Source organism: Pagrus major, chromosome 22 (assembly GCF_040436345.1).
Source record: "Pagrus major chromosome 22, Pma_NU_1.0".
Classification (NCBI taxonomy): domain Eukaryota; kingdom Metazoa; phylum Chordata; class Actinopteri; order Spariformes; family Sparidae; genus Pagrus; species Pagrus major.
Genome location: NC_133236.1, coordinates 21550416 through 21673659, shown reverse-complemented (window position 1 = coordinate 21673659; position 123244 = coordinate 21550416). Strand labels below are relative to the sequence as shown.

Sequence of the window (123244 nt, the reverse complement as noted above, 5' to 3'; positions counted from 1 at the left end):
GCAGCATGTGCACCTACTGCACCCGCTCCCAAAGTTAAGGGCGTGTCCTCCAACCTTGATGAGCTCACAGCTTCCTCCACACAGACACTAATGCAGAAGCATTACTGCTGTGGAGAGGGCTGAAGACTCACTAATGACTTTATAGCTAATGAGCTTTCTCTCTCAGAGGAGTTTCTGTGGTTTATTGACTTGTGGTGGATCCATTATAGGCACAGTGTTGTTCTTGTTCTGTGTTGTCCCTGCAGAATCCCCCTTTTCATGCCTCCCATCGTTGCCTCTTTATTCCAGGCTGTGCAAAAGAAAATTAACTTAGGCTACATTTACTCCAGTACTTTTACTTAACTAGAGTATTTCCATTTTATATTTCTTCTCCATTACATTCCAGGGGTAATAATGTCATTTTTTACTTTACTACTTTCCTCTGATAACTTCAGTTACCAGAAACTTAAAGGGTAACTCCCCCAATTCCACACGTTAAAGGTGCACTACACTTTAACCAGAAGAGACTAACAATCTAAATAATCATACCCTGACCTTTAAGGACAACACAATTTCATGCTGTTTTACTTTGTTTATACGTGGCGGACCCTGCCACCATTCTAGGTTCAAACAGTGTTCTGGGGACCTTATTTTCCTCTAAGAACAGCTTGTTCGTTCAGTTATGGAAGGAATACATGTTTCTGAGCTTGTATTATTACCTCATTAATATTGTAAATATTTGAATTTCTTCTCAAAAACTACATATTGCCCCTTTAAAGTGTGTTTACAGGTCTTGGGGAGTACAACTTCATATGTGGAAAAAGTGGAATAAGGCTTTTTGTGGCTCAAGAGGAAGCTGCATGTAATCTGAAAAACTCCCAACGTTAAACAGTGGCTAAGTTGCATTGTGGGTAATGCAGGCGCTGGCTAGTTTTAGAGGAATCTTTGAGTGTTATGTGTTATTGTCTTTCCTGTTTCCTGACATTAAGGACCATGTTCAAAACAAGCGTTCTCACTTTTACATGTATCCATTGGATTCATTCCCCTCTATATAGATAAATAACATCAATCAATCAATTAAAGGTTTTGAAAGGCAGTCCACTGGTCTAGCATTACACTTTATAACACTGTCGGACTCATTGTGGACAGTTTTAGTGGAGGCAATGTATCAAGTTAAATACTCAGCTTCCTCTGGAGCCACAGAAGTCTTTATACTACTTTTTCTGATATATAGTAGTACTCCCCAAAACCTGTAAACACACTTAAATGTGTAAAATTGGTGGAGTTACCCTTTAAGAGATTCTAATTAATATTACAAATCAATTTTCATGTATCATTAGTGGTTAAGATAAGTTGATCAAAGCTACCCAGCGGTATAAAATAACCGCCACCACAACATTAAAGTATCTAATAATTATAATCCAATAGAGATTATTCTACATGAGGACTAGCAGAGTATTTCAACAAACTAGTAATTCTGCTTTTAAATGATCAACTAACAACTGCAAATGTGTATTGTAAGTATTCTTTTTCTGTATGTTGGCGCCCTCTATTGATCCAAACATTTATTACAGCGTTGTTGTCGCTCACCTTTACTCACTGCACACACACTGTATAAGCACGGTGATATTGTGGAATATCAGTAGTACTACGATTAGTTTTTTATTTTTGTGTGTTTTACAAAATGATCTACTGTATGGATTATTTTTAAATTTCCAATTGGAGACCTTGTAGTCTAAAACAGTGGATCTGGAGAGCCACACAGGGTTGTAAGATGTATCTGAAAGCTCACAAGATGACTAACAGTAGAGGAAAGTGAAGAAAAAACATAAATGCTTGTTTCTCTTTTAAGGCTTCCCACTACTCTTTTTTTTCTAGATCAGTTTACTCGAGAAAAATGTTAAAATAACAAAAAGTGCTGAGCTAGACTTGTTAGAAGAAGATATTTAAAGGTCACAAGCCAAAAAGGGTTAGTTTCCTGTCTTTACTTCTCCTGTAAAGCTATACAATATGGCAAAAATCCCCCAAAAAAATGTTTTGTGTACATGTGGCATACTAGGAAACAGGTTTCCACTTGAACTTTCACCCAAGAAAAATCAATTTGCGACAGATACAAAACATACATTGTGTCCTTCATGGTGAAATCTTTATTTCATTTCTCTCCACAACCCAGCACAGGTTATCACGTCAGGTCCGAGTTCATCTCTCACAAGTATTTCACACTCAGGAAGATAAGCAGAGCATGTATAGTCATGTATTTCTCATAAGTCATCTAGAAGGGGTTATTAGATTTCAGCCTGAGGTGGCATGCTGCTGTTGTAATTTTGGTGCTCTGTGATCATTTGAGAGGGTCTTTAGTTTATATTGAATGCTCTCAGCAGCACACACTACTGCGACTACACTTCACTGCGGTGCGTGTGGCGTGGGCATATGTGTGTGTGTGTGTGTGTGTGTGAAACTGCTTGTGTGTGTGTTCATGTGTTATCCTGCGTACACAGCAAGTAGTAGAATCATGCAGCTACTTTTAAATTTAAGACTCTTCAGAAAAAGAGTAGCTGCATTAGCATGAGCATTTTTACAAACTAAAGCAGTTTCTTTAAGCCTCTTGAAGGCTGTAATCTGCACTAAAACAATGCAAAAGTGACACTGCCCCCTTTGCTGCTTCCATGGAAGACTGTGGATTTGAGAATAATATAATTAATGGTATTTATAAGCCCTCCGGTCAGTTTCGAACACTGCCACAATGTCACAGAGCACTTGTTACTCCAACAGAGAACAACGGTTACAGGCTTCACCAGTTTTTCAGATGTCATTTGCAACTGGACTTCTTGCACAAAATGTAATTGAACAGTGAAGCATGCATCGTCTGTTTTAAGGTTGCCAAATTCAAGGTGTGACCGCTGCATCGTAAATTACTGGAGATATTCTTTAAAGGTAGAAAAATTCCCCCCCTTCTGTCTTGCAACTTGGCTTGAGAAGCATTTGATAATTACTTGGTGAAACAACAGTTGCCAGATCCTTTAATCCTTCCTGAAACAAATCATGCTTGTGGGGGTCTGTTTATTTGTAAAGGGAGTGGAAGGAGGGAGGTGAGGTCACTAAAAGAAGTATAAGAGTACAGCCGGACGAAGAGAGGGCTTCATTGAATAGATTTATCATAGAGGGGGGAGTAAGGTAGTGTCTTTCAGAAAGGACAACATAGAAAAGAACAGACTGAACTAGTCAGCTAACATGCTCTCAGTCACTTCTGTTTTCACTGATGAATGCTATCCTGTCTGCCTTTCAGTACATCATCCCCCTCCGATTTTTAAATGCAATAGTCTCATGCTATTTGTCTCTCACACACACTGTCACACACTCTCATGTTTATCATTTGCTCTGTCTAAACCCGCGTCTTTCCTTAGAGGCTGGAGCTAGAAGGCAACTGGTGGGAGGGCCTGTCTTTTAAAGCAGGAGGTGGCCTTGGACAATGATTTTCAGGTCAATCCAGCGACGCGTCAGCTCATAAAAACCTGACTAATCTTCAACCAAGTACAAAGCCCGCACCGGAGGACCTCATACACCGTCTATTTCAAAGACTGGGTAAACTGTCTCTTCGTGTCCTCTGGCTTCCCCTCCTGGTTTCTCTCTTCCCTCCTGCTCCTCTCCGTCTCCTCCTCCACCCTCTCGTCGCTCTTCCCGTTCTGAGGCACGCAGGTAGTCTTGGGGCAGGGACTGCGAGTGTCCCAGGGACTCCACTGACAGGCTTCGGCTAGACAGGATGCTACTTAGGCTGGAATGACGGGCGCCTCTGGGATGGGTCTCAATTTCCACACGGACTTCAATATTGGTTCCTTCCCTGTGGTGACAGTAGAAACACAAGATCAATACAAAGCTGCCAGGCAATCGAAGTCTATCTGACTTCAGGATTATATGCTTAAACAAAGGTATTACACTGGATAAAAGTTTCCAAAAAATAATTAAAGAACAAGACTAAGAGTCTACAGCCATGCTAGCAGCTCTGTAAGGCTGTACTCGTCTATGCCTCGTTTCCACATAGCTCTGTGTGCGTTCTTCTTTATTTGTGTTTCGGCTGATAAATGTAATACAGTTCTATTTAGACATTTCTTTCATGCATGGTGGTTCACACGTCTTTTAACAAAATTAAAAAAAAAAACTGGCCTCACTTATTTGTCCGTGTGCATTACTGGTTCTGTTTTTGTCTCATTAATGCACCGTATGCATATAAAGACAGAAAAAATGAGCTTCTGATCTTTTTCTGTGTGTGGTGGTATTTCTAGCCACCCTTGAAGAAATGTATTTCCTTGCTTTGAACACTAGGGGGGGTAAGTTCGTAATTGCGAACACAAAACAAAACTGTGAGGAAACGAGGCATCAGTTTAGGGCAAGAGCTTGATGGGAGGATTATTAGTTTTGTTAATGTGTCAGGTTTTTGGTCATAAGCCAAATCATTTTAGGAGCTCTCAGATCAACAAAGTTATTCAAAAAAACACAGGAATCCGTGCAAAACCTCATGGCAATCCATCCAATAGCAGTCAAGAAATTTCAGCCTGGACCAAAGTGGTGGACCAACAGACTAAAGTTTACATCCCAAGACCCAACCTGGAATCAACCTGGCTAAAAATCCTGCCTAAACCATAAAAAAGAGGGGTAGAAACATTTACCTCAAAGAAAGCGCCTGTGTGTCATCGAGATTGCTGTCAGGCACAATAACCACCTCGCAGTCTGATTGGCTGTCCTGCTTGGTGTATCCGTGGTGTTTAGTGGCTTCATCCAATTCCTCATAGCTATCTAGTTCTGGGGGCGTGGTGCTCGTACTTGGGAGGACGCCCACTTCCTGTACACTGACTCTGACTTCCTGGACGCTGGTGTCACTGAGCGTTTGGTTGTTCTGACCCGTCCAGTGGTCACTGACTACATGAGAGAATAGAAGATCTATAAGAGAAGTTGAAACTTCATCAGATCAGGCCGCAGAGCAAAAATTACATTGCACTTAGTACTTATGTCAAGAGTTGTTAACTACACAATAAAAGAATAGCTCAATAATTTGGGATATACGTTTACTTTCCTGCAGTTACTTTCTTGCGTCTTGTTGTCACTGCCGTAAATTGCTATAGAAGTTTGCCTGGAGCTGGATTTTTGAGCTTTGAACGAGGCCAGACTAGCTGGTTCCCTCTGCTTCCAGTCTTTATGCTAAGCTAAGCTAATTGCCTCTTGACTCCAGCTCCATTGTCAGCCTAAATTTTCCCATCTGACACTTGGCAAGAAAGCGAACAAGCATATTTCCCAAAATTTCAAACTTCTATTCCTTTAAATTCTGTACTCACAGCTGGCTAAGTCCTCCAGTTGGATTTTGTGTGTTTCAGGGGGCTCACTCTGCGGTCGACACCAACCGTTCCTACAGAGCGACATGGGGACGACCCCATAGACGTAAGTCAGCATTAGTGGCACACCCACACCTGCAGGGAAACAGAGAAGTATGAATAAACCAATTCAGATATATTTCTAATTATTATATCCATGATATTAAAAAATGAAATATTGATATTGTCTTAATAATACACTTATGATGACATTGGCTATCATGAATTTGTTTTGCCATGATACTCCTGATAATCAAGATATTGTGACAGCCCTAATCGTTTTTCTAGAGATTGTGCCAAAATATCTTTTAATAACATAGACATGGTTACTAAAAGGGTAGTATTCTGATGTAGCAGAGCACTTCAATAAAGTGTGGGGGCTGGTTTTGAGGCATATTAAATAGATGTATTACCATATTATTACTACAATACTCAATACAAACACAAGGGGGAGCCCCCCATGCATCACTGTGGACATCCCACAGAATATAGTTGCTGAAACACACTGATCTATAATTTTATTCTTGGCAATTTTGTTATTCTAAATAATGCTGGGAACCACTGTTTATGCTCCAGTAATACCCTCTTTCAGGGAACCTATTTCCTTGCAAGCTTTAAATCTATTCTCTCTTAATTGGAGGCAAGCGAATCTAGCTTTATTAATCAATTTTATGTTTTATCTGTTTTTCTATTACTTGTTTTGGTATATTTATGGCTGTTATTTCGTCCCTATGATCCCTATGCTTTGTAAATCCTGATCAATCTCATATCAATTTCAAATTAATTGAGTGATTCACTGAATATTTTCAAACCTCTATGTTTTAATGTATATTCTATGTGATGATGTTATGTTATCCAGGACAGTAAAATACATTATAAATATACCAATATTGTTCATCTCAGTGAGTCAATTTCCTGGTTAATTACATGACATGCATATATATATATATATATATATATATATATATATATATATAAATGCACGCATTTGCATTAATTATAATAGGAGGTGGAAAGACATCCCTGCAGTGGACACCTAAAAAATGAGAGACAGAAGCAAAACAGTGACCTGTTTGACTGTTTTAAGTCAAAATAAGAACAGAGCAGAGGTCACTACTGTAGCAAAGCCAATTTTATTTCAGAAGTTCGATATCTCCCCACTCTCCTCCATAACCTTCACATAAAGTACTGTCAACAAGCACCCAAACTCGACGTGAGGCTGCCTCCCTGTGCTGTGTGATTACGCAACCTGCGATTGAAATAGGAATTTGGGAAAACAAAGCAGAGTGCCGACCAAACAAAGGGACATCATTAACACAGCGGGAACACTGGGACTCTATTGACTCAGCAGCAGGGTGAAACCAGGGCAAGAGGATGAGCCTGCCAGCCAAACAGTTGACAGAGAGAGGAGTGAACCCGGGAGGCTGTTTGAGTCAGAGAGAGAGAAAAACGACAAGACGGGGAGCTGTGAGTGAAATATGAGAAACTAAATGACAATTGTGGTGCGATGAGAGCACAGAACGGAGGGGATTTGATAAAACATATGGCAGAGAGAAGCTGAAGTGAAAAGAGAGTGAAACATGGAGACAGGGATATGCAGGGACAGGAGGTCAGGGTGAAGAGTGCACTGCGGCTAAATGGGTTTGAGTGTGTGTGTGTGTGTGTGTGTGTGTGTGTGTGTGTGTGTGTGTACAGTGGCGGTTGCAACACTGCAGAGGGAAGCCACAAGGCTGCTAAAGCCTTAAGGATTTCTGTAAGGAATTAAGCAAATGTTACCTCCAGCAGGAAGTGGCATGAGTCATCAAAATGCTACTTAGCACTGCGTGTGTGTGTGTTAATGTTTCCAGCTAATTTCTTTCTAACCAAGAAGATTATCACCACTTTGATGTCTGTATGGTAAATAAAACCTTTAAAAGCCAGCCGCTGTTTAGGTAAGCTTAGCTTAGCTTGGAACAAATCCAACAACTAGCGCTACTACAGCTCACTGATAAGCATTTTTTACTGTAAAACAATGTGTAAAAAATCCCCATTGGCGTGTCTGTTATCTGTTAGCTTTAGAGGTACTTGTTCAGGCTAGCCTGTCACTACCCAATCTGAGTAGCTGCCTGATTTGAGTGTGTCCATCATGGATAGCTAGGTACGGCAACACCACTTGGACAAATCACACGCAGAACTACAGTAAACGCGATCGCAATCATAAACTAACATCACAAATTTTGTCCAGGTGGTGTTGCCGTACATAACTGTCCAAGATGGCAGACACGCTCACGCATGGGCTGCTCAGATCAGACAGTTACTCTCGTGACACAGCTCTTTTGCTCTTTGTGTGCTAGTATCATATGAGAGCGGTATCATCAATTTTCCCATCTAACTCTCTGCAAGAAAGCAAATATGCATATTTCCCAAAATACCAAGCTGTTTTTTTAATTTTAGGTCTTTAATTGGATGTGTAGCGTGTGAAAAGATGTGGGGTTTCGCTCTCCCATTGATCTTCGAGTCCTAACTCATTACGGAGGGGATTATCTGGGACTCCACTGCTAGCAGCCAGAGTGCTGGTCAAAGCAGCGTGGATTATCTTTATCTTTAATGACTTTCTGATTCACATAAATATTGCATTTCAGATAAAAATAAAAAAGATTAAATTAGCATATTCAGCATATGAGGTCTGACGCAAACTGCTGTGATTCAGGATATTATGGCGATTTTATCTTTATCTACTTTCTTCTCCTTCAAAAATAAAGAGAATATTTATATACCTAATTCACAGCATTTTACTCTTTAATTACCCTCCTCGGCGGACAGAAGAACAGAAGGTGGCCATGCCATTGTTTGTTCCTTACCCACAGTGACAGCTGCTATGACCGGCGACACAAACACTGACATCATCACCCCACTTGCCACAGTCAAGTAGTGCTTACTTCCTGAGATATTGTTTTTCTTACAGCGACCATGGACCTGGAAGGTAATAAATAAAACATAAATTAGATAATGGAAATTCAATTTCTTCCTTGTTGTTCTCATTCTCCCCAACCACTTATACCTGCCACTTATTCATGTCCACTAATACATGCATCCCAGCATGCATGAGGGGAAAGGATAACAGCCTGGGAGACCTGGTTTCCAAATCACCTGACCTGCATGATTTCCTTGATGACATGTTTAAAAGCTGGTTTTACATCTGTTGATTACAATCAAAATGAACTATTTTTGATAGAAAGTCATATAGGGGCTGTCTGCTGTCTTTACTGACACGTGCACAAACTAAGTGTATCAATTCACACAAGTTACTTGAAATGACACAGGATTCACTGTACCTTTCGGCCCATGTAGATGGGTATGCCCACAATAATGACTGGGATGGCGATGCCCGCTATAAGGGAGATGACCACTGGTGCTCCGAGCAACATGCCCACCTGCCACAGAACCTTACGGGTTTGAGACCATGGCTTCTTCCCCCAGAATGTACATCCTGAGGGACTGAAACACAAGAGACACAACAGGGGAGGTCAGACAGGAGTCTGGAAAATAAATCATATTAAAACATGTAGCATTTTTAGTCACGTGGGTCTCATAGCTCTATGGATAGGGCATGTCCTTCAGTCTGTCTGGATGGATTAACATGAAGTTTTCCAGAGATATTCATAAGCCCACGAGGATGAATCCTACTGACTATGTTGAACTCCAGACTTTTGCTGGCCACCACAAGGCTTACATTTTTTGTTTTTAGTGAAATATCTCTACAGCTATTGGGTCTGCCATGACTTTGTTTTATGACCAAGTGTAAACCCACCGTGACATCACCCACTGGTTCGTAAATTACCATATTGGAACAAGAGGGTAGAGGATATCGTGATTGGATCTGACTGAGAACCTGATGACAACGATGATGATAACATGCCATGGTAGCAATTTGTCAATCACAAGGTAGCCATTTATTTTACATTTAGCTTTATTGTCTATTTTATTCCAAATGAGACCATTATTTATGGAATTAACATCATGCTCTATTGAAGAAGACCTGAATCTAGCAATCAAGCCGAAAAACTCATTAAAAATGTTTGCTGAGGTAATAAATCAAGTGCGAAGTAGAGTCATTTTCTCATAAGCTTACATACAATATGACTTCTTTTTGAAACCAGTGGAATTGCCCCCAGCTGGCAGGTTTAAGGCACTCAATTGTAGCATATTTTTAGTGCTAAATAAGAAATGGTAGCCTCCAACAGGCTAAACTAAACTAACTAATTTTCCTGCTAAAAGGGGCACTATGTAGTTGTGGAGAAGAAATTCAAACTGTAATATTTATAAACAATAATGTGGCAATAAAACAAACTCAGAAATATTTATTTTTTCCATAACTGAATAAACAAGCTGTTCTCAGAGGAAAATAAAGTCCCCAGAACACTATTTGAAGCTAGAAAGGTGGCAGGGTCCGCCAAATATAAGAGTTTGTTTATTTAGTTTAGGCAAAAAAAAAAAAAATCAGTCAATGAAGATCTTTATCTTCTGATTAAAATTGCTACAAAGTGCTCCTTTAATGTAGCATTTAGTACAAAGCTCAGTCTCACAGAACCACGAGCATGACTGTGGACTTTTTATGACCTCAGTAGTTTTTGGGTTTTATCCAAACTTCAATCCTACTATATAAACAAACAGTAGATGTACGCTCATGTAGACACACAGACACTCATCCCCTCCACTGCTGTGATCCCACAAGCATCATCATTGTACTCGAACAGAAACATAAAACAATTTGAGTGATTATTTTTTGGGCTGTGAGTGACATCAGTAAGCACTGACGTGAGAAGATGACAACATTAACTGTCTGTCTCATTGCTGTCATGACATCATTACTCAAACTGAATGACTTCATCTGCATTTGTCATGTTTACTTCGCCCTCTATTACAGTCATTTGCAGCAACCATTTCGCATACTCATTTATCTCACTGCTGTGAGATAAATGGAAAATCGGGGTTATTTAAGTCTGTTTGCGAGGAGTCAATTCTCCTTCCCTTGATATGACATTAGGTAAAACAAGCACTGCCTTAAATTGCCTCTTTAATCTAGCACGAGTCTTTGGTGTTGCGGTGTAATTCCAACTGCCAGGGAGAGCAGCACAACACTGACTAATGCTGTTTGCTCATAATGAAGCGGCAATTAACTTGTAGGAGCAGCGGCGACAACATAAGCAATACAAATAGCACCTCGGGGTGATGCTGTTTCTCGACGTTTCTATCGCGGCAGCAAATGTCACTTTGAGCTCCCAAAAGCCTGAGTGGGGGGGGAATTACGGTGTGATATTAAGACTGTGCTCTGTTGCTCTGAACGGGCAGATTTGCAGTGGGATGCTAAAAGCGTTGCCCTTCTGTAGGACGCTCACTGTAATTCGCAGTGTGACAGACAGACAGGGGGGATTAAGGGAGAGGGAGGTGTGAAAAGACAATGCGGCACATGCAGATAGACAGAAACCCTCTTTCTCAGGCAACAGAACAGAAGACATGTACACCTTTCGCACTGTAGTTATAACCAGTCCTTTGCCGTCGGAAAGATAAAACTGTCACTCCAGATCCAGCTAGTCCTGTAGCTTGAGTTACATATTCTGCCGCATGGAAATATGGAGGCAGATAGAGCTGATTAATTGATGACAAGTCAGCAGTGACTCTCTTCCAGGACTGGGAAAATCAATGGAAGCCAGTTTAAAGAAGTGCAGCCTCTCGACGATGGCATGCCGTCCATGTCTTGCTGACTGGCTCGGTTTTTATCTCCAACTGGGTGTTCCTTTAAAACATACCGATGGGATAGAGGTGTGAAGGCAGGTATACTCATTGTAGTGAAGGTAGTTATTACGTTCTTTCCCTTTGGGAGAAACTGAAACTGTTCAGTATCTTTCATTTGGGAAGTTGGACCTGTGCCAGCGAGCATTTTCTCACCTCATGCTGCTGTGAGACTGGGATCAAATTCTGCTGCTCTGTCTCTTGTGTTTTTTTTTGTGTTTTTGTGCCATACTTTTACTGGATATCTCCCAGATATCCACACCGAGATTGTTCACTGTAGGATTATTTTTATTATCAATTATTCTGTTGGTTATTTTAAAACTGCTGTAAGTGTTATTGTCTTACTAAAATAGGTATTAAATGGCTCTGTATTCCAACAGTAATCACTACTGTAGAGTGTTGGGTCAGTAACCCATGTCTCTTCTCCTCCTGCTCATGTAGTAAAAGAGAAAATACATTTTCTGGTATCCCTGCCCACTTTTATTCAATCAGGACAGAGACCTCCATAAAGAGGCGGACCTGTCCGCTCGGTGTGAACGCACAGATACTCAGGTACCTACACTGGCGATGGCAGAATAGGGAAAGCTACCAATCCAGCGCTCATACTACCAAACAGGCCAAGCAATGAACAGCATTTGAGAAAAAGAAAGAAGCAAAGAGAGCAGCCTTGAAAAAGGAGTGTGGCGACGTGGAGAGGAGGGAGGGGATTGCTAACTGCAACACAGGGAGGACAGGAAGTAAGCTACAGCGACGACAACGCTTGCAGCAACTTTAACGGTTTTAGTTTGGTCTGGAAAATGTTGAAAATAGTAAAAAATGCTCATCACAATTTCCTTGAGCCTAAAGTGACATCTTCAAACATCTTGTTTTGACCCACCAACAGCCCAACACCAAAGTCATCTAAAAGAAAACGTGTGCTTTTCAGTTAGATGTGGGTATTTGGTGGGTTAATGTGTTCATGAGTACCTGAGGTAGTGCACGTCGGTGATCTCCTGCATACACAGCCAGCAGAACTGACAGGCACACACAGTGCAGTTCATACGGTTACAGCTGCCGTCATTGGTCTTCATGATGTAGGCACCACAGCGAGGGCACGCTTTGATCTCCTCTGCATCTTCAGCAACAGAGTCAATGTGTTAGGGGTGACCACACCTTCTGCAATATTTGTTCAGCACAGAGGAATAAAATAACCTGAAAAGATTATTTGAAGCACAGAGAATAAGACAAAAGAAGGTGTCACCTCCTCCGGGTTCTTCATTGAAGACGTACAGCGTGGAGGCATCGGTGCCGCCTGACGTGTGGCGGGCTCGCTGCCGCCGGGCCTGGTCACACGTCTGGTTGGGGTGCCACAGCTGCCGACAGTGGTAGCAGAACTCCGTGTCACATCCCTCCCGGCCACAGCTCAGCTTGGGACACTCCGCACAGCCGTAAGCTATCACTGCGTAGCTGAGGAGAGAGAGAAATTGCAGATAAGAAATGACAGAATGGATCACTGGTGCCGCATGTTAAATGATCCCTAGAGAGGACTCTTTGTTGTTAGGACACCTCAGGTGTTCTCTCTACTTAATATTTCACCATAAAATGTTCAGCTGAGAGTCACAGTTTCGTTGAATATCTATGAAAAGCTGCAGAAAGTCTCTCATCAGTTGCTTGTTTTGTTCATCTGTTCAGCCTGGTGAAGCGCACTGAATCGTTCATTGTTGTCTTTGCTCGCAAACAGCACATTTGTAGACTGCGTGCCTAAGTGAATCACTATTCAAAGAGAGATACAACTATCTGTGGGACTGGTTTCCAGAGTTCGACACCTGAACCAGAAATAACTCCACCCTCAGATCTCGAGCAGTCATTATGTCGATAACAAGGAGCTTGACGCCTGTGGACCTAATCTCACTCCTCAGAGGGCACATTAACATAAATTTTAATATTCAAAAGATCATGTGATTAAGGATCAAACATGAAAGTAACCGTGAGTGATTCACGGAGGCCTTTAGGATCCAGGCAGTGATGCTCTGCTGTGAAGTATTTGAAAAGCTCCTTCAATCTTTTTTCCTTTGGTACCTCCAGCCTTACGTGGCTTTCAGCTTTGTCAGACAGGCTGAAGGCAGAAGGCCACACACACACACACACACACAAGGATAATTAGACTGCTGCCTGGGTTTGGTGTCAGACTAGATTTAAACTGATTCTGACGTCAAACACTTTTGGCTCAAGGATAGAAACATTCACAGGTATCAGAGTATATGTTTATGAAAGAAACCAGCAGTAACTTGATTATTTACATCTTACACATCCTCCCCCGTCATGCAAAGATGTTTAAAGAGGATCTGACAGAACATGAAGCAACAGCAGCGATGCCATAGGCTGCTGATATCACTCAAATCAGCTGAATTTTACTTGACAGGCAGCGCTGCACTTTTATTTCTCGCTCCTGTAACAGATCATAGATACTGTGGATCAAAGTTGTAGTGAAGTCCTTTGGTAAAACACATCCTTTAATAATTCTTAACGATCCCTCCCAGATGTGCTTTCAAACATCTAAAAATGCTCTGTTTTGAATAGCAATTTATGTCTGATAGGGTTTTCCCACAAAAAAAGATCAATTAAGCACAATCTACTCGTTCTCCCTCATTGAAAAAAAGACAAATATATGAATATGCAATTATTTCTCATTTTCAAAAGTTTAACTGCAGGACACAAGATGTGTCCTGTGTCACTGAAAAGTTCATTCCCAGTGTGTGTGCACCGGCGGTTTCATGTTTTCACATCACATTTGTTTAAGTTATACATAGGATCATGACCTTACAGACTAGTTCTGACGTCAGAATCCTGCTTGTACATACACATCTTAAACTCTGATTTAAAGTGAGCACAGACCAACGTTCCCCCTTCAACAGATGAATGTGGAAACAGCCTGCTAATGTCGAACTCTGCACATACATCAGTGAAGCGCAAACATCCAGATGAGGTATTATAAGCAAAACACACTTTTGACTTAGTGGAGCTTTCCACAATTAGTAGAGCTTTGGCGGAATGTTTTCATGGGCGGGTCTCGTTTCTGTTTGAACAACCTTAGTAAGACAATGTTCTTGCTTTAGATCTGGTAGCACCAAAACACATTAAAGTATGTTTACAGGTCTTGATGAAAAAAGAAGTACAAATACTTTTGTGGCTCCAGAGGAAGTTGCATTTAATCTGATAAATTGCCTCCAGTGATGTCATTCAGTGGCTTAGTTGCATTGTGGGTAATGTAGGCGGCAAGTTTTGAAAAAGAAGAAGAATGCGTCGAATAAAGAGGGCGATATCTCTGGTTCCAATGTCCATTTTACTATTTTACTATCTTTTAATGCTGTCTATAATGAGTTCAACAGTGTCATAAGAGTTGAATAACAGACCAGTGGACTGCTTTTCAAAACCAGATGCCTACGGTGAATTAACTATCAACTAAAGGTTAATTATCTATAAATGAGCCATTTGTTACTGATGCTTATTTTAAAGTGTTACGAGCCTTACAATGACATAAAAGGTAAGTCAGGTAAACTCAATAAATGTGTTTTTAATGCTATTATAAACAATTATAAGAAACTCATAATGCTTTTATTGAGGTTCTGTGTTTAGTGTCTAAAAACTGCCAACAAGTTGTACAAGTGCTTAGAAATTTCTTAGAATCTAATAATAAAGGTGTTTTATAGGGACTAATAAGTTCCCTATTACCTACTAATTAACGCTTATTACAAGGATTTAAATATAACGCATTACTGAAACAACCTAGAGTAGAATTACATTTGCAGCTAAAACATGACCGAATGTGCACACATACATAGATACATGTGTGGACAGAGCAAACTGTCTCATAGCCAACATAATCTCCAGCTAAGCTTCTGTCACTAAGACCTCTAAGAATGTGTGTATGTTGGAAACATGAGAATATACAAACCATAACTGTGAATGACCGCTTTACATAACAGGTCAACACTTCAAAGCCTCTCTTATGAGGAAGCTGTCAGTCATTTAAAACTTACAACACCACTGACCTCCACTTGCAAACTTGAAATCTGAAATTCTGCAGATGTTGCAGATGAATTCAGTCTCTTGTTTCTCTGTGTTATACTTAATCCACCACAGCAACGGCCAGATTGGCAGAAATGATTTTTGCTCCACTCATTCATCACGAGCAGACTGTGAGAACTGACAGTCAGGGAGACAGATGGTCTACCACTGACTCCTGAACCCTGGATCATACGTGCTTCTAACCACAAGTATTCACCAAACAGCCACACACACATTATGATTTCCCATCATCAGCACGATCCTGTTACCCATCCATGAACATGGAGGCGATACAGCAACGGATCGGTGTCATGTTGTGGAGAATAGATGAGGGTTCACTCAGAACATGTCTTGTGGTTGCATTGCATTGTGGTCCATTGTTTGTCCCAGAAATACCAACCAGGCACATCACCGGTAACTTTTTGACTCCCAATACAACATGTATTTGGTGTTACTTTATGTAGTCCCACATTTACATAGATTCATATTAGACTCTCAAAGAGCTGCAGTTACCAAAGCGAAGAGGCTTGCTTCATCACTCACACACAGTCTGTTCTGTTTCAGGATCTGCACAATATTTTGGTTGCATCAAATTTTTAACAGCCTCAGGACGCATGAAAAGCTCAAACTGACTCTTTCACATGCTGTCAGTTCATCTTTTCAATGCCCAGTCAATCATTCTGACACTGAAAATACTCCTCCAGTCATGTGTCTTACAACATGAAGATAGTGGAGGGATGACAGGGGGTTTGACAAGAGCTGCCATGTTGAAAATGTTGAATTAGGGCCCTTGTGTGTTTTTCTAAGGTAATTACAGTGCATTTGCCACTGTAGGACTCAAGATGACAGTAAGAAACGACATTTTTCTTAAAGTGTATGCAATTTAGAGGGCCTTAATTTTCATTACGTGTGCCTTTTCCTCTCCCTTGTTCAATAATCTTCTCTCAATGTTAGAAGTTAACCACAGAGGTAGAAGAAGTATTTAGATCTTTTACTTGAGTAGAAGCAGCAATACAAAGATTTATTTAATTTAAAAAGGAATGATAGATGGCAATTAAGAACTGAGATTATTTATTTTGCCTTCTTTCTCTCCAGATGTTTATTTGTTGCACTGTGTACTTCCACTTCACTGCATTTTAGATGCAATTATTGTACTTTCACTCCACTACATTTATCTGATAACTTCACGAGTTACTTTTCAGATTGCATGCTGCAGCAACCTTTAAAAAAAAACTGATTCCAAGAATCACAAAAATGCTGAATATTAGATCAAATAATCTACCAAGTTGATAACTGGTCGACCTATAGTATACAGAGTATACATATATGTAACTATATGTATAATTTACTTCTACTTGCACTTTTGATAATTAAGTACAGTTAAACCAGATACTTTAAGACTTTTAATCAAGTACTGTTTATATGGGTGCCTTTCCCTTTTGCCAAAGTAATTTATTTAACACAACATCTTTACTTTTACTTAAGTATTTGGGGATTTTTCTGTAACACTCAATATATTTGCCCCCAAAGTATACAGCATACAGTAGTATAAAATGGACATCCTCAAGTTAAATACAACAACCCCAAAAACTGTACTTAAGTAAAGTACTTGAGGAAATGTACTTAACATTTCCACCACTGTTTAACCATCTATATAACAATTTTTTTTATTTTTATTTGCCTACTCATGATTTATTTGCCTACTCATGAGAAAGCATTTTTAAGTGTAAATATGCATTAAAAAAAACTTTTATACGATTTGTGTTGGTCTGATTCTCACCTGCAGTCAGGCGCAGGGCACCAGCGTGTATCTGGATCAGCAGCCAGGAAACGTCTCAACTGGTACTCCTCGAACCTCTCCAGCAGCGCCCGGTCATCCAGGATGGCACGGACGTCCAGCGGCGCCAGTGTCTCAGGGCACTGAGGGCATGCGATGCACACCCGACTCTCTGATATCTCAATGCGCAGGTACTGGCGGAGGCAGTCGGAGCACGTCCGGTGGGAACAGGAGGTGAGTCGTGGGAAGTGGCAACGAGGCTGACTGAGCAGGCACAGTGGGCACTCCTCCAGGTGTTCATCCAATAGCTGCTCCTGGCTGGAAGAAGAGAGGGACAGGACGCCGGTGGAGCCGCTGCTTGCCCCGCCCACGCACTCGGCTGTGGCGGCACCTTCCTCACCTGCCTCAGCCGCTGCTGGAGGGCCTCCTCCTTCTCCTCTTTCTCCTCCAGAAACTCTTGATTCTCCCGCCTCTTCTGCTGTGAGGTCCTGTGACCAATTACAGAGCTGCTGATCCACCACATCCAATCACATATAATCAAAATGTTCTCATAAACAGAGTGAAAAAGAGAGACTGGTGAGGCGTTTTCTTTGATTCTGAGAAGTAAATGAAAGCAAATGGAACATCCTTACTATTCCAGTGAACATCAGAATAGGTGGGTGTGCATGCAGGGGGATTTCTATTGTATTTGGTGTACTTGGTTTCTTGGCAACATCATCTCTTGAAATTGCCAATTAATTAAATAAACACTCTAATGGATTTGGGCTATAACAGAATGGGAGAGGGAGGAAGCAAGCAGAAGCTAATACATCCAAAGTTAATGATCTACAGCCTCTCTTCAGCTTCTCTCTTACACAACAGTTTGTGAGACGTGTTAATTTTGGCAACAAAACTAGACGTGCAAAATGTTTCAATCTCACCTCAAAGATGAATGAAAATTTTATATAAGCACAGAAATATTTCTTGTTTTCACTTTCTGACTTTATATATGGAAGAATAATCATACATCTTTTAAATAGGAGGAGTAATTGTTTATTATAAAAGCTCTTAAAATCATTAGTATACTATCATTTGAACTGTGTTTTAACAAAGTTGACGATGTCTAAACAGGTTTCGGGTTTCCAGCAACATTTCTTTTTTCTGAAACCCATAAAAAGAACCTGACACATCAGTAAATTTTCAATCTCAAGGTCAAACTGGAACGTATAAAAACAACGATCAAACATTTTACGAAAAGCACTTACCTTTGTCCACCTGGAGCTGAAACAAAACTAGTAGACATCATCAACAGCACTTAACACCTCATTCTCACCTGCTCTGGATGCTCGCTCGGGGTCAGCGTGATGGCCACCTCCTCTTTGGGCCAGGCTTCCACGGGCCTCTCGGGTCTCGGCTCCGATTTGGGCTTCCTGCTGAAGAAGTTGAGGAAGCTGAGCGGCCCCGTCTGCTGCTTGGGCCTCTTCATGGTTTGTGAGTAGAGCGGGAGCAGCAGCTGAGGAGGGCAGGCCAACGACCATGAGCAGGATGCAATGCGTGTGTGTGTGTTTGTGAATGTGAGAGAGTGTGTGTGCGTGTGTGTGTGTAAGAGTTCGTGTGTGTGTGGGTGGGTGAGCACAGCGAGCTCTCACGGCTTGGAGTCTTGGAGCTGGGCGGCTGATCTGCTGACTGTGGGAGGAAGAGCTGGAGAGATGGAGAGGTAGACGGCGGGGAGGAGGTAATCCCTGCCCGAGGGGAGCATCACTAATTTGGAGCCTTTCCGAGGACTGGTCATGTGATTCGCTTTGTCTCTCCTCTGTCTTCTTTCTCTCCTCCTCTTCCTCCTCCACCTCCACTGCAGTTCCCTCAGTCTGAGCTAGTCCTGCACTGGCCGACTGTCCATCATCGTTTTTTAGACCTCCTCTTCACCGCTAGCAGCCTGTTAGCCTGGAAACAAACATCACAATCATGACTAAATGACAGTGAATCAGAAATGATGGCATGTGCACTCTGCCACTTTTGTCAGAAAATGTTCTGATGCAAAAAAAAAAGTCCTGAAATGAAAAATGGAGCCACTTAACGCATCAGAGGCCGATAATTCAGTATAACTATTCATTAACTTTCAGTGGGATGAGATCATCATGATTTGATTACAATGTGTTGTAGCTACACACATTGCTTTTGTCCAAATTATGAAGGAAAAATGTGAAAGTGAAGTATAAAAGTTAGTTATTACATTTTTTGTTTTACACATGTCAAAAGTTTGTTTAATGTAATAAAATGTATTGCGGTCAGGATCAATTGGTATGAAATTAAACACTTATTTTCCATATCATAATATAATGTATATCAATATCCATATGTTTTATTTAAATAATATATCTTGATCTAAACCAGTAGTTCACAATCTGGAGATCAGGACACCAAAAAGGTCACAGATCACTGTTATTAAGAGATGCAGGTCTGTGTGTCTGTTTGACTGAGGGCTGGGTGAGCAACACAAACACAGAGCAGACAGAGAGTTTTCTCACAAAATCCAGAGGGTTGTGCAGAGGTGTGAATGTGTATTTGGGCTTTAGAAAGTAACCGTTGTGAAACGACTTTTCATTTCTCTTATTCACTGCTTTGCTCTCGCTAACGCGGCTCCCTCTCTTCATTTACTCCCTAGCTCGCTCAACCACTGCTGCTCTTTCTCGCTCTGTCGCTCGTTGAGCCGAAGAGGAGGGGCCATCTTTGAATGCCGTGTTTACCAACAGCAACCAAGCAATCCTACAAATTACACCTTTAAGGGGTCAAAAAAAGGTAGGGAACTGATGACGACAATAGCTTTTCATAAAATATTTAAAATGATTGGTTTGTACCATGTAGGCTAATCAGCTTGCATCACTTCATAACTTGCAGTCTTGTTCCCTTTTGAACTTTCATTCTCTTTTGAACATTATTGATGTAGAGGAACCTCTCCACGAACTCTGTGGACATGAATATAAATGTTATCTATGAACTTTTTCCCTCTGGTTGCTAATTCAAAGTCCTGATGTACAGAGCAACAAGAGCTAAAAGAACATTTACACAAAGAACCAGATGGTTCAGTCTGAGTTGTGACTAATGAGGTTTCATTTGTTTTATCTTCATCGTCGATAGCAACCTTTCAATACTTAATGCTAAACTACTACACATAAAAACAATCTGTATTATGTCTCATGTGTGCCTAGTCAAAACCTGAGCAGATACAATATCAGGAACAGATTTAAAATTTGACCTTTCAATAATGTCACAAAAATAGCAATTTAAAACCAAGCTGTGCCATTTCACTCCTGAATATCTGTTAAAAAATGTTAACATAAAAGGTACTTCTATATGAAATAAAATCCAAACTGGACACAAACCAAGGGGTTTGGACCTCTGTGACCCGGCCTGCCCGTCACACAGCCTCCAACATGAGCAATAAGGTCACAGCCATGACACACAAAGAGCAGATGGATGAGGGAGTTGTGACTGGTTTGACAGAAAGGACCGGGGGAGAATGGAGAGTGAGGCGGAGGAGAGGCAGTGATAGACGGCACAGACAACTCATTCTGTCTCCATTAGGCAGCAGCGAGCTTTCATAATCAGGCCCAGAGTGCAAAGAGAGCAAGAGGTGATTCATGCAACCCCAGACCAATTAAAAGATGTCTCCATACTGGCACGACGTCAAATCAGACCATAGAATACAGCATGAAATATGATACGATTATAGATTATCATCTATTTAAAGAACCGTTTCACGTTCTGAAAGATGAAAAAAGTTGAATATATGATCTTCACTTTTATATCAAACCAGCCGTGATGGCCAGAGGCAGGGTAAGGCTACAGGAGCTATATGCTTCATCATTCTTTTAACAGGGATGCACAAAGAGTCTGGATTTATGTAACACTGCAGTGCCTGGCCCGCCTCCCTGCATACAGAGAGTTAGAGTTGTATTTGTATGCTATTCTTGCGGAAATGTTAAAATCGTCATGAATAGCAGGCTCGTCTTGCAGCAGCACATCGTTATACATGATAATTTTAGAGTAAAGAAAAGGCTTTCTTGCCCTTTGGCACTATAAACTGATGATTAGTGTTGATATTTTAGATCCAATGCATTTTTTTTCAACTGTAGCTCTGCTGAAGCGCTGTATCTGTGTTCAGCTGTGATACATTTCGGCCAATACACCATAACGCAAAAAAAACAGGGCATACTGCAAAGGGCTGTTTTTGTTGAGAATTTGTGCATTTTATGCTGGAATTACCTGTTAAAACAGCCTTTGTGCAAGCTTAGAAAGATTTAAAGATCCTCTTAGAAGGCATCTTCTGGCAAATCTCTTTAGAAACGTACAAAACAAATATTTAATAAGTTAACAGACAAAACATCTAAATAATAAACAAGGCGAAAGAGCAGATTCAATAAGTTGTTGCCAAGGAAAAACATGCCAGGAAGAAGATCGAGTCTTAAAGGGCAAGATAAAATATCAACATCTTTAGAAGTGAAACAAAGATTCCAACATATAAGGTAGGCCTGTTGCCATGATAACTACTTTAGTTGGACGATATATTGTCCCAGATTGTTACTAACATAATAACAATAATACTGATACAAGTACTGTGGGGAGTTTGCATGTTCTCCCCGTGCCTGCGTGGGTTCTCTCCGGGTACTCCGGCTTCCTCCCACAATCCAAAGACGTGCAGATGGTAGCTTAATCGGTGATCTAATTTGTCTGTAGGTGACTTATCCAGGGTGTACCCCGCCGTCGCCCAATGTCAGCTGGGATCAGCTCCCAGGGGATCAGCTTTACAGGTACACACCTGTAACGCTTCTGCTGCTTCTGTGGTAGTTCCTGCTACAAAAGGTGTTTTCAGGACCACATTTTGCCCTGATGACACACACACAGACTCACATGGTGAAAACATTATCAGCCTAGCAACCAAGATAATAAACAAAATAGACTCTTGTTAACAAAGATTTAACTTATTACTATATATATAACATTTGGCACGGGGGTATAGAGAGCCATTCATTCCTGTTCAGGCAATGAACTGCCATTTCTTTCTTGCTACTTTTCATTGGGTCATATCTGAGGTTATGTCCATATATTGATAAGTTGATAAGATATGCAGGATAAGTCAGTAACATAAATTTCAATGCTGACAATGCCTCACAAAAGATGTTGTGATAAAATTGGCCCTCGCCTTCTTCCAGAAAACTAGAGGAATATGACCTGGCTAGATGAGAGGTGTTTGTGGAGCTTTCTGTATCACAGGCAACACAGAGGATACGATGACAGAGTCACAGCTACAGTATCCATACAACTCTTACAAACTGTTGCCAGCCCTGAGAAATTCACCTCAAGACCGGACAGTGATGGTGAAAGTGGTAGCAGCAGCACATCGAGCTGTTCTTCAATAGACTTTTCTAATCTCTTAACAAAATCTCTTAATTTCCTTCATTCCTCTTTAACCTGACCATCAAACACATGGCCCACTGGTAACTGGCAACATTTAGTGAATGAAAACTGGCTCCAGTAGTGACTCTAATTTCAAGCTCAAATCTCTCATGGAAACATTTGTTTGCAGACTTAAAAATAAAGAAGCAAAGCAGCCTTATGTGTTGAGTAAACACATGACAATTTGAAAGGGCTCAGTCCTCCCTCTGCACAGTTTTTGTTTAATTTCCAACAAACATAGCTTTTCTGCATCCAAATCGCTCGAATTTCCTTCCTCTCCATATTCCACAGGCCGACTTTCTCAACCAAAGCGCCAACCTCTGCGATGAACACACACGCTGTGCTGCTGTTTATATATAGAACTAATTCCCACATATGAAGACATCAAACGAACACACATAACACATTCAGGAGAGCTTGCAGTGAACATATCGCCTTTACACAGTCACATATACACGCTCAAACACACACAGGCGCACTGATTCATGTACAAGTGTTTTTTAAAATTATAGCTCAGTGGGCTCCAGTCTGGGTTTATCGCTCCACACTGACAAGACGCACGGCAAAGTTATTAAACAGCACAATTAGCTGCCTAATAGCTTAGATATGTTGTTACTGTGAGGGGAGGTTTTCCATCAGTGTGATCAGAATTGTAACTTGTTCCTCTGCAAAGATACAGATATAAAGAGGGAGGCTGGTCATTTGAAATCAGATTATATAAAACATTACATCAACAGGAAATAATATATGCAAACAAAATGGAATCTATACACACACAAATATAAACAATGAAGGACTTTGCAAAGTTTAAGGTTTTCCGAGAACCACAATTCATTTTCAGTGAAGCCAATTTTAAACATATGTACAATTAATCCGTTTTAAGACTAAACCAATTTTACATTACATTATACAAACATTGTTTTATCTGCCGAGCATTTCCTGTGTTTTGGCACCAGAGGACCAAATGTGAGCTAGTTCTGGTCCATACATGGCTGCCAGATTTGACTGAGATTTAAAAGGCTCAGACTTGGGTCTATTTGGACCCAATTAGAAATACCACTCAGACTAGTTTTGGACCAGTTATGGCCCTCATCGGCCCAAGTATTCTGGCAAGGCAACCCGAGATTACGTTTGAGATAAGTGCGCCCAAGTAAAGCCATCAATGGGCCGAGCACGTTTGGCTCCCTTTCTTTCTTTTCTTTTCCTCTTCAGCATCTGACTAAATCTTCCATTTATCACAGATAATGTTCTCTCACTCCAATCATCCTGTTCACAATCTGTGCAGAGCATCCTTGCATTGTTACAGAGCCTCATCATCATCATCCTGAATCAGATCAGCTATCCATCAAAAACTGCAGAAATGAGGACCACTGACATTTGAATTATGTTGAATTGTGTGGATGCAGAGATGGAAATGGCAGATGAAGGTTCTCAATGATGAGATGCTGTTTGTCTTCTATGATACAAAGTCAGAGTCAGCCTAAACACAATAAACGTTCCTGTTTAGGCTGACTCAAGGTCAGTGAAAGCTACCGAACAAAGTCATGAGCCAAACTTGCAACAACAAAACTTGTGGGACATCATTTCAACCTCACTGACCCGCAGAAAGGCCAGTCATCACAAGCTTGTTTATGGACAAAGAGTTTCCTGTTTACTCTATCATTGTGGCTCCCACACATTGGGATCATGTGAGGTAATTAGAGATTAGCTATATATCCAATGGAAGTCACAATGTAGTAGCCAGAAGTTTTTATGCTATACAGATTTAGAATAATTTAGTTTCAAAGTGTCTAAAAGTCTTGACCCAGGTCTTTCCTTGATTTAAATTTTGCCTCTCGGGGTCTCTCAATCAAAACAATGAAAACAAAAGAGTACTTTGATGATGTCCTGAAGTAGTGTGGGATCATGGGAGTTTTTTCTTTCTGTGTTAAACAGCCACCATTGCTGATGAAAATCTATCTGACGTGACTCAAGCAGAAATCCGGTTCACAGACAAGGTAAAGTATTAAAGTTGTATTTTTATGTGTAGTCACGTATGCCAGCTTCCTCACTCTCTTCCTCACGCCAAATGAAACACATTACCTTGAATACAATTACAGATTTCTCAGGGTTTAAATATCGTTGGAAACATTTGGGATTATATAAGTATATGACTTAACAAAATACCAGTAGCCAGTTAGCTCAGTTAGTGTTGGTGTTTACATCTCTAGCACAGGAGCTTTGCACCAGGACGGGCCGGTGTTTGCTGGTTAGCATTCTAACTTCAGTAGATATTTCTGTACACAACACATACTGGAGACGTCATAACATCAAAAACTGTTATTTCTTCACATTCTGTTGATAATTTTTGAATGTTACCCACAAAAAATCGTACATATTGCGCGTCTAAAGCATTTGTAGAGAAAGACAAGAAAAAATGGCAGTTCAGACACTGAACAAAGTGCGACTATTCTGAGATACAATGTTCAAAAATGTCCAAACATGTGTGTCCATCTCTGGTTTCTGATTTCAAACTCAAGAATGTTCTGCTAAAAAAAGCATTCAGGTCAGAAACTAAACTAAATAATGAAACATACTCTTTCATTCATTCATTCATTCATTCATTCCCTCATTCATTCATATTTGGTTTAATTTGCTCATTTCAGCGTATGGTTTCCAAAACAATCACACAAGAAACATAATACACTTTTACCCGCTATACTTATACACAACCCATGGACAAAGCAGGAGCCGTAATAGAAAAAAACTAATATTACCTGCCCCTGACTACATCTTATGTAGTGGAGACTGATAAATCGTATTTTCAATACAACTGCGATATGAATATGCACAATGAACACGTCTCAAAAGACTGTTGAAATGTAACAAATGAGAAAAATCATTTTATTTACATGCACCAAGCACTCAGCATGCAAATGTTTGAGCCTCAGCTAGCCGTCAGCTAACCCTCAAACTAATTGGTGTCAATTTGATGACAAGAGCTCATACAGGCGCTTCAACATTTGTTTATTTATCACAAGTTTTATCTTCAATGGACGATGTTATCACACATCCCAGATTTTCCTGTTATTTCTTTGGAAGCATTATGTTAAACTTTATGACCTCTCTTTAAATACATTTAACGATGAGACCGTCTGCCAAAGGATAAAGAAGAGTCCTGCTTTCTTTAATGTGATCCTTCAGAAGGCTCAAGGGAGAACACAGTTGACAACATGGACACAGATGCTGCTCGGAGAGAGCGAGATTACATGTTCAGTTTACAGCTTCATGGTTTTCTTCCCTCGTGAATGAGTGTGTGTGTGTGTGTGTGTGTGTGTAGAGTATACACTGTAAAATGCTCCTGAGGCCAAAGACTCACTTAAAGATTTGACCTCCCCTCTTTACTCTATAGGACGCTGGCGCTCCTTTGATGTTTCACTCACACAGCAGAGAACTGCCGGCCTCAGAGAATGAACAATCCGGCGACACAGACTGTACAAGAATTCAAATTCTTAAGGCGTCTCGGGGGGATTACAGAGAATTAAAGGACAAACACAAAATCTGTCCTAGAAGTTTATTTTTCTGTGCCAAAGCACAATGAGCTTAATCACTAATTCTAACTAATTCACTTTTTTTAAAATTACCATGATAAAACTGTAAGTATTCATCAAGTGATGTGTCATACTTGTAAAATCATAACCTGCTGCTGCATGGTGGTACTTTTAAAAGTTAAAAAGCCACACCACTGACAGAAATCCTCCCTATGTCTGCAGTCAGGGGGGTATCATAATAACCATGTATGTCTCAGCAGCATGAGGGCTGTGAGGACAAGTGTTAACTGTCTAGCTCAAGAGGACTTCAACAAGATGGCTGTTTGACCTTGTGACCCGCTCGAGCATCTCAGGACTGAATGACACCTCATTCATGTAGCTACACCGGCAGCGCACGAAAGAAAAGAGCTTCAAGCACACGTCTCAGTCTTAATTCACCGCAGCAAACCCCTCATTTTTAATTTATTTCCAACAGGCAAAAGAAAACCGATCCCTTGGCAAACGACAACGCCGGACACCATTACATAATGTACAAAGGTTTTGGCTGCAGCCTTGTTTTCTTACCTACTGACATGATTCAGCAGGCTGACTCACTCCAAGGTCCATCTGACAACAAAAGCAGCACGCACTCCGTTTCTACAGAACATATACACGTTAGAAGTCTGCATAAAAGTTTTAAAGGGGCATTCCCCCAATTTTACACATAAATAACCCTAATGATGTCACCATTTTTAGTTTTTAAGGGCCCTGACACACCAAACCGAGATCAGCGATGAAGGCAGACTGTCGTGTCGCTTCCCGTCGCCTGTGTGGGGAAATACCACTCCATGCCACCAGGTGGCAGTAGTCTGAATTCGTCATTCAAAAAGGAAAGTCAGAAGACTCATATACAAACTGTTGTTAGGATAAAACAGTGTTTGGTTATCAATTTTTTTTACACCACTCCCGCTGATATAACCACCTCTAAAAAAAGTTGCTAATGGCAATGGCAAAGAGGTGGAGGCTAGAAACAAGAAGAAACTGCACTACATGGGTGAAATCATAGATACTAAAGCGACAGCATGGCTCACGTTTAACTTTTTACATTGTCGGCACTGGTGCGCTTAACTTTTCCAGTTAGGTGCACCAGCACATAATTGTACAAAGGTTAACCTTATTTCTTAACACATTTTGTAAATGATTGCAACCAGGAATAAAGTTGCACGCAACAAGAAATCACGCGCACACCAGTGCGACCAATGAAAATGTTTAGTCGCACTTGACTGACTTAGGAGTTGCACCCCAGAGCCCTGGACAGGCTCAAGAGGCTTTCCCTGTCTTTTTCCGTTTTCTCTTCTCATGTACTGATTTGCTTAGCTGAACAGCAACTCAGTAATCTCACGCTCAAGGGCCGCCTAGTGCCAACAGTGAGGGACACACCTTAAAAACTAAGGCCCCAGCGGCTCAATGACAGCCCAGACATTGGTCGACAAAGTATCCAAGTGGTTAGATCATTCTCAGTGTGTGTTTCAAAGTACAGAGGCACGGAGTTCCAGAGAGCGGGCAGGAAAGGTCAAATGAAACTACTGCAGCTCAAACAAATTTAGAATATCTCATCCTCTGTTGCTCCCATTTTGACCACTCTTTTTTAGTTAATCTGTCTCTTCTCGGTCCCCAAAATGTATGGAAGTGCAACACTAAATTACTTTAGGATACGTACCTAGGATACTGGTTGATAATGAAGCAGCTTGTGCTGATTTTATCATTAATTTATCTACAGGTGAATTAAGTGAGATGAATGTAAACAACTACTGCAGTAAAACACTTTAAAGGGGTGATGACCTATTACTGTGTCAGTAAACCTGGATAGATGATGACTATTTTGACAAGAATTTATCATATTAAATCATAATGTAGCTTTTTTTACACTGAAACAAATGGGAGCTCGTGACTTAAATGTCCTCTAATCAAGTCTTTACTGCACCCCTCCAATCTGGACAAAATGTACGACAAGGAATCCAACACTTGTGCAAGTTTGTATTGATTTTTACAAAAGACTACCTATAGGTTAGTGCCTATAGTGAGGCTTTCTGCCTGTAGATTACAGCTAAAAAATGACAATGACAGATGGGATTATTACACAACCAGCATCTGCCCCGAGGCATTCCCATCTCCTTTGAAATGCCAAACAGGGAAGAAACGGGACACCTAGTTTCTTTTGTTGTTTTTTTTTCTTCTTCTGGATTTTGTCCTCTGAGTGAACCATGTTATCACAACCCTATGATCTCCTCAGTTTTGCGGCGTTTGTCGTGGACACTTGTTAACAAGCTGTTGCTCTGCAATCGCTGAACAGAGGTCAGTTTTCCAGTCTGATGTGGAGCTCTGCCTTTGCCGAGGGAAACCTGATGATACACCCTATTAAATATCTCTTCACTGGACACAAGCCCACATCAGCAATGCGGGTTTCAGAGGCATGAGAGTGACCTCAGCCTGCCCACACACACACACACACTGAAGCCTACTCCAAGGCATCCCTGACCAGAATCCTCTGTTTCTGCACCATGTGGTGCTCAATACTGAGTCTTAGTGACCTCTGGCAGCCTGTAGCCTGCTTTATAATATTGAATAACCACAATACAGCCTAAAGGATTGGAGTTTTACGTGATATTATATGATAGTTGCCTGTATTAGTGTGGAATGTCATAACAGTGCTGCATGTCCTCTTGCTGTATTTTAACTCTCTACAGATCAGGCTAAATATGGGAAGTGCTATTGAACAAAATATCCAAATAAAGCATTAAAGCCGGCCTATGTGCTAAAAAAAAATAGGGGTGCATTTGTATATTTAAGGTGTTATAAAAGCGTATTAATCAAAGCAGCCATGCGTAATCTCCATATTTATTTCCACAAAAAAAAATAAAAATCATACTTCCATTTTAATCATTCAGCAGAGGTCTGCTCAGGGCATCAGTATGCTCTTGCAGGGAGTGGCATGTTTAACAGGCTACGTGTTCGCATTCACCTCCACCTCCACGGATCCCTCACAGACACGCGAGTGATGGCGACAATAACGCCGCGTGATAAACGCGCGTTCGGAAAGTCCGCAGATAAAACACACAATAATATCTATTACGTAAACGGCCTCTTACCTCTCTGCACGGCGCCTTCTCTTTGCAGCGTAGGATCAACAACTGGCTCCTCCCCTCGAGGACCAAACAGTAGCACAGAGATCACCCCCACCCACCCCACACCACCACCACCGACACCACCACCCCCACCCCCAGTCTCCTCCTCCTCCTCCTCTTCCTCTTCCTCACTGCCGCACAGACAACATATCTGACCGTCAAAGCGCGCAGACAGGGCGGGTAGTGATGGCCGGTGCAGGAGAGGAGGAGAGGAGAGGAGAGGAGATCCGCGGTGAGGTGAGGTGAGGAGGAGATGCCTTCCCCCGGTGGTGCAGCAGCAGCAGCGGCAGCAGCAGCAGCAGGACCGATGATGGCTGTGTTGTGCTGTGCGGCGGCCTGAGGGGAGGCACACTGCAGTGACATGAACCAATGGGATGATGACGCACAGTCCCAGGATCTCCTATTCATAAATGCTCAGAAAAAACACAGAGGTTCTCACATGTTTTCAGTGCCAGGTGTACACACACACACACACACACACACACACACACACACACACACACACACATATGCCATCTCCTTTTATGTTATCTCCAAGGCAACTAAATGTGGCAGGATTTTTTGCTGATCATTTGATATTAAAGGTGCAATATGTAAGTTGAAAACATTTAAAGGTAAAAAAAAGTATAAAAAGTTTATTTTTGAGTCTCACTCCCAACTCGTCAAATACCGACGCATTGGGATTGTAGGTCGTTAGATCCCAATGCGTATTTGTGTATTTGAGGAGTTGGGAATGAGACTCAAAAATAAACTTTTTTATAAATTGGTCCTTTAGAAAAGTAGCATAAAGCCTTTTGTGGCTCCAGAGGAAGGTACGTGTAATCTGATGAATTGCCTCCATTGATGTCAGTTAGTGACTAAATTGCATTGTGGGTAATAAAAACCTCAACATCTCCGTTTTTGCTGTATTGATTTTGATAATTTGTTTTTAAACTCTCCATGATGAATCCAACAGTGTTATAGTAATATAACTATATATATAGTAATATAGTGCAACTTAGCTACACTGGAGTCCACACTGGAGGCAATTTATCACATTACATTCAGCCACAAAAGGCTTTATACTACTTTTTCCACATATGCAGTAGTATTTCCCAAGACCTGTAAACACACTGTAATGTGTAAAATTGGTGGAGTTACCCTTTAAGTTAATGTTGATGCAGCCTCCCAGAGTGGGACTGCGTTACTGACCCAGTAAGATTAAAGGAAGCATAATGCTTTCTGTTGTCCCTACCGAATGCAAGTCTCAAGGAGCTTTTTCCACATGTTCTGTACAACCGTATAGTATCAAGTATATAATTATCATTTACAAGCAAATTATTGTTATTTTGTGGGACTGCCATATGCCATCGACTTTATGGCTTCACAATTAAGAGAATACAATTTATTTTTAATTCATTATATCTAATGACCTAAAACATCAATAGACAAAGATAAAACTATTTAAAATGTAGTATTTTTCATGTAGATTGACAATTTGTCACACATTTGAGACATCTGTGCACTTCCTACAATGTTAAATTGCATTACATCTTCAGAATATGTTGTGTATTTGTATTCCTGACACGCTTATTGAGGTATTTCAGCTCCTACATACATAAGAACTACAACTACAATGATTCAGTGAGGTACCGAAACCGGAAATTATTTTCGGAAACGGAAACACCTCACTAAACGGAAGCATGATGTATACAATAGAATCAAGATGTACCCCGCCACCAAGAATAACACATCCGGTATGCGCCACAGGCCTTCAGAATAACAGTCAAGAATTGTAATTAACGTAAAAAAAAAATCTTATTCCTTGTCTACCATAATGTATATTCACAAAAAGCACAAAGTGGCATTAAAGAGCAACTAAAGAGCAGAAATCGCAGCAACTGCTCAACTTTGCGGCTGCTTTGCACATATACCTTCTATATTTATAGTCAATCATGCACATATTTGAAAATTATACTACACAAATAATTCTTTTAACCATTTGAAACACGAAATAATCACTAATGGCAATACAAGAACTACAATTGTGCAAGCACAGTCCCAGTATTTTGTACAAATCCTAAAATCACATCATAATACAGTACAGAGTGAGGCTGAATGCACATGTTTTTTGCTACACATCAACAAGTGAAATAACGCTGTGAGAATAAAGTAAAGTCCAGTTAGTATTTCTTGTATAATGTACGCAGTTTGCGCTAAATTAAAGTTTTTGGTTTACTATCAGTGGAGATGTCGCTTTTATTCTGAATGACTCCGGCCGGAAGTCGTATTGTTGTTGCTGCTGCTGGATCACAGGCGAATCCGAAAATCAATTAAGTTATGAAAAATACCATTAATTGCCTTTCTTTGTCACCGCAGCTCATGAAGAAATGGCGGATCTCCAGACGTCTTACATCTGAGGAAGAGCACTTGACGTCTAATGGGGTGTATACCGACGATAAAACCCACCTCAATCGACAGGAGTATTTACGTTTTCTAGGTATGTTAGCTTGTTAGCTACCCAGCTAATTTAGCTGTAGGTTAACATGTTTAGCCGCGGCTAATGGAGATGACACTTGTCAATCAGTACTACGTGCTGATGTAGACGCATTTTGTTTAGCCGCTCAGTAAGCTGCGTACCGTCAGTTTTCACAAATATCGCTGACATTTCTTCTTGTACAGTGACAACAACATTAGCTAGCTGTATGCTAATTGAGGGCATGTTTTAGTTTAAGCTGCTAGCTGACTCGCTTGACTGCTCCCTGTCGGATGGCAGTAACAGAGCTAATGTGTTAGCCATTTTGCTAAAGTAGCTTATTGGCTAGCTGCTTAATGGTGGTGTATTGCGACTGTTTACAGTGTAAATAACGTTAGTTCACGTCCAGATGAAACACTCAAATGGCATCCGCGTCTTCCTGTTGTGTGTGTTAACGTTATGTTAAGAGAAAGAGAGAGACTTAGTGCCAGTAACTACGAATTAACTGCTAGTTTATTCACAACATTGTGTAGTATCCTCCACCTGCCTTCTTTAGGACATAGTAGATTTAATGAAGGATTTGTTTTGATGACTACAAACGTGTCTTTGTCTCCAGTCACAAGAAAGCTATTGTTAATGGTAGCTGAAATATGTGATATCCCATTTGTAGGTAGATTTTGGAGCCTAGTTGATCAATAGACAATAAACAAGTATTTTTTATTATAATCAATTCATCATGCAAGTCTTTCTTTTAAGCAAACATGCCTCAATTTCACTGGCCAAGCTTCTCAAATGTGAACATTTTCTGGTTTTCTTACACGTCTATGATAACAAAATGTACCTGGATGGGTTTTAGACTGTCGGTAACACATAATACACAATTTGAAGTTGCAACCTTGGGCTTTAAGAAATCGATGACTTGTGAAATATAATTGTATGCTAATGGTTTCTGCTTTGCGTCTGTAGGAATATTGACGAATATCTTCCAAACGGACGAGAATGAGCTGATGGTTGTGGAAGTCTGCAAGAAGACGCTGCAAAACAGAGAGAGGCTGACTGGAAGATGCCAAGAAAAAAACAGCAGAATCCACAGCCAGTCAAGTGTAGGTATTCAGAGATCTTTTTAATGTTCAAAACATGATACACAGATGAGCTTCATGCCGGAAATTATTTATCATGTCTTTTTTTTTAACAACATACAATAACTGCGGATTGACAGTGGGGGTTAAAATGAAATCCCTGTGGGTCTTTGGCCTGATTGTGCACAACATGTGTCCTCACATCTGGACAACAGGCGTTGCTGTTTGAGTGCTTGAAATGTTTCACCATCAATCGTACTAACCCACAGTACTGTAATTATTATGCAGTTAAATCTAATATCACACTCTACATTCATTTGAATGAATTTGTAATGCATTGGCACATTCTACTTTTCTTCAAAGCCTTGTGTTCTGTGTAGTGCCTGATTAAGAATGAGATGACTGATATCATGCCAGCAATTAGCTCCCTCATACAGAGTTTAAGCGTTTACATGCACAGTACTTATTCTGCTGATACCATGCATGCTAACAAAACGCAGCCTTGATTAATTTCCCCCATCATGCACCTCTCAGTATGGTTAAATGCCATCTGTAAAGGAGAGGAATTTGTGATTTTGTAGTGTGATTTACTAAAAGTATTTCACTGATGATCAATAGGAAATGTCAACACTGTAAACCCACAACCTGAAACTGTTCAGTTAGTTACTCATTACTCTTAATCAGAACACCAAAATAATGGTATGATCATGGAGTAATAATGCATCCAAGGGTGTGCCTCGCTGTTTTTTTAATGCAACATTATTCTCGTCACTTGAGCAGCATATCACAGCGAGATTGTTTGTGTTTGCACTATTTAATAACCATCTATGAATCTAGTTTGAGATGGGGCTCTGTGGAAAAGAGAAATTCTATGTCAAACCCTAAAACAACCAGCAGATGGTAGCATGCTGCTGTTTCTGAAGGATTTGCCAAAAAGAGCTGCTGAGCATGATGTCCTTGAAGTGGCCTGGAAGTTGTTTTCCGAATAGTGACAGCTGTGTGATAGTTGTTTGGACGCCATTAAGCTTGAGAGACCAAGTTAGAATTTCAGGCATCATTAGCTGTAACTGCAGTAAAAGAGCTCCATCTGTCAACTGTTAGCTGTTAATTTTTTGTTCATGAAATGCTCTTTGTCCACTGTAGGGTAGTAAATTCAATTTCCTTTTTTTTTTACTCTAGATTATGCCCATCTTTTAACTTTCATTGCCACAGTTAAACAAATGGCATTGTAGTGGAACCAAAAGGATTTTCGCCAGCAGAGAAACTGTCCAATGACTGATGATCTGGCTAATTACATATTTGAATGCTTGACTATCCTAAATTAATTCATGTATAATTATGCCCAGTTTTTCATTAGTGGGGTGGACCAAACAATTTTCACACAATGTAGGATATGGCTTGACAAAGGATGCCATAAGTCTTTGTTGCAGAATTTGAAGAACTAATAGGATTTTGTCTTTGACATATCTGGAAAATTATGATGTGATTAGTTTTTTTTTTGCATAATTTATAATTGCTTTCTTAAATCCTCAAAACCAACATGTACACTGGAAAAGTTATATTCAATTGAAGGTGACCGTAAGGTAGCATTTTTCAATACAGTCAGTCTTGTTCAGCCAAGCTTAATGGTCATAAGGAGTCCTTCGTCTGTAATAATTTATCTGATTTTAAACTAAGACATCAAGATTTTATTTTTAAGTGGAACATAAAAATGAAGGCATGTCAAGAAAAGTATGCTGCTAACTTGACCATTATAGTAACTGTTAATATTATAGTCAATAAAACAATTTATGTGCAGACATGATTTCTCAGTCAGGCTGCTGCTGATTCGAGTTGATACTGTGAAACTTGAGCAGCTTCAGGAGTTTCTCTTAAATCCTGCTTTCTGCTTTATGTGCAACTGCTTTGAGCATTTGCCATTAAACAGTGAAACATCCATGCTAATTGATTAAAATCAAACCCTTCAGCGAAATGATATTAGTCATCCAATGTGGTTGATTTTCTCCTTTCTGTGACTGCAGTGGATTCTGAAGATGGTGTAGCCATTGAAGCTCCAGGAAACCTCACCTTAGACACAGACTTCTTTCTAGGACAAGACCTCGAGTTTGGTGATCCTGATCATGACGGCAAGATTCTAGGCCTGGAAAAGTTCTCAGGTTTGTAACTCAATTTTTTGCAACCCTTTTTTAATTATGTGTTCAAAGTTTAAACCCCTTAAGATATCAGTCCTGGTTGATTTGGCAGCAAGTGGTTGAGCAGCTACTTTCATTAGGAATACAACAGAAGAGCAACTGGTGTATCTGTTTACAGCACAGCCAAACAAACTCATGTTGGTTTAACAAAGAAGTCAGTCAAAAATGTTTGCAACTGTTGTCTGTTTTTCGCAGTACACATGTGTAGCCAGTCGCTAGCAGGTCTCTATCTACATTTGCTTATCCAAGGTATTGGATTATACTGTATTAGTATAATTGTAATATATAGTACAAGTTTATATCAAGTTTCCCGTCTGTCACACAAAAATTGTGACATTATAATAAAGGGTTCGTTCAACCAAAAAATGTTTGTTCAGACAATTTCCTCCAAAATAATATTTGTTTAACAATGTACACGATGACACCATTAAACCGTGATATTTTTTTCGATGGTTATCATACCCTGATATTCTTATACCATTGCAATCCTAGTCTGTACCAAGTAAGCACGTTCCCTTACATCTGGAATATAGTTTACGGCCACGGCATCTCTGTAGCGCCACAAAGCGTTTACCATTAATAACGGTATGTTGTGTTACAGTTTACCTTTATCAGTAAATTGCAGCACCTGTGTTTTGTATATTCCACTTGGCCATTTTGCAATTTCAATTAATCGCTAAGCCCTTGTAGTTACCTAATGATACAGCTCTGATACAGCATTAGGGGAGTGAGCAGGAAACAGTGAGGCCACAATCAATTAGATTAAATTAAAAACTGTAATGCTGGATTATATGCTTTTATTGTTTCCTGTGAATGTCATGTAAGCAAATTTGAATCCAGCAAGGGAATGGTGGACTCCACCAATAACAATGAAAACCTCCATATAGAGAGATAATTACAGATTTTTAATACAGTGAATGAATATTGCAGATGGATGCTGATCATAAATGGTATCAAAAATATGATTTAAATTAATCAAAATCTCAATAATTCTAGTTTTAAGGGTGGCATGTGTTGTTGATGTCTGCCTGTCAGCTTCTCTGTCTGTCTGTATACTGTATCTGTCTCTTCTAAGTGGGGTAAGTCTGTCTATCAACCAAGAGTGTCTTCTAGGGTCTGTTTTTTTAAATGTTGCAGGTTCACTTTTCTGCATGTGTTTGTTCTTTGTTGGTAAATCTCATAGACAACTCTACGTGGCAAATGTTTCTATTGATTATACAATAAAGGGAATGGCTGGTCATTTTAGTTCATTTCAATTTACTCCACAGTTTGAACTACATTTGCTTGGTGAAAGTGCGGTGGTATCATAATGTTTTGTATAAGCACTCATTTTCACTTCCTGTCATTGCCATGAAAGCATGGAATGAATCTGCAATGTAAATGATTTTAATGGTTTTACCGCTAAAGGAAATGTAGGCGAAGCCGCAATACAAAGGGGACTCGTCGGTTCTTACAGTTTGTTTTTTGAGCGATGAAGTGTTGCCCCTCTGTGCAACAGTAAGAGAAATGGAAGTACCAGCTCATATTTCCCAGCATGGCTCTTTGTCAGAGGGAGTGATCTGAAAAATGGAAAAGTAGAGAAAGGAGCTGAGACACACCATTATTATATAATGGTCATAAAAATAGGACCATTACCATCAAGGACACCATTATAAGAGGGCATTTATTCATCATCATCATCATCATCATCATCATCATCATCAGCCTCTGCTCCCACTACCCCGCTACCATTATCGTTTCCCCCACATCATCATCATCATCATCATCATCATCATCATCATCATGTACCCTCATCATCATCATCATCATCTACCCTCATCATCATTATCATCAGCAGCAGCAGCTTCACCATTATAGTCATCATCATTATCATTAGGCTCGGTAATCATCCACGAGGGGGTTCCATGGGGCAGGATAAAAGGGCAGTCTCCACTCTCGCCTTCCTCACATCCTGCCTCGACATCTGCGGAGGAAGGTGGTTTTCTTCTGGCTCTCTGAAGCACACGCTGAAGTAGAAGAGTGCTTCGAAGTCTTGAAGCTTTTCTTCCTACCTCCTGGGAAACGTGTCTGTCTTTTTTTTTTCTCTCTCTCTTTTTGTTGTCTTTAAACCTCAGATGGAATAACAACAGCTAAAACGCAGTTGACCTTGGTGGTAGCACTGTGAGTATTTCATGTTTCTCTGAAATTCTCACTTTTTCTACTAAAAAGAGAGATTCTCTGTGTACTGAAGTTATCCTACTCGGTGTGATAGGAAAAAATGGAGGGACATTATCTGTAACAGCTCTGTATCGTTGGTTGCTTTCTTTATGAGTCAGACAGTTCAGTGAGATCACTTTTAAACCATGTGTCATTATGACACAGTCAGAAGTTGGTTCATTAGTAATGATTTCTGAGCATTGGCAAGTTGTGTCACTGTGGAGTTATTATAGCTTTTATTTCAGCTATTATCTTGTCAAGATGTCCTTTCTGTAACCTTAGTGTATATGTCATTGTGGCATGTTGTCACCAGCCCCTGCCCACGTGCCCTATTTCACATAGGGCTGGGCGATATGTATGATATATATTGTTATCATGATATGACATGATGAGAGTGTTGTCTTTTTTTTTAAGGCTGAGTCACAGTAAAGTGATGGAATTTTCTGAACTTAACAGATTCTTCTACTTGTTCTAATACTTGTCTGTACCCACTTAGTCATCACATCCACGTTACTTAGAAATCTTGTTGTGTTAATATTTTGTACCAAGTACCAATAGTTACTCCTATGATATTGTTGCATTTTGTCAAAAATATTGTTATGTTTGATTTTGTTGCCCCGCCCTAGAATTCATGAAGTGCTTTTGAGGAGATTTCAAAATGTTGAGATATATATTGTGTATCGTGATATGGCCTAAAAATATTGTGACCTCCATATGTGTGTTTAACATCTGTTTATATTGTGGCTCTTATTCTGTTTGATTTGACTGAATAATACAAATAATAACAGGGTTCAACGTTAATATACTTGTTTTCACTTGCAAAGTCAATTTTGATTTGCCTCTGTACAAATAGTTTAATTTATAAGCAGTTATCAAATAACAACAAATACTCCATGTTAATTGTCACGTTTAATCTTTATTTAATTAGCAAAATCAATCACAATGACACAGTGAGTCCTAGAGGCAAAGCGACAAATATTCTTGCATATTGAAAACAAACATTTCAATTATCCTTTTTTCCAGGATAATTGAAATGTTTGGTATGATATGTGATGAAATATGTGTAGTATTGAAAAACTTTTCTTTCTGTTTGTCTTCCCTGTTCAGAAGTAGCTGCTGAGATCGGTTTCTCTGTGTATCCTCTGGGTGATGAGGAGAGCCCTGCCTACAGCCAGCTCAGCATGGAAAGTGAAACAGAAAACTCACACGGCACAGCTGACAACAGTAGGGAAGACGAGGGCAGAGCAGCCCAGTCCGAGCCCAGTTTCCCTCCCTACCTGTCTTGCAGGGGCTGCGGACAGCTCCGTGATGAACCTCTGGGACCTGGCATCGACCTAATTGGCCCGTACTGCCTTAGGTGCTGCAAAGCCTCCAGGGAAGCCAAAAGCACGGACTTCTGTTCACCTTTTGGAAGCATCAGCGGGATTCGCTCTGGCTCCCATATGCAGCTTGACGGTGAAGGGATGGGAAATGGGATGGGTGACAAAGCACTGACAGCTGAGGACAAACTGCCCAAACTGCACTCGTGTCACCTCTGCGGCTTCTCCTCGCGTTACGCCAACCACGTGAAGCGCCACATGAAGACGCACAACGGGGAGAAGCCCTATAACTGCCCCTTGTGCACTTACGCCTCAGCTCAGCTGGTGAACCTGCAGAGACACCTGCGCATTCACACTGGGGAAAAACCCTACAAATGTGAAAGCTGCTCTTTTGCCTGCAGTTCTCTTGGCAACCTTAAGAGGCACCAGCGCATGCATGTGCCCTCTGCAGGGGCGGGACAGGATATACCGGCGCGACCTGCCATTGGCCAAAACAGCCTGAAGAGGTGTGTGACTGGGCAAAGAGCCAGTGAGGAAGTGTCTGGTGCTTCAGCCAAGGGTATGTATCATTTCCCTTAATAATTATTACATCATTTCCATAAAGGGCACTTTTTAAAGGACCTGTCTTTTTTCATTATTAGGCATGTCTAGGTGTCATATAAAAAGTAGGAATGTATCAAAACGCTCCATAGACGAATGAATGCATACAGTCCGTATCCAGAAACTGTGCCTTTAAACAAGCCGTCAGGACTTCCATAAGGTTGTGATGTCACGACTAAACGATCATCACCATATTTACAAAAGCACAGGCAGAGCTGATGTGGAAACATGGTGGGCCGTGCCTGCTCAGGCCTGTGAGAGCTGACCAATTAGAGCAGACTGGGCTTTTCAGGTAGGGGGCCTTAAAGAGACAGGCACTCAAACAGAGCTTCAGAAAGAGGGCAAATAGAGGTGCTGCAGCAATTTTGAGCATTAAAGCATGTAAACATTTTCTCGTAGACACCCAAAATCAAAGAATGAACCTTAAAATGAGGATAACATGGGACCTTAAATATTATGACTTATGACACACATTATAGGTTTTATTAGTATTGACTCACTCTCATCTTTTTGTGAAGTTTCAGAAGTTGCACGACCGACTTCAAACCTGAGTTTGGGAGCCCAGAACAGTGACTACCTATCAGCCTTCGATGGCTTAAAGGGGGCATCACCACCACCCATTCCAGCCTCTAACCCAGCTCCTGGCCACCAGCCTCCACCCCTGCTGGAGACCACAGATGGCGGCGGTGGCAGCAGGGTGAACAGAGGGGGCGTATCAGATGGTCCCGGCCTTCCCCCTTCACTTTTCCCTTTCACTTGCCGATTGTGTGGCATTGTCCTGGAGGACGAGGACGGCTCCTCGGCCCAGATTTGTGCCAAGTGTACCCTGGAGATGCTGACTAAAGACTCCTCATCATCTCCCAACAGCCCTGGCGAGCGCAGTGACAAGGTGTACACCTGTGCCGCCTGCCCTTTCCTCACACACTACCCAAACCACTTGGCACGCCACATGAAAACTCACAGCGGCGAGAAACCGTACAAGTGCCCTCAGTGCGACTACGCTTCAGCACACTTCGACAACCTCAAGCGCCACCACAGAGTGCACACAGGCGAGAAACCTTACAAGTGCCATTTGTGCGATTACGCCTGCGGGAACCTGGCCAACCTGAAGCGCCACCAGCGGGTGCACTCGGGCGCCAAACCCTTCCAGTGCGCCGTGTGCAGTTACAGCTGCAACCAGAGCATGAACCTGAAGCGGCACATGCTCCGGCACACAGGAGAGAAGCCGTACAAATGTCAGGAGTGCGGCTACACCACCGGCCACTGGGACAATTACAAGAGACATCAGAAGAAACACGGCCTGGCCACAGACGGCTGGGTCAAAGTTCCAATGACTGGAAATGATGCGGAGGAGGAAGTGAGAAAAGGGATTGGAGTCGGCAGTCAGACTCAGAGAAAAGAAACGGGGGTCGATATGCAGTATATGTCCAGGGAGGGAGGTCAGACAATACACCCATGCTACAAACTTGAGATTGTATAAAAAATAACTCAGCAAAACTAAGCTACCAGCAGTTTTTTTTTTTTTGTTTTCACAGAGCCTTTATATTGTTTTAGCGTGTACTTGTCTTTTAGTGTTTTGTCAGATGTCTTCAGAGGCTGCTAATTGTTTCTTTGTAGAATCTCGCACAATTATGAAAAACAGTTGTTTCAAATGTGTTGATCCCTTTTTGGATTAAGTCAAGTGGATGAGTCTGTTCAGTTTGTCTTCTACTCTGTGTTTGTGTCACGACGTTGGACTTTGTCTACTGTTGAAGTCCTTTGACTGTCTCATTCTGTATGTTAAACCACGCTAGATTAATCCTAACATTTCCCTCATATATCACTACACATATCTGGTTCTTCATTGTAGGTCAGAGAACACTACCAAATATTCCTCAATAGGGGTGTCACGATTCAACTCGACTTTTGTTTTTAAGGTCACCATTTTATCCAATTTTCAATTTAAACATTTTCCTTTTAGCACTGACAGCCGTGCTATTGTTCGACGTACGATGCTTGATTTGTAAAGATCAACAGATCGTTGGTTTTATGCCCTGACAATGGTCCTTTACATCTCCGAATTCTCCTTTAAAAAGAGGCTACATGGTATCAAGTATGATGCTTGTAACTACCTTCTTTTTGTAAAGCTATATGCACAAATTTAAAGAATTGATTTAAAATTTAACTAGAATGTAACTCAGTCGAGCACATACCTCCTCCACCAAGGCCAAACAGTCCCCTTTAATCCAATCAAGCCTAATCTAAAAGCAATTGTAACATGTTGAAATCGCATCAGGATTTTTATTTGGATCCGCTGCAAGTTGTACTCAGTCACAGATACCAGCCACCTAAATACGGATGATTTTTTTTCATTAAGATCCATGTTTTATTTCCTGAGAAATTAAAGATGCAAGAAGGTAAGAAAAAAATCCTGGATCTGTCCCTTTATCCAGATCCGCACCAAAAGTTTTTGGGGTCTGTTCTGGGCCGAGACCCGTCCTCCATCCTGGTTTCATGGAAATCTGTTTTTGTGTAATCCTGCTGACAAACCAACAAACGGACACTGGCAAACACACAAGTTCCTTGGTGGAGGTAGTTACATCATTTCATCTGTGAATTGGGAACAAACTGTCAAACGCTAAGACAAAAAGAAGAGTCACTAGATGGCAAGCGTCATTTACAACGGCTTGAATTTCGTCACCTGCAAAACCAAGTAGGCGAGGATGGAGAGAAAATAAAATACAGAGAATCGCCAATCCTGCTTTTGACTTGGAGAATTAAGATCAAATGCTCATTGCAAATAAATTTTGATTTAGAATTGAAATGGTGACACCCCTTGACCTCAATATATAGAACTCGTGCACATTTTTGCCTGAACTGTTGAGCTGCACTGTGTAGTTGTCTTTAAATAAGGGATAATTGCTGTATTTATGAAAGTTGTCAAGTTTAAATCAAACCTTTTACTTCTGTACCAAAAGTCTCATGACATAATTTGAATGTTATTTTTTCCTACCCTCCCATCACATTTACCTGACTCGCCTTCATGAGGTTATTTTAACTTTGAGTTTATACTCAGACTACACAGTGCAGCTTTGAGTAACTATGGGTCCTTTTAAGGGCCAATATTGTGCTTCGTTTGCATTTAGGCGCAAGCTCTAATAACGGCATGCCTTCAGATTCATTTACTAATGTATGTACTACTAGCAAAGTGCTATTTAATAGTACTGGAATTGTTTTACCCTTGATAGACCGATTGAGTAGGTTGTGTTAAAACCTAACTGAATAATCTCCAGTGTCTTGAACTGTGTTGTCATTTTTGCCAAACCCCTCAGGATTATAAACACGTTATTTGGGAGGCCTAAATGTTGGCAACAATTTTATTTCTGGTTATTTTGCATGCACAAGCTTTTTGAAAGGCCCTCTGTGGCCTTGACTTAGTCTTATTGTTGAAGAAAAAAGCACAATTCTACACACACACTCTTATTTGTGATCAGGAGTAACAGAAATCGTAAACGAGCATGTTCAAAAGATTTTTCTCCACAAACTTCTACTCGCTACATATCATTAATCTTTAAATTTCTAGAACTTAAATTTTCTCATTTTTTAAGGGACTGTTTGATCACCTTCCTTTTGATTACTGTTTACTATTGACTGTGAAAATAGCCCATTTGTGTTTTTTACTTGAAAAAAAAGACTATTAGAAAGCATGTGTGTAATAGTTGTTTTATTTTTCTAACGTGGCTGTAACACACTGCTAGAAGTGCATACTTTAATATATAGAATTGTTTTCATCATTTTATTCTGAATGTGTGATGTGTCATTTAGTTACCATGGGAAAACTAATAGGGACTGTGATTTAAGTTTACTCTCTTTTTGAATTACTGTTATATGCAAGTGAGATATTTTTCAGGTTGCCAACTTGCCATGACACAATGGAGCATTGAACCCATTGATTAGTACTGATATCCCCCCCAAGTGTCCATTTTTGTCTTTATGCAGTGTCTCATAAATGCCTTAAGTGAGGATTTTGAAATAAACATGGAATTCATTTCATTGAATGTCAGACAACAGACTGGATCTCTTTTCTTTTTCCTCACATCGACTACAAGTACAGCACTTGAGACACATTAGCCAAAAAGAAATAAATCTCTTTGAGCTCAGTTCTTAACCTTCACAAGGTGAGAGTTCTCTTCTTCTACAGAAACTTCAAGTTGCATTGATGTACTGATTCATATCACTTAGTTCCTCTACAATGAGTAGCACTTTTGTCATATGTCATGTCTAAGAACCAAAGTTCTTTATGATAAAGAAAGCAGAGTAATGATAAAAACATGACTGAAGTTGAGCCATCAAAAGACCACAGAGAACCACAGGGTGACCTAATTTCAGAGTTTATTGTAGCATCATGACAGTTGTCTCCGACCTTACGACTGAAATCAAAATGAAAAGTAGTGGAATGAATCAAGTCAATACAATCTTCATGAAATCTTGACATTTTCTGGAAAAGTGATGCTGATGATAAATGCACTTGAAAGTGTAATTTTGGCACCTACATATTACTAACATCCAGGACCTTGCAGCTTCCATGTAACTTGGTATCTACAGGAATCGAGAAAATAGAAAGGAATGGTGGCGTCCACATCCCCAAACTGTAAATGCAACTGAAGACAGAAAAGAAGCAAAGCAGTGACAGAACGAGACATTTACACTGAGAACATTTCATTTACAGTTCTGGCTACCTGTGAGAGAGTAAAGCTGTTGATAGGTTGGCATTGATTTACATTTAGAGGCTTCGAAACACGCTGGTAAAAGTGGAATGAAATGTCTTATAAAACAGCGGGATATGTTCGTTTTTGTTGCCTGCTCTTCACGAGCTTTGTTCACTCCAGAAATTGTGATCACATTAGCCACTTCACCGAAGCACCTTTTCTACTAAATCCTCTGAGATGATTGGCACAATGTACGTACAAATTACAATGAACTGAAGCCCCGAAGAATGCTCCCCACAACACCCTCACTCGCAAAAAAAGACAAAGAAAATCAGATGTAAAATTTGTAAACACTTTACATTTTACCTAATAAAGTCCGCTAAACATTATGTAAACAATGATAAATGTTAGTCCATTTAAAATTTTTGTTCTATACAGCGTAGATTACATTTGATCTATTTGATTACAATAAGCTATTGATGATAAAGATATTAGTAAATGTTCAGAATACTTAATTGCATGTACATAATATAAAAAGTGACATTGTCATAATTTTTATGTTTGTTTTGTGCAAAATGCTTTAGTAAACTATAATTTGGCATTTATGAGAAACCTTTAAAAAATTGGTTTAAAAAATAAAAATCATAGATGGATTTACAGAGCCCCTGGGAAGAAAAAAAAATCTCCACACAATGTTAAAAAGTCATGCTTCCACTCAAACATTCATCTCCACCTGTTAATACTGTGCAAAATGATGGGTTCAGCAAGTGCAAGCAGCTCGGCCAAATCAACCATCTATCAAGCTCTGCAAGATTCTAGGAAACAGCGGCTGACGCTGACGGTTAAGTTTCAACCAATGTCCGGTTAAATGACAGCCTGCGAGGCTGGGAAAGGAAAAGTTAAGGCATCAGACTATTTCTGAAGGCAGTATGAGTAAATGTGCCTCAAACAGAAGCTGGAAACACCACTGGTATCTTTGCTAAGACTTGGCACACGAGTAGCGCGACACACAGAGGACCACTGACAGTATAAAAACATGACGTTTTGGTATATAGCCAAGCCAAATCTTCCATGTGAGTAAGCTCTACAGTTGTGAGATCGATTTCAACACATTCACTGGACTCATTTCGAGAACTATCCACATCCAGTTCTGCTGTATTATCACTAGTGCCAGGTCTAACTAAACATTTGGCTCTCAAGGAACATGCAGCCACCGAGGGAAGAATCCAGGATCTAGCAGGATTTCTTCATGTACTTTACAATATATTAATCTACTTTGTACCTCCAGAATTTAACTGCATTAAAGAACTTCACATATACTGTGGATGAAACAGTAATCCATGTGAATGAAGCTGAAGTAGAAAATCAAAACGGTAACATACAGAAAGCCTCCCTATTTGAGTACCTGTAGCTTCACATGCTATTTACTGTATGTTGCCACAAGTTTAAAAACACGACGGACAAAGTTTCAACTGAATATGATGATTGTAACTAAAATACAAATCAAGATGAGCTGTAAGAGTCTAAAAGAAAGGACACCGTCAAAGATTAAACGAGAGCTTAAGGCAGCGATTTTCTCCAGGAAGAAGCTACAATCTTGCAGAATCGTACGCCGTGTTTGGTCCGCTCGGCTCGGCTCGGCTCAGCTCAGCTCGTCATCTTCGTCGTCCCAGTCGTTGACAGTGGAATGAAGAGGTGGGGGAGGGCGTGTCGGCGGTTACAGGTCGTCGTCCCCGATTCCCTCGAAAGCGTAGTTCCCGTGGAAATCGTTGCCGCTGATGTCGTTTGCCGAGTTGGAGGCGCTGATCCCTCGGAGGGACACGGAGCTCAGCTTGGTCTAAAAAGAATAATCAATAATAAACTTACACTGGATTGACATGGATTTATGAGAACATGTTGACCCCATCATTTAGCGGCATATGTTGCATCGCTATTTTTTAGAAACTAATACCTCATAGCAGAATCAGAATGTCTGCAGGTATCAGACACTTAAATATAATGCTTTCTAAGACCTTTTCAGGTATTTAGTCCCATGCAATAACCATCTTTAAGAAGATTTATAGTTAACTAAACTCTGGTTGATAGTTATTTTGCTGTTAACCAACAATGAAATGCTTTATAAACCATTTATTACGCAGTTGTTTATTGTAAAGTTCCAGCTAATATTTCTAATAGCTTGTAAATGGTTAATAAATACTGTGTAGTTCATCTATTAACATTATTTGGATGGCCATTATAAGGTTGCAACTGATGTTTATAAACCTTTACAACTGCTTAATAAACTATTAATTAAGCATTTAATAGTTTATTAACAATAAACAACTATGAACCAAAGTTTAATTAACTATAAATGTATAACTTATTTATGATGGATATTATAAAGTGTTACCAGAGGGTCCTATGTGGGAATATGGAATATTAGAGTAAGTTAGGTAAATCTACATTTTGACAACAAGTATAAAGTAAAAAGATTAGGTTCAGTGGTAGGTTTAAAGATTTGTAACACCAGACTTTAAGCAGCTGCAGACAAAGAGACTTTTAAAAAGTCAAAAATATACTCACTGAGAGTTTGACGATTTGTTCACGGTTCGGATCGGGGGAGTCCTGCAGCCAAAAACAACACGAATGGGTCAGATTACTCATGAAATCTAGAGAAAATCCAAATCAACTTGAAGCACACTGTCCCATTTCTCACCAGTAGAGGGGGAGATTTCACAGCTTGCTGACTGTCTGGCCGGTGGATGGAGCCGTTGTGTCGTTTCCTCAGCATCTAGAAGGAGACAGAAGACACCAGAACAAATGAGGAATTTCATAAACATTATTATGGAGGAATCCTGTGAATTAGAGGGTATGCTTTGCATTTACACGTGCTGTCCAATAACCTTTTGTGTCCACAATCACCAAAATAAAAACCTGAATAGTGATAGAAGACTTACTAATGCCCAAAAAGATGCTGATGAACATTTTTAATGTGGGAAAGCTGAGTTAACATCCTCAGCGTTAAATTAAAACACATCAAAAGGACTTGGTTATTTTGTTGACTCTGAAGAAGATTTTTACTTATCCTGACACAAACCTTTTTTATGCTGCCGCCTGACTTCTTCACCATTAGTTCATCCACCATAGACTGAAGGCAGATACTCATCATGATAGCCTGAAATCACAGACTGACAGTCAATAAATCAAATCTGGAATACTGAACATCTCTCTCAGATGATTTGTTAACACAAACCAGAGTCTTTGAGAGGAATTGTTCCAACAGTAATATTCACAGTGATGTATTCGACCCCACGCTGACCCTGTCTTCTTACCTGTTGACTGGTGATTGTGACCCACTGGAGGCGGTCCTTGCTCATCAGATACTCGAAGGCCAGCTCCAGTTTGACCTCGCATTTGGACGAGCTGCAGGGATTGGTGGTGCCGTTTGCTATCGGGACTTGCTGCAGAGTCAGACAGAAAAGTGGAGGTTCATGATTTGGACTGTTGGATTATGATTTAAGTTTATTTACTGAGGACTTTTTCCTCCTTCAGCATTCAAGTTCAATTAGTCTTCAGGTCTTCAAAGAGCACGAAAAAGAAACCGATTTCCATATTTCTTAACCAACATCCGACTCGTCTCTTAAGTCGAGGATAAGCCTGCAATTCTGCTTCACGACTGGAGGGTCATGTAAGCAGCGAAATCACATTTTCTATTCATTCTTGAGCTGCTGCATCACCGATGACAGGCAGCCGGATCTTAAGAAGACGACACTTGCTAAAAGATTAACACGGGTGCAAAGAAAGGAAGAAATATGTACAGATAGAGAATTTCAAATGCCTTCCAGAATCTGTGAAGCTCAGAGACAGCTCCCTGGAGACGAGCCCTCATTCCTCTTTAATGGAGCCTGTGCTCTTCACTGATACTATTTCCTCTGGGCCAGAAACTAGCTGTACCTCCCATGCTATCGACACAGACACAGACACACACAGACACACACACACTGACACAAAGATAACATGAAGACGAAATACAGATAAAAACAAAAGCTCTGACACATACACATATGCGTGCTGACTGTTTATACGCTGTCTTCCGGACGCAATTTGAGATTCGACTACGAGGGGGGCTGCAGCGCTGCACCAAATGAGATGTTTTGAATAGTTTGCTGGAAAGGAAAGGGCTCATTAAAATGACTTTGACCTCTGAGAATTAACCACCCTGCTGGACAGTGTGGGGGCTCACTCTGTAATCAGACAAGCCAACATGCATTTTAATTTTAGATGTGTTGCGGTGTGTACACATCTCTGTGCAAATTAACTTTAGGGAGAATCATAAAAGCTTCTGTGATACACATAATGACTGTGCTGCTCCAACACTAATGCAGTGCAAGAGTGAACTGTTTCCCCCCCATCTCCATTTAAATGAGATCCTGCGTCTGTAAATGTTCATCTTTCAAAGGCTAGCTGAAAAGAAATATGTGGGTAGAGCTGCATGTCGTGCTTTTCTCAGCTATTCACAGCAGTGAAAATAGATTGTTCAGCTGTCTCTTTTCAAGACGACTGATTGGGTAGAGGCTGAAGAAAATGCAAATTCAAGGCGAATCGACTGTGTGGTGCATGATGGTTTGAATTAGTGCTGATTCTAGGTGACAATCATGGAGATTTTATTATTCTGTACACAAGGAATTGGTTCTGGAGTTCTTGACAGCTACAGCTTCAAATGAACAGAAACTATTAAATTAAATCTGTCAATTTGAATTACCATTTTAAAAGAGGGTACTCCAGTGATTAGGTTTTACAACTACTTAATCTTGCCGGGCTTGTTAGAGACATTAAGGAAAGCGGTCAAATTCTGTGCAGCAGAGTACTACAATTCCCATAATGCAACTCAATCTGAACCCACTTGCCTGCTAAATGCACACGTCTTTCATGAGGTCGTAAAGCTTGCTTTCTGTTAAAAAACTGTTTAAAAAAAACAAAGAAGAAGAAAATGCAAGCCAAAGCTGAGATAATCCTAATGACATCATCGGGGGTTATTTTGTCAAACTTTAGAGAAAGCTCCAGAACCAGAACCAGACATTATGACCCCATTCATACCTGGTATTATAATAGGATCTGTTTTCAGACACGTGATCCAGATAAGGAAAAACACATGTTGATGCAAGGTGTAAATGACTGACATTCCTGACTGGAATGTGATCAGGTCTGTCTGACCACATGTGGAGCTGGTGGAGCTCATATTATGTTAAGATCTTAGAAAGGTGCTGACGTCTGTGCACAACATAACATTGTTTTCAGCTAACATGTAGGCAGTTGTTTAAATTCAGAGAGAAAAATGAGGAGATACACCTCTAATTACTGATTCTAAACTTACTCTGTGCCACGAAAACGTGTTATTCAACAGAACTGCATGAAAATAAAACCAATACAAGTGGGAGAAATAACTGCTCTGAACTCATTAACTACAAAACTATAAAGACAAAAAAAAAAAAGAACTATGCAACCAATGAGTGCATTTGCTCTTTCTGAGCTGTGTCTCTTGTGTATTTTAAACAAGCTCTTTTTGGACTTGCTCCATTGTATAATTCCTGCAACTTATAATGGTCTGCTATCTTGGCCTGGTCTCCCTCGAAAAAGAGATTTTATTCTCAAGGGAATTCCTGGTTAAATAAAGTTAAATTAATGACATAGATAAATAAATAATTCTGTGCAGCTGATGTGCTGTTAACAGAAGACAGATTTTATATCGTCATTGATTAGCCTACGCACTGCTACTGCAACAAACAAACATTTTGTTTTGGACAAACCATTAAAAATGTGTTGTAGACTGACAGAATTTTCCCCTAACAGATATTATAAGGGAGCATATTCTGATTTGTCACCATCTCAATTGCAGGATTCGCTCTGCAGGAGAGGGATTCGACCTCACTGAGGATAATGACAACGCATTACAAAAACCAGGTGTAAACTCAAAGGCAACATCAGATCAGTTATTGTCAGGACAACGTATCCGGATACAGGTCTCATATTAATACCAGGTGTAATGGGGTGTATGAAGCAAATTTAACAGGCTGAGGAGTACAGTACTCTCTATAATTGGTGGAATGTCCCTTTAAAGTCTTTTATTAGATGTTTTTGTTATTCCACAGTCCATTGTTTTTTTTCCATTCATTTTACATCTCATCAGCTTGGCAGTGGCTGTTTTTGCCCTCCTGGGTGTTTTTTTTTTGGGGGTTGCAAAGATCCAGCTGACTGTGACTGATTAAGTCTCATTGCCGCCAACATTTCCTGGAAAATACACAAACAAATATATTTTCTGTTCTCGTTTCCCCCGGTGACAGTACAACACAGCGCGCATTGATTAATCAGTGTGAATCGAGCCTTACCTTGGCCCGATCAATCAATCACTGTCGTCTGCTGAGCTGAGTCTGACAGATCCTGACAGCATCTCATGTTTACTGATCAATTTGGTTACTAGGCGACAGTCTGGCCAGTAGCCTCATGCGTTAAACATATGGTCTGTGTGAAACAGCACATTTTCTCACTCTTCTTTCCCTCAAAGTCTCTGATGTTTTATTTCTTTAAAGTCTATTAATTTCAAATGATATCACTGGAACCGTTAGCTCTGTGTGGTTGCTGGTGCTTCCTCATACTGCGTGCCATCAGATTCTAAAAGACAATTATCAGTTCACAGACAGAGTGCTGCTCTATGTGTGAGGCCACTGGATCAATACAGCCACATCCTTGTGTGGGCTGTGTGTTTGGGTAATTGGACTTATGAAGATGGATGGTGTGGAGGTCAGCACATTTAGCGAGCAGGAAGAGTAAAAAGTAATGCCTGGCAAGACTAAAGATATTTCTTAGTGGTGCAGTGGTGAGAGGACGATTGTAAACAGGCAACTATTTTGGAAGCACAGGAAGCATCTCTAACTCTGCCAGCTCACAGCCTCCTAAATTTATGTAGCTATTTCAATGTGATTATTTCAAATCTCAGAGATGCCTGAAGGTGAAATCACTCATCCTAACTCTCGCACACACCACTCCACTTACAGAAGACGTGACTCGCCAACACCTCATGCGTGTGACCTTGAAGCTCCCCTCCTTCATCTGCTCGTTGGGCAGCTTGACGTGGAAGTTGAGCTCGTTGTTGCCGGCGCTGACGATGACTTGGCAGCCCTTCTCGGGGAAGTCGGTGATACAAGGGTCGAACTTGATATAGCCGTAATATTTGAGAGTCTGACCTAGATGGATGAACTGGGGGGAAAAAAAGGAAAACAAAGCATTTTTTTTTTAGAAGGCTAACTTTGTCTGATCCCTGGAGAAAATATGTTTGAATTCTCTACTGGATTAGTGTGATTAAAAATTCCTATCATGGGAAAAACTAGGCTAATTGCATCACAGAATACACCAGAGGCCGTATTCTCTATGGTCTACAGATTTATCCTTCGACGCAGACATTTTGGAGTTATCAGCTGGTTTCATATGATGCAGAATAATCAAGGAGAGATGCCCTTGCTTACTTCTTTCTTGGAGCCTTTCTCCTGCAGTGATTTGAGCTGCCTGTGCTGGTCTTTGTTGACGAGTATCCAGCCTCGCTCAATGTCAGACACTGTCTGGTGAAGCAAAAACAAGAAGTGACGTTAATTTCTCTGCACAGACGAACAACACAAAGCAGGTTTTTCCTTTGGTACATGTGGGAGAAATCACACCCTGAGCCTCTCATGTAAACAGCGCAGGTCAGCATTTAATTACACAGAAACATGCACAAATGCACATGCTTGCAAACACTGTTTATTTGTCTTTGATTTTTTTTAAAGCCTCGTCTCTGTAGAGCAACCCTCAGCAGTTCCAGGTTTTAATCAAACTCGCAGCCCCAAAAATGCTTCATACAACAGATCACAGTTGTCGCGGCAAAGGGAATCCGCTACTAATAGGATCACAGAGGAACAAAGAGGTACAGGAGTCAAGGTGTTGCAAAGTCAGAACAAGCTGACACTGCTTTCAGATAATGGAGGGGCCCCGGGGGACGGACAAAAACATATGAAAGCCAAAAGATGACGCAGTGCCCGATTTAGCTTTTTTGATGTGATGCAGGCAGCAGGCGAGCTCAATAAAACACAACAGATGTAAGGTGTAAACAAACAAGATCTCGCGTAAGTTGGATTTTCTGCTTGGTTCCACGTCTCGAGAGGAATTTAACTGAAAATAAACAACAGTGTTTGGTTTACCCAAGTAGTGAAACCTCTTACCTGGGCGTATAGCAAATTCAGGCCAACTCTGTTGTCCATGACATCACCATCATACGCCATGTCCCAGTAGCTGCAGAAAGAAAGAGCACAATCCGTCTTAACAAATCTATGTCCAGACATAAATTAAAGATAAAGTGGCACAGTTACAATTTAGCAGTTTACAATTTATTGGAATGACTCCATAAAAATACAATCATTACTGGCTATTTGCCACTAAGTATATCATCTCCTCCGACACTGTCTGCATACCAAGCAACACTACATCACTCTCCTGAGACAACAAGGGATCTCAAAAACCATCAAGTGTGACAAGCAAGTTTAAGAAGTATTAGAACTGTCTGAACTTGTAAAAAAACTGTTAATCCTTCAGTTTATAGGCAAAAGTCTCAATCGCCACATTAAGACATAACATGGTTTTCATTGGACAGTGATAGGGTCCTAAAGCTTGATAAACTGCCTGACCATGATAAAATCAAATTTGAATATACGCACGAGTTGAGACTTCGTTTAATCTGTGATATTAGAGTGAGTTACAGACTACATTCCTCAACTCAATGTCGATGAGATAGCAGGTATATGTATTCATCTACTTCCTGTAGAGGTTGAAGGACAGCTGTGTGAATAAGACAGTTCATTTCTAAGGCAGCACTGAAGTTGTTTATTGAGGTTACTGCTGGTACTTGTGTGCACAGAGATGTGTGGGTGCCGGAGGACAGCCAGAGTAGTGGAGCGTGACGTTAACAAAATGCAGTTCACAGTGAGGGATCAGATTTGGATTTCAGATGAAAATCTGATTACAGAAAAAAAGGAGAAGAAACTAGACAAGATCACGGTTTGAAAATTAAAGAGTCTTACTTGGTAACACACTCAGTGTGTGATTCACAACACTTCAGTTCCAAGTGTTTTTATATCTTAGCCCCAGGATTTGAAACGTCTTTATTTAACCGAGACTAGTTTCATATTTCAGTTTAGGATTTTATTCACTGTCGGAGTAAAAAAAGAAAAAACAACCGCTGAATTCTTTATCCAACTTTGGTCATTGGCAAGAATCTCATTTATGTCTTGCAACACCTAACTTCAGGCATGAAATTTATCATGTTGTAATTGCGTGACACAAAGGGTGTTAGAGGATGGAGAGAGTTTGTTCAGGCAGCAACATCAGCAATTCAAAGCAACAAGAGAGAAGAAGATTAAAGGACGGTGGAAAGAGGAGGGAAGAAGTGGGAATGAGAGGAAAGGAGAAGTGGAATCATCAGGATGTGTTGCAAGATGGGTGCTTTTATTGTGCTGCTTCAGTTTAAACTAAGAGTGCGCTGAAAGCCCCAGCTGAGACATGTGGTCTTTGTTTTGAATTCTCTTAATGCACATACATATCGCAAATGGCAACATTATGTGCACTCAATGTTTTTACTGGACAGAGAATAAATTCTTTCCATTTTCAGCATGACCTTTTGGCCAAAAAGAGCTTTTCAGTTCATTTTGACCCGATCCTTCCTCTGGATCTCATACACAGGGGGTCTGTTTTTCCTCCACTTGTTAGTTCTACATTCATTCTTCTTCCCTCGCTGCTCCACACTCCACAGAGAAACTAGGTCAGGAGGACTAAGACTTTCCTTGAGGCAAGAAGAAAGTAAACATCCTGTGTACCTCAGTCAGCGGGAGGCAGGGTGACGAAAGAACAGGCACACGAGGAAGTAGAAAAATGTTATGTTGAAGAGAGGAGCAGTCACTAATTTCAGGCTTGATGGGGAAGTAAACATTAGCATAGAATATGTTTGGGTGGCCCACCCACAAAGATTTTTTTCATACTTTTTGTGACATGCAGCCCTTGATGATAAATGCTAATTTCCCTGCACAAGCAGCCCTAACCCGAGGCTGACCCCGGGTCAGGGCTGCCTGTCAGTGACCCTGTTCCCTCTCATAACAGGTAACGCTACAGTTGAGATTTTAAAAGTAATTTCAAACTGCTTTCAACCAGTGTAAATATTGCTCAGTTGGGCAGTAAGATTAAAGGATATACTACAGGTCACTTTTGTACGGAGTTTCGATCAGAGAGTTTTGTCTCATTTACTAGCTGAGGACGTCCTTCCTGTGTGGCAGCAAGGGTATGAACAGCAAGATAATTGGCTGTTTTGCATTTAAACAACAAAAAAGGATCGCTACTGAAAGCTTTTCTTGAGGGAAAAGATGTTTTCACACCTCTCTCGACTGGTTTGAGCAAGAGTTTGACTGGTAGCACTCTTCTATCTACTGATTGGTTGAAGTTAGCCCGTCATAAGATAGACAGACAGAGACAGCTCGGCCAATCACATGCTAAATATTTTTTGTGACTCTTTTCTAAACAGTTTCTAGCGGCGCCTTTCCAGATGGTTCTGTGAAACATACAAAGTTGCAATATAAAGCCTCGTTTCCATCGAACAGTCCGGTTTGAACAGTTATTTTTGCATTTCCATTGTCAAAAGTTGTGGATAGTAGCAAAAGAACTGTTCAGTATCATCCTATTTCTCATCACCCTTCTGTTGAGGTACCTAGCACACTGACCTGATACTAAAAGGTGGAGGTGGTGTTAAAACACTGCAAACCACCGACTGGTTAGTCGGAACAACCAGAGTCATCTCATCCTCTGTGCTCTCACTTCCTTTTATTTTCAGTAGACTTCTGTCTCGCTGCCTGTAGCCTTTTCTCATGTCAAGCTAGTTTCCTTGCTGTAATAAACAACCACACGTGTATGCTGTGTGTAGAGATTGTGTGGTTGGGCAAAATAGAGAGTGGCAGAGTATGAGGAGCAAATGTGAGCAGAGTAAAGGAATAAAAGGTTTTCAGTTTGTGATGTTAACTCTACATTACTGTCCAACTGACAACATATACAGTGTGTTAATTACTAAATGCAGCAGTTTATTAAGAGTTAAGACCAGTCTCTCTTGGTGTTTTTCAACTGCTGAAAAAATGAAAGTGTTTATCCTGAAGCTGGTCAGTTACAACCTGGCCTACATTTAAGAGTACTGTCCACAGTGGAAACGCACAGCAGATCTGGCATTTAGGTTCAGTTAGCAGAGGTTATGTAGGGTTAAAAGGGTACTGTACCAAAAGTACTTCAGTGGAAATGCAGCCTAAATGGTTTCGGGTCGCGAGGAGATTAATTATGGTATTTGATCATTTCTGTTTATTCTCAGGCAGTTTGCTGCACAAACATCAGATTCTTGTCTGTATCTAATCCCTGACTTTTCTGGCGTGACATTTAAACAAACCATCTGTCTGGTTGTGACTAGAACTATTGTTCTTGGCCAAATCATTGTAAAACAAATGACTCAGGTCTCTTTTCCAAATTAAATGCCACTTTGTAGAAGATGGTGAAGTCAGATAAGCAGCCTGTGGTTAGGCTAACCGTTGCTCTGAAACATTAAGAGCAAGTGCTTCACTGTTGATAAGGAATAAAATGAACAACACCCAGAATGAAGAAAAAAGAAAACAGAAGGCTTTACAGCACTACAGCAGAAGGAGTTTATGTATTGCTAACCAAAAACACAAATATCTGACCTGCTTCTTTACAGGATTAGATAAATAACACATGAACACTGTGGCCAATGAATCACAGCTATAATTACATGCGATGGAGAGCACTTTGGGAAGGGAGGGATGAAATTTAAAGTCATGATGTGAGCAGGTGGTGGGTACCTTTTCCGTAGGAGTATGTGAAATTCAGAGCTCCGCAAGCTGGTAATGGATACATACGGCAGCTCAAACTCCTGCAGCTTCCGCACAACTGAGAGAGACACAGAGAGAGGGAGAGAGGGAGAGAGAGAGAGAGAGAGAGAGAGAGAGAGAGAGAGAGAGAGAGAGAGAGAGAGAGAGAGAGAGAGAGGAACAAGCACAGCTCCAGTTATCTCCCAAGGACATTTGGATAATGATGGTAACACCAAACAACGAGGGATGGGAGAACTCCATCTGGACAAGTCCCAGCAGGGCACAAACTTTGGGTGTGTGTAGAGGGGTATTCAAATGTGAAAAAGATAATGGGCTCCTCGTGTGTGTGTGTGTGTGTGTGTGTGTGTGTGTGTGTGTGTGTGTGTGTGTGTGTGTGTGTCCCTAATCTGCAGCTGGTACACTGCAGCCCATTCCCTAAGGAGAGTGACGGAGATCTCAGGTGCTTACTGCTGAGGCTGCTGCTGAGTTTCCAGGCATCAATAAACGTGCACAACACTACCCAACAGCATATTAGCTTGCCATTAGGTTTGTTGAAGTGTGTTTACTCCTTAATGGGTAGAGATGCTGTGTGTACTGCAAAAAGTTCTGTGTTCAAATTTACTAATTTACTGGTTAAAGATAAAACAAAAACAAATACAAAGGTGTTCAAGTAACACCATAATCATTCTCAACAAATATTATGTAATTTTCTCTTGTTCCTTAGCCTCCTTTTTTTCAGAATGGTAAATTAAGAATGCAAACATTAAGAACATTTCAAGACTGAACCAACATATTTCAAGATTTCTTGCCATGTAAAATCATCTTCAATTTCAAAGTCATTACCTCCTCAAGTTAAGCGTTTATGTCTTATATTTTAGTTTTCCTTTTCAGAAGTGGGGAGCAGAAACACATGCTGGTCGCTGTGATGTTGGAAATCTCTGCACTCTGCAGGAATAAAATTAAACGGATACAAAGTGAATGCTTAAAATGTTTTGGAACATTCTTGGGCGAACTAAGTCATCAGTGCGGAACAGCCGAAAAATAAAAAATTAAAGAACATAAAATACGAATTAGAAGACGACCAGCGCTGCTATTTCAAACCACATTCTGGTTATTCTTGATGCGTCTTCGCATATTTTACAGCACGTATTGATTTACACGCAGACTTCCTGGAAACGTAAAGCCTGTCAGGGAGCAATTGAATTCTTCTAGCTATCCTGTTATGTCAATACTCCCACCAGTTGTGTTTGATCCGAGGCCTGCTGCGCCAGATTTATTCTAGTAGACGAGCCCGATTTAACACACGGGGCCTTCTCTTTCATGCCGCTCTGATTTTTCAGATCTCAACGGTGCCAAGAATATACAGCATGCCGGCAATATTTACTGATTCCTCCGAGTTCACCTGGCACCATTTCCGGCCTGGACTGGATTTGGCGCGAGGAGCGGAGGAGCGTTTGGCAGGTGGAAGACGAGAGAAGAGAACCTTTGGGACTGAGGGGGGATTTGACCCGACAGGGCTGTGATGAAATGGGGAAAAAAGGGATTGGAAAACTGAAACATCTTGATGTGGAAAGCTTTATCCCTGTGCCACTGTGGTACTTCTTGAGACAACACATGGAGATGCAATATTCTTCTATGATTTGCATTTATGACATTACTCATGATCACAAAGAAATATGTCCGAATCTTCAGAGTGCTGGTGTGCTGCTGCTGCTGCTACACTGACATGAAACAATTAACCGAGCTTGAAAGAAGTCAAAATCAACTGTTACCTAAAATGCTGAGGAACTGGTCAGAAAAACTGTACTCATGTTATAATGTAGTAAGCACTACTGAAAAGTCATGGGTCGGAACGTGAACATGTTGACGGGGGTCGCGCTGGGTGGGGTTGTATCTCCTTAGGTGTCATTTTGTTTTTTCAGTCCATCTATTTATCAATTTCATGTTGTGTTTTTCGTGTTTGTTGACTTTTAAAACACAATGTTGGAAATAAGAGAGTTAACAAAATTAATGTACAAGCACAGAAGGGGGACAATTTAAAAGGAGAAACCAACAGAAACCTCCTCCCATTCTCCCACAGATAATTTGTCACCTATCTGACCTATCAACAGAATTATTACAAATTTACTATAGTTAGATTTGGTAGCTCAAACAAATTGCCTTATCCCAAAACTATGTATTTTGTAAACATCTTCCATTTGCATGTTGAACATTCAATTTGAATTGTATGCTGCTTGCAGTCTTTCTGGGAAATGACTTCACTAATCAGAGGCTGGCCTGTGAATACGATTTGGCAGCCTACATAATAGTCAGAGATTTTAGAGCCACAACAAATACACTCTCAACCTGGAAACACAGCACACAGCACGGTGTATGAGCTCAAGCCACTCTGAACAGTGCACACCTGCAAGAACCAGCCAACAAACACACAGAGGCCTGGCTTTCACTGAGCTTCTGAGCACCTAATAAATTAATTATGCATTCCAGCCAGAGATGCAGCAGGAAGTCAGATAGAAGATGCAACTCTCATGGGGCGATGCAGTTCTTCTTTTTTAATTAAACTAAAGTACATCTCCAAACAAGGAGACAGATTAACTGAGTGGCTGAGCTGTTGCCATAGCCGACTCTGTACGCTTCATAGTCGAGAATTTAGAGTAAAAAGAAAACTAATATCAAGCTCATGACACGACAGTGCATAATTTGCTCTGGTTACTCAGAACGTTTCTCTTCAGTGCAACATAACAAACATTTACGTTTTTAATTCCAACTCTGGGTTTTATTTGTTTATCAGTTTGTAAGAGTTATTTGTCCTCTAAGTTCTGTGTATCTTCTGAGAAAAGCCTTTGGCTGACCTGATAAAGCAGCTTAAATTTACATTATTTTATCAAAAGTGTGCTGCACATTTAGTTTGCCTCGATAAACAAGAATGGTTATCTGATGGTCTCCAGCTGCAGTGTTTCAAAGAGGCAGAAGCCCTTAAAGATGTAGAAATTTCTGAAAAAACATTGCAGGGTGCCACTAAATATTCTTCAGTGATGAATTATGGATTTCTTTCCCTCTCCAGTTTTTATCAATCAACAATTAATCATATAAATGGGACATTACACTGAATACTTTCTACAAGCAATGACAGGGAAATATGAGATGTTTTAAATTCCGTGCATTTCTCTCATTCTTAGGAAATTGGTGTTTAGACTTACATGTTAAACCTCCATCGACACCCTCCCGGACGAGAAACAGACTGAAGTATCCAACAAGGTCGTCTGGAAGGTCAAGCTTTGTTGCGACAGCCTGTTTAAAGATGAGAAAGAAACATGTTCACGATCAGATTTTAATTAACTGATCCCTTCATCTGATTGTGTATTTTTCAGTAAATTAAGAGGAATGGAGATAAAACAGTTTGAAGATACGATAAAAAAACAGCTCTGAAGACTGAAATATCCAGTGGATCAAAAACTGGGAATGAACCACAATCATACTTTATCATCTCCATCATAGAATCAACTGTACAGTGACAGAATAATGTGTTGTAGTCTTATATTGAATCAATATTAACTCCATTAGGTTTAAGAAGATGAATGTGCTCCATTATGATTCAATTTATCAAGAGTCTTTGGTTTGGCACACATAACAAACTATAACATCTTAAAATAATGAAACATAAAACTGACCAACTTTGTTTATGAGTTTGTAATTCATGCAGCAGCTACGTTGATAAAAAAAAAATATTGATTAGGAAAAAATAAATATGTCTCACGACACAGAACAGTGACTTTCTCTGTGATAAAAATCAATGTTTGTGTGTTCAGCACTGACATTTCTTATTTTACCTGCTTTTAACACCTTTAATTAAAACTCAATTAAATCACACATGAGACAAATGCGAGTTCAACTGTTGTCAAGCACACACACGCACACACGCACACACGCGCACACAGACACACACACACACAGACACACACACACACACACACACACAGAAATTAAACAGAGGTTACTTGGTTAAACCTTCAGTTAAGCGAGCTGTTAGAGCGCTCCAACAACCTTGATTTACAGCCAAGAGCGACAAAGGACATGATGAAACACCGATGTTTACTGGGTTGAGCTGTTTTAGAGTGTGTGTGTTTGTGGTTATGCTCAATTGAGAGCAGAGGTGAAGCAGATGTACTAAAAGGTTTGCTCATCACCTCACATAAAAAAAAAAAGAAAAACATTCAAATTGGTGTTTTCTTTCCTTTTGATAAGTTAGATCGAAGTAGCCCTTACTCATAAAGTACTTTGATCTTTGCTTTGGCAAAGAGGATCTATATGTATAAATATGACTTGAAGCAACATCATGTAACTGTTTTACCTTGAAATGACAGCTTCAAATTCATTCTGATGGTACACTGACTTGTAATAGTGAGAACGGTGCCTCAGTTATTCCCACTTTGCGCGTGAACTTGTGTTTTTTGCACTATGTAACTTGGGCTGAGCGGGTACAGTCTCCCATGAGTGTGTGCGTTATGCTTTAAGGCACTAGCTCACACTATTTTGATGAAACTGGATCATATTTCAAAAAGAAAATGTTTTCTGGTTTTCTCTCTCATGTCCTCTAGCTGCTCTGCCTCAACTCTGAGTTACGGAGTTTCCTGATGGACAGATTAGTTGTTGCTAACTTAACCGCTAACTGCTGCAAATTGTAGATGCCATGAGCTAGTTAGCCAGGAAGAAGACGTTTTCAGGCACAGACAGAGGAAGCCAAGTTGATTATGGGTAATGTAATCATAAAATATGCACCTGTACAGCTCTCCAGCCGTGTATAATTGAATTGTAATCAGAAATTGTAGGGGCACCAAATGGCAAGAAATACTCATACTTTCATAAAGTTGCTCCAATTTAAGAAAGTGTATTTAGTGTCTTTAAAACATCAGAGCTTACAGAAGAGTCGACATCAGTACGATTTGCCTGAAGGAAAACCAAAGTGGCAGCACTGAATGAACAACAGAGATCAAGTGCTTCTAGTTAAACATTCTCAAACACTGTGAAGGTTGATAAGGAACCATAAACGACTTATGTGATCGTCTTGTGATATCAGCACTTCTGGCCACTTCCAGAGGTTATAGGCTTTAAATCACACAATTTACTGCTATAAACCCAATTATAATACCTTTATGTACTAATGAGGTTTACTTATCACTGAATTGACAGATTCAGGCATGCAGCACTATTGGGCAATTGTGTATGAACACACTTGTCCTCCTTACAAATGTTTAATTTGTAAAACATTTTACTAGCAAATTGATTTATAAATGTCTAAAAGTTGTATACTAGGTGGAGTGCTGGCTGATAAACGGGGTGTTTATGCAATCCGGCACTTACGTCAAGGACATCCTCCGTCTGATCCGAGGTCAGAATGTTGACTGTGACTTTCTGACCGTTGGAGAGGCAGATGTCTAGAGCGACTTCTTCTGTGGGAATCTGCTGCGTCTCCTGTGGGAAGGACACAAAAAATAACAGGCTTTTCTTCAGCTTCATGGATAATCTACGTGTTCTCACTCATGTCGGTCAACAACAAAAACACACTTTGTCACATGGGCAGGAAAAAAAACATAGGCTGGTGAGAGAAGAGATAAAAACAAAACATACAAGCTGAAGCCTCCCCCTTCCAAACTTGCCCTCTTCATGAAGCGCTTAATAATTTCATCATCCGATGATTCTGATCAACTTTTGAGACTAGAAAAGATGTTATGAGTGCAGCTAAGGTTGAGATTTTATTCATTCACCGGGCGTAACGCAAGAAATGTGGCCTGGAAAGGTCGATTTTATTTCAGCAACACAATAAAAGTCTGTTTAAATTCGAGTCAGGGAGAAACCAAAAACAAATAGGCCACTTGATGAGGATTATTTCTTTCTGCCACAAACAAAATGAAGTCTGACTGTTTAAAGGCACAGAAAGATTAGGCATACATTGAGGATTAACTAAGAATGTGAAAAACAAAAGTGCAGTATGGAAAACTCATTATATGAAATTTAAATTAACTATAAATTCCTCAATAAAAGCAGCAGCCATATTAATTTTTAGTCATCAGCAATTGCAACTTGTAGTGTAGTTGCTGGAACTAATGTTTCCATTTTACGATTATTCTCCCCATTCATTTATTAATTCTCTATATAGTGTCAAAAAAGGGTGAAAATGTTGTAAAGTGGTGTCTTGTTTTGTCCAAAAACCCAAAGATACTATTTATAATCACAGAAAAAGACGAAACCAGCAAATATTGCCACCTGAGAATCTGGGAACGGACACTGTTTGCATGTTTTCTTAAAAAATGAGTCAAAACAATCAATCAATTATCAAAATGATCATGTTGATAATCACTTCATTTTCTGTCAATCATCTGATTCAATTATTGACCAATTGTTTTAGCTGTAGTGGTCCAATCCATTCATTTCCCTCCTCTCAGCTCACACGGACATGAAGGAAACAAAAGCATTCATTAACACTGCTGTGTTTGTGCTTCTCTTCAGTCCTTAACTGAACGAGGCAGACGATGGAACGAAGGCCCGCAAAATCAATGAATAGCAAGTAAGGGAAATAAACTGAACCGCTAAAGCCTATGAATATTTCAAGAGTCTAAATAATAGCTTCTGAGCTGATATTAAGAAGTATGAAATCTTAAAACTGGATAACCGCAGCTTCTTCTGTCCCCCAGGCAGTCTCCACTTGTGCAATATCATCTCTCATCTTCCCTGTTCGCTCAGCGGGGGGTCTCCGAGCACATCCCCACCACTAAAGGTGCAGATGAAATGACAATGCAGGGTGGTAGCTCATCTCCTATTCTGCACCTGCTGGTGTCCTCGCAGTACATAAAGGCACTGGGGGGGAGGGGGGGAGACACAAGCACAGAGTCTAATGAGAGAGGAAGACTGAGGAGGAGAAGCAGAATGGGTGTGACGTGGCTGCAGACGGATTAATCTGTCCATGAAGGTTATTGGATTTACAGCCCTCCTGGGGGCGCAGGTCACAGCTTGAATGATGACGAATCAAACCTCGCTACCTGGTCTGAATAAGTCATTGACATGCCATTCCTTTGAAATAGTCTTTTACTGTCAGGCAGCAGCACGCCATGAGTTTGTGCTTACAGCATCATCTACTTCAGCTCAAATTCTGTTTGGATTTTTAGTCCTGCAGAAAGAGCTTTTTGGCAAATCTGGTGGGATGAATCACTCTGCTCACTTTTTTTTTTTTTTTAATATAATAGTTCAGAAGGATCCAGCTCCCACACACAATGCAACTATGCTGTTATTCAGTTTCATGTCTGACGTAATCACTTCACACATTTCTGTGAGTGAGCCAAACCTACTCTGAACAACTACTTTACAAGTAAGATGACACAACCCACGATAGGCGCACACACTGCCACAAACTGCGACAAATCATAAGAATACAGCTACCTCACGGACCACATTGCCAAAAGTAATTACTAGCTGAGAAATTACTGCATCAGCCTTTTGGTTCGAGGAACACGCCCTTCCTCCTCACAGGCCTGTTGACCACGTTGATGCAACAGAAAACAGCCTAATGTACCTGCAATGATAAAAACAAAACAAAACAAAAAAAAACACTACCAACCTGCTGTGCTTTCCTTAAGAAACTGTTGAACATCTCGCTGGCTCCAAGCAAAGGATCCTGGCGCACTGTCAAAAAAAAGGGAAACAGGAGAGGACTCAGAAAATACAAGCACAAAATTAGTCACTGATGAATGACATGGAAGGAGCAGCGGAAGTCAAGAAGAGATATGTAGGGGTTTAAATTGATAACTCAGCAGTCAGTTAAGGGTCTTTTACTAGATGTTATGTAAACACAGAGCTCCTCAGGCACAGCCATTTCCCTATTCTTCATAATTTTCCTCTTATCATACAGTTTAATTTGTTCCTGTGAAATGGGTTTGACCTTTCAAGACATTTTTCAAGGCAATTTCGCCTGATGTGCAAAAAAAACTGCACTTTATGAAGGGAAAGAAAGAAATGTTATCTGGTGCAGGTTAATTTAACTGTCAGTTATTACAAACCAGTTTCATCATGTTGTAGTCCCCTGATTTGGTAAAAAAAGGAAAAAGAGACTTTTGCTTCAGCTAATGTCTTTGTTTTCTTTTTTATGGCAGTTTACAGTTGCAGAGCCTTGCAATTAATTATCTGTGTATGACTACAATATGACAAAGTGTGTGTGTGTCAGTCTGTGTGCTATTGTCCTTTTACAAATTAGTCTAACCCTTTGACAAAATGTCAAAGTTCTGACCCATCTGCGTCAGAACAGATTGTGTTTGTGGCAACTCATTTTCCATAACTATGTAAAAAGCCATGATGTAACCGAGGGAATCTGTAGCCAAGAACACCCTGTGTGCGTATGCTCCCAGACTATGAGCAAATACACACTCGAACAACGCTTCCTTGTTCTGCTGTAACTGCCAGTGCTTGAGAGGATTAAAACAAACCCTCGGCATTGCTGCCAGCTCCACTTTTTTCGTGTGTGTGTGTGTGTGTGTGTGTGTGTGTGTGTGCAGAAAGTTCACCCTGAACCTGTTTACAAAATTTGGGCAATATGCTGAAAACCTCCCAGATTGGGACATGAAATTCCAAGTTGGGTTCTTGAACATGATTTAAGACTTGCGAAGTAAAGCTTTCAAAACTCTGTGTCTCTTCTGGGGTAAACACTAGAAAAATATGAATTATTCCCAATGGAATTCAGTTTGTGATTCAGAGAAAAGCTAAGTGTGTATCCCAAGAGGTCATACATCATCGCTAAAGGATCCAGACACATAAAACTTAGAAAAACAAACAAACTAACAGTTTATTTTTTCATCAGGTGTGTCAGCACAACTCTTTGGCTTGGTGTCCCAGCTAACCCTGCACTCAGATCATCAGTTTAGTGAAACATATTCATGCTTTTATGTGGCATGAACAGACCAGTGTATGACTGGACTTCCCGCAGACACCCAGCCAGACTCATTCTTGTGATTGTTGTGGAGAAGCAAACATTGCAAGGAAATCTGTGCTGCAAAATCTCCTCTTTCACAACATAAAAAACAACCCCCATCCTTACTTAAAAAGGGGGAAATAAACAGTCAGGGATATGTGTATTGAAATTCAGAGAAGAATCGTATCCAATTCACAATCTGACAAACACACCCACATGGTAGCTGGAATTTAAATTCAGGCAGAAATGAGGTGAAATGCAACACAAGCCATCTGCACAAAGTCCATTCAGCATGAATAACTTACCAGCCTGCATGTATTTCTCCAGCTGTTCTCGTCTCTGTTCAACCTCAGCAGGAGTCAGTGTGAAGATCTTCTTTGGAGGAAAGGCAGGGACCACGTTGCTGCCATACTCTTTTTTTATCTGTTGGTACAACACAAAAGTTTTAAAGATGAGGCAGCAGGGCAGCCGGCTATACAGACTGTATTCTGCTTCTTTTAACAATTAAGAGTATTTGAGAAAAGTTAGGTGGCTATATCACTTTTTATTCACACTTAGAACATCAGAGAAATCTGATAGATAACTTCTTATGACTAAACCAATTAACCTCAGCACAGAAAAGCAGTCTTTTGAATTAAAGAGCTGTGGATTCATTTTTCTAAGAGGTACATTCATGCTGTTTCAGATGAATCACAGGTTTATTTTAAGCCCTGCTTCAACGGCCAGCTAGTGGAGTTTCCGTGCAAAACACACACATGCACGCACACACACACACACACGCACAGACACACACGCACACAGAGACACATCTGGAACCCTGAATGTCTAGTCATTCCAAGTTTACTTTGTCTTCCAGCCTCTTACTCATTTCTTCCCATTTTCTATCATCTGAAGGCTGCTAGCTTTGAACCGTGGAAGTCTTAAACTAAGCCCTCACAGATCTACCATCAAATTTGATTTAATTTTAACCTGCATGCTGCTGCAGGCAAAAGCTGGACGTCACACTCATGATTAGGAATTCACTGACACATTTTTTACTCATTATAAAACACTCAGGTCCTGCACATATGGCACGATGAAGGTTGGCCCCAGTGGGTACGAGAGGGAGAAGAGAGGTGATTTTCACCTCAACACACTGCCCTTTGCTATTTTCAGTACACCAGAGCCGGCACTGGTTACAAAAACAAATCAGCTCTTGTAGCCCCACACACTAAGCACAGGTTACAGATGCATCAGAGTCAATCTGAGCTCATACGCCTTCTTCTCTAGCAAAGCTCGCCCTGTTTTCACTGTTTGCTTTAAACAAGCAGTGGACCGAGCACAAGTGTGACCTTGTCACAAGAGAAACAATTAACATTCAAATGTTCTCGGCAATAACTGGGCGGAATGTGTGTGCCCCTGCAATCACCGGAGTGTTTTGGGGTCATGCGTACGCCACAGGAAGCCCTGTGGGGCTGGTTCTTAAAGACTGGAGTGTGTGTCTACCTCACACCCTGTTGCCAAGCAACCGCAACTGTCAGGCTGGATAACACAGACTTGAGGACGGAGATAGCAAAGTTTGGCCCTTGCTTGCTTATTTATTAATGTGTGAAAACAGGAGACTGGGCACTTCTGTAAGGCTGTGTTATATGCAGTTGCGTACTTTTTATAGCACAAAGAGCTCTCAGGTAGAAATCCAGCCAATAACCCATCTTTAAAGATACAATGCATCCACCTCTGCAACAAAATAATGTATGTTAGGTACTTTCACAAGTACGTTCATTTCCAATCACCAGCTCTACAGAAAAACAAGTAGGTGCTAAATACACTAATTGCCTAATAACAGCTCTCACAAATAGCTGCGGCTCTGTGTAAAGCTTCAGAGACCTAAAAATGTCTTAAGACCAGGCAACTCAACCCTTTCCAACAACATTTCTCTTTCAGATTAAGTTCCTTTTCCCAGCAGGTGAAGTGAAAGAAAGGCCAAGAACATTCCTTCCATGTCGCGCACCCCCTCCAAACTCCTCCACAACACTGCCTATTTACATGCAATAGTTTGAACTTTGAGAGGAATAACAGCGCAAGACTTCAAGCCTGAGTCAAAGTGATGGGAGGCTGGCGTATCGACCGTACGACACAAAGACGAGCAAAAGGTCATACTGGGTGGATGTGGTGGCATTTCAACAGCTTTCAATGCGTCACACATGCAGACCACTCTCTTCTGGTCTGAAGCACAGTGACAGCAATGGCTATATAGTGATGACTAAAGACTTACCTGTTCATGGAGGCCGAGAAGTTGACTGTAGCGTACTCGACAGTGCAGCACGCCATTGACGTGGATGTTGTAGGCCTGTGGGAAAGAGTGGGGACTAATTAGAGAAAGGCCGTGTAAATGTTTGACAATGTGCAGAAGCTTGAAAATGTTTCAATAAAAAAAATTAAATTTATGTAGACATACTGAGAAGGAAATATAAAAAATAATAAAGTCAGTGACATTGCTCATGAAACATCATATCACACTATGTCACTGAGTCACACATTTGCATCATAATGTATAGTGGCTAGTTTGCCACATGAAAGTTGATTTAGTACAGTCACTCTGTTGTTGTTAGTGGTGCTGGCTCAGGCGTGTGGGAGCTGACCAATTAGAAGAGATTGGGTATTCAGGAGGGGGACCTTAAAGAGACAGGAGCTAAAACATAGTGTTTCAGACAGAGGGGGAATACAGTGCTGCCGCACTGGACAGTATGGGGTGACTGGTGTGTTCTTTGGGCATTGAAGCATGTAAACCTATTACAGTAGTAACCCAAAATAAAAGTATGAACCTCAAAATGAGCAGAATATGTTGCCTTCAAATTTAGTGCAGAAAAAACCGGTAAAAGAAAATGAAGCAATACAGTTAACATCCAGTACCTAGAACAGATGTTTTACTGATTTTCCACAAAACAATCTAAAAATCTAGAGCTGCAACAATTCATCAATTAGTTGTCAACTATTAAATTACTTGGCAACTATGTTCATTTCACAGTTCGAGTAAAAAGTGAAATTCCAGTTTATTAAATGTGAATATTTTCTGGTTTCTTCATTCTTCTATGACAGTAAACTGAATATTTTTGGGTTGTGGACAAAACAAGACATTCCAGGATGTTATCTTGGGCTTTTTTCCCTGACATTCTGTAGAGCAAACAACTAATCGCTTAAAAGAAAAACAATTGTTAGTTGCAGCCTTACTTGAATCTGCATTCATCTCATCTTACGTCACCACTGAGCATTTCATCGCTCGTTGTTTTCATTAGGAAGACCAAACAAATGAAGCAGATTCAATCAAACCCCACTGACCAAAAGGGAAACAGAACCTGTTGCACATTTTTCAATCAAACCAGCTTCTCCTTGCATTATGTATAAGCTACCAAATACAGAAAGCAAGGATCACATGTGGAATCTTTCATTACTTTTCTGAGACAAGTCTTTTTTGTTTTGACAGACAGGAAAGGAGACATCACTCCTCTGCAAAACCACCATTTGGAATGAGCAAACCAAAGATCTGCTGGCTGTAAAGTTTAGACATCTCAGTGAGAAAATCTTTCATGTCAGATGTATCATTAAATGTTAGGAGTGATACTAAACCACAAGAATAACAATACCAAGAAGAAATAAAAACTTTTAAGTTTGCCAAAACACAGGCTCACTTACAGAACAGCAACCTTGAACTTTTGAAAGAATTTTTTGTTTTTACCACAAAACTATTAGACCACCAGTCAACCCGACCACCTAGTACTAAAACTGTCTTCATTCTTTGGAGAAAATGGCTCGAAAACATGAGAGAAAAGTGTTTCCACCACAGAATCCTTTCACAATAATTCATGGTCAAAAAAAACTGCTGAAGGTTTAGCTAATTCTGGGAGTAAAAACAATCGCCGACTGTTGTCACTTGCTTTAATTTGCTGAGAAATATAAGCTCCCACCAGGCTGTGCACAGCTCTGGCTGTGGATGAGAGGAAGTGTGTCCTGTGTGCTTGTTGAAGAGAGCGCCCCTTTGGGTGTCAAAGCACAAACTGTCTTTGCTGCTTTAATCTCCTTCCCCTTCCTTCTCAATGAATATTTATAGTCAACATGGTGGATCATCTGTCAAAATGACAAAACAAAAGTTTTGAGGACTCCTGACCACACTGTTGCATGTAGCTACACATGCTATGACTGACCTTTGCTACCAACTGATAGCAAAATAAAGTTTAGTACAAACCAAACTTCTAAAAGGGAAAGAGGAAGACTAAAGAATTTGGAGGAAGGCCAACAAATGAACTGAAAAATGTGTATGTAGGCAGAAACCAGGCAGGAAGGAAGAATGAGTATGCAGAATGTCTTGGCTCTGTTTGATAACACACAAAAATGACCCTCAATTTTTTGTGAATTGCAGGCAGTTCAACTGAAGGACACTTCAACAGGCCGAATTCCCTTCAATGTAACCATTATGATCTATCGCTCTTGTCAACACCCTAACTCCAAACCAAAAATATATCAAATTACCATACATTTTGATCTAGGTCAGATTTTAGCAAGGTCAAAAACATTTTGACTCGATGAAGACCTGACAAAGATACAACAAGGAGTGAATTTTTTTAAATTTAAATATGCATGAAGTTTGGAGTCAGTGTGCAGGCATTACTCTTTTCTTTATTGCCGAATTTCCAACACCCCTGCTCCTACATGTGTTGTGGGTATTCAACAAGCCCCTAGGAAGTACAGCAGCCTTTGACGCAAATTAGACATATAGTGACCAAACTGTGTAACTATAACGTCACATGATGCAACAAGCCCAAAAGGACTTCACCCCATAGGCTTACATTTTGAAAGGTGGCTGGAAACAATATTTTTTGGAGCATCACAAACCCTGCAGAAATCAATTTCTCTATCAGAATTAGATCAAATCAACCCAAGAATATTTGGGAGTCTAAAAGAGCCACATGATTAAATGATTTTTTTTAAAATATGATTTTAAGTTAGCAGAGGGCTAATCTGGGAGTTAGCTGCTCGGCCCACAGACACCATGTGGAAAATCCAGGTAATTTCATACCCGAGAAATCATAGGGATGAACATTAAGTCTATAAAAGTAAAAAGAAATTTAAAAAAATGTTCATCGCAATTTCCCAGAGCCAAAAGGGACGTCTTTAAATTGCTTCTTTTGTCCAACAAGCAGTCCAAAATCATCAAAAACATCCCTGTTGTTTATTCAAATTGCTCACTGTTGGATTCAGGCTGATAAAGGCATGTTGTTGAGTGTGACTTCAATGGTTTGCAGAACTATAAACCAAAACAGATGAATCTGCTGATATCTAAGTCCTAACCTGTTCCTCATCTAAGGATAAATGAGTCACCAACGCTTACAGTAGCACCAATGTCTATCTCTCCTTTACACACCCAAAAACACACTATATTTATTACGTGAATCAGAGAGAGAGAGCGATACAAGTCTACTAGACTTCCTCTACAAGAGGAAGTGTGAGCTCTAAAAAAATATAAAATGTTTGTCTGTGCTAGCACAGGAACTGTACCACATTTAAAAACAAAAGAAAACTGCAGCCCTTGTTATTCTAAAAAGCCCTGTGCAAACGCTGCAGTTTCTGTAGCCGACTGGTTCCAAGGTACACAGCCCATCTCTCAGTATTACAATCAAGCAAAGTCCCTTCCTGTAGGCTGGTAACAGGAAGGTCACAGTGACAGTCACAGGACTGCCAGCTGAGAGGTGAAAAACTGACGCTTTAAAGTTGCCACTGCAGTACAGGCTGAAAATGTGCTCAGCCAGGTGGAAAGAAGCCAGAGATGGCACCTGAAATGCTCAATTTAGAAATGTATTGACTTTCAGAGAGAGAGAGAGAGAGAGAGAGAGAGAGAGAGAGAGTAGGTGTTTGCAGAACAATGTGAAGGGAAATAAACTGTATTATATCAAAATCCCTGCACATATAATACTGTGTTTGTTGCTAGCTACATTTAGATCCAAAGCTAAATTCTTGAGGCAGCTGTGACACTGAACACACTGACATGTTCAAATATTAATGAGCCTATTCCAAGATTTTTTTTTCCTTCTTTGGAGCACATGGAGTCAAGATGGAGAATGTGCAGGTGTGTGACATTGAGAACAGCCAGTGTGATGTCACATGGAAATCAGATGTCGCAGATGTTATGTAAAAGTGTCTGGTGAATATTAGAGTAATTGCTTCGCCCTTCAATAAAGCATACTTAATCTTATTTTTTAAATTAAAACTATATATTCTCAAAAGGAGCTGATGTTGTGTTTGTTCACATCATATCCATCACTAAACTAACAGGAAATAGGTTGAACCCAAGCTGTTCCCTAGCAACATAACGACTTGTGTTCATGAATGGGTCTGGTTTACAGGCATGTTAATAAATACACATTCACACCAATGCTGTGGTCTAAATCATCAAGCAACACAAGAAAAGGAGAAAACATCACAAGCCGTCAGTAAATTATTCAAACAACAGTGTCTCTGTCACACATTAGCACAGTGTATCCTGACTGGTTTTCATGATTTATGAGGAAAACTGTGTGAAACATCCGGAAAAGCTTAAAATGGTTTATATCTACCATGCTTCACTACAGCTGTCCTTGACCAACCTCCATGAATGATCCTCTCCAAGCACCACAGAGCTTGTTTGCCAATGTGTCAAGGAAACGCACCTTTCATACACAATGGCAATTTATATACACACAGAAACAGAATATAATCAAAGAAAATAAACACACAGGCAGGCTGTAAAAGCCTGCTGTACAACAACCAAGCAAGATGTTAGAGCCACAAATTATTGCTGCTCTTTTAGACTATATTTAACTGTAAGTTGGGAGACTTGACAGTTAAAAGAGATCTAACAATATCAATTGTTCCTTCCTGATACCTGAATACTGATCTGATGTATTGTATTGAATCTGTGCATTGACTTTTGTACTTGTGAATACCAATTCCAGCATTTAAGGCAGTATTGGAGTATTATATATACTGGTTTTGGAACAACCCTATTTAGACTATACTTAACGGTTAAGTATAGGTGTTGGACTTGACAATATAGTTAAAGGTGTAATATGGAAGAATTTTTGGTCACCTGTCAAATTCATACTCAAACCAAATAGGGAACAACATGCCACCGAAGTAACTGCTCACTGCTGCAAACTGTAGCTGCTAGTTAGCTCAGTTAGCCGTGCAGCTAGCGGTTCTGACTGGGTGCACAGGAGCTTTGGAATAGGACAAGCTGGTTAGCATGCCGACTTCAGCAGATACTTTTACAACAGAATACATCCCAGACAGCAAAATTGTTGCAGGCCAGATCTGGCCCACACCAGGTTCATCTGGTCCAAATACTGCCAAGGTATGATGGCAAGTGCGCGGTCCAAATAAACCAAAACTGGCCCAAATCTGTGACATCATTCCACGCAGTATGTGGGAGGGATGAGGGTGTCTGGTAAATGTTGCTATCTGGCATAGATATCATAAACGTCAAAAATGCCATCACTTAAAATTCTGTTGATAATTTTATTCAACTTTTGTTGTTGTTTTCCAACTGAAGGTCTTACATATAACCTCCCTTTAAAGCGATGTTGGCTGCATTCATCTTTAAATAACAGGGAGTGTTTTGATAACATGGTGTCAAATCTCAGGAAGAATTTAAGCACAGAGTCAGACGTTTGAAACAAAAGGGACTCTGTCGTGTGATGAATCAGACATCGGGCCACACTCAAGTCACCTCAGGCGGCTTTGACAGTAAATGACAACTGATGCCAACTTCAGACACACCATGACCATGCAACATTTTGCAACCACATAACACCATCTACTAAATAAAGTCCAATGCCAAAAGACCTTAGGCTTATTCAGGCAGGAAGTACTGTAAGACAAAAAAAAAAACACTCCTACTCAACTTCCTCACGTTTCAGTTCTCTGAATCAATCTCTGTAACCATCTAGACTGCACCCCAATGAAACACAATCATTACATGAGAGATCCAAATGAGCATTGTGTGGTGTAACTGAGGCTAATGCTGATTTTCATTTTTGCAGCAGGCAGTTGTTTGGTGACACATCTCTGGCTCGGGCCATCAGATCATGACTGTCTAACAGTAAACACAGGAACTCGTGCTGCATTGACATTAGCCCGACCTGTGGGCAAAAGCAGCGTTAAATCCACACTAAGTGCAAGCGGGTAAAACAAAACAAAAAAAACACACATATATCATGCTCACCACATAGGTCGATCCATTCTCTCCCGAACGAACCTCCGTTTCGGGTATGGAAAAATGCATTTTGGCTGGAAACACCGCCCGCTGCCCGACGACAAGTCCTCAAACGCCACCACCACCACCACCACAGCCGTACGATGGAGAAGAAGACACTACAGTTTGCCCACAAAGTCCACTGCAGTGACTGTCGGCGGTGACTACAGAGGAGGAGGGGGCTCTAGCACGGTTCATCCACTGGTTTGTAAGTCCGGGTAGAGCAGTGCCAGGCTGGAGGGGACCACTGACGACTTTATTATCGGGCCAGCAACTCACGTACCAACTGGCATCCGCATAAAACTTCTCCCACGTCAGTGTCAAACTTTTCTCCCTGCCGTTCCCGCAGCAGCCATGTTGCAAGTGTTAAGTAATTACACCTTCACTATTGGCGTTAAAATAACACCTCTCGGCCACTTTTTTTTTTAGCAATTTGCGGTAACTTAAAACCACCTACTGTGAGACCTGGGCTTCAACGTACACAGGTAACTCTGCTCATTAGCGGTGACCAGATGGAAGTTTCCGGATAAAAGGTGCAGTTGGACCCTGCAAACAACACAGCGTCGCAGAACCGTTGGCAAACCTTTCGAAATATGAGGGGAGACAGTTGCACTTGTTGGAGTTTAGCTTGTTTTTTTTCCGTCTCCTACGTTTGCCGAAGAAAAATCTACACGGCGACGGAGGAAACTCATAGATAAAAATGTGATAGAAACGCCAGAGAAAGCAGATGTACCAGGGCCGTCAAGCCATTCTGTGCTCAGTGTATCTAGTGGCCCATCAAGAGGCATTGCAACAATCATTCTGGGCCGAACCATCTTATTCTCAACCGGGGGGTGGGGGTCCACTCGTCGCGGGTAAGAAAATAAGAAAACACGCGCATAATTTTCGTCACATATTTTACAATTAAATGCGTAAGGTTGAGATATAATGTTATAAATATGCCGCAAACGTGTTTTCATCTGTATTTTGGATCTCGTAAAATCGTCTAACTTGAAGTCCCCACCTCGTTTGGCGCAACCCAAAGCGACAGTGGAAGCGCAGTCAGAATTCATTAAAGTCGGAGGAAAAAAAATGCGTCTGAGATTGTCAACAATTTGAGAAATTTTATTAAATCGGACGTGTAATGTAATTTAACGACCGCTGGTGTGTGCCACATAAAATATTTTTTAAGTTAGAAAAAAAAAGGTTTCCATAAATATTTTATCCCTTGCTTTAAAACGTTGAATTAAACAAAGGCTTTTGATTAGCTGCAAAATTAGTATTTGAACATATTCTGATTTTTTTAAATGTATTTATTTATTTTTGCACCAATAAACAAGTTAGATGCTTACTCGGTGTATTTACATACAGTTGTACTCTATTCACTACATAAGCAAATCAAACTAGGCTACATTAAAAGCTCCAAATTGAGCCTATGCGTAAACGCAGCGCAGAATGAGGCGTTGTTATGTGAAGTGTTGTTAAGTGTTGGACCTGCTTCCTGTCACATGTCCGCTACAGTGGGATCATATGACTTCAGTCGATGAAAATGAAAGCTGGGTGCAGCCAGCTGAAACCTGTCGTGCTTATTTTGATCTTGAATTTATGTTTTTACGCAAGTTATCAACTGACTGAGCTGCAGGTAAGACTTGGATTTGGCGATATAACAGCTGTAGTCTTTACCACAGTACGTGAATGCCGCATCGCATCCACCTATCCTTGAGGAGACGCTTGTTTTGGTGGATGTACAGTAGCTGTAGGTGCCAGCGAGGATGAGTGGGAATGTTGTTGTCTATAACCCTCTTTTTAACTTCGTAATGACTTGTGATCGCAGGTATGTGAGCTCTGCAGCGGTACAGTCTTGAATGACACCGAGGTGGGTCAGCTTTGCGCCTCGTCCGCTGGTCGGATAGACGGGCGCTGCTGCATGAAAAATGATAACACAAGCGACCCTGAACGCATCATCGGGTAGGATTTTAATGCTGCCTTCAATGTCTATCGGAAATATAGGGATTACATTTTATTTTACAAGTTAATACTGTGTAAGCCCCTGGATAATAAGATGTGGTAAAAGTTAACAAACATTGTGCAGAACACCAGTACAAATAAATACATATATAGAATAAATAAATAAAAAGGTTTTGAGACAAAAAGTGTAAAACAAACACACAAATCATTTGTTTTTCTTGATTTTTAGTAACTATATTAGTTTTTATTTCTGAATAAGAATTCTATCTTTATATATCTCTTGATGTACTTGTTTATATTTGTTTTATCATTGTCAATATGATTCAATATGATTATCATTAGAACTGTTTCAGTATTCTTATTTTGTGATACTGTTATATTGCTGTTTCCATACCCTCCGTTTATCAGGTCATCTTATTGACAACCTTGTCATAAAAGCTTAGGAGGAGCACTGAAAGGACTGCGTATTGTTGGGCTGAACAAACCAGTTTGTCTGCTTTGTTGTCAGCCAGACTTTCTTGCTATGTATTCTGGGATGCCAGTGCTGGTACTGTCCCTGTTTAGTCTAAGTAACGTTTATGCTTCTGCAACTTTTCAAAGTAAGATCTGCATAACGTTAAGGGTTTTTTCTGTTAATGTTTCAACATGTTTTTTGTTTTTTTTGTTTGTGTCAGGTTGGATCTGTCCAATTGTTCATTAACTCACGTTGGGGATCTTCAGGGAGCATCAACAGCTTTAATGGTGTATGTACATAAAATACAGTTCTACACCCTACACTATAGTATACAGACAAAAAAGCAGAAGTCTCTGTGAAGTTCTTTTTCAGGCAAAGCAAAAGACCTGCGCTCATCACTACTGTACAGTCTGATTCTGCATGATTATATGGGCCTGTTTCACATGATAACGTGTAGATTTCTGCACTGCTGAAACAAGCGTGGGCGATTCCTCAGAATGATCTTCCTGTGATTAAGTCAACACTAACATTCTTAGGCAGCAGGAGTTTAGGAAAGTTTCTATCCCCTGCAGCAAAAAGAAAAAAAAACCTTAATCTCTCCTGCTGGCAAGAACCAAAACTCTTCAACTACTCGTAAGAGAAAGAAAGATAGTTTAAGTAAATAAACATTCCAGTATCAGGACTGAACGAACATGTCTGATTCATTTTTTGTTTATCAATATCTATATGGAACTTTGCCCTTTCACAAGTGTTTTACTTTATAAATATTTGCTTTGCAGAGACCTCTCACTCAATCCCATTGTCAACGTCAGTGACACAGCATTTCAAGGATTTATTGAGTTAAATCACTTGTAAGTACATCGTTCCAAAAACTGCACCGAAGCTATGACAGCTGCTCGTGAATATGAAGTTAGTTTTACATCTTTGTAACTCTACTTTTGTGTCTCTATAATAGGATTTTGCCGCAGGACATAGTTTGTCCCGGAGGCAACACTTCTTGGGGAAAGGTGGAGGTCAAACAGGGAAAACGTCTCTGTGAGGGCCAGAAAAGTATGTGCAACCAGACTGGACAGCTGTGTGAGTTCCCATCTGTTAATCTTCCATTGTGACGCATAAAATCTTAAACTGCCTTCTGGTACAACATGACATCTGTTCATCTCATAATTATCGACAATCCTCAGCCATTAACTGCCCGGAGAACTCCCTCTGTGCTCCCTATGGGCCTGGCTTCTTTGAGTGCAGCTGTGCTGACAACTATCATGGATACAAGTGTCTGCGGGAGGTAAGTTCTGGAAGGAGCTTTATTTGGATTATTATTTATTTATGTGCTTCATTACTAAGTTTAATACAAGTGCACTTGAATCTTCTTATTATCTAAAGTCATACATTTATTTTTATTGTCAATAGGGGGAGTTTCCAATCCTCCAGGTGTTTGGGCCTCTTGGGGCGTCTACGGTTGTGATCTCCGTCCTGCTGTGGGTCACACAGAGACGTAAGGCCAAGTCACTCTGAGGCTGAACTGCAGCGGCTTGATTTACTGAGCTGAAACTGACTATTCTGAAAGGGAAAATGCTGACACGAAGTCTGAGGTGACCCCAGGCTTCTTTTAGACATTATGTTTTATCGTGTTTTACATCCTTGTGGGGCAGCTACATTTTAACTGGGACTGACTTTTTCAGTGCAATTCTAGAGAGAAAATTTGAACATGTGTTGCTCCAAGTTTTAAATTTCTGACGGTACCACTGTTAACACTTAAATTATCATTTTAAATGTAGTCAACTGACAGGAGACATTAATGAAGAGGTTGTTTTTAAGAACATTTTGAAGATTCTCTTGCTGTTAACTGTGCCAAACATGCACTGAATATGTATTTACATGCGTTTAAGCGTATTTCAGGAAATTTGTAGTTTTTGGCATTTTCTTTAATGCATGTTTAACATGTGCTTTACTCAGAGTAAACCAAGTCAAGCTCACTTTATGAATCATGACATGGATGATTAAAATTATAAGTTTAACTGAGCTTTCTTTTTCTTTCATCAAAAGTTTATATTGAATGCTACAGTATGTCATTCAGGTATCAACTGCTGTTACATCTTGCATGTTTCGACTTAGGAAATGTCTCGATGTTGATGTTTGATGTCGTCACAATGAGATTCAGGGTTCTAATAAAAAAATGTAAAACATATTGCTTTGCTAGAGTTACCATGATATTGCAAGAGCATTTGTTCACTTGAACATATTTTGTATCTGGAAGCTTTGCCAAACTGGCAAAGACAATCAGTGTCACAAGCAGTTTTAATACGTTACACATTAAATCAACTATTGCATTCGCTGAAAAAATAAAATTGAGAGGAAAAAGAGTGCATCTGTGGACAAAATGTTGCTTCTTCCAAGTTTTGTTTTCCCCTTGGTGTTAAAAACTAAAATATCTGCCAATATTAAATTCAAGGCATGAGTGTGCGTGACTTTGTGGACATAACAATAAATGATATGAGTACCTTTGCCAAAAAAAGTTTTATTACCTGGTTAATGTCTTACTCTTCTTTATCCTGTTAAACTGATCAGGTCATTAAAAACTAGTCTGAAGAATTGATGCTAGCCATAAAAATCCTCTTGAGATACTGCAGCTCTGACTGTAATTAGGGAACCGATTCTGGCTAGTTTCAAATTGCATGCTGTGGTCGACGATGGGAGCGTGTTGTGAACCACAGTGGAATTGTTCTGCTCTAAATGCTGGCAATTAGATGTTGTACTGTTAAGAAACAGATCCTAACATGGATTTATTAAAACATGTTGCCTATAACTCAATAATAAAAAACGACAGAACCACCGTCCTCAAATCTCTGTAATTATCCAGCCCTAACATAAAAACACACACATGGACTCAGTTTAAAAAGCGTATGCCATTTCAGATATATATTTATTGCATGCTAAAAGCACGATATTTTGTGTTGTGTGCATGCATTCGAGCACACAAACTCCCCCATCACGACAGAGAAACCGCCTCTGAGCTCAGGCTGATGTGAGCATGAGGTCATTCACTGGTCCACGTTTTTCACTCGCAGCACCACAGGGACCGACGTGCACGGGATCATTCCCAGATCTGTGATGACTAGGTCCACGAAATCAGGCGGTGTCACGTCGTACACCAGGTTAAGCAGGCCAAGTGAGGGCACTTCCTGCCAGTGCTCTAGCTGTGTCGTCCCTGCGCGGGTCACAATGAGGTCATCGGGATCATCTGGAAAGGACAGATGAAGATGAATTTTATGAAATTAAAGCAGAGGTAGGATAGAGCAAAAGCAACATTTGTTGCGACAGAATGAAATATCAAGTCACTAAAAATAAACATACTGACATTTATGTAAAAATGAAACAATTCCAACTAGCGGCTATTTTTTCCGTACCTAGTTCATTGGACACGAAGGAATCCGTCTGCACCCTCTCACAAAACTTGTAGGTCTCACAACACACCAGTACAGGCACGTTAAAGGCTTTGGCCACCAGAGCTATCTGTGATGTCCCCACACGAGACATGACGTACCCGTTGGCCAGCAGAGCGTGAGCACCAAGGAACACCTTCGATACCTACAAGGTCCAAGTTCAAGGCGTTATATGACATATCCACACAAAAAAGTAAAGACATACTACTGAGGCTTCAATGTGTCGATAATGTGTTGTTACTTCTGGAAGGATGTAGGAGACAGCCGAGATAAGGACGTAGGTGCAGCTGATGCCCCTCTGGACCAGGCGCCTCAGGGCCTCCCGACCCTCCAGTCGAGGCCTGCTGTCCACCACGATCACACGGAACTTCCTGTTTTTCTCGAAGGCCTCGCACAGGATGTGGTTGACCAGCGACGAGCTGACAATTAAAGATAGTGTGGTAGAGGAAAATGTGGAAGGAAGACGGGCGTTTAAGAGACAAGAAAAAGGGAAGAGAAAGTGTTGAGTGGTTTGAGAATAAGATTTTAGGCCTGGATGCATACTGTAAGTGTCACACTTTAAGCAATAACATTAAGCAATGTTTCTTTTCTAGGAAACTGCTTATTCAACAGCTGGATCATTTTTTTCCTTGTGTGTCAACTGTAAGTGGCTCACCATCCGTAAACTAGGATGACATCTCCATCACTGATCTTTTCTATGGAGTACTTGGCAATAGCTTTAGCAGCAAGGACAATCTTCTCATTAATGTAGCACTCGATGCAGTTGAGTAGTTTGCTCTTTGCCTAAACAGAGAGAACAAGAAACAGTGAATACATGAGGGGAGAAGATATGGAAACTGAAAACCAGCAACTTTCTGTCTATTATATCAATAGAATATGTTGATCTTATATGACCTCTGGTTAATTTATGAGAAAAACAAGTGTGACAATAACCTCTTCTTCTTTGCATTGACTGGGGATATTGGAAATCTCTTTCTTGATGTATTTGATGGCATTACCCATGCTGGCCGACAGAGGGCGACATTGATTCAAAAAACTGCAAGAAGAATCAGACAAAAGGAATCATTTTATGTGTTCAACTGTAAAATTAAGCAGCTAATTAATCAAATGTATAGCGTGGCAAAATAGGACAACAGTCCTTTCTAAATTCTAGCACTCAGTAAAGATTAACTAGTAATGACACATGACTAAAATTGGAACACTTTTTGTACCTGATGTAAGGTTTCAGCTTGTTGACCAAGTCTCTAGATAGCTCCTCATTTGGAGGTGTAGTATAGTCCCTTATTACCTGAGGAGAAAAATTATAGATTTAAGTTTGTTTCTTTAAGTCTGTCAAAAAATGTTTTTAAATGCAATGACACATTACAGAACTGATTGCTGGTTACAGAAAAGATGATGCAAAACTGCATTACTCGATGGACAGCCTGGGGCTTGAAAAGCTGAAAGCTGGACTGTATGGCTGGGAGCTGCACAGCAAGGCTGGCATATGAAAAAGCAACTGAAGGAGTATGAAGAGCTGGAATAATAATAATTAGGGGGATAAAGGGGGCAAAATATACTGTAAAGAATGAACGGTTGAAATGAGGATTATAGTGTAGGGTCTTAATTGAGCTTTAGTTTACAGAATACGCAAAACACAAAAGCCAACACATTTTTTTCTAGAAACAGCAACATAACAACCACATTTAAAGCGTTGCAGTGTGTGTGACCAATATCTTTAAACATCTTGCACATTAAATGTGCAAACAGAAACAAAACAAACCTTGCTTTTTTGTTACTGGGTTGGTGTAAAGCACTTGGACTAAATAGAATCTGTGCTCTGTACCTGTTTGAAGGCATGCAGCAGGGCGACAGAGCGGGCGTTGGATCCTGCCACAATACCCTGTGAATACTGGAGACCCAGTCGAACAATAGCGGGATGAATCACTGTGGAGGGAATGCTGCAACAGACAAAAACAGTCCATAACAATCAGTGAGCTTAAAGGTAATTTACACAAATCGGTCTCTTCTCAGACAGATATGCTATATTGTCAGTTTACCCGAGTTGCTGTGTTAGAGGGGCTTTGCGACTGTACTGGTGGAGATGAGAAAACAGGCTGACTTTGTAGCCGTAATCTGACCGGAGTGGGATCTGAAATAAAGCAGATTAGAATCCACTGCCATCAGTCACCAGTAATTCAAAAGGTTCATATTGAGATCATGAGGTTAACAGTCACAGCACAGCCTCAGCATAACTCAATATACAGCTACGTTTGTAAGTGAAATTCAATCGATTGAAAGGAAAAATAAAAATCACCACCATGTCCTATACTACTAATGAATAGCTGCTCTCATATAAAATTCACAACATGTTTAAACAAAAACCTAACTCTGACCATGTATGATTTTGTTGTGAATACTCTCCAAACACAACCACAGCAGTGTGGAGTGCAACCATGGTCCTGCACAGCAAACAGCTCAGTGTTCAAAACATAAACAACAACAAGAAACAATAAACAAGTGACCAACTTCTCAAACCAACACATCCCACCTCTATCTCAATGGACCAGACAGGTTGCACCCTTAACTTTTCATTTAATGAGTGGCGTTGGAGTACAATAACAATAAAGGTTAGCAAACAGAACAACACTGGACAAATGTCAATGGCACACGTTTACGAAAGCCAGACCTTGACCTTTGTAGCAGCATTGTATTCTGGTGTCTGAAAGAAACGTTAGGTACAATCACATGCGGTTGGGGTGAAAGACAGAACATGATTAACATACACTGTATTTTAAAATTATTCTGAGATCTGTACTTGTTGTAAATAGCCAAACATTAAACACTTAGTAGTGAAAAAGTATGAAATACTGTATTTAAACACATTTTGTAAGGTATTTGTAACAAGTGTCTGATCAAAACAACCAAGATTCAGGCAATTCCTTATTAATTTTAGATTGTTTTTTAGATGGATAAGAATACAATGAATCCATGGTTATTGTGCTCATGATTTACCCCAAAATCCTGACACATGGCATGCTCACAACATTTCACTGGCAGCCCATTATGTCAAGGCAAGCTGTCCTAAATCAGACAAAGCATGCTATCATGATTGAAGATTGAAGATACACAAAAGTAGCTTTACCTGTTGTCTTTCCAATTTCTTTGCCAGTTTCTTTAAAACTTCCGGGTTGTCCACCTGGACATGTTCTGGAAGCCTCTTCACCACTGAAAATGCATAAATGAAAAGTGTGACTTTCTCTATATAATGTATAATTTCAGACTGTCATGACCTCCAGGATATTACAGTACCTGGCTGGAGCTCACTAGGCGGTGCTTTAGGTTTGCCCGGAGCAGCTTGAGGCCCCATATCCCCCTTCTTGCCCGTTTTGGAGGCCCTCTCAGCCTCTTGCCGAGCTCTCCTCTCAGCTTTTAGCTCTGCTTTACTCTTAGCTGGCTTGTCTGCCGTGGCAGGAGTTTCTGAGGCAGGCACAGGAACTGGAGCAGGTACTGCTGAAGGAGCTGAGGGAGATACGACAGACTTAATTAATTACAGTCGTGGATCGCGTTTGGACAGAACTTTTCTGTCAGCCTCTAGCTATTGGTCTGACAAGTGAGAAATTAATATCTATAATCTATATAATATGCACCTTTCTGTGCTGTGGGTTGTGTTGGGGGCTGGGGAGCTGGAGAAGCTGCACTGACAGACTTCTTTTCCTTCTCGCTGTCCCGTGAAGCCTTGTCATCTTTTTTCTCTTTGCTCTTCTTCTGCTGTTTCTTCTCTTTTCTCAGCCTTTGCTTCTCCTCTTTGGTCAGCTCTTTACCTTCTTGCTATTACGTGCATATGTCAAGAACTGGGGTCAATGAAAACATCACCATACAAGCCTTGAATCAGACTGTGACAAAATTCAAGAAAATACAAACCTTTGCTCGATCAATGCCATCTTTGCTTTCAGGTCCTTCTGTAAAATAACCAATAGATGATTGTATGATTCCATCAGCTGAACTCATACTTCTGTTTTTTATCTATATATATTTATAATGGGCAGTAATGACAGAACCAGCCACTATTTAACAATCGGTCCTCCAGTTTTGGTGACGCTGTTAGCTGTCAATACAGTATGTCACTGAACTTGATAGGTTTGCATCATGCTAACGACACCAGTCACAGGACTGGTTGGCTACCACCATCTGCACGGCACAGACACTTTAAAGTAGGCACAGTAAGTCGTTTTTGTTTTATAAAAGACCACTAAAAAAGCTGATGCAATAACATCGCGATGCCTCCCGTTTAACTACTCTGTCTAGCGCTACGGTGCCGTTGACTCGTCTGAAATGCTAACGTTAGCAGCACTAGCATTAGGAAATTAACTTTGCTACGAGCCGAACCCAAAGACCACAAAACGGGAATTATAAGCGGAAGATGTTTTGTAGCTACACACACAGGGGAAGTGATGAAAATACCAGGAGACAGTAGTAAAGTCCAGCTGTTACACACTCCCGAACTCACCTGTCTCTCCGGCGTCAGCCATGTTTACGATGCTGCTTCACTTCCTCTGCTGCTGCACAAACTACCGCCCCGGAAAATGCACATCGCCCCCTGGTGGCAGAGCGCAGCGCCGCTCCCGCCTCTGTTCCAAGCGCTTGATTTAGGAGAGGGTAGTGAGCTGGCTGTGGCTGTGCTCCAGGCCGCTGTCGACAACAGCCATACCTCTTAATTAATTAGCCTTCAATATGTTTCTGATGTGAATTATGTTGTTACAGTTATTAGTTATGAAGCTTATGTTGAATATTACACCTCAGCCTGGCTGGACACCATGTGACGCACTTTCAGAACAGCTTTCTGCACACCAAGGTCAGTTTTATTTATATATCTATTTGATATTTACTACTATCTGCAGAGGATTTCTGCTTTATCACATCTAGGTGTGTACAGCTTTCTACACAGTTTTAATTAATTTAACATCACATTATGGGTAGAGGTTACTTTTATTAACCTAAATAATCTACAGTAGGCCTATCATGATCATTTTAGATCATTATAATTCCCCTGATTCCCCCCTTAGTCCTGCATTGGTCAGTTTTTCTGTGTTACTAAGTGTCCATGTTACGTATGCAGCCATAAATTCACTGTTATAAGGACCATTTTGAGCTTACTCTTTTTTTTTTAGCAAATCACCACATAATGAGTGAATGAGTGTCGGCAGATGACAGAAATGGATGTGAAATTTGTGCTTCAATAGTAACAGGACAGGTTTCTTTACATGAACACCTCCAGACTGTCTTGTTTGGGTGGTACATTATAATGCTCTGACTCCTCCTGACCTAGATTCAGGGTACACTGTCAGATTCTGGGCCGATACAGTATGTGCAGTCATTTGACCAGGGATGGGCCAAGAGATCTTGTTACTCTGATGTCAATTAAAGAAACAAACAAACAAATAGGTAGATGATGAATCATCTGTCAGGAGATTCCAGATTGTGTGTGTTGTCTATGCATGTGGGTTGATATTGATAGCCAAAGTAATTAACATTTTTTTTATCACATTCATGAGGTACAGTATATATCTGAAAAAAGGCTTCACGTACTGCTATAAATGGCTAACCTCTCTGCATTAGTCAGACCTAACATTTATAACTAAATACAGTTAATTTATATCTATTTAAGATTTTATTTTAGTTCATTTTTGACAGAAAAATAGGCAAATGTTCTGCTGCCCTTTTAAATACACTGGCAAAGACTAAACTACATCTGTTTAAGGGTGGACAAAAGTCATCACAATCTAATCATCTTCCATAAATACTACTCGTTATACAGTTATTAGAGTAATACTTGGATGCATGTTAAAAAAAAACATGGGCTTGTTTAGGGAATATGACTATGAATTTGTCATATTAGAAGAAATTTTAATTCACCACTGCATGTTGTCATCAATCTTTTATTAACATCCATTGCCATACAGGGAACAACCAACAGCAAGACACTTAAGTATAGAAATGATCTATCATTATAAACAGACTACCGCCTCTTAAGTATGCAGCATACACCACAACGCCACTGTGTCTTTGATTCCACGCCGGTGTCTGCTGGCTGACTGAATTCACGACGCAGTAGCTGGTTGAAGGGGACCAAACCTCACAGAAACACCTGACTTGGTTCCGTTTGACCAGCCACAGCAAGGCGTGTTGCTTCAGCTGCAAGAGCCACAGCGAGAGAGAGGGCAGCGGGGTGGGGGTGGGGGGCATACAGCGAGGAGGAGAGGGGGGAGGGAACGAAGGTTACAGGGTTACAGGGACATAGAAAAAGAAGGAAATGAGAGAGGAACTAGAAGGTGGACTTCTTTGGGCCGTCATGTCCTCTTCAGTCTTACCTGATGGAACAGAGAGAGAAAACGATCATCACTAACTGACACATCATGCATAGTTACAACATGTTACCGAGCAGATCATTCCTATTTAGAGGTTTGGGAACCCTGACAGCCGGTGACATCGCCCTATTTCCTTCCAAATCCAGCCTACAGGAGCGGACCTTCACCCTCGGTGACAGCTCCACATCCCTGCCCTCCCTCCCCTCTTCCCTTTTTGAGAGTCCTGCCGTTGCTATAATGGGTGACAGCTGTGGTCCGTCAATCCTCCTTGACTGTCAGCCGTTGGGGCAGGGCAGGAATTTTTCAAGAAGTCCCTGAGACCCGATCAGCAGATCCCTGGGAGTAATGCTAACTGCACACGTGCCTGAGCTGAAGGAGAGGGAACGGGCCCTTCACCTGTTGTCCTGCCACACACACACACACACAAATACACACATGCTCATGAACCCTGACACCCCCCTCCTATCTCATAAAACAAAGACACTCAGACAATTGTTCTGTTGAATGAACAGTAAAATCAGTAACGTTTTCCCAGTGTGGTCGCTGCTCGAGTCCCCTTGAAACCACACACTTCCTTACATTCCATAAGTGGTGTATTAATATGGGGATATAAGGAAGCATGTCCTCACAAGGGGCAACAACTGGATTCAACGCTCCTCTGGCACAAAGCACCCTTTCATAGGCAGAGGAGCAGGAACAACCCGGCTTAACAATGGTTAACTGTGACAGAGCGGGCAATAGGAGGACACGTGATGGCGGCTTCGATCATCTGCGCCACAGAAATTTAAATGTTGGGCTGACGGAGAAGGAAAACTCATGTTTAATTTTTGCTATTTATTAGGCTCATTTTCCTACTCTTGTCCTCTAACACAAGCAGAAAAATTAGGACGTCTCATCACTGAAAGAAAAAGTGCTTGCGCCTCTCAAAGTTACCAGAACATTGAGGATTAACGCTGTTAAATAGCAGCCCGTGCAGCTCTTTGATGGGTCATGCCAATGTGGTGATGCTGAACTCAAATAACTGTGGAGGGCGAGGCAAATTCTGACTTCCAGCACACAAAGGTCACAATCTGTGCTCTTTCATAAGCCATGCCAAGTCATTCTAACCCAAGCAGCTGTGTAAAAATCTCTTTTAAGAACAGAAAATGAATGTTAAATGAAAACAAAATTAATCTTGAAAGCATTTCAGAATGTGTTTTACTCACCTTAAATGAATTCTGCTGCGTCACCTCTGTAGATTTCTTGTGGTGAGCAGCTGGAGTCGAGCTTCAGGCCATGCTGGATTCAGCCGGCGTCTCCTACACTGCCTACTGGTGACCTCCTTGATAGATCTACCCGCTGCTGTGTCATCTAGCTCAGAGCCAAATGGCCATGAGAAAGCCTTGCAAGGAGAATTTCCTGGTTCTTTCCTGTATCGCACCTCGGCCTCCCACCCTCACCTGACAGAGGTGTCGGGCTCTGTGTCTATCGTAAAACTTACAGAAAACATTTAACAACTGGTTTGACACCTGATTTGACTCACATGGTGCTGCAACATCTAAATCTAGAAGATCTGTGCCTCAACAGAAGAGCTTGTCACTCTAAAGGCCAAATATTAACCTTTTACATTAACCTACAAAAGAGAAAACCTTGTAGAAATGACAAAACAGCCTTCACACCAACCTTATTCTTGTCCCTAAAGCTGCCCCCTTTTCCACCCATTAAAAGCCAAAACTCATCTCAAACTCGCCCTCAGCTCCCTGAGAACTTCATCCTCTCTTCGCCTCAGCTATCCTGCGGTCGACCATCCTCCTCCGTATCTGGCCCGGTGGATTGTGCCCACAACAGGCCTTGCAGATCGGCCTTTTCTATCCCGCCAGGAGCGCCCCCCTCCAAAGCGGCCTCCCACCTGTTGGTGTCCTTTAGAAGCCCGGGCCTCTCCTGCGCCTCCTGTCCGGCCCAATCAGGGCCCTGACAGGGGGGAGCCAGCCTGTGAAATCACACCTCTCAGCTGTTCACACTGGGCTCGAGACACCCTACACCCCTGCCGTTCCTCTGTTCAGCCCCCACGCCCCACCCTGCCTCTATTTTACACCGAATGTCAATGGCTCCTTTTTGGAGGAAAAAAAAAAAAAACGGGAGAAAGAGAGGGATACAGAGAAACAAGGAAGCAACTGCACGATGGGCGTGTTTTATTGGGTTTGGGGGTACAGTCAGAACAGCAGTTCCAGCAGGAGTCACAGCTGAAGCCAAGGTTGAGTTTCATCCTGAGCTTCACTTTAGTTTCATTGTATCGTTTACAGCCTAGGAAAAAGTGACGCTCGCTGTTGTCAAAGCGCTCAGCAGCCTCTGACAAAAGCCATTTTTACGTGATGACATGATGAATTGAGATGATCGCCTTTTGTGAGGAAGAAACACAGCCGACCAAATGTGGTGAATCCTTTGATAAACCGTGATGTAACCCCTCTGTTAGTGAAGCACAGTCAATGATATGTGAGGAGTGTGAATAAGTTATATGGATCTCCTTCTTGTTGCACCGTAAAAACTCAGCAATAAATTCTCCAGAGGCCACAAGGTGACCATCCTGCCGCTACGACACAGAAGACAACACTTAATGTAACATAAGATAGATCGGTGGGAAAGTTGTTCACAACTATCAGCTGATAATGCACTGCAAAAAGTTGTGTGCTCGCCAAGATCTAAAGTCTTTTAGAGATTCGGTCAATTAACTTGTTTAAAAAGTTATTTCAAGGTGTAAGGTGATTTATTTGTCAGTATACAACATAACGAAAAGGGAGTTTGTACCTCCTTCATGCATCACAAACATACATACGATCGGCCTGCAGTTATTTCAGCTATGAACACAAATACACAGACGTGTACACACCCAGGAAATAATTCTCTGGTGCATTTTTTTAATTTTGTGTCATGGGGAACGTAAACAGTTCCTATCTCTATCTTTTAATTCATGGTATATTCTTGAATGGCTCGTGAAAATGTCAGAAAAAAACTGAGCAACTTAGCAGTCCAACAAGCTCCACATCCTTTTCTTTCAATTAAAAAATAGAACTTGTCTCTAGTAACAGCACTCAGGGACACTTATATTCAGTGTTTTCCCTTTTTTTCTTGTTCCTTGGTGTAAATTGTAAAAAGTGTGCTTAGATTAAGAATAAAAATAAAATTTAATTGTCTGATTAAAAGTCTGATCTTGAGAAATCTGATGTAAAAAACAGCATTTTGAACTCATGTCAAACCTTTGTACACTTAGGAGAGCCTGTGTGTTTCTAGACTGAACCGTCTTATTTCAAGATTTCTTGTCAAGTGAAATCATCTCGATAATTTCACTTGTCGGAAGTTACTTTCTCCTCAAATTAAGTGTTTGTTTCAGGTGGTTTAGCTTTCCTTCTTTTGCAGTGTGTTATGTCACTAATACACAAAAATGTCACTTCAAAAATAAATATAAAAACAAAAAAAGCAATGTGTTTCTTGCTTGTAACATGTTAAAAAAAAATTGCCAATGGACCAAGTAAAAATAGTTAATAGTAGAAACATCCCATTTATCTCACTGAAACACTACTTTCTGGGTGTCTTATGTTAAGTGTAATGAGATATTTCTGACTATAAATTAGACAAGTATACTTCATAAAATGTGCTTACTGTACTTAAACAGATGTAATGTTTTCAGTTTTTGCATTAAACAATTTCTCATCAGCCAATGTGAACCAACCATCATTATTCTTGCTGTCATTCTCCTCTAAGTGATCATATAGAATCTGCAGACCCTTATATGACAGTTTTCAGGCATCTGTGTGACCACAGAGCGACCAATACTGTAGAGGCTCGAGCTCGGGGGTTCATTTTCCTCTGCTGCAAGCACAAGCCGCTCCACTAAGGTCAACACCTGTGTTCTAAAATCAGCGGCGGGGTTGGGTGTGATAGGAACCCGGGCCTCATTCACAGAAAGCTCGAGCTCAGAGAGGGGGGCTTATATTGAAACCCAATAGTCTCGCTATTTTCGAGGCACTCGCCGTCCACAAATAGCCACCCCACCGCATCTTTGTAGCTCCCGTTTTTTCTCCGCCACAGGATGTTGTCTAAATTGGACAGTTGTTCGATATTTCCCATGGCCCCGAGCCAGGGTGTATCACAAATGCAACATTTCCACTAATGTCAGCTATGCGCCAAGGCCTTGGCAGATATATCTGGCCACTCGGAATATCAGATAACTTTTGTTGTTTGAGTGGATTCTTGGCCCCTCGCACCGGACACAATGGTTAAGACACAAATCATAATCCTGGTGTTCCTCTTAACGGGGCAGCTGACCACCGTCGCATAGTACCGGCTCAACGAACTCAGCGAATCATCAGCTTCTCTTTCATCGTGTGTCATGAATCACGCAAAAGGGCTCATCTTACTCTGTGATTTGCTTTTCATCTGTCAACCCCTCTTATGTTTTATTTATTTCCTTTCTAATCATCAGTCTGGTGATCATTTATAGATCCAATGAATCCCACGAAAGGACAGATTTCACTCCTTCACAAGTTCATCGAGTCTCTCTTTGAAAAGAACAATTAAGCTAAAGAAAGAAGACAGCGCAGGAGCTCAGCAGTTGTGTTGCATGTTATCTACAAATTGGGTCAGTGAGGTTATTTTTAACCCGTGTTCACATACCGGGGCCCCCGTTTGCTAATCACTTTGTTCCCCTCTGTCATACCCATCCACCCCGTTGCCAATGTCCCACTGCTTCTGGGGAGGTCACAACACACTCTTCTTGGCAGGAGGAAATAATTTCCCTCGGGACAGCAGGTAGGAGTTAGGGAGACTAACCTCAGAGCAGTTTCTTCTCCGGTGGATAGCATGGATTTCTATTGGTATAAATAAACTGGCAGCTGACACCAGACCAGGTCCTGCACATGCACAGGATGGGACAACCTCACAGATTAACCGCCTGTGTTTTGGAGGAAACTCTCTGCAGGAGGTGGCGAGTTACATTACATATCAACTGACTTTTATGAAACACCTCCTGTTTGATTTGATGTTTTTTGTAGATTTTCACCTGTAATATCAGTATGTTTTGAGATGCTACAAGGCGGGTTTATGTTCACAAATATAGTCTGAAAGTGTTTAAACGAGGAATAAAAATAAAAAAATGCGAGAGAGATACTATAGATTTGAAGCAAAGAGCAAAAATAAGCAGCACGTAAAGCAAAGAAATCAGAAAATATCAAGAAACTGGTAAAGGATAAGAATGCTTCGACGAGAAACCAACGTGTCAAAGTGAACTCCTCGATCCGGTGCCATGTTGCTGACTCATGACGTGGTCTGACATTAATGCCACTCAAACTCTGTCCTTCCCTGGGCACACCAGTTGCCAGGCCTGAGGTTGACACAGCTGTTGCAGGGAGCCTGGTCCCGTGTGGTGGAGGCAATGGAGCAGAAAGGTCGAAGGTCAGTGGCATTTAGGCTAAAAGAGAGAACAGGTGATGGAGAGGTGAAGGCAACTCACTCCTGTGATTCACAGAGGGGTCGGGAGGATTTTGACGGATGCTTCAAGGTCAATAGGTCTGAGAAGGAAGCACTGGAAAAACTACTTATTCTAATGATACAGCGAAGGTCTCATAATGAAGAATTGTTGTTTCACCTTGAAACAATGTAAAAACTTCTCCTTACCCCAAAAAACTCATAAGATAACGTAGAATAAACTTATTTTGACCACTGGTTGGAAGCCATAAGATTTTCTTGAAATTTGGCACCCTAATGAGGCTCTGGTCTGTTACTAAAGCCCCAAAAGGTGTCATGAGAGGAAACACGTCCCTGACTTTTCTCACCAATCAAACAATTAGGACATAAAAGGGTTCTAGGTGTGACGCCAGGGCGCGTGTCTCCACTTTAAACGGCCCTGTTGTAATGGTCAGGTGGCCCCTGGTTGACCTGGTGACAGGTGAGCTGCAGTGTGGGGGATTGGTGCGCACCAGAGCATACAGGTCGAACCAGACTGTGTCGTTTTCTCACAAATTAGGGAAAAAAATGTGAGTTGTGGTTGTTAAGAGCCCTGTTGTGACTTGTTTATTTTTAAGGCCCTGAACTCTCGTTGATTTTATCACTACAGTATTAACATGATACACATAGACACAATATTTGACTAGTTTCAGTGAAAACAAATGCAGCAAGGACAGAATCTAACTTACAGTGTACACAAACCCGTGTATAAATGTACCTGTCAGTTTAACCGTATTTCAGATAGTCCATATCAGTATGAAGATAATAACTACAAGGGCAACAATACAAAGATGTAATCATTACAAGTCCACAGTCATTAAAACAGACATCTTTACAGGAATAATACCTTATATTTTTTTAACCAATTAATCGACACGTACATTTGTACATAAAAACATATTTCTGTATATAAATTAAATTAACTGTACACTGATAATGTAGCATAATATGGATGCATCCATATAAAGATGCATACAAGCAATAAAAAAAAATCATTTCCAAGGTAATGAAGCGTCCGTCTGGTAAACTGGATAAGATCATATATGAGAATATATCTGACCATTTACTATTACTGGCCCACTTTTTTAAAAATCATTTTTTATCTTGTGTATTTTAACCCATGGCAGAGGGAAGTTCTTAAGTGTATGTGTGTCTGTGTTTGTCTTTGTCATGTCCTTTTGTTTAGTTATATATTTTTATTACACCATGTGTTTGCTTTTGAAGCCAAAGAGGAATTTCCACAGGAGTCGACAACAAAGATTTCTGTTCTGTTTTTTCAGTGGTGCTTGCAATTAATTGGAAGTGTCCGTTGAACACTGATTTCCCCCAGTTAAATCGTGCTTTCAGAAAACCTCACAAGAAAAATGTAAATTGTATGCATTCTCACTTAGTGCAAGTAAAAATGCCATGTATGACGTAGAAAACCTATAGAACCAGTAGCCATTAGCCTCTTATAGCATCACTCTCTTCTCTTACATATATCCATCATGAAACTGTTCTCCCTGCTGCTATATGGAACATATTTTCACCTTTACTGTGGCTCCTGGTGGATGAATGAATGCGGACACCCAAAGTGCCTGTGGGGGTTGTCAGTCAGCTGCCTGACTCGCCACCAAAAGGCAATGACAACTGCAGGAGAGGCAGCAGCAGCAGCACCAGTGACGCCGAGATGAAACAGAGTTGGGGTTTATGGTGGGCAGGGAGCGGGAGGGGGGGGATCAGCTGAATCAGCCGTCCAGCTGAGGATGTTTAAAGCAGGAGTCAGCGGTGAACAACGCTGGTCTCTGTTCTGCCTGTGGTCCATCCTGAAACCTGTTGAGCCTGTTAAAACAACACGTCATCTACAGTCTGTCTGAGCTCCAAAATACACTGAAAATGTTTGCTCCCTTGTTCTTCGACAGAGGTACTTGCATCATCAGAAGAGACAGAAGGCGTTAAAGAAAGTAATGAATTTTGAGCTCCTGAATATGAAAAAGTTAAGTCCCCGTTGAAATATCGGTGCCTGAACGAAGAGACCGCCATCAGCTCCTCAGGGATGAAGGAGGTAAAGATCGTTTTGCATTCCAAAATTTCCAAAATTTTGCAGAAACCATGTCTCAGATTAATTTGATTTTATCCTGGTGCATTATTAAATATTAGGAATATTGTTATCTGGGTTGCTGTCTTTCCATAAAATGGTAAAATACAATATTATCATGGCTCTGGGGTGCTTTGTCAGGGTTTTGTTGATATTTTGGTAACATTTAAAGGATTTCCACCTCAGATCTCAGTGAAAAATGTCTCAAAATTGGGCAGATGACACCAAAACCTTTTGAACAACATCATCACAAGGGTATGACAAAATATGCTTTTTCTCAATATTGGGAAACAGAATTTAAGCATGTGTGTGTCATGATATTTGAGGCCTACCCTTTAACATTTTTTGAGCTCCCTGGTATTCTTGGGGTTAAAGGTGTTAAGGTGCCCCACCTTTTAGGGCTTTAGTAACAGCGGTGTTCTCCTTCTTCCTCTCTTTCCGTTTCGTCCTCTCTATTTACTGTTAACTCTGCAATAAGGCCTTGGATAGGTCTGGACAGTCACATCTGTTGGTTCTTTGCTGAGGGAAAAAAAGGCCCAGAACTTTAAAAACATCTCTAAAACGACACAAACAGTAACAGGTTGTTACTTGTTCTATTTTGCTCTGAAGTCAGAATCCTTTCTACGATGACACGATATAATCTGGGCTCGCTTATATCTTGTGATTCAATGTTCTTGTTATTATCTCCATCCCGCATGTCGTAGTTCAACTCTGCGGGTTCAGAGAAGATTATGGGCTGTCAGTGAGTGACTGTGGTCATAATCAACCATTTGCTGACCTCTGTTACTGGAGTACTGTACATCAAACATCCACAACATTTACTCGTGAGTAGCTTAAAAAAAAAAAAAAAAAAGCTTATAAAATAAAACTCATTGTAGATTAAATCGGTGGTTTCACCTGCGTATGAGTTGGGACATTTACCCTCTAAAGTTAACTGTTCAAAATCGATGATTAAAGTAAAAAAAAAAAGAAAACAGATGTTTGATCTTCTTTCCTCTTGTGTTAATCATCTCATGTGACCCTTTAAAAGGAGCTTGACCTTTACGTTGGCAACCACTGGACCAAACTACTTAAATGGATATAAAGTCGCAGTAAAATTAAATAAAATAACCCTACAATTACAACAAATGATGCTAAAAAGCTATTTACACATTGATGCATCAGTGTTAATATGTACTGTAAGTCTCAAGGGCCTATTTTCTACAAGACTTATTTAAATATTAAATATTTTAAGTACATTTAGCTGTTAATACTTGACTGTTTTTACTTGATTTTGACTGCCGGACTTTTACCTGTAATGGAGTATTTTTACATTGTGGTATTGATACTTTTACTGAAGTAAATCTGAGTACTTCCACAACTGATAATAATTGTATGATAGATAATACAAGGTTTGCATATACTGTAGGTACTTTTATGCTATGTCCTCAGAAATTTGCTCCATCCAACCCCTCACCCACCCAACACCTCCTCTCGTCCTCTCCATCCCCCTCATGGGTGGTAACAGCTGTGGTGTCACCCCAAGTCACATGACATGGGCAGGTGGGAGAAACCTATGTGGGACATCCATCCCCCCTTTCTTCCCTCCTATTCTCTCTCTCTCTCTCTCCCCCTCTTTCTGTGAATGTCAAACCTCACACACACACACAGGCACACAACCTCCTCTTTTCAAGGGTGTGGCCATTTTGCATGGCTGGAATGTGCTCCGTGTTTGTAACTCATACTGTACGTCTGATCTCCTACATTGATGAGATTCCACAGACAGAAATCTCGTCTCTGCTTGTAGCTGTCGCGTCAGCTACCGGAGAGCATCTATTCTATAAGGAACCACCATCATGTAAACCTTACCGTTCTGTGTTTTAAAGATGTGACACCCAGTTTGTTTCATACCGTGCAGCTCCAAAGCTCTGAGGAGTTTAATTTTAAAACCCCAATGTGACAGTCTAAAAACACTGATTTTTAAAAAAAATTGTAATGTAATTGATATTAATAGAGGATGTAAGAAAAGAACAATTCAATCACCTTTTTCAAGTTTCATAGTTCAGGAGCCGAAGCACATATTATGGTTATTTCAACATTTGAGAAAGTTTTATTGGCTGAAGTATTTTATTTCTACCTTAAACTCACACTGCGTTTACCCTTTTTAAGACTAGCTAAGTGATAAATAGATAGATATCTATTTGACACATTGGGTATCTTGTTTGTGACGAAGGCATGGTAACAGATGGAATAATGCATACTAAGTTATTAATTTTTTCGTTTATTTAACGTGGATAGTAAATATAAAGAACAATGAAGACTTTTTCTTATTTGAGCTTCTTTTATGTGAACTGTGAGGTGACAAAGATGGGCAGCAGGTAAGTGCAGGGACTGACATTGTCGTTTAACTTGAGGGTTGAAATTCAAGCACTCATATAGAGAGAATCTACTTTGCTGTAGTGCCCTTGTGCAAGGCCCTGAATCCCATTTGACACCAATAGTGCTGCTTTCTAGTTACCTGTTCCCTGTGGAGCAGGGAACCAGAAACACTCATCGTTATTCGATTATAAAGAGAGTATCTTTTAAAGGATTTGAGCTCGCTGCACCAAATATCACAATTTTACTGGTACAGTTTATTACACAATATGAGCATTTACATCACCTGAACATCTGATTCAACCACAACAAACATAGTTGCCTGCTCTACAGAAACAGCTTCTTCCTATCACAGCTGCTCTCAAGTTAAAATAACTACTGTAAGTCACGTGGTCAACTATATCTGACGTTAATAAATATTTTTCAACCTTTATAAATATTAACTGAGCTGTGAAACACAGCTAATTGTCTGTTATGACTTTTTATTTGGTGTCGCACTCACAAGTGGGAACACAATGTGCCGTTTCCGTTTCTGGGGACAGTATTTACGAACGGACTGACTGGCGCTTGGAGTCATTTAGCGAATATTCGCACATTAACGTTTAAGTTGTCGTTAATATCACAGTATTCAGTCACGTAAACCCAAATAAAAATAACTTTTAGTTGTAGACAGTGAAGACTGAACACGAGACAACATGGCGGCGCCCGTTGCTGCTGTGTCCTCTTCAAACTGACCAGTATTTAGGAAACTAATCACAACAGAGGTTTGTATCGGTAAATAATAATTTTAGAAATATGTACGAGCTTTAGCTGGTTCCGTACCAAAGGGTGGACCTTTTCGGCTTATGTTGTTAACACTAAATGTATATATTTGTTTAGGTTTCATGAGAAACTAATTAGCTAAAGCCGTCTATCAGCAGTTTGTTAGCTTAACTTACATATCCGCTGCTAACTGTAGGTGCTCCACATGTGATGCACTACATGATGAGCCTTACATTTGTGTCTTTTCTGCAGAAGATGTTGCTGACAGCTCGCAGGCTGTCCAAAGTGCTGCAGCTCACCCTGGCGGTCATCAAACCAGATGCTGTAGCTCATCCTGTGATGTTGGAGGTGAGCTCAACCACCTCACTGTCTGTTATCCTTTACTTCCTTACTTCTATTAGACTGTCTCCAGGGGTACTCAGGTACACCACCTCAACAGTTTAAATAGTGTCTTTCACCGTCAAGCGCTGTGACTGTCATGCCATTGTAACTGTAGAGAAGTAGTTCAGTATTTTGACCTTTCTGCATGACAGGATTACATTTCCACCCTTCAGACCTCTGTGCATTGTAGGGAGGTGAACACTGACTCCCCCCTTCTCAAAATAAGATGACACACACACACACGGATGATCTTTCAATACTATGTAATAACCTTTTTATTTCCGCTAAACAGATAAATATACTCAAACACCACCAACAACAGTTCACTAAATAGAAATAATACCCATATTGTCTGATTATTTTTGACTCAATATACTCTTACTTTGACTGGATTTGAACAAAATTTAACAGAGAACTACACAAATTGACTTTACACACTGAAATACAGGGTGAACAATAATAAGTTGTGATTCTGTGTGCCTCATTTAAGACTCAGAATTAAGTGTTTTCAAGACGTCTTACTTCTATACAATACCTTGAAAAGGAAAAACATTTTTAATACCACAGGGCAAAATTGATTCAACATTTTAGAATTTTATTAAAAGATAAATATAACAAGGCTGTAACATGATAGCAAGGTATGACTTGTCTAGGCTAGAACAGAGAACAGCAAAATGAGTAAACATAAATATCACACTTTAGATCAGTCCTTTAAAATATTTTCAACTTGCTGTCTGAGAGAAGAGAGATAAAGAAAGTGCAACTGGTACTGGTGTATCATTACTGCCTTTCAAATATTCCCAATTGATATGTATTGTCGTGCAGCAGTTGCAGTACAAAGTAGGACAGAGTGCAAATATGAAATATAAAAATGTGCAGGGAGAAAATATAGATATCCAAAATATACACAATGCCAACAATATAAACAAGGTTAACTGTCAGGATAATAAATTGCAGGTACAGGCAAGTCTACATGGTTAATTTGTTGTCCATTATATTCCACATTATGCCCCCAATTTAGTCATGCTATAAGATTGATATTGATGAATAAATGAAACATTTGATCACTAAACCAAGGTTCTTTATCCTTCTGTTCATTTACTGTCAAATAAAATCATAACGTTGATTGACCTTCTCTCCTCTCACTTTATTAAACAGTAAAAAATCATTTCCATTAACTGTCTCGATAGATTTACAAGCCCCAGGGCCTCAAAGTCATGATAATCATGAAATATTCCATCAATTTAAAGCCACATAAATCAGACCAGTTTATGTCGGCTGCGAATTTAACAGAGAGCAGGAGAATGACCTTTCATATCAGAATATTGGCTGTGTCATCCTTATGGCAGGTCTAAAACTGGTAGATGATATCATTGTTAAAAAATATAGAAATGCTCTCCTTTTTCCTTCTAGCAGTTTTGATCCAAACACAGTATTTACATCAAGTTTATGGATGATCATCAGCTACTGTATGGCACACGGTAAAAACATTATCTTTCTTTCTCTCAGGCTCTTCACCAGAGAATCCTGGATGACAACTTTGTGATCGTCAGATGCAAAGATCTCGCGTGGAGGAGACAGGACTCTGAGAGGTTTTACGCCGAGCATTCAGGTGTGAACTCAACTCATCTCTGAACTCATTTATTTCACTGAACAAAGGTCTGCTCTAGTGACTCTATCTCACCGAACAAATGAGTAAGCAGCCTATTTCAGCTGTCGTGTGTCAGTTTGAAACAAGTGATTCACTTCTCCCCTTCTTGCTAGAGCATCCACGACTTGTTACAATGATAAATATTCTGCCTGAGTCAGACATTGAAGAACAGTGTTTAAAATATTTTAAAGTTAAAATTGTTTAAAAATATCTGTTTGACTTGCTTCTGTTGTTCTTCACAGGGCGATTCTTCTACCAAAGACTTGTTGAATTCATGTCAAGGTAATCCTCCACACAAGTGTATATTTCCCAAACAGTGACTGAAGCTGTGATGAATGTGGATCCCTGTGGTTTCCTGTCTGATATAAATAAAATGCAATAACGGAGAGATTTCCACACCACATACCCCACCTGGCTGACAGATGAAAGTGCTCCTATTTCATGCTCACCATTAAATCTCGCCCTGAAAACATCACAGCAGGAGTTTCAGATATCAGCCATGTTTAGCATAGCATCCCTGGAGCAATTGTCTGAAAGTCACCATGCAGCCTCCTCACAATAGCTCCACATGCCCCCGCGGAATTGCAAAAGTTGCTTGTAATCAAATTGTCATCTCACGGCAGCCCTTCTCTCAATGCTGTCAGTGTTACAAAAAGCATCCAGTGTTAAAATGTCTGTAAGAGCCACACAGACCAGAATATGCTTAAATGGTTCTGTTGTTGAATTCTTCTCCCACAGCGGTCCGATGCGAGCGTACATTTTAGCCAGAGAGGACGCCATACGTCACTGGAGAGAACTGATGGGACCGACCAAAGTGTTCAGAGCCCGGTACACCTCGCCTGCTTCCATCAGGGGCCAGTTTGGACTCACAGACACACGAAACACGACTCACGGCTCAGGTCGGTAGTATGCCGAATGTGATGTGATTATATGTGGAGTGGAACAAAAAAAAGTGGTGACCCTGGCATAGAAAACTGCTTCCTGTAGGCAACTGCATGATGTATTGCACTATGTTTTATAGAAAGAAAAATAGCCATTATATAACTATAAGCCTGTGAATGATGATAATTCATACCTCCCACTATCGAGTAAACTTTAAAAATGTAAAAATGAGCGAACAAGGCATTGACTTTATACAAAACCATGAATTTAGACACCCTGTACTTCATTTGACCATTTCAACCAAGCTCAAAGATTTATTCTTAGTGAGTACTGTAAATGTTTAAGATTGTCATATTTTTAATCTCTATCCACACCAGATTCTGTTGAGTCGGCACAAAGAGAAATCAGTTTCTTCTTCCCAGACTTCTGCGTGGAGGAGTGGATGGAGAAGGAAGAGCCTTCGTTCAGATCAGGACAAATACGCTACGACCATCAAAAACTGATCCACACGCTTTCAACGCAAAGCTGATCCCAGAACTGCTGCTACAGTCACTTATCCCCAGGGACCTCGTAGAAACTGTTCGATTGCTCAAAAATGCAAATGTGTGATGATCCCAGAAAAGTGCACGTTGCCTGTTTTTTTTAGTGCCAACATGTTCATCCCATTAAAACTGAGTGTCCTCGAGCATTTCCACATATGTGAAGTAATTTAAAACAAGGACCATAATTGTTTTTATTTAATTTATTGTCATTAGAAAACACGAACAACTAGATAAGAAAATTTAGCGCTGTTTTACAAAACAACACGACGTAGTAAGACAGTTGATTACATCGTCCACACAAACCTTTGTTCAGGCTTCACTGTAAATAGTGCAATCATCACAATCAGTTTCCTGAGCCTTACGGATTGTAGTACAGCAGCAACTACATGTCTTGTTTCAATGTCAAATACCAAAACTATATAATATTCATAATTTATTCAATAATGTGTAATAATACTATCATATCTTTTACATATATTTATCATCAGAAGCAGCTAAAATTGGGACAAAATGCTTTTAAGATTCACGTGTGCCAAGTTATGATTTCCTTTCAACGGCTGCCACTGAATTCTTTTGGTCTGATACTGTACGCACTGTAAAATGTCATGTTTTGTGTTTTTTTCTGACCAGGCTACAGCTTTTACAAGTCAATGTGTCAAAGTATAGTAAAACATACTTGTAACAGGCACCATAGAAATACATCTTACAGTGTTAAACACAACACATTCTAGGTTAAAGAAAATGAGCCATGTTTTCAATATGGAAATCGAAATCACACTGTTCAAATTCTCAGAGCCCTTCCTGTGCTTCCGTCAGCCGTCAGACCTCAAACATTTTCCCACATAAACAAAAAGTTCGCTAGTGTCACAGTTATCTCCATTTTTCTTTGGCTTCTCTCCTGCACTCAGGTGTTCTGTGCGGTCACCTGTTTGAGGCTTTCCACTGGTTTCATGACCTCGTAGGTGGTGAGGGACTTCTTCACCTTCCCGTTCTTGTCCACCTGATGGATGCTCTGCGTCACCGTGATGGTCACCTGCTTGGTCGACATCCGATTTTCCTGCCATTTTGTCTGATAATGATGAAAAATATTAACATGAATACAAATAAAAAAAAAATACAATACTGACGTGGAGTTTGTTTTGAATGCAGATTGTGGCAATACAAGAGGGGGATATATGTGGACATATATCTAGTAAGGTCCTCCAAAATCTTATTAGATCATCTATAGACAAAGGCGAGAATATACTGTTCTAGCATGGATCATTCTTTAGCTGTTGTGTGCGACAAGTACCAAATTTATGATAGTGCTTATGACAATGACAACGCCCGTTAATACCCACAGCTTAAGCTGAGGTTTCCACACACACAAATATATACAGCTTGCTGTCACGTATAACAAAAAGTATAAAAATTCTCACATTTGAGAAGCAGGAACCAGCAAATAATGGGATTTTTGCTTGAAAACTGACTGGAACAATTATTCGATTATCAAAAATAGCTGTCACCTACTTTTCTGACAATCAACTCTTAGTTATTTCAGCTCTAAATGTAACACGAGTAGGACATAAGAGATGAAAACAATGGTCAAAGATGATGACTTGATTCTCCAAATAAGTCTTCCACAACTCATTACTTTTACTCAATAAAAGAAAAAGAAAGAGGTGCTTCGTTATTCTAAAAAATTGACTGGGAGTGTTTAAAAATATCCAGGCGAGACTCTTACAATCTCTTCAGTGTGAAGAACACTCCTGCGCTGCACTGTAGTGCCAGACGACGGTAACACCGCCTCCTTGGGTGGAGAGCCCAGAATTGCAGGGGGGCTGCTGGGCTTCACGTCGTTCAGACTGGCTTCAGACATGGCCGAACACACCTTCAGGTAAGCCTGAGCGGGAAGGGGCACGCCGTCCTCAAAGAAGTCTGGAACTGGAAAAAAAACATGGAGCAACTAAACCACTGGAGTCTGAAAGCTGAATCCTCAACATGTATTTCTAGTTTGTATCGGGCCATGTTGTGAGTATGTGAACTACTGATTGTCAAACAAATCAAAGGCCCCTGACACTGTGAGGGAGCTAATGATATTTACCCACAATGGTAATTATCTTGACAGTATTGGATTAACAGTTTCATAAATTATCTGTATAATTTAAAAACTTAAATTTAAAGTTGATTTAAGTGCTGAAATGAGGGATGCATGGGGAATTCCAGACCGATACTGACGTCTATGTACAGGCCTATAGCAATGTTTGGCTGATATATCGGTGCATTCTGAGCTCAAACTGTACAATATTTTCGACCAACAGTAAATAATAAAAGCTGATTGAATGTTATTGGATCTTTCTGAGCAGAGAAGTCATGGTTCTGACCTCAAAATATAAACACTTTCTGGGACAGGATGATTATCATTCATACATTCACAATGCACTCTTCCAGCTTTGGGACACAATGGCCTGTTTATGTGTTCTTTCAGCTTTCATTCATTACAATGGCTCCTCTGAGTATTTTTCTTTCATGTTAACGCAGAAATGTTGTATTCCAGCCCTGCCAATATCACTATTATCACCCTATTTATGACTCACAAGTGGGTAATTTGTAAATCAAGCAGCATTAGTCACAGGTCAGAGAATACAGATTATAGCTTACAGGTGCATTACTGCCACCACTGAACCACTGTGACTGCAGCGTGGAGCAGTGAAGTGTGATGAATAATGGAAAACACTCTGAAGCGATGTGGTGTGTACGTCAAGTGTGGGGCTAAGTGCACTAAATGATGTTCAACACACATTAACGGTGTGTGGACGTGACCCTAAAACACAAATACAAAGACTTTTTTTAAAGGAAATTCTGCACAGTAATGCTCTACATGTATTTTACATTTCAGTGGAGCTACTGTTTGATCCAATCTTTGCGGTGCCAGCTGCCGATTCACTGGGCCAGTTCAGGAGCTGTTTTATCTCTACAGAGACGACCTTCGCTGGATTCGTCTTCACAATTACATCAAGGCTCCTCGGGTCTGCGTTCGCCAGCAGCTGTATCTGTTGCCATGAGAGCCAAGACCTGTTTGAGCACAGCGTCTTTTGATGCAGCCTATTAAGCCCATTTCCTGTTTCATCTCCCCTAGGTTCAGAGAGAACGCACCTACAATTCAGCGGAAAAGACGGCAGAAGCATGGTCAGATCCATCTGTTTTCAGGGCTGTACTGTGTGTAGTGACTAACTGCACACAAGAAAAAGAAGAAAAGGCTTCCAAGCATCCTTATGTCACATAATCCAAGGGCACCCGCTGTGTTTTTCATCTCCACTTCAATTTTCCTTGCGCGTAATGGATTCTTCGCTGAATCAGACTGCAAAATGTGTCTCTAGGATTTTTTCCTGCAGGGGAAAGCAGATAGACGGACACATGCCGTACTGTATGGGCGTCACACTTCACTTTGATGTCAGGAGTGTAAAGAAAGGACCTCTCGTTGCTAAATCCGGTGAAATTACTAATAGCGCCATGACTCAAAGCACTGAATAAAAGCCAATATTAGACAAAAAAAAAAAATAAATCTAATAATGTAGCAATTAAAAATGTTTGTTTGGTGCAAAAACCCACAAATGTGGTATAGAAATGTAAAAAGAGGAAAAAATAAGATTGGAATTGCAAATGTACTGTCTTCCATGGTGGGAATCTAATTAACTGCTAATTTATACAATCACACATGTATAATTAATTTGTTCGGCAGTCAAATTACAGCCTGTTCCTGTTAGAGGAGATCAATTAAGTATTCATTCATCCATCCATTCAACCGTCACTTATTCTTCTCACCGGGGCTGATTGTTTTCTCAGACGTGAAGCCTGCCTCAGAGCTCTCAGAGGCGATGCTCTGGATGGACGACAGGGGGATGTCGGTGTCGGTGCTGGTCAGCCACGTCGACTCCGTCTCCTTGGTCCAGCTCTCCAGGTATCGAGGTTCCAAAACATCAGTCCTGCTCCCCCCGCAGCCCATAGCTCTGCCTCAGGGAGACTTCACTTCCCAGCTGGACGTCTCTTCAGAACGGGAAAAGGAAGCCAGAGACAGATTTATTGCTGGATTTTAATCCGATCATTGGAAGCCGTGAGATTGAATGGGTGAAGTGAATTTGTGCTGACCCAGTTCCTTCTTTTTTCTTTCATACTTTACGTAACACACTGTGTAATGATATATATAATTCAGAACAAAAACAATAGAAATGAAAGAAAGTATTTTGACAGTCGATTCATCATTTTACCGTGAAAGTTAACTTAAACTGAATACCTCGACTTTGAATTTAGGGAATTGTGATCACAATCTGTCACAATTTTCTGAAGTTTTCTTAAAGATAGACAATTAATCCTGAAAATAACTGGCAAATAAACTGATGATCACAATAATCTTTAGTCGCAAGTCTAAAATAAACACTGTGCTGTACATTTGACCGGATGATTACCCCCGCCAAGGAGGTTGTGTTTTCACCCGTGTCTGTCTGTTTGTTGGTTGGTTTGTCAGCAGGATTACATAAAAACTAGTGAACAGATTTCCAGGAAACTTGGATGGGCCCAGAATCAATCCTGTTAACTTTGGGGCTGATCTGGATAAAGTAAAGATAAACATCCTCATACCTACACGTCTGAATAGGCCGACTGTCAGTGTCTCCCAAAACAACACACACACTGCAGTGTGCCGGTGACACACGCACCAGACCTTCGTCCTATGTTTGGTTAGGTTCAGGCACTAAAACTACTTGGTTATGTTTAGGAAAACATTGTGGTTTGGGTTAAAACCAGTACATTAATTCTATAACTTCTGTCACAACTGTACCTACGTTACCTAAGTAACTTATGTTACATTATATACATGATGTTACATCACTACGTTAGTAAGTTAAAAGACACTGGACATGTCAGGCGGTCTTCTGAATGAAAGTCCTGGCCTCCTCCCTATACGGACTTTTCTCTCTTTTTTTACTACTTCTCCTGACTTCCTCCTGTGCAGCTGTAATAGTTACTACAGCCACTAGAGGTCGCCACCTCACAACAAACGTAGCAAGCTGTTTTCATTTTCGACCTATATGGTCTTTTTTCTGATGAGGACAGGCGCCACAGACCTGGTTTTTTTTTCTCACTTTCTTTAACATTGTGTTTTTTTTCTAGATTCTCGCTCTTTTGTCAGGGAATGACGCATGAATCTTGACGAGAACATTCGGGTGTATAAAGATTGCTGGCACACATACACGCAATACTCACAGCACAATACGCAGCCGTGGGAGAAACAATCACTCGTGTCCTTCGAAGAGTTGGTTGAATGGTGCCGTCTGTGTTAACTCAGCCTCTTTCACATCTCTGTGCGAGCGTCTGAAAGCGGCATCTTCTGATGGTCGATCAGGTCAGGGAGACCACCTTACGCAGGAGCTGCTCAATCATCCAAACCAGTTTAGTCACCTATGAGACATAGAGACAGAAGGAGGCAGTAGAAGTCAAGAAAATACATCCTTCAAGTGTTTTGTGCTGCTGTTTAACATATATTGGTTGTATATATTTATATTCTGTATTTTTGCTCTAGTTTATTGTAACACAGTCAGGTACACTACTGAAGCTGTCATCTATCTATCTATCTATCTATCTATCTATCTATCTATCTATCTATCTATCTATCTATCTATCTGTCTGTCTGTCTATCTATCTAGAGACAAATTATACTTGGAAATCAATTCATCTTGTAAAGCAATCACAGAACAACCAGATCTATAGCCTCACCAAGGTTAAATTAATGATCACTGTGTGTTATTGAACCCTGCTTTTCCTTTAAATGAGACGCTGATGGAGTCATTTTATTGATGCACTGACACTGAATGTGAAGCTGTACACAAACAGGGCCTCGCATAGATCATCACATCGCCTGGTTTACTGATTTCCTATTCATTAAAACACAGCCATCACGCAGCCATAAAGCGACGGTAAAGGCGCAGTAACTGCACAGCTGTCACATCACCGCAGGCCTGAAGCAAAACGACAGCGTGAAATAAATAAATAAATAAATGAATACGAATAAATCGCTGTGAAATTCACGACAGAAACGCGAAAAAAACGACGCTTGTTTGTAAGAAAACAGTAAAAAAAAAAAAAAAAAAAGACGATGAGGGCTTACTGATGATGGAGATGTCTGTCTGCGTCTCTGCCCGGTGCTCCTCCGAGTCTCCTGACGGACAGACCGGCAACATGTTGTCAGTGATCACAGCCCCCCCGGTGGGTTAACACAGCCTGCTGTCCGCTCCTCCACCCGTCCTTGATTTATACAGAGGCTGTGAATCATCCAGCCTGTACTGTAAGGAGGTAGCCTCAGCTGTTGCCAGGTAAACTTAGATCAATAAAGCCTGATGGTCCACTGTGGTGCCTGTGCGCACCGACGCATGGATTCATGCTTACAGACCGTTAATTAAAGTGCAGTTTGGACCATTAAAATAGCACAATAATAGAGCCTCAAGTCATTGTTATTATTATTATTATATGTTACACATGTCAGATTATTTTCTAATTCAGTTCATGAATATACATAAATAAATAGCACTAATACAAAAAGTGGATTAGGCCTACTTCAAAATCAATTATTGTAAATATAGCTTCTTATCAGGGTATATGCAGGAATCCTGAAGTTAAATTTAATACCTTTTAAGACCTTTTTTAAGACCCTTTCCATACATTTTAAGACCTCATCGCCACGTCTTGTTCTAACCGGTTACATCAGTGACACACTTTATTTGTCATTTGGTCCAAATCTCAGAAGATACATCACTCCCCACCCCCAAGATACTGCAGTCTTACCTTCATAACGACAAGGTATTACCTGTGTAATAATATTACTGGCTGATTTAATCTGACCTGTTCAAAAGGTATGACAGTGAGTTGAAATTGTGGTTATTGATATTCAGTGAAATAAAGGTAATCAAACAGAAAACTAACTTTATAAAAGCTTTTTTATTTCTTATTTTTCTTCTGTCACATTTAAACAGTGAAATACTGATACTGTTAGACTAAGAAAACTAAAAAACATGAAACACAACACAAATGAACACCAGTCATTTGAGTCATCATGCCTCAAGTCAAGCGATGAGGCTTTAACTTTCAAGTCCAGGTCAGGTCTCAGGTATTTTATTTTCTCCCAAGTCAAGTTGCAAATCATGAAACCGTATAAACCGTTATATGTACTTTAAGGGCATCATTAGGAATGTAGTGAAGGAGGCGTGATGTGTGTTTGAATACATGTTCTCCTGTTTTACTGTGGATGTCTCTATATCTTGTTTTATATGTTGCATTTTATCACGCTACGGCTGTTACCTCTGCAGGGTCTCGCTTGTTAAAGAGAGCTTGGTCTCAAGAGGACTTCCTGATAAAATAAAGGTGAAATGAATGAATAATAATAAAATTGTTGCAGTTTTTTATTGAACCATCACATTCAGGACTCTCTGCTCTTGAAACACAAGTGGAGCACTTTAAATTAAAATTTAATTTTTAATTTTTATGTAACCTTTTCCCCTCCAGGCAAAAGAGTCCAAGGAGGGGGAACGCAAGATCTACCTGGCTGTTTAAATGTGCAAATGAACTGGCTGTGCAGAAAGCCAAAACAGAGATTATATTATTTTTTAAATGAAATAAAAAGGAATAAAAACTCCTTTATCATCCTTAAAAAACAAATTTTAGTTAAGTCACCATAAACAAAACAGGCAACCTGAGAGGACTTGTGGAACATGTTTGGTGTTTTTATATTCATGAAATAAGTTTCATAATTTAAAAAATTGCCCTAAAGACATAATCAAAAATGTAACCAAGTAATCTTTAAGAATGGGACCTGATCGCATAAGCCCAATCGCATGTAACTCATAATAAAAATGTAATAAAACAGTAATATCATACAACATTTTGAGGCCACTTATTCATATTTTTTGTTTTGTTTGAAACACAAAAACTTTAAGTACTGACGATGTCCCCAGAAATAATATTTGCTTCACATATTCTGAGGCTTGTAGTTGAACTCCTGACTCCTAAAAAGTATTTTACTGTCTTGCTCAAAAACACTCCCCCTAAAATACCAACAAGATGTTCACTACTCTGCCCACAAGAGGACAGTCACAGCCCACTCCTGTCCTGTACTCTACACAAAGAACTGGGCTGGTAAATGTGGTTCCCATACTCTTAATTACACAGGGTTGGTGTTGTGAATATTTCAGTCAATGCTGCTTTGATTGGTAGATTCAGAAATCTCAGCCAAAAAACAAACAAACTACCATACACTGTCCCAAGACGAAGAGAAGGTGCTGAATGTAAAATAGTAAACGAAAATATGCACTCATCTTCAAGTTTATTGTCACATAGACTCTCATCAGAGCTGCCATGTCTGTAAAAAATATATCCTCTATTAACAGTTGAAAATACAACTGGAGTCCTGCCCTCCTGTGGTAATATTCACTTCACCACAAAGCAGCCGACTCTTTCCTCAAACTCCATCTCGCTGATTGGTTGTGAAGCTTCTCAGCTGGCAGCAGAGTGCACATTCATCACAGTTCTCCGCTTTGAGTTTTGGATTTCCACAATGAACTGTCAAAAAAAACCAATGAACAGCGCCTCTCTTCCTGCTGTATAGAAGTGACAGCTTGTGGAAAAAAAAGATACAGCCGCTATGATGGAGGCGTCTGCTCATGTGAATGAAGGTCATTTGCTTCTGATGTATCAGCTGCCAATGAAGCACATTACAGAAAAACAGAAGAAGAATGGAGCTCTGACTGTAAGATCAATTCTCTAATGGAGAAGCTCGCCACTTGTTCCTGTCACACAGCAGTCGGAGAGAAGGATTTAATGAGCAACAGTTTACAGACTATGCCAGGTCAAGCAGTGATGTCTACTTCGTTTGAGTGCCACTTTTTGGATGAAGTCTTTTGAATTGCCACGACTTGGTGCATAAATCTGATTTACAACTTGTCAACTCTTGTGAAGGTCTTTGAGCGTTATCGGTGTGTAAACGCTGCCCTTTTACCTGAGTGGCTCCAAACCTGTTCACCTTAGGGAACCCTTTTCTTTCGTTGAGTCAAGTGACAACCCCAACTAAGTTACATTGTTTTATGAATATTGCATATTATAACCAATGCATAACAATAAAGGTACAGATATGTGTAAAACAAGCGATATTAGATTATCTTGCAGGGATGACTTTTCCCAATATTTTAAAGAACTTTTTTAGTATTATGTCTTTCTTTGAATTAACAGTCATACATTCTGAATAGCTTTCTCTTTTGACAAACTCAGCATTTTCTGATCCCTGACCCTTGTTCTATTAGCTCTTTGGTTGTTTTAATTGCATACTTTAATACTAATGTCCTACATAATTATGCAAAAATGGCCATCAGTGATAAGATGGGCTATTTCTGTTTAATTAAGATAGTTATTCCTCATGCATGTTGATGGTTTTCTGACTTATCTGCGTCATTAAAGTCATAAAATTAAGACTGCTCTTTATGGCGGGGGGTAAATGAAAGGGTCTCACACTGAAAACAGCTCTGTGTTTCTCTGCTTACACCTGTGTCATCTTTTGTTACACCCCTTAAAATCAAGAAGGCCTCGTGACCTCCTGTAAAGCTTTGGTGACCCCTAGTGGGGGTCAGAAACCCAAGGTGGGGAGCCAGTGTTGTTCATTTGTTTTCACTATCTTCACTACACTGGACAGCCTGTAATGGGGAGTGACAAGAAAGACAGAGCACACTGAGTCCTGAACGATCAACAAGTCAACACTCCAGACACCTCCATTACTTATCGTGAACTCCTCTCTGCTGCACCCCTGAACCTCCACCCTGAAAGCTGAAAGGGACTCAGTTGAAAAGCAGAAAAGCAGAAACGCAGAATTCTGGTTCACTGTGGGGGGGATTATTACATTTTAATTGGAGTCTTGCCCTTTAAATACATGATTTGGTGCAGGTCTGGCAGCGTCTGGGCTGAATAAAATCCCTGTGACTTCCTGCGCTCAGCCCCTCGTCTCCTTCCCCCGTCACCCAGCTAATGAATCTCGCTTCCTGTGGACGGTCTGGTCAATATGAGGCTGGACAGCTTTGATTTGTATGTCCTGCCCCTCTGTCCTATTGGACTGCTGGTCAATAGGCCTGTCTTCCCATTACCCCGGCGATTAATGTGGCGCCCTGCCAAATGCTACATTGGAGTGAATCATGGGTGAGCTCTCAGCGGTCTCAGCTTCAAACAAGGATGCATGCCGCTGAATAATATTGGACATTTACTTTAATGCATGCAACAGACCTCTTTTCAGTGTGAACAGGTCTGTGATACACTCATTTAAAGTCTTGTTTAAAGTCAGACAGAGTATATGTCTTTGAATGATGACCACTAAATGACACAGCACTGAAACCCTTTATTTTAGAGGCGTTTAACATACGTAGGTGTGACTGAGGCCTTTAAATTTGTCATCTAAAAAATGAAGGAATAGTTCAACATTATGGAAAATACACCAATTTTCCTCCTTGCATGAGTTAGATGAGTTAAAAACCACTCTCGTCCACTGAATATTAATATACTTTATGCAGTGCTAAGCTAATAGCTTAGCGTTCTATAAAGAATGAAAACAAGGGGAAAACAGCTGTCCAGCAGCGACAAACTCTGCCCACCAGAACTTCTGAGCTCACAAAAGATCAGTTCAGTTTTCATTTGTTCAATCTGTTACTGAAACGGACAAGTTCTTTCCTGGGTAAAGTGACTTTCTGAAGGTCACTGCGACCTCTCGGCAGCAAAGGAAACGAGCATATGTCAGAAAATGTCAAACTGTTCCTTATAAGGTTCAATGTGTAGGATGTGGCCACAGTTTTTGTTTGAAACATTAAAAAAATTAACAAACATCATCAACAGACAGTGACGAAATTACAGTGTTGCCGTTATGCATTGTTTTGCAGAGATGTTTCCTGAAGTAACCATGCTAACCATGCTAATTTTTACTATTCAGGATTTGACCTGGTCAAGACTTTTGGCGGTCAAGCTTCAAAATGTGCACGTGAAGTCCAAGGTCCTCATGACTGACCCATGTTGAAAAAGTGATAAGGTGCCCTCCAAACTGCCCTTCGAGTGGAGAAAATGTGGGGAAGTTATCCTCTAAGGTTCCCTTTATTATTTTGTTTTTCGATCCTGGAAAGAGACTTATTCGGCCATAAGTGACACATCCTCATATTCCTGTGTCTCCAGTCTGTCTCTTACCATGAAGAGCAGTTCAGTATTCATGATTTGACCTTCAAGTTTTTCAAACAGTAGCTTGTTCATCCCTGCTCATGATAACAAGTATGTTTTTATGACGTATGTGTTTGCGTGTGTGTGTTATGCCAAACTCTGGCCTCAGCGTTCACTGCTTCATTTTTAACATCTGGTCAAGGCTGATAGCGAATAATATGCACTCTCCATCGATTTACAAAGTTTTGCGGGAGCGAAAAGAACCTCTTTTCTGGCAACTTCTGTCAGGAGGGGGAGTGAATGTGCAGCAGCGAAGCATCCAAATCCAAACTTTCACTGGGAATTTAGAGAGACAGCCAGCGAGTTATAGCACTGGAAAACTAATTAGGATGTTTTGGGCTTGGAAAGGGGAGAAGTTGCCTGCAATGACAAAGGATCATTAGTTTTGCTGTCAATTTCTCAACTGTCAGGTTGTGTGACGGCTGCAGTTATACCATAGTGTCTCAACTCTGACCCAATTATTTAAAAAACACTTAATTTTGTGATTTATTCAACAATTAAAAAAGTTATATTCTACACAGTCATGCACCTTGGGAAAAAAAACAAAACACTGCAATGTGATGCTGAGATATTATCATGTTCACTTGTCCAGATTCCATCAGCAAATTGTTGATTTTGGAGCTTCCAGCGGGAGGACGAGCGGCTTATCCAGATTGAGCTTTGCCTGGAGGTTGTGGTTCAGTGGCATCAATCACATCTCTGGGCCTTTTTTCTGGCAGAGCAGCGCCTCCTCTCCTCGGACTGGCAGCGGCAATCTCCCCCCTGTGCGGAGCGGTGCCAGAGATCTCTCAAGAGGTTGTGTTCTTTCAATCCATCACGGCCGCAGCTAACATGACACCTTTTCATTAGTGCAAAGTGCTCCAGAGAAGAGGCACTACTACTGCCCAAAGTAGGCAAGAGGGGGCTAACACAATAGTATTAACTAGGCAGAAGTGGTAATGACACGCGGACGAGTTTAATGCTCTTAGGTTTATTAAGCTCTTGGGGGGAAAAAAATTAACATTTTTAGTTTTTCTTCTCTCTTGTCCTTTGTTCCTGAGCTGCCCTGTATAACAACTTTGAAAGAGCTTCAATAAAATTCATAGAAATTATTAACAATATGCTTGCAGCTCCATATTTTGTAAAAAAAAATTAAATAAAATAGTGTGATGTTTTCTGGACTCTAACGGAAACTGGAATAAGAAACTGCACAGCACAGCATCTACAGTATAGCTTCCCATTAAAGAGCCTTAATTTTAGAATATATAAATTAACATATTTCATCATCTTGTGATGGAACGGCCCTCTATCTCTTTAAACTTCTTAAGGAGGCTGTAAAAAAATTGGAGTTTGAATGCCAAGTATGTGTTAAAAGCATCAATTTATGTTTGACCTAAAAATGATTAATATTGGCACCATAACAAAGTCATTCCCCATGACTGATTTATGTAATTTCCCCTCACTGTCATTTACATTATCAGGGGAAGTGCTAAAATCGATCTGTAGCCACTTCTCTGGCCTCAATTGATATTTCCGCCTTTTAAATTCTGGTGAGGGCTGGCCCGTAAATGCAGCCTTTGCACTTTATGTGCTTCATTCGTTTTATCCTGCTAAACACACAACTCTAATCCTATCAAAGGCAAGGAATATTCCAGAAAAGGCATTAGTGGGGGGCTTACGAGGCGAGACAGCGGAGCATTAGTATTCATGGAATTTCTTGGGACAGACTCTTGGTTTTAGCGGAATTATCTTGGGGAAACTCTGATGGAGCGCACGTCAACATCAAGCTATGAGCTACCATAAAGAGTCATTGGATGGTTGCAGATGAAGCCAAATCTGGACCTAGAAAGGGTGGTGAAATTCAGAGGGTCAACAAGCTGAATTATTATTTCTCTGAACGACTTAAAACGTCTTATCATTGGAGTTGCAAAGTCTTTGGATGTTCTACTGTATGAGGTCTTGTAATGAAAACTGTAATCATTCATCTCTCGAGTACAGGCCGTCCTCTCAGCTGTCTGTCTTCTGTAAAAACTTGAGTTTCTTTTTTTTTTTTTAAGTGTATGATCGTCTGCTAAAGAGAGGCATTGTTTGGTGTATTGACACGTAGCTGATGCACTAATCCATAAAAAGAAAGGGGGACCAAACATGTTTGCCCAGTGTCTGTTTGCATCTAGATGTCAGTCAAATAGCTAACTTTCAGATGTGACCTTCCCCAATCCGCCTGTCAACTTCATAACGTTTAAGAAATCTGTCCATATTTTGAAATATCTAGTGATAATTAAAGTACTCAAAAGGACTCCTTCTTCAATGTCAAATGGAAATGATCTAATGCACTGCTGTGCTCAGTAAATAAATGCTCTCACTATATAAAAGATGTCATTCTGAGTATGGAGATGAAACTTTATTGGAGTTGTTGCACCAACTGAACACCCTCCTCTGCCTGCCACCCTACCTACTGTAGAAACATGGCGGTGTAACATGGCAGACTCCGTGAAAGAGGACCCGCTTCTCCTGTAGATATAAAAGGCTTATTTTAAAGTAACGAAGACAAAACTATTCTTCAGGGATTATGCACTAATCAAAACATAATTATGAATATTATATTCCATTTCTGCCAATAGAGCCTGCTAAATCCTACACACTGCACCTTTAAGCGAATAGCCATACACATGGAGTTGAAACGTTTAAGTTGAGACACAAGCATATTTTGTGTTTTAGAAATATTGTGCGATTCACACGAATATTTTACTATATATGTTGAGTAAAGGCAATGTCTTTTCTGCGTTTCTAATCAAAGATGGCAAGTTCAGACTGAACAGATCTCAGGACGGTTTATCAGCGGGCTGAGAGGGTGAATCTAGATGAACGATTAGTGTAATGTTGAAGGCTGCACATTATTAATAATTCAGGGACTAAAATATAAAGCCTGCCTCAAGTCTTGTCTCAAAATGACACACAATAAGTTACATCACACATTACTTCCTGTGGGGAGCAATAATGTGCGCAACAAGTCTGCAATAACCCTGTTATATTATGCAATATCTGTGCTAAAGACCACAGGAACACCAATTCAATTGGTGTGATCTTGCTTTTACTTTTACTGCATGTGCCTAAGAGGCTTAAGAGTGAATGAAACTCATGTAATGACTAAGTGGGGAACAAATCCTTTGGGTAACATAACATTTTTCATTAAATGTCATGCATATCCTCATTTTCGCCTTTTAGCCACAGTAGGTGCGTGGCTCTATGGATGTTAAAGTCTGTGGGTCAGTTGGCCACCACTTCGGTCCAGGCTGAAATACATGAACATCAAAAAAGTTGGACTGGCATAAAATTCTGTACAGAAATATATGGTTTCAAGTCGATTCAGATTAAAAAGAAGTTCAGAACCTGTAGTTTGGTCACACTTGAGGGTTAAAAAGGCGACGACGTAGTGAGCAAAGGTGGATGATTTAAAAATCCACAGCTCTGATAAAATTTCCTTTCCTCTCTGAACCGCTGTAGAACATGCATGGCATGATCCATCACAAACGTGCTTTCTTCCTCTGAAAGTGTAAAAAAAAAGTAAAAGAACATTCACATCGGGAGCAGCAGTTTGACGTCATGAGCGTGACAACATTGTGCTGTGCTCGTTCTTCTTCTCTGTGTTTACTGATGGGCTGCAAACCAACTTTGAACTGCATGCCGCCACTGTATCGGAGTGTGTAAATGCTGCACTTTTTGAGTCAATGAAAGCAATTTGGCTTCATATTATCAGCTCAATTTATTGGCTTTAATTTCACCAATACTGATATGTAGTCAATAATATAAATTTCCCAATATCGGATGTTGAAGATCCTCTCACTTTTGCACTAGCACCATCATCAGGTGAAAGTGTACACACGTCCCCCTTGAGGATGAATTGTAACGACTTTGGCGCCTTAACGTTCCTCTAGCTCTGTCGCCAGCTTAAATTAAAGTTTAAAGTTTAAAACACTCTGCTTTATGACTAAGCACGGTAAAACTGCAGCTAAACATCAGCTCACAAACCTTATCTTTGTGAGCATGTTTAGCATGCTGATGTTAGCATTTAGCTCAAACCCTTGAGACCCTTGTTTCCGACAGTGGCTCAACAGAATTAAAATGAATTAAATCCTCTCTGCGTCATGGAAATTCAGCCATTAAATAGACGTGTGATCTATTTCTAATCACCTATTAAGTTAAACAAATGCATGGCCATGACTGTTTCAAAGCTTATCAGTAATCACAGAGTAAACACCTTTTCCAATCCTCTTCTCATGCCTCATTAACATGGATAGTCATATGATGTCATAATCTATAACCTCTGCTTTAGTTACAAAAATGATATCTGAATGTGTTTATCTGGAGTTATATAAAGCCAAATACTTGCTGTTAGTGGACGTAAAATAGCGACACAATGTGAAACAAATGCTGACACACATACTGTACGCACTGAATGAGTTTTGATTAAGTTTTCTAAGTCTGATCAGCTGCACAGTTATTTCACAGCATGAGTGACATTTTGACAGTATCATTTCTACCATTGCCTTCGCTGTGTCAACTGCTATCAGAACCTAATGAGCCTGTGAGATAATTTGGGTAATTAGTTGCTCTGTGCTCTGGAATATTAATGTTCCCCCAGGGGAGCGGTGAGACAGTTATAAAGTCAATAAGATCAATCAAAAAGCTAATTTAGATTAATCTTTGGTATTTTTATCAGAGAGGCATAACATGATTTGTGGGTCTTTAGACAGCATGAGTGAATCCAATTTGAATTGTTTTAAAGATGTAATCATTGAAAAGCATGTGACAGTGGTCCTTTAAAGATGTTTTATCAAGTAAAATGGCAGTTCACTCCTTTTTTAGTGTTGTACATTACGTATATATCACAGATTATGGAACAAACAGCACTTCTTTGGTGAGTAAGTCAAAAATAATTCAAGAGCAGCTGAATTAAACCCTCTGTATTTCCGTGCCACTGATGTAAAAACATTTATTGTCATGAAACTAAACAGACACAACTAATAACAACCATGAGTGTAGAGTACCATCTGACTCCCGGCTGCTCACTGTCTAGTCACTGTAATTAAACTATGAGTGGTGCTGCTAGGTTACAGGGATGATTTGTCGCTGAGCCAGGGGACCATCCAGCAACACTTGAGTGTGTCCACTCATCTTAGACTGTTGTTTACTCCAATCTCTGTCCCGCAAAACTTGCTGATTTTCAGATAAAACGTCCTTTTAGTGAGATTTTTGAGTTTATGCTTCCTCTCAGGAGACACCAACTGCCAACCAAGAGCAACCCTCTCTCATACAGAATCAATACATACCAAAATGACTCCACATTACAGGGGCAGACGTGTGTGTAACGATAAAAAGGAGCAGGCGGTGCAGCAGATGGGGTTGTTTCATACACTGCTGAATCATTGTAATGAGAACAGGACACATCCACAGCTTATAGCCTGATCTATGCTTCTCACAACCCAAACCGACAGGACAGGTAAGGGCTGCAAATGAAACCAAATTCTGAAAATAAAGCCAGATGATTGGTGCGACCTCTTATGGTTCTAGGTGTTTCCAACGAAAGCGACAACGAAAGCCTTTTGTATGTTATTGTTTTGCAAATATTTAACCCTTCCCCACATTTTATCTTTACCTTTCATATGACATGTAAAGTTAATCCAAGGAAAGTCTGGCTGGAGGCTGGAGACACGTTTGTCAGGAAAGTACGTGCCTGATCCGATGTCCCCTCGAATCATGAAACCGTCAGACATGATTTAAAGGGGCAGGGGTCCGCTGCTCTGACTGTATGGTATATCACTCAGATGGTGAGATGAACTGTGAAGGTATTAAAAAGTGACACTTCACTATGTGCTGAGGGCAGAAAGTGTGTATTTCTGGTGAAAATTGAAACTGCCACTGCATGTCAGTGCTTGCTGAACACAGAGGGCAAGATTTTGAGCTATTTAATGACATAAAATTAAAATGTTTCTATCAGTGTGTATTTGATTTAAAAGGCAATTAATCATTGTTTCTAAGGGCTACGGTTTGAGAATAACTGCCTTCACCCCGGAAGGCGGCGTGCATCGTGACATATTTGAACTGTTTCATTTAAAAGGCTTTTCACTTCATTATTTGGCCTATTAGCATCTCCTTCAGTGTTAGTGGCAGAGTGTTCTTATGTGGGAGCTTGAGAACAAAGGAAGATTCTTGCATATTCTGGCACCACTTTGGTCTAAATGAACCCAAAAATTGCTGCTTCCCATGCCACAGTGTGACGTCGGCCGTCTGATTGAGCCGACTTTCTCCATGGCTGTTCACACTCAACATTTATCTGATGTGACATAAGTGTCAACCTTCAGCAGCTATCGCCGTGTTATTGAGTGACTTTGTCAGTCATTTTGGCAGCCGCCACTGCTGATTCATGTCTCTCTCTGCAGAGCAGTTTGCACCTGCTGACAAAATCAAGTTTCACACATCAGTTCAATGTCAACTACCACTGCCTTGAGTCTTTTATTTTAATGATGATCCTAATTGCAGGTGACGGTAATTAACCTGACGCTGACACAGTTAGTCATCTGTGATGAACTGCACCCCAATTGGATAATGATGACATTATTACTTTGATGAGGAATTATCGCTTCTGATCAGATTTCTTATTAATAATTCAAGAGAGAATGTAAATGGGTCCATCTCAGCGTACATATCATTTGTGCTCAGAGGATAATAGCAAACGTATTTACAACCTCACCATCAATTCAAAGACATTAAACCAAGAGATCATTAAACCACAGTTAGAACTAGAAAATGTATATTTCCTGCGAAAATACAGTGTGATTGCAACAGCTGAATTGATTTAGAAAAAAACGCTGAATATACTGCAAAATAACTGCCCGAAATGCATAAAACTACAATGCATTGCACTACACTGCTGAATAACCTTCATGTAGTAGTAGTAGCAGTAGAAGTAGTAGTACAAGTAGTAGTAGAAGAAGAAGTAGTAGTAGTAGTAGTAGTAGTAGTAGTAGAAGTAGTAGTAGTAGAACAAGTAGTAGAAAAAGTAGTAGTAGTAGTACAAGTAGCATTAGTAGTAGTGGTATTAGTAGAAGTAGAAGTAGTAGTAGTAGCAGCAGTTGTACTAGTAGTAGTAGTAGTAGTTGTAAGAGAAGTAGTAGTAGTAGAAGTAGTAGTAGTAGTAGTACAAGTAGAAGTAGTAGTATAAGTAGTAGTAGTAGTAGTAGTACAAGTAGTAGTAGTAGTACAAGTAGTAGTAGTACAAGTAGTAGAAAAAGTAGTAGTAGTAGTACAAGTAGCATTAGTAGTAGTAGTAGACGTAGTTGTAAGAGAAGTAGTAGTAGTAGTAGTAGTAGTAGAAGTAGTAGTAGTAGAACAAGTAGTAGAAAAAGTAGTAGTAGTAGTACAAGTAGCATTAGTAGTAGTGGTATTAGTAGAAGTAGAAGTAGTAGTAGTAGCAGCAGTTGTACTAGTAGTAGTAGTAGTAGTTGTAAGAGAAGTAGTAGTAGTAGAAGTAGTAGTAGTAGTAGTACAAGTAGAAGTAGTAGTATAAGTAGTAGTAGTAGTAGTAGTAGTAGTAGTAGTACAAGTAGTAGTAGTAGTACAAGTAGTAGTAGTACAAGTAGTAGAAAAAGTAGTAGTAGTAGTAGAAGTAGAAGTAGTAGTAGTAGACGTAGTTGTAAGAGAAGTAGTAGTAGTAGTAGTAGTAGTACAAGTAGTAGTAGTAGAAGTAGTAGTAGTAGTAGTAGTAGTACAAGTAGTAGTAGTAGAAGTAGTAGTAGTAGTACAAGTAGTAGAAAAAGTAGTAGTAGTAGTACAAGTAACATTAGTAGTAGTGGTAGTAGTAGAACTACTAGTTGAACGTATGCTGAAGCAGTAGCGGAACCAAAGTGGAACATTTCCCCACCATGAGAATGAATGGGAAAAATATTGCTGAATATTTCAAAAGCTGAAAAGGCAGAACGGCCGAATGGGCTTACAAAGCTGAACGTTTTGAGAAGTGAACGGGGGAGAACGAAGGAATAGAACCAAGTCGACCGGCCGGGAGAGGAGAAGGAAGAAGAGAGAGACAAGATGAAGCTGATTGAAGGCATAGTGTGTGTGTTAGAGACAGAGATAGAGGGAGAGGGAAAGAGAGAAAGAGAGGAATTCCATCATTCATTAAACGCATCTTAATCTTGGAAATGTATGTAAAATTATCCTGAAAGGCCAATCCCAATCCGGCCTAAAGTAAATTCAAAGCTGTTATTGAACCATTTGGAGTGCTGGCATGGTTTTGGGTTCTTTTGAAAGGTTTTGTTGAAATGTTAAACTTCACTACAAAAACGTGAACATCACGGTCAGCGTATTTGAAGAAAATTGGTGCCGGTCCATGATCCTGTAAGATTTCGATGTCCTGGACAAATTTCGGTCAAATATTGTGGTTGTTTATTGAACTTAATGGCGATTCAGAGACCGCTGCAAACCTCATGTAGAAAGCTTACAATCTGGGTGAGTTATTAGGTGAGTCAGCAAAGCAGATGTTGCATTTGACCCAGCAGAGTCTGTGAGTGCTGATTAGAGAGGCACCTTGCAGAGCTTAAATCAGGATCAGTCACAAATGGTTAGGAGCGTTTACCATCTTTTCATAAGGAGAAGATGTTTTTGCTAAGCAGGTACAGATGTTCTACGGTAGGTATAAATCTCCTTTAAATTTGTTTTTTCCTGCGGGTGGGGAAGATTTTTAATGAGTGACCAGTGCCAATTTGATAACAATATGATTTATAATATAGGAGAATGATGTGAATGCACAGAGGACTATATGGACCTGTTGTAGCTCAACAGTGGTTTCCCTGATCAGACAGGTTGAGTCTGCTCCACGATGCGGGAAATGATCCCTGAAGCTGACGTGTTCCACTGACGTAGTTTCCATTTGTCTGGTGAGGCTGTGACCTCTTTTCTGAGTTGTAGCAAAAAGAGCGAGGAGGAGGAGGAATACAGCATGGGATGAGAAAGATAGATGGCCTGTCAAGGCTGAGGATGTGATTGGTGTGAGCGTTGAACACAGAGGGAGGGAACAGTTCGCACAACCTTCAGACCTCACCCCCCGAACTCAGCTGTCCATCATTCTACAACCATGGAGACGCTTCAGTGAGGGGTCATCAGGTGGCTCGGGGCTCCCTGCTGCTTGTCTCCCGGAATAAAAACTGTGTGCCAAAAGGCTACTTGAACGTGAATGATACACACAAGTTTACAGCTGAAACAATTTGTCACCAGAGAGAAAAAGAATCGGCAGTCATGTTGACATCTTTTCAAGCAAAACTGTAAAAGAAATCTGGCTGTAGCTTTTATTTTACTTGTGTGGTATTAAATTGAATATCTTTGAAAACATTTTAAGTAAACTGGGACGTGTACATTTTGTGTAAACCCACAGCGATGTCCACCATTGGTTTGAGGACAACCATCTTAAAGCATCTCGGTTGGCATCACTGCCGTCGCCATCTTGTCTTTTTAGAGCCAGAAGTGACCATATTTGGTAGCGACTAGTCAATCACAAAGTAGCCGCACAGTAAAACATGCCCTACTTTATCGTCTACTCTAAATGGGACCACACAATTTACAAAAATGATTATCATGCTGTATTGAAGAAGACTTCAAACTAGAGATTGAGACCAGAAACTTGTTAGGAAACAGTTTACTGAGGGAGTAAATCAAGTGAGAATTAGGATAATTTTCTCATAAGCTTTAAAAAACCAGTAGATTCACCCCTGCTGGCCATTAGAGAGAATGCATGTTTAAGGTACTTCCAAATTGGCTTCACTTTTCAGACCTAGAAGCTTCGTCCATATTTTATACGGTCAATCGTTACAACCCTAACACATTTAATTCAACTCTGTGCAGTATAGCAATTTGTAAATTGAAGGATGGTTTGTAAAATGTTTTAAGGGGCTGTAAATTCAATTTCCTCTTTAACCGATTGCATTCACCAGCTATTCTGTAAGGAGAAGCTTTGCAAGCAGATGGTAGAAGTGCATCAAGTGACAGCTATAAACTTGATTGTACTACAACATGCTGGGAGATGCTTACTTCTGATGAATGAGCCTTGTTTTCTGTTCCGCTTGCACATAATGTCAGTTTCCCCTGCCCTAACAGTATGCAGCAGAAACAGGGATTTACACAGGTAAAAGTCTGACCTTGTGTTTAGGTTTGAAGCCTGGGATTATCGAGCCCTTTTTCTGATTTCGCTTTGTGCCCCCAGACGTGACACATCAAGAAAACCCCGTCCTTGGTCTTGGAAATGTCACCGACATAAAATTTTGTCTGAAAAGAGAGATTTCACCTGGTCCCATCCACAAATCTCGGGCACTATTTTTTCAGACCACTTGGGGGCAACAGTGTCTCATATGGTTAAGGTTGACTTCAACAGAAATAGTGTAGAATTGAATAGAAGTAACTCAGTAAGACAAGACACATCAGCCCACTGTGTTTCCTGCCAAAATAAATGCATCACTGATGTATTATCACTGAGGGTGAGGGAAATCTTAGAGCTGAAACACCAGAAACTTTTCATATCGGCAAGTTCAAGTTATAGATTGTTACATTGCAGTGTCGTCATGCAGCATACAACATGAATGCCTGATTCACACTATAGGCAGCAGTGATCAGGGCCATTGTAAGAGTGGTACCACAAAAATGTTTAGTTGGAGGGGTTTTTAAGCTTTCCACTACTCTGGCAAACTTAGAAGTAGGTTATGCAGTTTGGTCAGACGTCGCCATTTCCTTCAGCTTTTTCTGAGGTCTGTGTATAACTACTGAAAGTGAAAAGTGCTGAAAGCTCTGAACTGAAATAACACATTATTGTATGCGGTGATTCGTCACATTTTTTTCATTTCATCCCATTTCAGTTTCCTGTGTTGGTTTTCAAAGCGGTTTCGTAACCACTTTGCCTTCACAAATAAATTGGAAGTGCGTCTACAATGATTTTCTTTGCTTTTTTTTTCACCCCATACTGAAGTGAGTGTAAAATAGATTTTTGAAGTTTTCAGAAAATAATGGCAGCTTGGGCGCCCCGGTAGCTCAGTCGGTAGAGCGTGCGACCCACGTACAGAGGCCCTGTCCTCGCTGCAGCGGCCCAGGGTTCGAGCCTGACCTGTGGCCATTTGCTGCATGTCCTCATCCGTCAATGTCATCTCTAAACGCTGTCCTGTCAATAAAGTCATGAAAAGGGAAAAATAATTGACAAAAAGAAAGGTGGCTTTGGGTTTTTATAATTACGTTGAAGCACTGTGTTGAGCTTAGACTGAAACTAGCACATGGGACATTAGAGTTTCAAAGTAAAAACAGTCAAAGGCTAAAAAACTTAATGTTACTTTTTTAAACTAGGGCAAAAGCCTGATGAAAAGGACACAGAACCACAATACTGTATAACTAGAGGTTGGAGAGACTTTGTCTTTGCCAAAGAAAACCCACAGAACTTTCTGAAAAAAAAAAAATCATCTTCTAAAACAGGAAATGAGCTAATTTTATGGTCTTTTCTTCAGCCCTGCACTGAACCATCGAACTGAGAACAACATCAAGCTAATAATAGAGCCCACAGGAGCAACAGGCTCTCAAGAGTGCGTCATTAACAGCCTGTGGATGCAAACAACTCAATTATCCACTGTTTGATTTAATGCAGACCTGCTGTAACCTCTCTGACTGAGTTTCCAGCAACATCACTGCTATTTTATTTTGCCAACTCAAATGTCAGTTCATGACATTTTCTTTTAAACACTTCATCAATGAAACATGGCAACCAGATTCTTAACACGGGTTCAATGCCACGTTTTGAGTTCTTTTCTATCCATTAGTCGCTTTCATTTTACCCCGCTTTCATCCTGTTGGTGTTCACGTCTCTTGCGGTCGAACACTTTTCGATTTCCAATTATGCCGCTTTGTCAAAATTCTCAAGAGATACCAGCAATACAGTTTGTTTTTTGTTTTAAGCAACTGAAGCGAGGTGTGATGTGTGTCAGATCAGTGTCATTGTTCTTGTCAGTACACAACACGGACCGGTAGCTCTAGCAACTCTCGCTTTTCAACTTGGAGCTAATTAAATGAAGTTATACCACGATCTGAGTGAATATTTGATTTTGATTGGCTGTTGGGAGTATACTTTAGAGGGGCTGGTAGGTGGGTTTTGATACTTTTAGACATAGGCAGGCTAGCTGTTTCCCCCTGTTTTCAGTCTTTTTGCTAAGCTAAGCTAACTGGCTGCTGACTGCAGCTTCATATGTACCATAGAGAAAGCAAATAAGCATATTTTCCCAGATTACTTAACTATTCCTTTTAGAAACAGTAATTGCAGACGGAGCTAAGGTATTTTCCCTCTGGCCTATTTTACATTCCTTATTTAATATTTCTGGCCCACTATTTTTTTCCCCCTTGAAATTAAAACCATAATAACACTGTATTCTAACAACATATATAAATAATCTATTGGATATGAAACATCAGTGTGTTATTTGCTCCGTACGCTCCCATGCAGCGAGCTTATAAGTAGAACGGAGCTATTTTTCAATTGTGTTTTGATTTCAGTACAAGAGCATATTAGAGTGAGTAGAGGGAGAGTGTGTGGGAGAGCGGATGTGATAAAGGAGAGGGTGACGTGAGGTAATTCACCAAACTTATTAAACAACATCCGGATCTATTGCAATCAGCTCTCTTGGCCTCAGTCGCAGCCACCCAATATCTATAAACTATCTGTTGAAGATAGTTTCTTGGCATTTATAATCGCATATTCAGGAATATCACTGCACACTCCTACTTTCTCAAAACTGGAGATAGAGAGTTTCTTTTCAACAGTATCAGTACAGCCTGTGTGAAGAGTGAGACGGAGACAAGAGCGGCTGATTACGAAAGACCTTGATGCTTGTTAAAGTTCACTCGTCTCACTGGAGATTATAACTTTTTAAAAGTTGTAC

At 40.4% G+C, this 123244-nt stretch overlaps 7 protein-coding genes across 7 annotated transcripts; 3 read left to right on the top strand and 4 right to left on the bottom strand.

The window, feature by feature from the left end:
* Nucleotides 1-2143: 2143 nt before the first annotated feature.
* Nucleotides 2144-18815, bottom strand: LOC141018091 (E3 ubiquitin-protein ligase RNF19A). The gene is made up of 9 exons (XM_073492974.1): nt 18251-18815; nt 16942-17426; nt 12355-12560; nt 12081-12228; nt 8657-8819; nt 8183-8297; nt 5307-5438; nt 4644-4914; nt 2144-3817 (listed from the first exon to the last, which is right to left on the bottom strand). Exons 1-9 carry the CDS (start codon nt 18401-18403, stop codon nt 3535-3537), a joined length of 1956 nt encoding a protein of 651 aa, XP_073349075.1. The 5' UTR covers nt 18404-18815; the 3' UTR covers nt 2144-3534.
* A 13688-nt stretch (nt 18816-32503) lies between these two features.
* On the top strand, nt 32504-42956 carry znf513a (zinc finger protein 513a). Its single transcript, XM_073493410.1, has 4 exons — nt 32504-32626; nt 34624-34758; nt 38098-38868; nt 39428-42956. The coding sequence occupies exons 1-4, from the start codon at nt 32587-32589 to the stop codon at nt 40387-40389; spliced, it is 1908 nt and encodes a 635-aa protein (XP_073349511.1). The 5' UTR covers nt 32504-32586; the 3' UTR covers nt 40390-42956.
* A 307-nt stretch (nt 42957-43263) lies between these two features.
* On the bottom strand, nt 43264-73502 carry snx17 (sorting nexin 17). The gene is made up of 15 exons (XM_073492753.1): nt 72699-73502; nt 66720-66794; nt 64771-64888; nt 63122-63186; nt 60871-60981; nt 58710-58800; nt 55501-55588; nt 51826-51895; nt 51097-51189; nt 50627-50830; nt 46909-47037; nt 46674-46751; nt 46293-46367; nt 46160-46201; nt 43264-45434 (listed from the first exon to the last, which is right to left on the bottom strand). Exons 1-15 carry the CDS (start codon nt 72756-72758, stop codon nt 45315-45317), a joined length of 1419 nt encoding a protein of 472 aa, XP_073348854.1. The 5' UTR covers nt 72759-73502; the 3' UTR covers nt 43264-45314.
* Nucleotides 73503-74251: 749 nt separating this feature from the next.
* Nucleotides 74252-77492, top strand: atraid (all-trans retinoic acid-induced differentiation factor). Its single transcript, XM_073492792.1, has 7 exons — nt 74252-74349; nt 74542-74675; nt 75350-75418; nt 75909-75980; nt 76085-76206; nt 76311-76411; nt 76537-77492. The coding sequence occupies exons 1-7, from the start codon at nt 74257-74259 to the stop codon at nt 76639-76641; spliced, it is 696 nt and encodes a 231-aa protein (XP_073348893.1). The 5' UTR covers nt 74252-74256; the 3' UTR covers nt 76642-77492.
* Nucleotides 77493-78017: 525 nt separating this feature from the next.
* Nucleotides 78018-83123, bottom strand: eif2b4 (eukaryotic translation initiation factor 2B, subunit 4 delta). Its single transcript, XM_073493368.1, has 13 exons — nt 83059-83123; nt 82473-82510; nt 82199-82379; nt 81861-82070; nt 81694-81776; nt 80609-80700; nt 80395-80509; nt 79781-79857; nt 79503-79605; nt 79225-79352; nt 78811-78988; nt 78534-78714; nt 78018-78367 (listed from the first exon to the last, which is right to left on the bottom strand). The coding sequence occupies exons 1-13, from the start codon at nt 83078-83080 to the stop codon at nt 78168-78170; spliced, it is 1608 nt and encodes a 535-aa protein (XP_073349469.1). The 5' UTR covers nt 83081-83123; the 3' UTR covers nt 78018-78167.
* Nucleotides 83124-95394: 12271 nt separating this feature from the next.
* On the top strand, nt 95395-99465 carry nme6 (NME/NM23 nucleoside diphosphate kinase 6). The gene is made up of 6 exons (XM_073492903.1): nt 95395-95590; nt 95841-95936; nt 97479-97581; nt 97863-97902; nt 98359-98519; nt 98880-99465. The coding sequence occupies exons 2-6, from the start codon at nt 95844-95846 to the stop codon at nt 99029-99031; spliced, it is 549 nt and encodes a 182-aa protein (XP_073349004.1). The 5' UTR covers nt 95395-95590; nt 95841-95843; the 3' UTR covers nt 99032-99465.
* On the bottom strand, nt 99465-103029 carry baalcb (BAALC binder of MAP3K1 and KLF4 b). Its single transcript, XM_073492904.1, has 3 exons — nt 102849-103029; nt 100768-100967; nt 99465-100113 (listed from the first exon to the last, which is right to left on the bottom strand). Exons 1-3 carry the CDS (start codon nt 103027-103029, stop codon nt 99949-99951), a joined length of 546 nt encoding a protein of 181 aa, XP_073349005.1. The 3' UTR covers nt 99465-99948.
* Nucleotides 103030-123244: the final 20215 nt, after the last annotated feature.

Excerpts from the sequence above, each read along its gene's own strand:
- LOC141018091 (XM_073492974.1), bottom strand. The coding sequence starts at position 18,403 with ATGAAGAGGCCCAAGCAGCAGACGGGGCCGCTCAGCTTCCTCAACTTC. Across the intron at positions 12,229-12,354 it reads CAATGAAGAACCCGGAGGAG|ATGCAGAGGAGATCAAAGCG; the intron begins GTGACACCTTCT and ends CTGTTGCTGAAG. Across the intron at positions 5,439-8,182 it reads CATAGCAGCTGTCACTGTGG|GTGTGGGTGTGCCACTAATG; the intron begins GTAAGGAACAAA and ends GTTTCCCTGCAG.
- znf513a (XM_073493410.1), top strand. The coding sequence starts at position 32,587 with ATGCCAAGAAAAAAACAGCAGAATCCACAGCCAGTCAAGT. Across the intron at positions 32,627-34,623 it reads GAATCCACAGCCAGTCAAGT|TGGATTCTGAAGATGGTGTA; the intron begins GTAGGTATTCAG and ends CTGTGACTGCAG. Across the intron at positions 34,759-38,097 it reads AGGCCTGGAAAAGTTCTCAG|AAGTAGCTGCTGAGATCGGT; the intron begins GTTTGTAACTCA and ends TTCCCTGTTCAG.
- snx17 (XM_073492753.1), bottom strand. The coding sequence starts at position 72,758 with ATGCATTTTTCCATACCCGAAACGGAGGTTCGTTCGGGAGAGAATGGA. Across the intron at positions 51,190-51,825 it reads TGAATTTGCTATACGCCCAG|ACAGTGTCTGACATTGAGCG; the intron begins GTAAGAGGTTTC and ends TTGCTTCACCAG. Across the intron at positions 46,202-46,292 it reads TGAAATCTCCCCCTCTACTG|GACTCCCCCGATCCGAACCG; the intron begins GTGAGAAATGGG and ends TTTTGGCTGCAG.
- atraid (XM_073492792.1), top strand. The coding sequence starts at position 74,257 with ATGAAAGCTGGGTGCAGCCAGCTGAAACCTGTCGTGCTTATTTTGATC. Across the intron at positions 74,350-74,541 it reads ATCAACTGACTGAGCTGCAG|GTATGTGAGCTCTGCAGCGG; the intron begins GTAAGACTTGGA and ends TTGTGATCGCAG. Across the intron at positions 75,981-76,084 it reads TTTATTGAGTTAAATCACTT|GATTTTGCCGCAGGACATAG; the intron begins GTAAGTACATCG and ends TCTCTATAATAG.
- eif2b4 (XM_073493368.1), bottom strand. The coding sequence starts at position 83,080 with ATGGCTGACGCCGGAGAGACAG. Across the intron at positions 82,380-82,472 it reads ATGGCATTGATCGAGCAAAG|CAAGAAGGTAAAGAGCTGAC; the intron begins GTTTGTATTTTC and ends TGCACGTAATAG. Across the intron at positions 79,606-79,780 it reads AAGCTGAAACCTTACATCAG|TTTTTTGAATCAATGTCGCC; the intron begins GTACAAAAAGTG and ends TTCTTCTTGCAG.
- nme6 (XM_073492903.1), top strand. The coding sequence starts at position 95,844 with ATGTTGCTGACAGCTCGCAGGCTGTCCAAAGTGCTGCAGCTCACCCTG. Across the intron at positions 97,582-97,862 it reads GTTTTACGCCGAGCATTCAG|GGCGATTCTTCTACCAAAGA; the intron begins GTGTGAACTCAA and ends TGTTCTTCACAG. Across the intron at positions 98,520-98,879 it reads AAACACGACTCACGGCTCAG|ATTCTGTTGAGTCGGCACAA; the intron begins GTCGGTAGTATG and ends TATCCACACCAG.
- baalcb (XM_073492904.1), bottom strand. The coding sequence starts at position 103,029 with ATGGGCTGCGGGGGGAGCAGGACTGATGTTTTGGAACCTCGATACCTG. Across the intron at positions 100,968-102,848 it reads TGAGAAAACAATCAGCCCCG|TTCCAGACTTCTTTGAGGAC; the intron begins GTGAGAAGAATA and ends TTTTTTTTCCAG. Across the intron at positions 100,114-100,767 it reads TTCTTCACACTGAAGAGATT|ACAAAATGGCAGGAAAATCG; the intron begins GTAAGAGTCTCG and ends CATCATTATCAG.